The 128,350-nt window shown below is 39.3% G+C and overlaps 25 protein-coding genes, 1 long non-coding RNA gene and 12 other non-coding genes across 47 annotated transcripts; 22 read left to right on the top strand and 16 right to left on the bottom strand.

Annotated features, from left to right (window-relative positions):
- Positions 1-1,189: 1,189 nt before the first annotated feature.
- On the top strand, positions 1,190-14,259 carry LOC130698241 (epidermal growth factor receptor-like). Its single transcript, XM_057520996.2, has 11 exons — positions 1,190-1,476; positions 6,833-7,050; positions 7,212-7,547; positions 7,627-7,952; positions 8,468-9,336; positions 9,432-9,708; positions 9,827-9,988; positions 10,432-11,835; positions 11,906-12,362; positions 12,443-12,631; positions 12,847-14,259. Exons 2-11 carry the CDS (start codon positions 6,888-6,890, stop codon positions 13,305-13,307), a joined length of 4,644 nt encoding a protein of 1,547 aa, XP_057376979.1. The 5' UTR covers positions 1,190-1,476; positions 6,833-6,887; the 3' UTR covers positions 13,308-14,259.
- A 2,745-nt stretch (positions 14,260-17,004) lies between these two features.
- On the bottom strand, positions 17,005-18,527 carry LOC130702130 (trypsin-1-like). Its single transcript, XM_057523795.2, has 7 exons — positions 18,521-18,527; positions 18,203-18,434; positions 17,969-18,116; positions 17,750-17,875; positions 17,528-17,681; positions 17,329-17,448; positions 17,005-17,186 (listed from the first exon to the last, which is right to left on the bottom strand). Exons 1-7 carry the CDS (start codon positions 18,522-18,524, stop codon positions 17,005-17,007), a joined length of 966 nt encoding a protein of 321 aa, XP_057379778.2. The 5' UTR covers positions 18,525-18,527.
- A 2,261-nt stretch (positions 18,528-20,788) lies between these two features.
- On the top strand, positions 20,789-25,907 carry LOC130698295 (TGF-beta receptor type-1-like). The gene is made up of 9 exons (XM_057521033.2): positions 20,789-21,321; positions 21,388-21,508; positions 22,647-22,801; positions 23,710-23,907; positions 23,977-24,125; positions 24,212-24,362; positions 24,440-24,607; positions 24,719-24,891; positions 24,977-25,907. Exons 1-9 carry the CDS (start codon positions 21,258-21,260, stop codon positions 25,340-25,342), a joined length of 1,545 nt encoding a protein of 514 aa, XP_057377016.1. The 5' UTR covers positions 20,789-21,257; the 3' UTR covers positions 25,343-25,907.
- Positions 25,908-26,887: 980 nt separating this feature from the next.
- LOC130698263 (sodium- and chloride-dependent transporter XTRP3-like) lies at positions 26,888-33,920 on the bottom strand. The gene is made up of 11 exons (XM_057521009.2): positions 33,522-33,920; positions 29,739-29,971; positions 29,439-29,663; positions 29,096-29,206; positions 28,688-28,929; positions 28,440-28,587; positions 27,919-28,120; positions 27,675-27,834; positions 27,375-27,537; positions 27,103-27,303; positions 26,888-27,030 (listed from the first exon to the last, which is right to left on the bottom strand). Exons 1-11 carry the CDS (start codon positions 33,895-33,897, stop codon positions 26,920-26,922), a joined length of 2,172 nt encoding a protein of 723 aa, XP_057376992.1. The 5' UTR covers positions 33,898-33,920; the 3' UTR covers positions 26,888-26,919.
- Positions 33,921-34,485: 565 nt separating this feature from the next.
- On the bottom strand, positions 34,486-35,339 carry LOC130702431 (uncharacterized). The gene is made up of 4 exons (XM_057524104.2): positions 35,208-35,339; positions 35,004-35,138; positions 34,879-34,930; positions 34,486-34,746 (listed from the first exon to the last, which is right to left on the bottom strand). The coding sequence occupies exons 1-4, from the start codon at positions 35,259-35,261 to the stop codon at positions 34,646-34,648; spliced, it is 342 nt and encodes a 113-aa protein (XP_057380087.1). The 5' UTR covers positions 35,262-35,339; the 3' UTR covers positions 34,486-34,645.
- Positions 35,340-38,608: 3,269 nt separating this feature from the next.
- Positions 38,609-40,672, bottom strand: LOC130700975 (uncharacterized). The gene is made up of 2 exons (XM_057522969.1): positions 40,262-40,672; positions 38,609-39,960 (listed from the first exon to the last, which is right to left on the bottom strand). Exons 1-2 carry the CDS (start codon positions 40,379-40,381, stop codon positions 38,785-38,787), a joined length of 1,296 nt encoding a protein of 431 aa, XP_057378952.1. The 5' UTR covers positions 40,382-40,672; the 3' UTR covers positions 38,609-38,784.
- Positions 40,673-41,296: 624 nt separating this feature from the next.
- Trnad-guc (transfer RNA aspartic acid (anticodon GUC)) lies at positions 41,297-41,368 on the top strand. Its single transcript has one exon. It is a non-coding gene; the product is annotated as a tRNA-Asp (tRNA).
- A 194-nt stretch (positions 41,369-41,562) lies between these two features.
- Trnap-agg (transfer RNA proline (anticodon AGG)) lies at positions 41,563-41,634 on the top strand. The gene has a single exon. It is a non-coding gene; the product is annotated as a tRNA-Pro (tRNA).
- A 124-nt stretch (positions 41,635-41,758) lies between these two features.
- Positions 41,759-43,584, bottom strand: LOC130701023 (ribokinase-like). Of its 2 annotated transcripts, none has more exons than XM_057522976.2 (6): positions 43,401-43,584; positions 42,964-43,096; positions 42,587-42,878; positions 42,408-42,499; positions 42,070-42,264; positions 41,759-41,993 (listed from the first exon to the last, which is right to left on the bottom strand). In XM_057522976.2, the coding sequence occupies exons 2-6, from the start codon at positions 42,973-42,975 to the stop codon at positions 41,811-41,813; spliced, it is 774 nt and encodes a 257-aa protein (XP_057378959.1). In that variant the 5' UTR covers positions 42,976-43,096; positions 43,401-43,584; the 3' UTR covers positions 41,759-41,810. The 2 variants fall into 2 exon arrangements, with proteins under 2 accessions (XP_057378959.1, XP_057378957.1); XM_057522974.2 differs by lacking the exon at positions 43,401-43,584 and adding an exon at positions 43,190-43,347 and having other exon boundaries at positions 41,760-41,993.
- Positions 43,585-47,932: 4,348 nt separating this feature from the next.
- LOC130701126 (uncharacterized) lies at positions 47,933-48,841 on the top strand. The gene is made up of 4 exons (XM_057523099.2): positions 47,933-47,999; positions 48,058-48,197; positions 48,268-48,451; positions 48,514-48,841. Exons 1-3 carry the CDS (start codon positions 47,936-47,938, stop codon positions 48,421-48,423), a joined length of 360 nt encoding a protein of 119 aa, XP_057379082.2. The 5' UTR covers positions 47,933-47,935; the 3' UTR covers positions 48,424-48,451; positions 48,514-48,841.
- A 6,168-nt stretch (positions 48,842-55,009) lies between these two features.
- Positions 55,010-57,792, top strand: LOC130700938 (Y+L amino acid transporter 2-like). The gene is made up of 10 exons (XM_057522934.1): positions 55,010-55,135; positions 55,218-55,615; positions 55,910-56,128; positions 56,190-56,418; positions 56,484-56,528; positions 56,600-56,723; positions 56,796-56,996; positions 57,068-57,217; positions 57,306-57,483; positions 57,557-57,792. Exons 2-10 carry the CDS (start codon positions 55,348-55,350, stop codon positions 57,625-57,627), a joined length of 1,485 nt encoding a protein of 494 aa, XP_057378917.1. The 5' UTR covers positions 55,010-55,135; positions 55,218-55,347; the 3' UTR covers positions 57,628-57,792.
- A 281-nt stretch (positions 57,793-58,073) lies between these two features.
- LOC130701077 (FK506-binding protein 2-like) lies at positions 58,074-59,899 on the bottom strand. Of its 2 annotated transcripts, none has more exons than XM_057523036.2 (5): positions 59,583-59,899; positions 59,444-59,510; positions 59,289-59,385; positions 59,123-59,235; positions 58,074-58,405 (listed from the first exon to the last, which is right to left on the bottom strand). In XM_057523036.2, exons 1-5 carry the CDS (start codon positions 59,750-59,752, stop codon positions 58,226-58,228), a joined length of 627 nt encoding a protein of 208 aa, XP_057379019.1. In that variant the 5' UTR covers positions 59,753-59,899; the 3' UTR covers positions 58,074-58,225. The 2 variants fall into 2 exon arrangements, with proteins under 2 accessions (XP_057379019.1, XP_057379016.1); XM_057523033.2 differs by lacking the exon at positions 58,074-58,405 and adding an exon at positions 58,507-58,961 and having other exon boundaries at positions 59,583-59,885.
- Positions 59,900-60,674: 775 nt separating this feature from the next.
- Positions 60,675-62,971, bottom strand: LOC130700929 (Y+L amino acid transporter 2-like). The gene is made up of 8 exons (XM_057522922.2): positions 62,721-62,971; positions 62,115-62,660; positions 61,825-62,056; positions 61,586-61,754; positions 61,308-61,508; positions 61,085-61,234; positions 60,847-61,024; positions 60,675-60,782 (listed from the first exon to the last, which is right to left on the bottom strand). The coding sequence occupies exons 2-8, from the start codon at positions 62,608-62,610 to the stop codon at positions 60,712-60,714; spliced, it is 1,497 nt and encodes a 498-aa protein (XP_057378905.1). The 5' UTR covers positions 62,611-62,660; positions 62,721-62,971; the 3' UTR covers positions 60,675-60,711.
- A 4,732-nt stretch (positions 62,972-67,703) lies between these two features.
- LOC130701182 (aquaporin AQPAe.a-like) lies at positions 67,704-70,747 on the bottom strand. Its single transcript, XM_057523163.2, has 5 exons — positions 70,275-70,747; positions 69,110-69,253; positions 68,755-68,964; positions 68,115-68,195; positions 67,704-67,874 (listed from the first exon to the last, which is right to left on the bottom strand). Exons 1-5 carry the CDS (start codon positions 70,488-70,490, stop codon positions 67,707-67,709), a joined length of 819 nt encoding a protein of 272 aa, XP_057379146.1. The 5' UTR covers positions 70,491-70,747; the 3' UTR covers positions 67,704-67,706.
- Positions 70,748-75,870: 5,123 nt separating this feature from the next.
- Trnal-cag (transfer RNA leucine (anticodon CAG)) lies at positions 75,871-75,954 on the top strand. Its single transcript has one exon. It is a non-coding gene; the product is annotated as a tRNA-Leu (tRNA).
- A 524-nt stretch (positions 75,955-76,478) lies between these two features.
- On the top strand, positions 76,479-76,550 carry Trnad-guc (transfer RNA aspartic acid (anticodon GUC)). Its single transcript has one exon. It is a non-coding gene; the product is annotated as a tRNA-Asp (tRNA).
- Positions 76,551-76,782: 232 nt separating this feature from the next.
- Positions 76,783-76,854, bottom strand: Trnad-guc (transfer RNA aspartic acid (anticodon GUC)). Its single transcript has one exon. It is a non-coding gene; the product is annotated as a tRNA-Asp (tRNA).
- A 440-nt stretch (positions 76,855-77,294) lies between these two features.
- Positions 77,295-77,366, bottom strand: Trnad-guc (transfer RNA aspartic acid (anticodon GUC)). Its single transcript has one exon. It is a non-coding gene; the product is annotated as a tRNA-Asp (tRNA).
- Positions 77,367-77,944: 578 nt separating this feature from the next.
- Positions 77,945-81,549, bottom strand: LOC130700895 (uncharacterized). Of its 2 annotated transcripts, XM_057522904.2 has the most exons (4): positions 81,428-81,549; positions 81,164-81,366; positions 80,801-81,101; positions 77,945-80,713 (listed from the first exon to the last, which is right to left on the bottom strand). In XM_057522904.2, the coding sequence occupies exons 2-4, from the start codon at positions 81,326-81,328 to the stop codon at positions 78,177-78,179; spliced, it is 3,003 nt and encodes a 1,000-aa protein (XP_057378887.1). In that variant the 5' UTR covers positions 81,329-81,366; positions 81,428-81,549; the 3' UTR covers positions 77,945-78,176. The 2 variants fall into 2 exon arrangements, with proteins under 2 accessions (XP_057378887.1, XP_057378870.1); XM_057522887.2 differs by having other exon boundaries at positions 81,164-81,523.
- Positions 81,550-83,356: 1,807 nt separating this feature from the next.
- On the top strand, positions 83,357-84,358 carry LOC130701057 (uncharacterized). Its single transcript, XM_057523012.2, has 4 exons — positions 83,357-83,590; positions 83,656-83,790; positions 83,856-84,102; positions 84,182-84,358. Exons 1-4 carry the CDS (start codon positions 83,411-83,413, stop codon positions 84,277-84,279), a joined length of 660 nt encoding a protein of 219 aa, XP_057378995.1. The 5' UTR covers positions 83,357-83,410; the 3' UTR covers positions 84,280-84,358.
- An 818-nt stretch (positions 84,359-85,176) lies between these two features.
- LOC130701066 (uncharacterized) lies at positions 85,177-86,630 on the top strand. The gene is made up of 4 exons (XM_057523024.2): positions 85,177-85,425; positions 85,862-85,996; positions 86,110-86,359; positions 86,472-86,630. The coding sequence occupies exons 1-4, from the start codon at positions 85,258-85,260 to the stop codon at positions 86,564-86,566; spliced, it is 648 nt and encodes a 215-aa protein (XP_057379007.1). The 5' UTR covers positions 85,177-85,257; the 3' UTR covers positions 86,567-86,630.
- A 262-nt stretch (positions 86,631-86,892) lies between these two features.
- On the top strand, positions 86,893-89,188 carry LOC130700949 (F-box and WD repeat domain-containing 11-B-like). Of its 2 annotated transcripts, none has more exons than XM_057522953.2 (9): positions 86,893-86,999; positions 87,103-87,242; positions 87,458-87,586; positions 87,644-87,835; positions 87,897-88,034; positions 88,106-88,222; positions 88,275-88,564; positions 88,631-88,699; positions 88,766-89,188. In XM_057522953.2, the coding sequence occupies exons 2-9, from the start codon at positions 87,111-87,113 to the stop codon at positions 89,040-89,042; spliced, it is 1,344 nt and encodes a 447-aa protein (XP_057378936.1). In that variant the 5' UTR covers positions 86,893-86,999; positions 87,103-87,110; the 3' UTR covers positions 89,043-89,188. The 2 variants fall into 2 exon arrangements, with proteins under 2 accessions (XP_057378936.1, XP_057378928.1); XM_057522945.2 differs by having other exon boundaries at positions 86,893-87,031; positions 88,766-89,187.
- A 166-nt stretch (positions 89,189-89,354) lies between these two features.
- On the bottom strand, positions 89,355-90,980 carry LOC130702141 (arrestin domain-containing protein 3-like). Its single transcript, XM_057523806.2, has 7 exons — positions 90,827-90,980; positions 90,616-90,756; positions 90,326-90,543; positions 90,073-90,255; positions 89,829-90,005; positions 89,477-89,663; positions 89,355-89,401 (listed from the first exon to the last, which is right to left on the bottom strand). Exons 1-7 carry the CDS (start codon positions 90,939-90,941, stop codon positions 89,355-89,357), a joined length of 1,068 nt encoding a protein of 355 aa, XP_057379789.1. The 5' UTR covers positions 90,942-90,980.
- A 353-nt stretch (positions 90,981-91,333) lies between these two features.
- On the top strand, positions 91,334-92,768 carry LOC130701041 (3-hydroxyanthranilate 3,4-dioxygenase-like). Its single transcript, XM_057522987.2, has 5 exons — positions 91,334-91,652; positions 91,709-91,871; positions 91,962-92,068; positions 92,148-92,502; positions 92,572-92,768. Exons 1-5 carry the CDS (start codon positions 91,570-91,572, stop codon positions 92,740-92,742), a joined length of 879 nt encoding a protein of 292 aa, XP_057378970.1. The 5' UTR covers positions 91,334-91,569; the 3' UTR covers positions 92,743-92,768.
- A 1,989-nt stretch (positions 92,769-94,757) lies between these two features.
- LOC130700920 (multiple epidermal growth factor-like domains protein 6) lies at positions 94,758-102,424 on the top strand. 2 transcript variants are annotated; one of them, XM_057522914.2, is made up of 59 exons: positions 94,758-94,928; positions 95,020-95,076; positions 95,179-95,226; positions 95,294-95,335; positions 95,407-95,448; positions 95,576-95,617; positions 95,683-95,724; positions 95,802-95,834; positions 95,934-95,975; positions 96,055-96,096; positions 96,157-96,195; positions 96,265-96,306; positions 96,372-96,413; positions 96,488-96,520; positions 96,589-96,630; positions 96,702-96,743; positions 96,809-96,847; positions 96,920-96,961; positions 97,032-97,067; positions 97,139-97,177; positions 97,256-97,297; positions 97,370-97,420; positions 97,513-97,554; positions 97,631-97,669; positions 97,753-97,794; positions 97,889-97,930; positions 98,037-98,069; positions 98,145-98,186; positions 98,255-98,296; positions 98,376-98,414; positions 98,497-98,538; positions 98,601-98,675; positions 98,753-98,794; positions 98,865-98,906; positions 98,981-99,019; positions 99,085-99,126; positions 99,203-99,244; positions 99,313-99,345; positions 99,408-99,449; positions 99,520-99,567; positions 99,647-99,688; positions 99,770-99,808; positions 99,882-99,923; positions 100,010-100,048; positions 100,134-100,166; positions 100,261-100,302; positions 100,377-100,418; positions 100,501-100,539; positions 100,616-100,657; positions 100,731-100,772; positions 100,845-100,877; positions 100,938-100,979; positions 101,044-101,085; positions 101,172-101,210; positions 101,278-101,319; positions 101,383-101,424; positions 101,493-101,525; positions 101,596-101,718; positions 101,783-102,424. In XM_057522914.2, the coding sequence occupies exons 1-59, from the start codon at positions 94,815-94,817 to the stop codon at positions 102,227-102,229; spliced, it is 3,006 nt and encodes a 1,001-aa protein (XP_057378897.1). In that variant the 5' UTR covers positions 94,758-94,814; the 3' UTR covers positions 102,230-102,424. The 2 variants fall into 2 exon arrangements, with proteins under 2 accessions (XP_057378897.1, XP_059353336.1); XM_059497353.1 differs by lacking the exons at positions 99,770-99,808; positions 99,882-99,923; positions 100,010-100,048; ... (4 more) ...; positions 100,616-100,657; positions 100,731-100,772.
- A 41-nt stretch (positions 102,425-102,465) lies between these two features.
- On the bottom strand, positions 102,466-104,124 carry LOC130701094 (zinc finger protein 883-like). The gene is made up of 9 exons (XM_057523045.2): positions 103,910-104,124; positions 103,818-103,847; positions 103,710-103,754; positions 103,543-103,620; positions 103,335-103,403; positions 103,219-103,278; positions 103,078-103,161; positions 102,893-103,009; positions 102,466-102,830 (listed from the first exon to the last, which is right to left on the bottom strand). Exons 1-9 carry the CDS (start codon positions 103,916-103,918, stop codon positions 102,690-102,692), a joined length of 633 nt encoding a protein of 210 aa, XP_057379028.1. The 5' UTR covers positions 103,919-104,124; the 3' UTR covers positions 102,466-102,689.
- Positions 104,125-105,007: 883 nt separating this feature from the next.
- Positions 105,008-105,094, bottom strand: Trnay-gua (transfer RNA tyrosine (anticodon GUA)). The gene is given in 2 exon segments: positions 105,008-105,043; positions 105,058-105,094. It is a non-coding gene; the product is annotated as a tRNA-Tyr (tRNA).
- Positions 105,095-105,756: 662 nt separating this feature from the next.
- Positions 105,757-107,360, top strand: LOC130701007 (brachyurin-like). The gene is made up of 7 exons (XM_057522972.2): positions 105,757-105,860; positions 105,952-106,048; positions 106,115-106,310; positions 106,401-106,570; positions 106,637-106,729; positions 106,803-106,948; positions 107,017-107,360. Exons 1-7 carry the CDS (start codon positions 105,786-105,788, stop codon positions 107,272-107,274), a joined length of 1,035 nt encoding a protein of 344 aa, XP_057378955.1. The 5' UTR covers positions 105,757-105,785; the 3' UTR covers positions 107,275-107,360.
- Positions 107,361-107,623: 263 nt separating this feature from the next.
- Trnaa-ugc (transfer RNA alanine (anticodon UGC)) lies at positions 107,624-107,695 on the top strand. Its single transcript has one exon. It is a non-coding gene; the product is annotated as a tRNA-Ala (tRNA).
- Positions 107,696-108,052: 357 nt separating this feature from the next.
- LOC130701108 (uncharacterized) lies at positions 108,053-109,038 on the top strand. Of its 3 annotated transcripts, none has more exons than XM_057523074.1 (5): positions 108,053-108,158; positions 108,245-108,388; positions 108,447-108,503; positions 108,567-108,616; positions 108,686-109,038. In XM_057523074.1, the coding sequence occupies exons 1-5, from the start codon at positions 108,114-108,116 to the stop codon at positions 108,912-108,914; spliced, it is 525 nt and encodes a 174-aa protein (XP_057379057.1). In that variant the 5' UTR covers positions 108,053-108,113; the 3' UTR covers positions 108,915-109,038. The 3 variants fall into 3 exon arrangements, with proteins under 3 accessions (XP_057379057.1, XP_057379050.1, XP_057379065.1); XM_057523067.1 differs by having other exon boundaries at positions 108,680-109,038; XM_057523082.1 differs by having other exon boundaries at positions 108,053-108,162; positions 108,680-109,038.
- Positions 109,039-109,590: 552 nt separating this feature from the next.
- Positions 109,591-109,696, bottom strand: LOC130703446 (U6 spliceosomal RNA). The gene has a single exon (XR_009004675.1). It is a non-coding gene; the product is annotated as a U6 spliceosomal RNA (small nuclear RNA).
- Positions 109,697-110,259: 563 nt separating this feature from the next.
- LOC130703447 (U6 spliceosomal RNA) lies at positions 110,260-110,365 on the top strand. The gene has a single exon (XR_009004676.1). It is a non-coding gene; the product is annotated as a U6 spliceosomal RNA (small nuclear RNA).
- A 244-nt stretch (positions 110,366-110,609) lies between these two features.
- On the top strand, positions 110,610-114,596 carry LOC130701049 (shematrin-like protein 1). Of its 2 annotated transcripts, none has more exons than XM_057522999.2 (3): positions 110,610-110,704; positions 110,821-110,965; positions 111,125-111,843. In XM_057522999.2, the coding sequence occupies exons 1-3, from the start codon at positions 110,663-110,665 to the stop codon at positions 111,736-111,738; spliced, it is 801 nt and encodes a 266-aa protein (XP_057378982.1). In that variant the 5' UTR covers positions 110,610-110,662; the 3' UTR covers positions 111,739-111,843. The 2 variants fall into 2 exon arrangements, with proteins under 2 accessions (XP_057378982.1, XP_059353339.1); XM_059497356.1 differs by lacking the exon at positions 111,125-111,843 and adding an exon at positions 113,595-114,596 and having other exon boundaries at positions 110,648-110,704.
- Trnav-cac (transfer RNA valine (anticodon CAC)) lies at positions 112,135-112,207 on the top strand. The gene has a single exon. It is a non-coding gene; the product is annotated as a tRNA-Val (tRNA).
- Positions 114,597-115,174: 578 nt separating the features above from the next.
- Positions 115,175-115,247, top strand: Trnav-cac (transfer RNA valine (anticodon CAC)). Its single transcript has one exon. It is a non-coding gene; the product is annotated as a tRNA-Val (tRNA).
- An 859-nt stretch (positions 115,248-116,106) lies between these two features.
- LOC132088402 (uncharacterized) lies at positions 116,107-116,559 on the bottom strand. Its single transcript, XM_059497295.1, has one exon. It carries the CDS (start codon positions 116,557-116,559, stop codon positions 116,107-116,109), a length of 453 nt encoding a protein of 150 aa, XP_059353278.1.
- Positions 116,560-117,587: 1,028 nt separating this feature from the next.
- On the top strand, positions 117,588-119,791 carry LOC130700964 (uncharacterized). 2 transcript variants are annotated; one of them, XM_057522965.1, is made up of 9 exons: positions 117,588-117,825; positions 117,881-117,977; positions 118,038-118,185; positions 118,243-118,392; positions 118,478-118,851; positions 118,909-119,086; positions 119,165-119,311; positions 119,375-119,682; positions 119,738-119,791. In XM_057522965.1, exons 2-8 carry the CDS (start codon positions 117,898-117,900, stop codon positions 119,654-119,656), a joined length of 1,359 nt encoding a protein of 452 aa, XP_057378948.1. In that variant the 5' UTR covers positions 117,588-117,825; positions 117,881-117,897; the 3' UTR covers positions 119,657-119,682; positions 119,738-119,791. The 2 variants fall into 2 exon arrangements, with proteins under 2 accessions (XP_057378948.1, XP_059353409.1); XM_059497426.1 differs by lacking the exon at positions 119,738-119,791 and having other exon boundaries at positions 117,589-117,825; positions 119,375-119,721.
- A 4,445-nt stretch (positions 119,792-124,236) lies between these two features.
- LOC132088417 (uncharacterized) lies at positions 124,237-124,607 on the top strand. Its single transcript, XR_009421975.1, has 3 exons — positions 124,237-124,350; positions 124,404-124,475; positions 124,534-124,607. It is a non-coding gene; the product is annotated as an uncharacterized LOC132088417 (long non-coding RNA).
- The last annotated feature ends 3,743 nt before the right edge of the window (positions 124,608-128,350 follow it).

Genomic DNA, 128,350 nt, shown 5'->3' with positions numbered 1-128,350 from the left:
TTTTTTTTTTTTTTTTTCTTCTTAGTTTCAAAATGGCGCCGCATACATACTCAAAGCTCACGGTTAAACGAAGATGGAAGAGGCCTAAAGAAGTGGAGGGGGGAATTAACACACACACACACACAAAGATGGAAGGGGAGAAAGGACGCCAGGAGAGAGAGAAGGTTGTATTTACCTGTCGGAGGTTCGAGCCGTAGCCCGGAGCCATTTTTTTTTTTTCGAGTTTAAAATTTATTCTTTTTATTTATTTATTTTTTTTTATCAGTATATACCTTTCTCACCTTCGCTTAGCCTTTTTTGTTCTTTTTCTTTTTAGTTGGGGTGGTTAAAGCTGCTGTTCTTTCTTTCGATGCATGCGAGTCAGACGCTGAAATTAGCAATGACTTGTGACTTTTGCCACCATTTTTCGTTTCTTTTTTTTTTTTTTCTCTCCAGCCCAAAAGTGTTTCCAAGTGTTCCAACGTTTGAAATCGAGGGTGTTTAAACATCTCTTTCGATCTAACAGACATGCACGAAACTAAAGAAAAGAGCCATCTTCAAACAGTCGGTATCTGTTTGATGACGAACGATAGACGTCCATGTGTCGGCCATTTTCTTTTTCTCAGCCTCTTCTTTTAGTTTCACCCTTTTCGTCTGCGGTAACGAGAAAAAAAAAAACAAAATGGTTTCCAAATGTGAAGAAAATTGCCACTATGGCCGCCATATTAGTTCTTTCTAAAACAATTAAAAAATGCGCAAATGAGACGGATAAGTTACAAGTATATAGATCGAATATTGATCTTCAAAGAATCAAATATTTTTTTTCTTTCTTTCATTTTCAAAGAAAAACAAGTAAGAAGTAGGGAAAAAAAAAGGGAGAATAGCAAAGAAACGATGGAAGAGAGGCAGATGAAAAAAGATTGCCCTGGGGGCCTCAAGCTCGCACAGGTAGGGAAGAAAACACGTGGGAAGAGAGGGAGCTCTTAGCTACAGGTAAAATAAAAACTTGCTAAGCAAAAAGAAAAAAAAATAAAAAATAAAAAGTAAGGAAGAAAAAGGGGAGGGGAGTTGTGTTAACCTCCCCCTCTCTGGTTTTTTACACTTTACAGGTATCTCGGTGGCTTTCGTCTCAGTCTTGAGTTTGTTGTCGGCGTGTCGAGTTCGACGCAGCGTCCATTTTTTTTTTGGTTTCGTCTGGCAACGTCGTTCAGCCACAGTGTGGGCCTGTTTCGTATGTGTCGAGTGTCTCGTGTGTGTGTGTGTGTGTGACTTTTACACCTACATATCAATCGAATTCTTTTATGTAGAAAATCATTAGACCGTAGTGTTAGTGGCAAACAGTGAATGTGAATTCATTTATACAAAACGAAATTAAAAGGATTAAATTTTTAGAAAAGGCTCGGAAACACGAAATCAGAGGGGAAAACTGTTGGATTACGAGATTGAAATTTGAAATTTTTACAAGTCGCCTTGACGACCGAGAAGTGCAACGCACAGGTGAGACAACACGTACGCACCGTTTTTCTTTTAGTAATTGGAAGAAACTTCATTTCATTTTGTTGAGAAGAGAGTGAAATCAATGGCTCGTGTAGTGGGGGGGTTTCTTTACGCGCATGCAGCCATTTGCATTCGTGGCCGAGTGCGCCTACCTACGTATTTCTTTTCTTTCAAAGTTCTCGAAACAACTTACACACCCCATTCCTCCCCCTTTCCAACCCTATCCACTCCAACAGGTGTGACAGATGGGCAAGAAGTTTTATTTTTTTCCTCTTTTATTTCCCTCAAAAGTCGTGAAAAAAAAAAAAAGGCCAACAGCCGATTGATGGACAGCAGCCCGTAGGCCTGACGTTTTCTCATTGGACGAAACCAAAAAAAAAAATGTTCCATCAGAGTAGACACTTAATTTGTGTGTGTGTGTGTGTGTGTGTTTCTTTTGAAAGTTTTCCTATTTCGTGAGATGGCTAGAAAGTTAACATTTAGACTATGCGACGTTTGCTTTTTCTTTCTCAAATTTTACGAGGTAATCATTCTCGTTTTAGTAATAGACGAAAAGGATTCGAAGCAAAAGAAAGAGACGGACAAGAAAAAAAAGGTTAACGAGACGCTATGAAAACGAAGTGAATCGAGATTGTTCCAACCAGATTGGTTCAATTTATCCCCCCCCTCTTTTTTTGAGCTTTTCTTCGTCCTTCTTCTCAAAGTTGAACAAGTCAGGTGTCTTCCCCGCTCTTTTGCTATCTATACACAGGTGGATACGCCACCAAAAAAAAAAAAAAAAAAAAAAAAAAAGAATTAAGAAGAAACACGAACATCTAAAAAAGAAAAATTCCATTTGAAAAAAAAAAAAAAAAAAAAAGAGAACCGGCCTGTATTGAGGCGGGGCTGACTCATCTGCGCTTCTGGCTCTTTCCTCTTATTGGCGAGGAAGGGGCGCGTTGCGAGAGAGGCTTTTGGCCGTGACTAGCGGGAATATAACTATTCACCTGCCAGTAAGAGAGAGAGAGCTCTCTTTTCTCGCTTGGAAACACTGTAGAGAGCTACCTCGCCATCTTGTTGTATAATGACAGCCAGACTTGGCAACCCCATCACGGCCGATAGGCCCTCGCCAAAAAAAAAACAGACTTTTATTTATTTATTTTTTTTTTTCAATTTTTTATTTTTTTTTATTTTATTTTTTTTTTGGATTTAAGAAAAAAAGAAAGAAAAAACAAGTGGTAGGGAAAAGAACACGAGTGAGTCAGCGTCTGTGAACCAGTCTTTGCGTCGATGTCTCTGAAACGCACACACACACACACACAAAAAAGAGGGGGGAATTTGAATGCGTCGATCATCGTGAGAAATGCGTGTTTCGAAAGGTTTTAAGAGCCGCCGATTTTTTCATTTCGTTTTCTCTCGTGATTGTTGACTTACATCTTGATCTTTAGCCGTCCCATATAGAAATAGAAATGTCCACTTTAATTGGACAAAGAAAGAAAGAAAAAAGAAAAACCTTTTTTGGGGTTTTTGTTTTGGATGGATGAGGGGGGACGGGCTGCTACCGCTGCGGACATGTCTCCATTTCGTTAGCTCTTGTTCTATATCTCTTGTTTTTTTGTCGTTGAGTAGTTTTAGTTTATTTTATTTTTTTTTTGTCCCTTTCTTTTTCTTTCTCAGTGTCATTTTCTTTTGCTGGCCCTTGTTGTTTTTTTTTTTTTGTTTTTTTTTTTTCGATATTCGTATCACGTCCCGCTCATTTTTCTACGTCTCGCGCGCGCGCGAGCGGCGGCGGCCGCCCAGCCGGCACCGTCTCTCTCTCTCTCTCTCTCCGGCTCGTGTGTGTGTGTGTGTGTGTAGACGTTTCCTTTCTTTCTTTCTCCGTATTAGGATTTCGTCAGGACGATAGGTGTATTTCTAAAAATGAGAAGACTCTATTTCGTTTCGACAAAAAGAAAAAAAAAAAAAAGGTAGCCCGTCTTCTTCTGGTTTACAACTACCTGCGCTTTTAATATCATCATCAGAGCTATGCAGATGGACTAGAGAGAGAGAGAGAGAGGGACGACGTAACAAAAGACGCAAAGAATGGCCAAGGGAAAAAAAAGAAGACAATGGTAGTAGTTGGTAGTGTATATAGTCTTATCGGAAAAGAGAAGAAAAACAAAAGAAAACGTAACAACGTGCTTGTTTCCAGACGGCAAGGGTCGTCTTGACAGATGGCGCTTTGTCTATGTCGCATCCACCTTATTATTGTTTTTTTTTTGTTTTTTTGTTTGTTTTTTTTGTGTGTGTGTGTGTGTAATGTTATCCTTCCTTGTCTCTCGACACTCTTTTTATTCAAATGGGGAGGGGGGGGGGAAGGCATTTGTTTTTAAAGAATTTTATTTCTCAATTGTAGAACGGAAATGTCAAATTCAAACAGGAAATATCTCACACACACGCAAAGTCTTTTGGGGACTTGTTCCGGCCATCCGGTCCGTTTTTTTTTTTTTTTTTGTTTTTTTTTTTAAATTTTGAATTTCTTTCTTTCCAATTAAAAAAAAAAGAAAAAGAATGCATTACGTTTTGGCATGGCGAATATTGCGTAATTTGAAAGCAATTTGTGTTTGAAAAATAAAAAGAACAAAACAACAACAAAAAAAAATGTGATGATGACGAGGATCGAATAACAATGAAATGAAACTATGCGACCAAGATAAATACCAAGAAAACAAAAAATGGCGGCGAGACATTGTTGACTCATTTGTTTATAAGAGACGAAAGGAATGGAGGGCATCCGTCACCGTGTCAACTCGTTTCTATCCCTCTCTATTCTTTTTTTTTTTTGTTCTCCTTCTCCCGTGCGTAGATGATATTCAAATTCAAAACAGTCCAACCTGTCGTTTGATGTGTCTATCCCAAGAAAAAAAAAAGAAGGTTCGAAATCATCCGTATATGGTCACAACGCGTACAGTCATCCGCTTCTACTCTCAATTGTGCCTCATCCAGACATTGGAGTTTTTTTTTTAAACTCATCATCTTCTCGAATGACGGCCTCTTTTGTTTTGTTTTTTTAAATATCGGTTCAAGAAAATAAGACGAACGTTCAGTAATAAACATCACACGTTTTCTCATCCAACTGACCCCTCCAGCTTTTTTTTTTTTTTTTGACCAGCGTCCGTCATCGGTTTAGCGGCGAAGAACAAAAAAAAGCAAAACAATGGCATTTAAAAGCCGGCCCTTGGACAGTCGGCGATCTGACATCTTTTATTTTTTATTATTATTATTTGTAGCAAGAGAAATTTCTAGATAGGACTTTATTATTATAAAAATAAAAAAAGAAGGTCTAAGCGCACGCCGAGGGGCCTCAATTCACGGCCGCCATCGTGCGCCGCATTCCTTTGGAATGTCTCGTCATATCTCGAACGCTTCTTTCCCGAACAAGCCGGCCATGCTATAATATACATTTTTCTTTTCTCCATTTTCAAGAGCTTGAAAAAAAAAAAAAATGAAGAAAAGAAATAAATAACATGTGGAAAGGGCGCTTGTATATATATATATATATAAATAAAGGCGGTAGCCTTGCAGCATCATCATCATCAGATGGACTTTCAGATCCCAAATGGCTTCATTTGCATCTGACCAGGCGAAATTGTCTGGCATCTCGAAAAAAAAAAAAAAAAAACAGAAATTCCTTTTTCCAACATTTCGTGGTGGTAGTTTAATAGTTTGTGAAGAAGAACGTTCGACTGTATACGACCTTGTCGTTCATCTACATTCTTTTTTTTTTTTTTTTTTTTCAAAAATGATGATGATGTACTCTTTTCGAGCCGACGGCCAACTGGGCAAGGCGCCATGCCTTTTTTTTTTCTTGCTTGTTGTTGGCCAGCAAAGAAAAAAAAAAAAAAAAAAGCTATACCCCACCACTCTATGTAATCACTGTCCAGCTGTTTTTTTCTTTCTTTCTTTATTATTATTATTTTCTAACATCCACCAAAGTTCTTTCTTTCTCAGGCCCTGAGGTAAAAAAAAAAAAAAAAAAAAAACCAGAGAGGTCGCTATGTGTGTGTGTGCAACTGTGAAGCTTCGATAAGAAAACGTTTGAGGAACCTCTCAGCCATAGGCTGGCACTTACCACTCTTAAAGAAAAACGAAAAACCAGGTAGGAAGAAGAAGAAGAAGAAAATTATAAAAAAAAAAAAACCCGTGGTTTTTCGTTTGGCCTGAGGCTGATCGACCCCAATTTTCTGTTCCCCCTCCCTCTTTTCTTTTTTTTTTTTCGTTCTTCTTCTTCTTGAAGAGAACCTTGTCCGCAGGGGGTCTCTGCGCGCTCCTCTCGCTAAAGAAAATATTCAGAGAAAAAAAAAAAAAAAAAAAAACTTTTTTATTTTTGTGTTGTTGTTGGTTAGCTGCGAGGCATCGTGAAGACACGGTGTACCCCCCCCCCCCCCCCGCACCAAACAAAAAGGTAAAAAGGCCTGAGGCGATGTTTGGTCGGTTCCTCCGCTTCATCATCATTTTTCTCCATTTCCCCTAGCGCAACTTGTTGTTAGGTCTCTCTCTCTCTCTTTTTCTTTAAGACGCGCCTCTCTCTGTGAATGTTTCCGCTGGCGAAGAAGCAAGAAAACATTCCTCTTTAACACGTAACTTTTGTGTTTCCTTTTGAAATGAAATTTTTCTCTCTCTCTCTCTCTCTCTGTTGTAAGGTGGCATTTTTTTTTTTTTGTTCGTTAAACATAAGATGCGACATTGCCGAATTCTTCTGGCCGGACTAATGAGCATGGGCGTGGCATTCACTCAACAAAATTCAATTCGATTCAGGTGTTGTTTTTTTTTTTTTTTTCTAGCTACAAGGACGCCTACCTCACGAAATAGAAAATTGTTCCACAAGACAAAAAAAAAAAAAAAACAAGACACGCAATAATATTCAAATGGCGCCTTTTTTTTTATTATTATTTGATGCTTGACTGCCCCTTTTTTTTTTTTTTAATATTAAAAATATTTCACCGTTGGTTGTTGACACGTCTTTACGAAACGATGACAGCAGGTGGGCGATGTATACGTTCGCTCAGGTGGACATTCCCTTTTTCATCTTTGGCTACATCGGATAATGTTCTGGCCGCCCCAAAAACCGAAGCCAAGACATTTCTTTTTCGTGTGTTTCCCACGCTACTGGCCACGGCAGTTTTTGCCAATTGTAAAGGCGGACATGATCTCTTTTTTTTTGTTTTGTTTTGAAACCGGACCACCTCGAGCCATTGAATTTCAATTCTCTCCTTGAAAAGAGGAAAGAAAAAAAAAAAAAAAAACAAGTTGAAAATGTCGGTTGAATTTTCGTTTGTAGTTGAATAATTAAAAAATGTTGGCTAACGTTGTGATAAATTGTAATTGAATTGATTAGAACGAGAGACGGTTCTCTTTTGGGGGCGACTGTGTTAAGAAAAAATGCACTGAGAATGTCGTTGACGCGCGGCCCAAAGTTGCGTTGGCTTTCAAAGGCCGTCTTCCACTTGTGCGTCGTCTTGTTGTTGTATCGGCCCGTCAGCTCGGCCGCCGCACCCGCCAACGCCACCCATCCTAGTCCCGCCGACAAAGCCAACGATGTCTTTAAAGGCAAAAGTAAGTCCATCTATTCATTTCATTTTTTTAAGTCCTGATTTGAACGAGGTCATTTTTAAAGCCAAGGTAAGTCCTCCATTTTGCCCCCCCCCCCCCTCTTTACCTTAGACCTTAACGCAAGGTGAATGTTAATTACAAATTAAAATGTCAAACACTCTCAGTTTGCATCGGCACAAACGGCCGGATGTCGGTGCCGTCCAACCGGGAGCATCACTACCGGAATCTGCGCGATCGCTACACCAACTGCACGTACGTCGACGGCAATTTGGAGTTGACTTGGCTGCAGGACGAACATTTGGACCTGAGTTTCTTGCAGCACATTCGAGAAGTGACGGGCTACGTCCTCATTTCCCACGTCGACGTCCGACGCATCGTCCTCCCCAATTTACAAATTATCCGCGGTCGGACGCTCTTCAAACTCAGCGTGCACGATGAAGAGTTTGCCCTGGTCGTTACCCTCTCGAAAATGCACAATTTGGAAATGCCGGCCCTCCGAGGTACGTGAACTTGCCGCGCTACACATTCGCCTCAAGTTTCAAATTGAATTGAATTGAATTCGAATTTTTATTTGCCCAGATATCTTGGCGGGAAGTTGCGGCCTGTTCAACAACTACAATCTGTGCCACATGAAAACGATCAACTGGGAGGAGATTATAACGGGCGTCGGTTCGAAAATCGTCTACGTCTACAATTTCACGGAACCGGAGCGGGACTGCCTGCCGTGTCACGACTCGTGCGAGGCCGGCTGCTGGGGCGAAGGTCCCGAAAATTGCCAGAAATTCTCCAAGATCAATTGCAGTCCGCAGTGCCACCAAGGACGATGCTTCGGACCCAAACCGCGAGAGTGCTGTCATTTATTCTGCGCTGGCGGCTGCACTGGACCCAAACAAAGCGACTGTCTGGTAAGAAAAACAAAAAACAAAATGCATCAAACATTCTTCCTCCCTCCGCTTCTCTTTTTCTTTTTCTTTTTTTTTTTTAAACATCTCCGACAACATGAAACGATGCACGCACGAAAGAGACAAGTCTTTTCTTTTTCTTTTTTTTTATTTGATTCCCTCTAACCTACCGTTTTGACATTCCACAAACCAATTGCCGATAGTTATCTCTTATGGTACCTACTTGCACGTCAACCTGTCAACGTCTTCCTTTTGTTTTTGTTTTTCTTTCTTCTCCTTTTCTTGGGGAACATTTCCCGCTTTTCATTTTGGGGTTGGATCCGCACGATTACACATTTCGCGACGCATCATAGGACAACAGCGCAAATGTCACTTTATAAAAAAAAACAAACAAACAAAAAAAAAAGTGGGGGGGGGGGGGACGTTTAGATATACACACGTAGAACGTGCTTCATTTGCATATGGATTAAAAAAAAAAAAAAAAATTCAAATCTGTTTTTGCTTTGATGTTCCAATAGGCTTGCCGCAACTTTTTCGACGATGGCGTTTGCAAGCAAGAATGTCCGGCAATGCAACGCTACAATCCGATCACGTACTCGTGGGAGACGAACCCGGAAGGCAAGTACGCTTACGGCGCCACCTGCGTCAAAACGTGTCCCGAGCATTTGCTCAAGGACAATGGCGCCTGCGTCCGCATCTGCCCGCCCAAGAAGAAGGCCGTCAACGGCGAATGCGTCGTCTGCGACGGACCGTGTCCAAAGACGTGCCAGGGCGTTGACATCGTTCACGCCGGCAACATTGAAAGCTTCAGGGATTGCACCGTCATCGAGGGATCCATCACCATCCTCGATCACTCATTCGCCGGATTCCAGCAAATCTACCCCAATTTCACTTTCGGGCCCAGGTACCCGCGAATGCATCCCGATCGCCTGGAAATCTTCTCCACTCTCAAGGAAATCACCGGATTCATCAACGTCCAGGCATCGCACCCCGAATTCCGCAATTTGTCCTACTTCCGCAACTTGGAAACGATCGGCGGCCGGCAGCTGACGGAATACTTTTCGGCTCTCTACATCGTCAAGACGTCGCTCAATTCGCTGCATTTGCGCTCCCTGAAAATGATCCGGGCCGGAAGTGTGACCGTCCTGGAGAACAAGGAACTCTGTTTCGCCGAGAGCATCAGCTGGACCAAGATCATCAAGTCCCAGTTGCACGGCACTCTCCTCCAGAACAACAAAGTGTCGGAACAGTGCAAAGAGTCGGGTCTGGTCTGCAGCGCCCAGTGCTCCACCGAGGGCTGTTGGGGCCTGGGACCCAACGAGTGCCTTTCGTGCGCCCATTTCCAGCTGGACGAGACCTGTGTCGAAAGCTGCGACCTCAATTTAGGGTAAGGTGGTCTTTTTTTTTTTTTTTTTTTTTTTCATTTCATTTTTTTGTGTGTTCCAGGCGAAATTTGAGTTTTAATTAATTTTGTAATTGTAGGATTTACGAGTTGACTCCGAAATTGTGCAAACACTGTCACCACGAATGCGACGAAACGTGCACCGGACCAGGGCCGGGCAACTGCACGCTGTGCAAACACGTCAAAGACGGACCCTACTGCGTTCCGGCCTGCCCGACGAGCAAATTCAACGACAGCGGCGAATGCCTATCGTGTCACGAGAACTGCGTCGGCGGTTGCACCGGACCCGAGAACAACATCGGAGCGCGCGGTTGCCGTTCTTGCGAGAAGGCCGTCATCAACGGCGACGTCGAAGTGGTCAGTTGCCTCATTTGCATATTGAACCTGGTTCAACCCCTACCACCCCAAAATAATGGGGAAAAAAAAAAGAAATAAAAATAATTTTTGAAATTGTTTATTTGCTAATGTTTTTCAGGATCATTGTTTGAAAAAGAACGAACCGTGTCCCGATGGCTATTACTACGAATGGGTCGGACCGCAAGAACAAGGACCGCTGAAACCGCTGGCCGGCAAAGCTGTCTGTCGCAAATGCCATCCGCGATGCAAAAAGTGCAACGGATACGGTTTTCACGAACAGGTTCGTTTTTTTTTTTGATAACATCATCACTCACGCTCCCCCCCCCCCTCCTTTGATTTCTTTTATTTAAAAACAAAAGCCATCATCCTCAATAAGAGTCTTCTTTGGTTCGCACGACCACCCGCTGCTGCCAGATCTCCTATCTCTTTCTGTTTCGCTTTTTATTATTATTATTATTATTATTTTTCTTTTTCTTTCAGCTTTGAATTTCCAAACGTGACATTTTATTAGACTTACTTTACGAGTTTTTGGCGCTCGTTGACGTGCGTCCGTCTTCGCGTTCCACTCTCGAAAACAATTTCTAAAATATTTCGATTATTTCTCTTTTCTTTTTTTTTTTTAAATACTCGTTCCTCTCTCTCTGCTTGGCTATTTCACTCATTTTAATTGCGAAATGTTCTTTTGTTCTCTTACACACACACACGCACACACACAAAAAACAGGTGTGCCAAGAGTGCGTCAAGTACAAACGGGGCGAACAGTGCGAAGACGAATGTCCGCAAGACCATTACGCCGACGAGGAGCGACACGAATGTTCCCGGTGCGCCAGCGAATGTCGCGGTTGTACCGGACCCAACGTCAATCAGTGCCTCAGCTGTCGCAATTACCGCGTCTACCTCTCGCCCGGCGTCCTCGACCCGTTGACCAACGCCACGCAGTTCAACTGCACGGCCAACTGTCCAGCCGAAGCGCCGCACAAGATCTTCCCGGGCGATGCGGGCGATCCTTATTGCGCCAAAGAACCCGTCGTCAACCCGCTGGTCAACGGCGACGAGGAGCACATTGCCGCCATTCTCGGCGGTGTTATCGGATGCGTCACTTTGCTTGGAGTCTTCCTGGCCTGTTTCGGCTACCACTGGCACCAACGAGCCAAATCCAAGGAGAACACGGCCAAGATGACGATGGTCATGAGCGGCTACGAGGACAGCGAGCCGCTGAGACCCAGCCACGTCAAACCCAATTTGGCCAAATTGAGGATCGTCAAAGAAGCCGAGCTGAGACGCGGCGGCATCCTCGGCTACGGCGCTTTCGGCACCGTCTACAAAGGTGTCTGGGTCCCCGAAGGCGAGAACGTCAAGATCCCGGTGGCCATTAAAGTCTTGCGCGAAGGCACCGGATCCAACACGAACCGAGAGATCCTGGACGAGGCCTACATCATGGCCAGCGTGGAACACCCGAACCTTCTGCAGTTGCTGGCCGTCTGCATGACTTCTCAGATGATGTTGGTGACCCAGCTGATGCCTTTGGGCTGTCTCCTTGACTACGTCCGTAACAACCGCGACAAGATCGGCTCCAAGCCGCTGCTCAACTGGTGCACGCAGATCGCTCGTGGTATGGCCTACCTGGAGGAGCGGCGGCTGGTCCACCGCGATTTGGCCGCCCGTAACGTCCTCGTTCAAAACCCGGCCTGCGTCAAAATCACCGATTTCGGACTGGCCAAATTGCTGGACATTAACGAAGACGAGTACAAAGCGGCCGGTGGGAAAATGCCCATCAAGTGGTTGGCTCTCGAATGCATCCAGCATCGCATTTTCACTCACAAGAGCGACGTCTGGGCGTTCGGCGTCACCGTCTGGGAATTGTTGACTTATGGCGGGCGACCGTACGAGAACGTGCCCGCCCGCGAAGTGCCCGACTTGCTGGAAAAGGGCGAACGCTTACCTCAGCCACCTACGTGCACTATCGATGTCTACATGATCATGATCAAATGCTGGATGCTGGACGCCGAAAGCCGGCCCAGTTTCAAGGAATTGGCCGATGAGTTTGCCAAGATGGCTCGCGATCCGGGCCGCTATCTCGTCATTCCCGGCGATAAATTGATGCGCCTACCTTCCTACTCTCCTCAGGTGCGTTTTTCTTTTGTTTTTGTTTTTATAAATGAATCGATTCAAATTGGCAACGTCGCAAATCGTGAAGGACGAAAAAGAGTTGATCCGGAATTTGTCGTCGTCGATGGACGGCCCGGAAGTGATTATGGATGCGGAAGAATACCTGCAACCCAAATCGCGTTGTCCGTTGCCGTCGAGTTCGACGGTGACGGCCGAGACGCCGCTACCGCCACCGACGCCCGTCAAGAAATACGCGGCGAGTAGCGCCGGTGGTGGGAGCATCGCCAACGGATCGGAACACGCCGTTTACGGCGCTGAGGGCTTCTCCAGTCAAGGTAGTCACAGGACGGCCAGCCCAGCATCTTCGTCCAGGATGGCCGCAGCCGTCGGCCATCACAATCACCACCTGACGGGCTTACCCGTCGGCCATCACCCCGGCGGATTCCATCCGTCGCAGCAAATGCATCCTCAACAGCAGCATTCGCGCGACAGTGGCGGCCCCAGTCTGCGCTACTGCAGCGATCCTCTTCAGCTCATCGGCAAAGGTAAAAAAAAAAAAAAAAAAAAAAATTGAATATTTTAAAATTCATTTTCGATTCAATTAAAATTGATTTATTTCGAACAGAATTGGAAGCGGCTATGGAAGACCGGAGGCTACCGCACTACCTGCCGGGCGTCAAAACGGGAGCCCGAGTTGGTAATCTGAAACTGGACCTGCCAGTCGACGAAGATGACTACCTGATGCCATCACCTCAGTCGACACAACCTCACCACGGCGGTTACATGGATCTGATTGGCGACGCCAAAATCGGAGGTAATAACTCAAAAAAAAAAACAAGTCCTTTTCACGATCGCTATTTTTCATTTTTATTCGTTTTCCCCCGTTCACGAGATTGAATAAAAACAAAGAGAAAAAAAAAAAAAAAACGACGTCGTAAAAATAAAACTTGCAACGGTGTAACATCGTTTTATTTATTATTTTTTGGTTTAAATTTTTATGTCTTTTATTTTATCTTTCTTTTATTGTAGACAATGGAGAGCTCAGCAGCGGCGACTACCACGCTCGTTCCATGCCGGACTTTGTCAAGAGCCTGCCAGCCATCAAGCGAATGTCCGGGATGCATCCGACGCTGCCGCTCAGCATGGACAACCCCGAGTACCACATGATGAACAATCAGGACGTCAATACCTTGTACAATCCGTCGTCGCCCAGTTACCAGCTGTCGCCGACATCCTCCATCTCCAGTGGACTGCCCGTCGGCAACGGCGCCACGTTGGGTATCCCCGTCAACAGTTTGGGCGTCGGGACGACGGCGTCTTCCTCGTCCAACGGCTCGGCCGCCGTCCAGTTCCCGACGGGCGCCTTCGGCCCTCGCTACCTGACGCAGCGCTCGTCCGAAGAGGAAGGCTCCGATCACGATTATTACAACGACTTACAGCGTGAATTGCAACCGCTGCAGCCTCTCAAAAGGAATGAAACGACCGTCTGATCCCGGGGAGGGGTGGGGCAAACGCACCCCCCCCCCCGATCAGCAGCCCTTGCCAACGCGGCCAATATATATATTTTTTTTAAAATCATATTTTGTTTGTGGGGGGCGAACACTTTGTATCTATATTTTAAATATCGTATTTGAATTCTCTTTGCTATCTATTCGTAGGTAACCAACATTTGAATGCGTGCGTGCGTGTGTGTGTGTGTGTGTGTGTGTGAGCAATATTATTATTTTATTTTAATTTTTTTTTTCAAAATCTATTTTCAGTTGATGTGCGTCAAAATGTGCCAAAATGATCATTTTTTGTTGATTGCTTTTCCCCCTCTAATTGATTGCCAATTGTCGCGGATCATTTGATTTGTTTTTGTTTTTTTACCTGCGGAATTCTTCCATGGAACATTTTTTTTTTCGTCGAAGACGTGTTTTTAACCAACCGTTTTTTTTTTCTCCCAGTGATACTCAAAAAAAGACATTTTTTTTTTCTTCTTTCTATCGAAACGATTGACCTTCTCCGTTCGAGCACAAAAATATCGAAAAACAATTTCATTGTACAGTCTATAGTATTTCGATAATGACCTTTCACCATTTTTTTTTGTTTCTGTATACAAAACACATCGTTCTAGGTGAATCGAAAAAAAAAAAGACGGACGATGATTGTAACGTCCTTTTTTCTTCTCCACATTCAATTGTTTTTTTTTTCGCCCTTTCTACTGCAAGCGAGCCATTCAGTGCCTATACATATAAATAATAATGCGTGTGTTTCAGATCGTTTGTGCGTGATTGAGTTTGCTATTCCCCCCCCCATTGTACCTAAACACGAAACACTTTTGCTTTCCATCAACCTCCTTTTTTTTTTGTTTTTAATCCTTAAATTTTTTTTTTTTTTTTTTAAACTATTAAATTTGTACAGTGAAAACAAAACAAGAAATATACAGTGTGATGCGATCAACGGTGAAACCCATTCGTTTTTCCCTGTTTGAATTTTTTATTACTCCCGAACGAAACAAATATTTTCATTGGCGTGTCCCGCCTGGCGACAAGGGCAAAATGAATGGCAATAATAAAAAAAAAAAAAAAAAAAACGAAAGAAAAATCCTGTTTCGTGTTGTTTAGAAAAAAAAAAACGCGGTCAGAAATCAAACTGAGCGAGGGGGGGGCTCGTTTTTTTTTTCGTGACATGAATGGCTCGTTAATAATCACGCAAACGCGAAAAAAGAAAAAAAAAAAGAAAGAGAGAAATTCTTTGATGATACGTCGTTTTCAACAGCGTTGCTGGCCATCATTTTCGTTTTGCGACTTCACACGCAGTTTTTACGCAGTCTTGTTTTCTTTCATCTTTTCGCCGTCACCTGAAAGAGTTCGTAAAATGAAAGATATGTATGTATATATATTTTTTTAAAGACAGGGGACATTAAAAAAAAAAGAACCAAAGTGAAGGAAACAGGATTATAAACGTCAAAAGAACGACATCGTGTGGTTTGTGTGTGTAGTTATTTAAGCAAAACATGTCTACTTCTTAAAACATCGGCTTTTCCACGAAACCTAATCAAACACGTGGTTTACCTTTGAAAAAGAAATCTTCCGCTTTCTATAGTGATACGTAGTAACAATTAAAAAACAAAAGATGGTGGACAAAGACAAACGTCAGTCGATGACCTCCTTCAAGATCATTTTTTCCCAGGTGGTGTTACGTAACTGAAAGCATATCGAACGATTGAGAAAGTCCAGGCACGGAGGCTGACATTGTGTGGCGCAGCAATTAGCAAAAATTAGTAATGCAAGTGATTTGGGTGGGGGGGGAGTCATTAAAATAAAAAAGGAAGCTGTCAAAACAGAGAAATGTGTTTAGCTTTTTTAAAATTTCATCGATTCTTCTTGGTTTCACTACATCAAATTTATCGTCCCGTGTAATCCGTCAGTACTGGTTCTGACCTGTTCAGTCCTGGTTTGTACACCGCCATCATGATTTCGTCTGCTATGATTCGTTTTGATTATCGTCTGCTACCAGTGTCCTTTCATTTGATGTGTACGACCAGGAGCTCAGCTATATACATTGCTGGAACTAGCACATTCTTTTTGGCTTTGACTTATTCAAGCGTTTCAAAGTGCGGGAAAAATGCGCATAGATTTCCGATCAAAAATCAAAACCGAATTTATCGCTTTCCGAACAGGAAAGGACATTGGACCAAGGGAAGTAGGGGACTTTAGACTTGAAGAAAACGGGTTCGATTTTTTGTCACTGAACTGTTCAGCGTTTCGAACATGTAAATCGTCCAGGATGTTTAGTGGAAAAGAGAGAAAAACAATGTTTTGTGTTTTTGCTCGTTCTGATGCGAATCGCAGCCACGCGTCGTGTCTAGTTGTTTGAGGCTCAAACAAATTCGTAACGCTCCGGCTCTGTGTGTAATGTAACATAAACGTGTCCGAGAAAAAGTTGTGTGGCCCAAGCCAAAAAATGCCGAAACGTGACAAGGAATATGTTAATTTTGTTCGTGTTTTTCTTTTCTCTTTGATTTCTTTCGCTGAAAAAAAAAAAAGAAAAAACTGCTAGCGTAACGACTTATCTCGCTGTCAAAACACATTACTTGGGTTCTCTTTTTCTTATATGCTGGCCTGTGTTTGTGTACGGTTCGAAGTCGACCATCAAAGACTATATGAATGTAATATTATGCGACCCGTTTGCCCTTAAGAGAAGAGCACGAATCGTTTTCAAACAGAAAGGAAACAAAAGCAGGAATAAAAAAATTTTATATTTTCAGAAAAAAAAAAAAAATACGAAATGATGAAAGAAGATGGGAATCTCAAAGTCTGAAGATCAGCTGCTTGCCTCCCGGTTCCAAAGAGCCAAGGCTTTTCGTATGTGTGTATGTCTCCGTATCTTGTTGATGCAGTGGGCCCATTGTGCGATGTCGTCATGCCTCGAATCAAGAATGTTAAAAAAAAAAAAAAAATAATAAAAATAAAACTTAACACAGTTTATGATGGAAGCTCTACTGAAAATTTCACAGGGAATCTTGGGCTACAGACTATTTCTCAACAGTATTATTTTTGTTTGTTTTGTGTGTATTTTTTTATGTTTGTTCGTGATAGAAAATATAACTCGCCAATTTTACTGCCGCTTTCCAAATGTTTTATGGAAGAATCATAATCCAATAAAATTCGCAAAACTATGTACATGTCGGCATCATTTTCATTTGTATTCGTTTTTCATTTTATTTCGTTTTTTTTTTTTTTTTTTTGAAATTCTATTTTCGCGCAGACGACCACCCACGTCGGTTGAGATGCCGAGGTGTTTTGTATACACGTATAGTATCTTGCCTTTCAATCTCGCATTAAAAAGACATTTTTTTCTTCCCCCGGTAGCAGTTAATCCGTTGTTTCTTTAGCTTTTCCCACAATTGGTTTTTTTTTATATTTTAGATATATTTAAAATTTTATTTTATTTACTCTACTTATATGCCCAAAGCGGAGATTTTAAAGTATACACAGTTCACTTGTGAGAAAAATCTTATGTAATAAAACCCTCGTGGACAATCAAAACCAAAATCTTATTCCCTTCTTGATTTATTTTTGACTTGATAAAATAAGTAAGACGAATTGAAGTCCTAATGGCCGGAAGTGCTAATACGTCATTGGCATAAATTCGCGTTTAACAAAGAACTTCGACCGAGAGCTGACAGTTGGACGTTTAAGATTATTCTTTTGATTTCTCTTTAGCGGTACCGTTCGTTACGTGATATTGCTCGTGATGACAAGGGCCAAACATGTGCGTAATCGGATGTTGACATTGGTAAGCTAGCGGACGTGTCGAAGAGTTTAAATGGGCGCGTTTGGCAGCGATCCAGTCCAAGTAATAAGACACCTGAGTGTAAACACCTAAAAATAAATAATGAAACCCAAATATAAATTTAAAAAGCTCAAGGAATTGCTGAGTCTTCATCGCGTACTGCTTTCACTCAAACTTATTAGCTAAACAAATGAACGCTTATAATAAATAAGCGCGTTTAACGTTTCATACCCGGATATGACGCAATGGCGCATCCTTCACCCCAGGAGACAATGCCGTGAAGAACAGCCGAACTGCCATTGCTCGTGAACAATGGGCCACCGGAATCGCCTTGGCAAGAATCTAATCCACCTATTAATCGATCAAATAAAAAATAGTTTAAGAAATTTAAATCAAATTTTTTTAAAAATTTTTAAATGATTAAACGGACCTTTATTCATGTCGCCAGCACATAACATGGAAGGGAAAACGACAGGACGATAGGGAGAGCCGCCATATGTTTTGTCGCAAATATCATCTGAAATGATGCCGATGTTTACAGTGCGCAGGACGTCAGAAAGCCTTTCACTGGGTCCAGACGAGGGCTATTTGATTGCAGGAAATCAAGTGTTACACACGATAGGATCCCCCCCCCCCCCAATTTAATACTCACTTCTGTGAATCCCCAACCAGACACGTTCATGCGAGTTCCGAGAGATGGATCGTATTGGGAAACAGGAGGCGGCAGTTGAATCGCTTTGGCGGATGGAACGCTCAAATCCAAAGGAATTTTGCTCATCTTTGAATACATTTGTATAAAAAACAAAACAAACAGAAGGTATATAATTAATGCACTCAAACACATTTCTATAGGTAATTGAAAAATGCTTACATAGACCAGAGCGATGTCGTTCTGGAACGTATCGGAGTTGAAATTTTCGTGTACGATAACCGACACAGGCATGGATTTTTGTTCGAGACGGCTATCAATTGACAAGCTGTGCTCTCCGGCCACAACACGCAAATTAGTTGCGTCAATCCTTACGAGAAAACGGACGTTCATCTCATCTTGCATATCATTTAACAAAAGTGAAATGAATAATCAATGAACGAAAAGTTCTCTTACCCGGAGATGCAATGGGCTGCAGTGACGACGATTTTCGAATCGAGGATGGAACCTCCGCAATAATGCATCCAGTCGGCTGTAGGCCTGGGACGGCGTTGTATGGACACCTGGAACGGCAGTGAATTCGGAGCCACGATGTAACCTCCGACTATTTTTTCTTGCGGTATCCGTTGGAAGTTCAAATTTTGCAGTAATGAAACGGGCCTTTGTAACGCATCGGGTTTTGGCATTGCTGGCATTTAATCAAATAGAGACATGACGAATTTGTTTTGATTATTTCTTGGTTTCAAATAGTTTTTAATGGATTTCTAATCTTACCCATACAGCACGACATACAGACAACCAAGACAATGAACTTGATTTTAGTTCGAATCATTTTATTTTAAAAGTGTTAACCAGCAGTCCTGTTTTTGTGCGAACAGGTGAACGGTTCAACCAAGACTAACTCTGCTGGAAACAAGGTCGAGTTCTTCCGGTATTTGAAAGAAAAGGTCAATGAAATTTGTGCGGATGGGGAGAGGTCAAAGTTTACCGCAGGTCATCGAATGAAAGCAGAGCATCTCAAGTTAAAGGAGGGTCAATGGGTTAACTTTAATTTTATGAACGGCCACAACAAGGAAAACGTTGACGTAGAGATAAAAACGAGAGTCAGGTGAAGCTTCCCCCATCTTTAGGTGAAACAGATGACGGTCAAAGATTTCCAATTCAGATTTAGTTTTAGGCAGAATGGAGAAAAAAGGGTTAGGGCTTTACAAGCAAATTGGGTTCAATTTTTGCTTTGTCCTGAATTTTCTAAATTGAATTTCAGACAACAAACGTTTTCTTTTAGCAAACACAGCTTTGGCAAGCCTATTTATTTATATTAGCACCGGGATGAAAACATTAGTCAGAGAAAATGAATTTCCCTAATTTATGTATGTTCAACTTAGTATAATGGGCCCTGCACGGGCACAAAGAAAATGTCACAACATCTACATATGTGAATTATGCATATCCAAAGTACGTGCCAGAAAAAAAAAAAAGAAGAAGTGAACGGGCGCATTCCTCGGCCAAGGGAACGATACCGTGAAGGACGGCCACCCTCTTTTTGTTTGTAAAAACAGCGGGCTGCTATAGAATCAAGCCTGACATAAATCAGCGTGTCGTATCAAAGGAACAGGAGAACGAAAAAGAAAAAGAAAAAAAAAACAGCACGTTGGATTTGGTTATTTTTATCTTGCGGCGCTTTATGTGCTATCGGAGGAAGGTCGGCAGTGACGCTTGCCGCCGTCATCTGTTGCTGCGAAAACATTCACAGGAACGGCGGGAGTTGTTGTCACCTCCAAAGTGTTTAGAACCATCTCCCACCCGACTTGTCGAATACATTGAATATTAAAAACACGAATAGCCGTATATAGAAATTCCGTTTCGAATTTAAAACAAATAGATGTAAACTTATTTGGACAGGGTAGTTGAGTTAGTCTCAGTTGCAGGTGCAATCGTAAGTGAGCAATGGCCATGATTTGGGAATGAAAACATTTATTTATTTGAATTAAGACAGTTGAAAATTAAAATCTATAACTGTGACTGTGATGGAGGCATTGCCAACTGCCATCAAATGGACACACTCTGTTCTTGATAAACAACAAGCAGTTTGGTCCAGGTGAAACTTTGAAGTTACAGTTGATCGATGTTAGCGATGATGCAGTAAGAATTAGCGATGCGAGGATAAACTAGGAAACGGGTTTATGCAAAAAATGGGACGTCCTTCGGTTGCACGGAAACGTGAAAAGAAGGGAATAGAATTTTTGATTAGCGTTTCCACGACGATTCTTTCCCGTGGAAGTCATTGGTTCTTCGATACCTGTTGACACAGATTCATGGACAACGGTAATAAGCATATGGTATAACACAACAACCCTTCTTCGATCAACGTCTTTTTTTGTTTCTTCGAACAACTTGCATTCTTGAGTACATAATAGGCTAGTTTTCGTATCACGAAGTTGTTATCGTTCGAGGCTTGAAAGTCCAATTGCATCCGAGATTACTGCCATGACGATTCTGTGTTCATTTATCTATCAGAATCGTATCTCGGCTGTAAATATCCCCTTTTGTGTCCATGTGCGTGGAAACGCCATTAGCATTAGATAAATGCCTTCTGCAAAAGAGTTAAGATCGAATTTCATGGAACAAAGATGCCGCCATCATTATTATGGCGGTATGTACCAGTGGACTTGATTAAGGATTAATGACAACCTCGAAAAATGAGGTCATACATGACTAAAAATAACACAGAAAATTAATGCCACCATGAGTTTCAGTTGCTATGCTGACTGATTGTTTATTACTTATGAAGAAATGTGGGTGTCATCGTTCCGAGGTTTTCCTAGTCGTCAGGATGTGCGGACTCTTACCCTACCATGACGCAGCCAACTGTAGCACGTAGTTAAAATTTTTAGAACTTTAAAAATAATCGGCGAGGCAGCTGGCCTATCCATTAGTCGAATCGTCTTGGTTAGGCATAGTCGTCGTCAAAAACACTGGCAAAACCAGCCAAAAAGTAGCTTACTTGAAGAAAAAAAGAAAGAGCATAATTCTACGAATCGACCAGTAGATGGCGTTGGAAACAAGCCACGAAAACTGGCTCTTAAATGCCAGTAGAAAAAAGGGAAGCCAGCCAACCAACTTTGACCGATTTAGTGCCAAGTTAGTGCAAACAAAAAAAATTGTCAGCCAATAGATTGATCCTATTCTGTGTGCGTTGCTGTATTGTTATCGACTGCTTTAACCTTCACTGATCAATACTGTTACTAGCGGACATTGTTGCTACCGTCAATTACAACAAACGAGAGAATTACCGTTTGTTATTTCCCAGTTTCCAGTGCGAAAATTTCTTGATTTTTTTCTTTTAGTGTCTATATGTTCGATGGTTTCATTCCAGACAGCCACCATGTCTGGATTGTCTAGACTGGGCGGAGCATAACCGTTTTCTCTCTACGCAGCCCGAATTTAAAATTATTTCATCTTCGTTTCTTGAGTTCCTTTATATCCGCATTCAACATTTATCCAAATCAAAATGGTTGGTGACAGGATATATTTTGCATTGGTTGTTGCTCTGACCTGCTGGGAAATGGCGTTAGGTATTTGATTTACTTTGTACTTGTATTTTGGTTGTCTAACCCATTTTCTTTCTACCTTTGATGCAGCCCTCAGATGCCACTGTGATATATGCACCGTGGAGACCAACTACACGTGTGAAACCGATGGTTTTTGCTTCACCTCAACTTCCCTAAATCGAAAAACTGGAGCCTTGATTCATGCCTACAGGTATGCACTTTTGCACGCTAGTGACTGTGATTGTAAAGTTAAATTGTAACTTTGATGAGTTAATTCAATTCAGTATGATGGTAAGTTATATGCTTGTTTGACTTGTTGGGATCCTCCATGTTGTCCTTAGAAAACTATCAGCACAGCACCATGAAGATAGTGGGTTTCAAGTTATTAGATAAAAAAAAAACTATATCATACCTGCTGCTTTTGTTTACTGTCAGTCGTCACTTTCATCTGCGACAGCTGCTGTTTCCTTCCCTCTCAGTTTCTAGTCTTTCATTGTCTTTGGTTTTTATCCACTTCTTTGTGTTTAAAAACGTCTCTTTCGAGAAGGTGCCTTCCTCAATGGCAATCGTTCCCCCCGGAGAATCCGATCTCGTGCCAGCCAACTGGGCCGTCCGGTCCTCCCGGCCGCTTTCAAATGGTCGTCCAATGCTGCCGTCACAGTGACTTGTGCAACGTAGAATACGTGCCCACTCTTGCTTCCCGTACGGGTGAGTGTATTCCACCTCGAAGAAAAAGAAAGGAACAAAACTGTCCCGATATTTTGCTAACTCACCTCCTGTCACCAACCTTTTCTCTCTTTCCACGTGGCCTGTGCTTGCAACAAAATTGCACGAGATTAGAGGAAGAAACATCCACCCACAAAACATAAAAATAAACTTCTACAGGATCACAGGTTTCAAACCTAATTTTCTGCTTGACGCACATTTAATGTGATATTCTGCATAATAGGATACAGAAAACAGGTAACATAGTGTGAGCATGTGTGTGCTGTGCTGCTTTCCACACACTGAACATCCATTCAGTGTGTTGGATCTTTCTTTTTTTCTTCTTAGAATCGGAACATTTGGACCCGACAAGTCAAACTACCTATTGGTTCAATGGTGGGGCACTAGTGTTGATTGCGGTTGTCAATCTAATTATAGAAATAGTCGCCCGATTAGTTAAGTCAATCGACTGTCACCCTTTGCCAAGTGTTTATGTATCGGGCATCAATGTGTATGTCTTAATTTCCCCGGGAATCCGCTAATGTTTATTTCTATTTTTATTTTTTCTGTCCTCCACCACACTTTGTGATTTGTTGTGTTTTTATTGGGGGGCCATTCGTGCGCATTCGCAATTGATAAAATAGATGCTTGGACCGAGTGCTGCTGTATCCGCCCGAAAATCCAATCATGTGTCACTACTCCCGACCTATGAACGACACGTTTGTCGTCGGATGCTGCAAGGACTACGACATGTGCAACCGAGATCTGAAACCCATACTGCACGTCCGCAACAACACAGGTAAACTTGCCTAGCAGCAGGAAGCAGTTGTCTCTTGATATCTCTTCGTCCCTGCTCTTCTATTGGGATATTGTCTTCCACTTTATCGGAAAAAACAATTGGGTTTGGTTGCGGGGTTTTCCTGTTTTGTGTGCTTCTTCTCTATTGGGTTTCGTGGCTTTTTATTTTTCGTTGTTGAAAACTTTGTCAAATTTAGTTTAGTAGTTCTCGCCCACACCATTTGCTTTCATTTGGTTATGTTACGAAAAAAAAGGTGAGTATGATTGATCAACTCTTAGAAGTTCTTTCTAACCACGCCCACTAATTTTGTTCTCAACAAATTTTTTTTTATCATTTAACATTATTAACACTGCTCGTTTTTACTATGATTTTTTGAATAATATGATGAAAACAAAAAAAAAACTAACGGCACGTATTATGTTTGTTTGCTTGTTTTCCTAATTTTTTTTTCTTCTGCCTTCTTTCTACTGTCTGAACCCAAACATCATTCCATTTGAATCCGCTTTCCTGTTTGCCTACCTGTTTCCCACCTTGTTGCCAAATCACGGCTACGAAATCCGTTGCAGCTGTCTGGAATCGGTCGACGCCAACATCTGGTGCGGCGTCGGCAGTGACGACGATGACGCCGTGACCAAATACTTTGACGAAGAAGGCAATCCATACATTGTGGCATGCTGCCGTCAAGATTTCTGCCGGAATGTCGAACACATAACCAGTCACACCTTGTTCTCCGTAGAAGGTCTTTTCCTCCACTCTTTACCCCACATCCTGTTCCCCTTCGATATTAAAAACCATTTTTTAACTCTTTATTTTCTCAAATTTCGATCTGTATGGCGGTCGAATTGGGATGTGAGTAATTTTTGAATTTTATTCATTTTCCTTGTTTTTTGTTTTTTTTTGACCAGCAGATCCGGAGAGCGGCGATTCGATCTGGTTCGTGTCTGGAACGTGGGAGACGGCACTCATCATCGGAATTCCATTAGCCGTCAGCATAGTAGCTGTAATGATCTTCCTCAGCGTGAGGCATCAGAAGCGAAGACGAATGACCAATCGACGCGTAATCGACATGGAGCACAATATGGATTCCGCCGATATACCCATTCTCGGTTAGTTTCAATAAACATTTCTAACCAGGCTGGGATTAATTTTCCATTTTTGTTTGACTTATTGAACAGGACACAATGGTGTAGGGGCAGCTTGTATTAGAGATATGATCGACATGACAACCAGTGGGTCAGGTTCCGGTCTTCCTCTTCTCGTCCAGCGCAGTATTGCACGTCAAATTCAGCTAATGGATATTATCGGCAAAGGCAGATTCGGAGAGGTATGAATGCCATGAGCAAGAAATGGGGGGAAAAAAAGATAAAGAAAAAATAAAAACATTCTAACTATTAACATTGAATCGAACAGGTATGGCGTGGAAGATGGCGCGGCGAGAACGTGGCCGTCAAAATCTTCTCTTCTCGCGAAGAGCGTTCTTGGTTCCGCGAAGCCGAAATTTACCAAACTGTCATGCTTCGTCACGATAACATCCTTGGCTTTATCGCTGCCGACAATAAAGGTTTTTTTTTTTTTTTATTCGACGGTCAATGTATTGAATTTGAAATTTAATGACTGGCCCCGTACGGTAAAACGCAGATAATGGAACGTGGACTCAATTGTGGTTGGTTACCGACTACCACGAAAATGGATCCTTATTTGACTTTCTCAATCGAACCACTGTTGATAGCACCACAATGGTACGCATGGCCCTCTCCATTGCCACGGGGCTCTCTCACCTTCACATGGAAATTCTGGGCACGCAAGGTTTGTTCCTTTTTCTTTTCACGTAAACAAAGCGGCATGGTCCTGTGATTTTATTTTTCTGCCCTACCGTGCATTCAAAATGAATCTGACCTTCTCGGTGTGATTGAATAGGTAAACCGGCTATCGCGCATCGAGATCTCAAATCCAAGAATGTTTTGGTTAAAGCTAACCGCACCTGCGCCATTGGTGACCTGGGTCTTGCCGTTCGTTACGACGCTACCGTCGACACGGTTGACATAGCGCTCAATCATCGAGTGGGCACGAAACGATACATGGCCCCTGAGGTTTGTTTGATAGAGAAAAGAAAAACAAAACTAAATCAATTTTTTTTTTAATGCTAAAATTAATTGTTTTTGTTTGATTTACTAGGTCCTTGACGAAACTATCAACGCCAACCATTTCGATTCGTTTAAACGTGCGGATGTCTACGCTTTGGGTCTCGTCTTTTGGGAGATTGCCCGGCGTTGCAACATGGGTGGCATTATCGACGAATACCAACTGCCGTTCTACGATGTTGTGCCGTCCGACCCGTCCATCGAAGAAATGCGCAAGGTTGTTTGCGTCGACCGTCAGCGACCTTCAATTCCCAACCGGTGGCAATCGTACGAAACTCTTCGGGCCATGTCGCAGCTAATGAAAGAGTGCTGGTACGCCAACGCAGCCGCCCGTCTCACGGCGCTACGTATCAAAAAGACGCTGGCCAATTTGGATGCCCCGGAAGATGTCAAAATTTGAATACTGCCCGTCTCGCTACGTCATTGAAAAAAAAAGAGAAAACAAAACAAAACAAAAAAATTAAACAGTTCAAAGTTGTTAGCTACTATAGTTAGTGAAAATCGCTTGTTTACTTTTTATGTGTGTGTTATGTGAATGCGCTGGTGGTTGTGTGAGCGTGTCTCGTAACCTGCCAACTGACTTTTCCTCTTGATTGTTGATTGTGTGGATGGCGATGATCGACCTTGCTAATTGTAGTGCATTTTCTTTATTAACTCCTTTTGTTTTTCTCCCTCTATATTATACCCCATTATGACCGAGACAGACACACACCCAAACTCACTCATCGGTACGATTCCGAAACAATTATTGCCTATTGGAATTTCTGCTTTTTCGAATTTTTTTCATCCTATCTAAAAAATTACGTTGCTTTCAGAAGAGTATATATATATATATTCACATTTTTTTTTTCTTATGTTTCGGTTTGTTTTAATGTTTCTCCCGCTCATTCTTTGTTTATTTCTTCATTTTTTTTTTCAAACATGAAACAACATTGATGACATACATATACAGAGTCAAAGATAAATTTTTTTTTTGTTTCTTTCAATCAATTAAAAAAAAAAAAGACGACGTAAATGAAAAGTGATTATTCTTTTCTGCATTTAGGGACCATAAATGAGTTTCTGTCTTTATCGTATTTTCATTAAAGTTAGCTTTGTTTTTGGCCTGCTTCTTCCCCCCCCCCCCCCCCCGGATAAAACGTTGGAATACTTAATTCTATTTGCGATGAGTAACTGTTATAGTTTCCCATTTCCTTTGGTCAATGTTTTGTTGCTTAAACTTGCCAAATAAAAAAAAAGGTACACGTAAACTTATTCCCGGAACCAGCACTTAGGAGATGGATGTAAATATGTAAAAGGAATGTGCTCTTACATGCTGTCTATGTGTATATGTGTACATACACGTTGAAGACAAAGAAACTATGAACATGTAAAACTATTGCATCTTCTTAAATATTTGAAAGTTGAGACGAAAAACAAAAATGATAAAGTATTTTGATAGACAATTCATTTGCCATTCGCGATCATTGTTCGCGTCTCACTTTTGTAGAAAATGAAAGGATCTTTTTTTTTTTTTTTTGAATTAAACAAATTTTTTTGTTTTGTTTTACATATACTTTTGTTTTAAATTCGTTATATTTTTGTCTTTTCTCTTCTCCATTAATTTAATGGAAACTCATAAGTTGTCACGCTCGACGCACGGCGCCGCTTCTCATCCAAAAGTTTTCTTCCTTAGCTGCTCAGCAGTTTGAGACATTCTTGAAAGCTTATCAAGTTATGAGATCATCAACTATTACATCTTTTTTTTTTTTAATTTTTAAGCCTAGGCATGGACGTTAACCAATTGGATCGAACTAGAATCTACACTAATTTTACGAACCATCCCCCCTGACTCGTACAAAACTATTTGCCTTCACTATCTTGGCACAAACGAAAGAAAGATCAATCACCCAATTGAAATTTCAATATCCACAGACCTTCTTAAGTTCAAAGAGAATATCGACAACTTGAATATCGTGATGCATCATCAAATCAGTGTTAGTTTTCATCTCGATGACCAATGGTAAACGTCCGATTGGACGTCGTCATTTCTAAGCGACCTAAAGCCTCTTCTTCGTCCTCTTCTTCGATCGCGTTGTCTCCATACTCCTGCGAATATTAATGACGTTTGCTCTCATTCGCTCCTCAAAGAAATAAAGAAATTCTAGAATAGATTCTCACGTCGACGTCGGTCATCATTTGTTTAGTTGAAATGGTCGTCTCGTTGCGGCGGATAACACCCTTGTTGATGTCCGTGTCGAGCCGGAGGAACTGGAAGCGTCGCAATAGGAACACGACTGGAATGGGCAGGACCGAGATGGCGGCCAACAAACCGCCGGCGATCAACACCCATTGTGGATAGGGCGTCAACAAGCTCTTACCCTGGTACAAACAAATAACGCGCTCAACGTTTGTAGAATCTATTTTTTTAAAGCCACGTCACGTTCACTCACCTCTTCTGCATTCCACGCATAGTACGCCGGTTTGTCAAAGGAGCGATAAATGATGGAAGCGACCAAGAGGACACTGATCAATACGGGTCCGACGAAGCGCCAAGTGATCTGCCAATAAGGGCCCGGCATGTGGCCCGTCATCTGGAGAATGTCTTGCGAGAACCTGGTCAAATTAAATGGATATAGTGACATGTGACTATAACTTTCGATTTGAATCGAGGCCGATATGAGCCGGCAGGGCACCACGCCCTGAAAAAAAAAAATGATTGATTCGCTTTCTAAAAATAAAATTCCGCTTACTTTCGATGTCCGTAGATGTACATGACGGCGATGGATTCGAGGAGGGCGATGAAGATCAAACCGGTGGTTCCAGCAAAGGAATCAAAGATCTTGACCCAGTACTCGCCCGATCCCGTCACGAACAGCAGTCCGATCAGGTAGCTGATGATGCACACAGCGGCTGTAAATGGCAGTGATGAACATTAAGGATTACTTGACCGCAACGGCTTTACACCGTAATCAGATTTCGTTTTCATTTTCCTACCGGAGACGACTTCTTTGCGGGCGCCGCGGACGATCTGGATGTCAAAGACGGTGCTGATGACACCTTCGAGAGTACCGATCTGCGATCCGACGCCGAGGGCCAGGAGCATCAAGAAGAAAATGATGGCCCAAAATGGAGCTGCCGGTAATTCGACGATGGCTTGTGTGAAGACGATAAAGACCAAGCCGGTGCCTTCGACCGACTTTTGAATAACGAGCGAAATTGCAATGAAAGGGAAATGGAACCATCCGTGTGAGCGTACGTGCGTGGGTGGTGTTTGGTGAGTTATAGTATGCAAATTGGATGAAACAAGATTGACAAAGGGACCTAATTTGCTACGAATAAATCATGTCTTTCTGTTTTCTTTACCTGCGTTTCTTATTCAGCCCCATTTTTTTTTAAAAGCTCTTTATTCGCTGTTGTTTGATTTGTTCGGTTATTTCTTTTACTTTCGCTGATTTTGTGAACATTTTTTCGCTCTACATCACCATTTTAGCAAATAGTATAAATAGTGTATATACCTCGTTCATGATGGCTTCCAAATTACAGCCTCGCAATCCCAAATCTTTCGATTCCTCGCGGAATTCCAGGAAGTTTGCATACGCCTCATCTGTGAGGCTGCCATTGACTACGAGACCGGGGAATCTTTCACCAATTAATCCTTTGTCGCTGTTTAAATGTCAGCAATTAACAACACCAAACAGACGAAACGGGAAATAATTATTCAGTATCCGGTTGAAATAGTGGAGGAAATGAAATGCACACTCACTGCTGGACGCAGAGATCGTAGGAACGGACGGCCTTGAATCCGAGGATGGCGAAGATGACGATACTGGCGTAAATGGCCGTGGCCGCGTTGCAGACGGACAGGATGAGCGTGTCTTTGACGCAATTGTTGCGAGGCGGATTGTAGCTGCCGAAAGCGATCAGAGAGCCGAATCCGATGTTGAACGAATAGAAAACTTGCGTCGCCGCGTCCAGCCAAACGGTCGGGTCCAGCAGTTTGTGCATCTGTAAAAATTAGCAAAAGGAATGTATAACAGTTTCACGGGGAATTAAAATAAGCGCATTGAGACGTCCTTGACTGGGTAATTCATATTCACGTTTAATTACTTAACATCTCCAACTAGTTAGTATCGTAAAATAGAAGATGCGGAACAAGATGGTGATACCATACTTGAGGCTGTAGCATGTGGGCTAATCCGGCTCCCGCTCCCTTGAGTGTGATGCCCCGAATGAAGAAAATCGTGAGAACAGCATAGGGGAAAAGAGCCGTAAAATAGACGACCTGTTAACAAGCACATGATGAAATTGTCCATTAAAAAAGAGCCGCGCGATCCAGTGCCCCACGGTATAGTGGCAATATGTATTAATTAAATCAGCTACTTAACGTATTCATTAGACTTTGAATCCAAATTTCTTTGCTTCACGAACGAGCTCACTAAGCCTTTAAGCTTACTTAATTTATAGCTTGCTTTTGCCCTTGCTTATACACAATATGGAATAAGAAAGTACTGTACTTTGCCAGAAGATTGAATGCCGCGCATGGTGATGAAGTAGACAATAATCCAGGCGAGCAGGAGGCAAAGGGCCATCCACCATTTGATGCCGACGGGCTCGTCGACGCTCGGCGAAATGTCCAGCGCCGTCCGGTACCAGAAGTAGGCCGTTTCGGTGGCGGCCGTGCATTCGCTAACAGCCGTCCCATTCGCATCAAGTGGACACGTTGACCAAGGTAACGGAGACTTGCATACAAAAAAAAAACCCAAAAACAATCAACTTTATTTAGAATTAAATTTTTTGAATGAACGTTTTATTACCTGGAAGGAGTTGAACAGGTAGTAGAAGCACCAGGTGATGATGACGTTGTAGTAGAGGCCGACGAGGAAGGCGACCAAAGTGGAAGCGATACCCAAACCGCCGAGCCACGGGTGAATGATATTCCACGCTCCCAGCGAGCCCTGCCGCAATTTCTGTCCCAGCGCCAATTCGACCAGGAAGAGCGGGATGCCCTCCAGCAAGAGCATGACGAAGAACGGGATCAGAAACGCTCCTGCTTCGTAAGAGGGGGAATGTAGTAAACATAAGGTAACAATGTTTTTAGCTTCAAATCAAATCATCGTAAAAAAAAGAAAAGAGCGATGTGCTGTTCACATCTTTTTTCAGCGCTTTGCAAAAAAAAAAAAAAAAAACAGATTACAGTTTATGACGTCGGAAGCTTTCAGTTGGATGTTCTTCAAAAGAGCTTTTGTTATCAACGTATTGACTCTGTGTCTATAAATTAAGGTACGTTGCACATGACGTTTCATTACTCCTGCCCTGTTTTTGTTGATATTTTTTAGTGGACGTAAAAAAAAAGGAGAGTCGCTAGAAAATTAAACTAAGGCTTCTGTCTCTATGCACTTCTGCCTCTGTTAAAGGCAGACAACATCCATAAAAGATAGCAATAGCTTAGGTACAGTTTGTTTCTACCCCGGTTTCGAGCACAAAATGCACAGCAGATGAGCTGGATTGCCTTCTTCAGTGCCACACTCGTGTTTCGTGCTCGCTATCCAATGAATCGATGCATTCGATAGCGAAATATAAGATTGATGGTTCTGCGCTGAATTTGCATATTACATTCGACGAAGAAGGCCTACACTATCTTACAACGTTGCAGGCGATGTTTTTACTTGCGTGTTTCGTATCGACGTAGATGAGTGTGACCTTATCACGTATAGTAGGACCGCAATCGAATTTCATCGCCAAATTTCTAATTCCCGCTGGCTTTTATAATTATTATTTTTTTCAATCACGTCGAGCACGCCTGGTTGTCCCATTTCACCCCCAAGGATTCGTGCGTGTTTTTTTTTTTATTTCTGCTGGCTAAAAAAAAACAAAAACAATTTTTGTAATTTGCCTAGTTCATTACTAACGAATTTTTATTCTACACACTTCCTTCTGTTGGCAGAATTTTGATTGATTGTTTCCGGTGGTGACTTGCAATCATGGTAAAGCGAAATGATGGCGAAATGCAAAATAGAAACGGATCGACCGAATTTGTAAAAAGGCAATCGATCGTCGTGAATGGATTGCTTTTGCACGAACGTAGACTCTTTCTTTTTTTAGAGGAGAAAAAGCGCTACGTTCGCAACATGAAAGTCTTGCCAGAAATGCTGTTTAGCTATAAAACAGTAACAGCATAAATTTTGACAGTTTTTTCTATCTGACATTATATTTGCTTGTTTATTCATCTTGTTCTTTTATGTCGAAACAGAATCCTACATCCTACAAGCTGACGGTTGCCATTCTCGATATTGTCAACATTAAACGAAAGGGTTATGGAACTTTAGCCTGAAAGACAAAAAAAAGGGCTTTAAAAATCCATCACATCCTATTTGTACAATTGTCCGTGTAACAGAAATAGGATGATTGAATGCAGCAGGAGACTTAAACATACACGGAGCTAAACGAATCGGTTTGCGTCTATTCTTTTGTATAATACGGGAGGGATTTACGTTTCGAAGCGCATACACTTCGCGGCGTGATTAAAGTGGGGCATCTGCACAAAGAAAACAGTGACGAAACACGTTCACGAATGATTGAACTGTTTTCAAACTACTCTCCGTGTTCGTTTTTTTCTTTCTTTCTGATTTTTCATCTATTTCAATGAAGAGATGCTTGATAGAACGTACAAAAGCAGACGAATGAATATGGGAATTTCGTAAAAGATAGCCGAGACCTGCGCATCGCGAAGAAAGTGGATGAGCGGGTGTCGATCGATAATCACGTTCACGTTTTGCACTCGAATATCTCCTATGAGCTCCCTACCTACTTTTGTAATCAATAAAATTGAACCTCTATCTTTCTTTTTTTTAGAGAATTTTTATTTCCCTAAAATTCAAACCAAATATTTCATCACGAGGTCTCTCCTAAGACCAAATGTAAATATTTTGAAACTCTTGGGTAAATACGTTAAAAATGAAGAAGAAAAAAAGAAACACAATTACCGCTCGTATCTTCGAGGCTAAATGTTTTCACGGTAAAATGCAATTGTATGTTTTAGTATTTTGGTCCGGCGCGTGTTGTTGCGAGAATCGGCACACACACACGAGGCAGTGTGCCTTACGCGGATCACGCAACGGAAAATCTCTTGCCGACAATCGAAATCACGGATTGCGTCTTACAAGTACTTAATGTCACTCCGGATTTCCTTCCTTCCCTTCTTTTTTTGTTCCTCCAAAATGGAACGTATCCATCACACGAAAACCGCCAGTGGCTCTCAGTTCCTTCATGCCACTTTCATCCACTCTTCGATATCGATTTCACTATTAATTGCCTCTCTCTTCCTGTTTTTTCACCCCCCCCCCCCATTCTTATTTGTTACCCGTAGACGAGCCAACGCGAGACCTAAACAATCGTAAAATTTATATTTCTTTATTCTTATTGCTGAAATTCTCAGAATCGTCTAACATTACACCGACGTTTTTAAGGAGGTACGCTCTTGAAAGCAGTCTAGTAGTTTTTCAGTTCTTGTAGCTTATTATTACGCAATACCTTACGTAACTAATTTATCAGTAAAAAAAAAAAAAGGCGAAACACTAGATCGCGCGATAAACATTTATGACGGAGGGTGGTCGATGTAATTTCATCACGAAAGGAATAAAAGCCCATTGGACGGTGACCGGTCCATCCACTGGTTTTTTAATACGGCGTTACACACATTGGGGACATTCAACACTGGTCTATCTTTCCCGTGCGAGCCACAATTACGCAGACGACAGTGATAGAACAGAAAATAAAAGCGAAGCCCCACCAGGATCCGGAAAATCTATACGAGCCCGTGTTGCATTCGGCATGTTCTTTCGGCTGGAAACACAGGACAGGGGGAACCCATCTAAAACTATTGAGGTGTCGCCCGTTTGCAAATAGATGTTCAAAACCAACACAGGTCTTCGTCGTTTTGCATGCGACGCGCAAAAACAAAAAGAAAAAAAAAAGGCTTTACGACGTGATCAAATTAGTTGGCACTGCTTTCCGATCAATTTGATTTTCGACTGTTTAAATCTTGGTCGAATCACGGAAGAACAAAATGCATAGGGCAACAACAGCTGACGAAGCTAAAACCAACATCGATGATTCATTGAGTGACTCTGACAAGTTGGATGACGAAATGCCAACTACGGAGCCAACGGCAGGTTTACGGATCATTTATGCGCGTTGTCGTTAGACGCTACAAAAGGTTGCGTAGACAGTCGAGTTTCTATGTGAAAGATGTTCCTGAATTTTTCAAACTAATGGAGAAATCTTTTTTGCTGTTATCGATCCGCTATTGCCACATAACGCTACGTAGGCACGGGTTGTTTTCCTTTGGAAGATGTTCAAACGTGGCCTTTTGCAATCAATCAATAAATCTAGACGCATAAAAAAAATAAAAAGAAAAGATATCGATGTTGTTTTCCATTCACTTATTTTTCCCTACCGTGACAGATCGTTTCAAAATAAACTGGAAAATAGAGGTGCTCGCTATAAAGTCGGCTGTTTGTCTCTTTACGCGCGTGATTGATCACAGCTGAACATCTCGTAAACAATTTCTTAGAGAACAAAAAAGATGAGACACCTACCGCCTCCGTTCTGCTGGACGAGATAAGGGAAACGCCAAACGTTGCCCAATCCGACCGAATATCCAATGGCGCTCAACATGAATTGTAATTTGTTATCCCATTTTTGGCGTTCGGGTGGCAGTTCGGGCACGTTCAGCACGGCGTCGTTGACCACGCTCTTCGGTAATCCCAGCGAAACCGACGGATGGGATCGCGACGGTCCGGCCTCAACCGTTAATGCTCTTGGAGTAGGTCGCAAACTTTGGTTATCACCAGACGACGTCGTCACAGTATCGTTACCGTTGAGGAACATCATCTCTTGACCGCTGTCGTCGTCCGCTCGGCCGGAATGAACCAGTTCTTTTGTAGGCGTCCGGCTCTTGACAGTGGTCGACATGTTCGCGCGGGATCAGTAAAAACAAACACTCAATTCAAATTGCAATTTCACTTTGTTTATTTTATTTATTTATGTTTTGTGAACGTTCCAAGAAGGAAAAAAATAATAATGAATTGGAAAATACGCGCGTGTGAGACGCTGTTCACAGGAATACTACAAGATGCGTAGTCTGCCAGCACCCAACTGACACGGGGTGTGCATGGCAATCGTCAATGACGTCGAAGACAACACAAGAGAACTAAGGGACGCCCGAATACTGGGAGGGATGGGCTCTGCGTGAGCTCTGCGCGACGCCTACGCGCAGTTATTGACTTTCCGTGTACGATTGTGTGTGTGTGTATGTGTGGTTGCGCGTGATATGCCATCCAGTGCGCCTTTTGTAAATATACGCTGTCTATGCCATTTGTTCCTCCTTATTGGACCTGTTGTATTCTTGAACGTTGCTTTTTTGCTTTCCTTTTAATGTTAAACGGATGTTTCGTTTAAGTCTATGATTGATGGGCTGCAGCCCGATTATACGTGTTGTTCTCCCGTAACATTTTTTGCAAATAATAGCGGCCGTAAGTAATGCAATAGACGCTTGGCATATGCTTCCAACACCAAAATTGTATTACACGTTTCACGAATAGTTTTTTTTTCTGCATTTTAGCTAACGTGTAAACAGTCACCACACTTATCGCTAGGGTTTACGGGGTTACGCTGTTCTATGTTGAATAAACTTGTGGCTTTTCCGTTCAACAAGCGTCTCTTACGGGGCAACAGTGGTGGCAACAGTTGTGGCAACGGTGGTCGTCATGCTCTGGACCAACTGAGCTATGAGCAGGGCTATCAGGAAGAAGCAGCGCTCGGCTACGTGATTGTAATTGCATAACAAACGCATTGTAATTCAAAATAGGGTTATAGTAAGCTTGTGGTTGTAATGAGAGTACGGCTATTTTGTCCTCAAATTTAATTAACTGATAAAGTCAACTTAGTATTTACCCGGTTCAGCTGTAGCTGTTCTCACTGAAGAGGCGAACGCTTCCATATTGTTCTGGTCGAACAAATTGAAATAAGATAAACCAGATTTTCTTAAGCATATGCAAATAGCGCATGTAGAAACTTACAGCAAGCAATTCTTCCACGACTGTGGGATCATTGAGAAGGTTGGTCAGTTCTTGTTTCATACTTTCAGGTAAATCGGATTCTTGTAAAGCTTTTTGAGTGTCAGCGATCAAACTCTGAAGATCGTCCGATGTCGGCTGTTCATTAAAAAACAAAAAGATTTATCAAATTTGTCCGAACTATAAAATATAAGTGAATGGTTATACCAAAACAAATGCTGTCGCGCACGCGGCAATGGCTAAAAGGATGCAGATCTTCATGTCGATGGGTTGAATAGCTGGCAATTCAATGACACTTTACTCAAAAATTTCATTCATTTATATAGGCTAGCCAAAATCTAGCGTTTACGTGTTTTGTTTGTTCGTTTTCCTTTGAACGGGTTCATGCTGGGGTAACTCAAAAGCAACACAACTGGCATGGCCAGTTGTTGTATTCAATAAAGCACCTGTGGTTTAAACGTGTGTGTTAATGCGTTTGCTGAATTTTTCTTTTTTCTTCTTCACTTTTTTTTTCTTTGACGTCAGCGTTCTCGAAAATTCGCTGTAAACAGACACGATGTCGGTTAGATTTCGAAACTTAAATGTATGATAGTCGTTGCACATTTACATAACTGGCTAGAAAAACCATAGCCAATTTTACTCAGGTAGTTATTCTTCTAGAATGGGGCAAAGAAGTTGCAAAAAAAAATGGGGCAAAGAAACGGTTAAATGAAAGTTTTTGAAAAAATTAAAGAAATGAAAGAAAAAGTCGGGCTTATTTTTTTTGTCGGGCTTATTTTTCTGTCGGGCTTATTATTTTGTCGGGCTTATTTTTAAGCCTGATTTTTTTCCCAAAACAGTGGGACTTAACCATTTTAAACTTGGAATTCGATGAAACTCAACTTGTTGTATAACCAAATTTGAACGCTGCTACCGAATAAAGTATTAGTTTCCGTGTTACTTATACAGTTTTGGCTAAAGAACCGGATTCCAACGACATCTGTTGTTCTAGGAGTTGGATACGCTGCCTGGGATAGTTGCTGAATAACGATAAGATATGATACAGCATCACACGATAAAGACGCGTAGACATGCAGTAAAACTGAAGGCATAATAATTTTATAACTCGCAGAAGACAATTTATTTCCAATTTCATTTTGAATGTACAAATAAACGATAAAATGTTTTACCAAACTTAAAAGGCTTTAAAATGCACGAGCCTTTGGGGTGGGGTATCACGGTGTAGGCATAACAATAGCAGCAGCACATACTGCCATGCAGGTCCCCAACGCCGTATTGCACGTTACGATAGCTGCGGGAATGGCTGCACCGAACGTTGCCGCCCCGAAAGTGAATCCCGCGGCCGCGTAACAGGCAACTGCCACAGCGTTACAGCCCGTTTGGCATATACCGTAGGCAATTAATCCGGATTCAGCCAGCAATGGAAAACTTATTAGCAAACCGAGTACGAAGAGGCCCGTATGACGCATGGCTGGAAAGAAAAAAGCATAAACGGTTTTTTTTTTAATGAACTGTGTAAACTGCAACGAAAAAAAAAAATAAAGAAAAACTATAAGAATACAACCACATGCAGGTCAGCTTACTTTACGTTATGTTGTATTTTCGACTACTGTTTCGTTTTTAATTGTCAATCGTTGTAAACTAGCAAAGACAACTTACTAAACCGCGTAACAAACCGATCCAATTCTAAGTGAGCTTCCCTATGGTGTAAAACCTACTATGGCTGCAATGTTTTGTAGCCAGATGAGTGCTCTGCTATCATTTCTTATAATTGATAACTACGTTCATCCTGAAGTTTAATTGTGGCTGTAAAATTTTTGTGAAATGATTCGTGGTCTACGAATGCCGATGAAACTATAGTTTCCCAGCCTTTCATTACCTCTTCCCCTGGTCGGCAGTCTACTTAATAAATCGCACATAAAAACTGCTTCAAGCCGCATTTAACTTTGTCTAATCATATCCATAAATATGCCGATTGAGCAATGCAGATTAGATCCCGAGTCTAATATGTGCGTTCACCATATCGTAATGGGGCATTGTGTCTCTTCCATTAATCTAACCTTATCGAATTATATGACACACTATTCCTGTTCATTCTAATGCGATCTGGTACAAGCACTTCAACGCGTATTCATTTTATAATAATTATTTAAATGTAAAAGGAATCAGTTCTTCTGCAGTTTAACAGCATATTGTATTGGCATTGAAATCGAGATACAGGCTTGGGCATATTATGCAGACATGCTTGTAAGTTTCTTTCCCGATATGTATTTGACATGCCCTTTTGTCGGGCATTGACGCACAGTGCTGACTTTCAAGATAATTTCCAACTAGTACTTGAATGATTTTTCTCGTTTGTATTTGCCCTCTGTAAATAAAACTAAAAGGCTAGAACTGTGTGCCAATGCCTAACAAAAGGGCATGTCAGGTACATATCGGCAAAGAAACTTACAAAAATGGTTGTATACGAATTGGGTTGCTTAATATCCTGTACCACATCGACAAATATTCAAAGCGTAGGAGCGAATCCAGCAGCCACGCAGCCGGCCATGCAAACCCCTAGAGCGGCGTTGCAACCCACAATAACGAGAGGCGTTGAGGCTCCGGCCGTTAAGGTACCGAACGTGAAACCTGCAGCGGCGTAGCAGGCAACAACGCCTGCGTTACATCCCGTCTGACATACTCCGTAAGCTAACGGCCCGGCGACTGTCGACATCGGGAGAAGCGTCATCAAGACGCAAACGGCCAACGCGAATTTCATTTTTGAGCTGCAAGTTTGCAAGCATACTTATTGCTTACAGAAACATATTTCATCGGCTAATTACATTAAGAAAACAAATATTGAAAAATATTACATAGAAATGAATTGCAAATACGAACTTTACCTTTCATACATGGCAGAGGTTGTATACGGCTTAAGAGCGTATTTTATTTTGTGAAAACGATGCAAGTAGAGATCTGCAAGTGAACATAAGATTCGGAACATTGAACGCACTTTATATGTTGGCCGCTGTGCAGTGATTATTGCTGGCTGATTTTCATGAATTTCAAGCGAAAAATGGACGAGATTACAGTATTGCCTGCCTCAGCCCCACTGTGTTCCTAGCTTGGTTAAAGTTTCAAAAGCGGAAACAAACGCATTCCTGTGTTCCATTATCTCTCATGTGTGCCCATGAAGTGCAATTGGCGCCTTCGCATCATTTTTCCTTTAAAACAAAAAGCTTCTAACCAACCAAACGTTTGTTACCTTATTACCTAGCAGAATACGAATGCCTCTGAATAATTTCAAAAGCAGGTATTAAAATTTCTTTGAATTTCCCGAAAATATTTGCTTTCTTTCTCGCTTTCCCACCTATTTAGGTGTACTGAAAATTGCTTAATCCAATTTCTGAAAAGGTTTTGCTGCCTGTTTACCAAGTGGCTCACCGATAGTCGCATCGTTTACTGTTATCATATCGCAGTTGAACAAAGGCCGAAGCTTGTTTTGTAAAGATGTTGCAACCATTTGAATATTCTAAGCAACTGCATCATTGCATAAAATTATTTTTGTTCTATAAAACGAAAAGAAGCACAACAACGACTACAAGCGAAAAAAAAAAAAAACAACGTCCGCGTCCGGCAGAGCCGATGCATTTATTAATACATATTCAGGTCCAATAGGTTTTCGTAAAGAGGCGTAGGATAACACAACATTTGGCGTAAACATTTTCTTCTCGGCAATAAAGGTAAATAAACAAATAGACAATTAGACATTGTGGACCATTCAATATTTCTTGTACCTTTCCTACTGATCATCTAAACGTAAAAGAAGATCAGTCACCAGCAGATCCAAGTCAGCCAAACTGGCCACATCCATTTCGACCGAGCTGTTGGCCGAATCGGGTTGCCCTTTTACGTAAACGGCAACGTTGTCTTGGTGCTCTGCAAAGTTGTTCGCTGGCCAGACGTAACCTTCCTGATGATGATGGCCAAAATAGTGGATTCTCCCATCGGTGTTGGGTTCCAGCTTCACGGCGTGGCTGTTGAAATCGGCCACATCCGAGTTGTAGTTGACGATGGTCGTGAACGTGTCCAAGCTCAGCAGAGTGGACGGAGGGGACCGTGATTCCGTGGAATAAGCGTGTACAGTTGAGGCATCACTATCGCCGTAGCTTTGCGACTCCTCCGTGTCCATTCTAAAATCTGATTGGCTAGCACCTGACACTTCGGGGTAGGTCGATTCCACTTTTATCGGATCGGTCACGACTGCCGGTCCCGTAGCCGCAGACTCGCCGGATGTGTGCACTGATTTACGGCTATGCTCCCGTTTGCAATCCGATAGTCTTTGTTTGAATTTCTCATCAATCTTCAGATGAATATTCAGGTGACTGTTATCGATAAAGTAGGGAACAGTAAGCGTCGGCGGTGGGGGGTAATTATAAATTAGGGAGGAAGTTAAATCATATTCTCCGGACTGGTAAGGCAAGTGACTGTGATTTTGGATGATTCGCAACGTGCCGCACAATCCCGGAGTAACAACAGCGCATATTCGGCCACTTCTCGGCATATTGATGTACTGTTCTTGCACTTCCAATGGCTGCCGATATTCTTCGCCATAGTAGATCGGGTTCGTAGTGGCCGCAGATATGGCCTCGTTCACGCAGTTGGCAGTGACGGGCGTTGGAGTCGTACAGCTTTTACGACCGACTGATGCTCCTTTCAGACCATCAGTCTTTTTGCGAGGCTTGTATTTGTAGTCTGGGTACTCTTGAATGTGAAGCAAACGCAATCGTTGAGCTTCCTGGATGAAAGGTGTACGCTCCTCCGGCGACAACGTCTTCCACTGTTTACCCAGTCGTTTCGAGATCTCAGCATTATGCATATCCGGTTGGATTTCACATATCTTGCGTCTTTCAATCTGCGACCACACCATAAATGCATTCATCGGCCGCTTGATGCGAACCGTACTTTTCTTCTTCGTCTAAACATTACATCGATATTTTCAAAAAGTAAACAACAACTCATGAGTGGATAATTCCATTTTGGTCTTTGGCATTCAAATCATGATTGGATTAATAGTAGGGATTGAAAGGACAGATTGCTTACGAATGCAAGATGACATTTCAATTGTTTAAAAAATGTAAAGGAAAAAACATTCGAGGTGCAAACGAACACAAATGTCAGAACACATCGTCCTAATTTGCAAAGATAAAAGATGGAAACTATTTCCTTCTACAGCCACAAATGAAAAATTATTCTTTAAATAATGAAACAATAAATACCTGTGTGGCGTCAGAGTAAGGTGTTAATGACTTTTCGTCTATCAGCAAAGATCCAAACATTGGTAAACCATTTTCTGGTGGCTGTAGAAGGCCATTGTTCGTCGGCTGCTGCTGTTGCATATTGCCCTAGTCCACAAAACGTTAACGTAACGTCAAAACGAGGAACTTTTCTTGTTGTTCAGAACACATGAAATTACTGTTAAGATGAATTAGCTCAAAAACGAGCTATTTGAGACACATAACAGTTTTTTTATTGCTTCGAAGTAACAAAGAATGTTGTCTAAAAAAGAAAAACTGATGAGTCAATAGCGTGGTTGGCGCTAAAGCATGGTGTCGCACGACAAATCTCACACGTAATGCACCACACAAACCGCTTTGACGACCCGTCAGTCCAGTAGCTAGTGCAGATTCTGTACGCGTGACGTCAGTATTTTTTTTTTTCCTCTCCATTCCTCTTTTTAAAAACTTGTAACCCTCGCAAAATGCTTACGGCAAAATTGACCCTTTGGGGAGGGGATGTGAGACTTGTAAAAATATGGGAAAGTCGTTCAATTTGCTTGATTATTGCCATCTGCGATTTCTAAGTCGGCTATGCAATATGTAAAAGTACTATCTGACGTGTTTTGGTTTTTGTGAAAATACAGGCCATATTGATATTATTAGTATAATTGTAAGTTACAGCATTTAAACGAAATTTTTTCATTCGCCTAAAAGTTAATGACACAGTTTCGCCTGCTCTAGTTCTTCTTTCTTAATAGTTATTCAATTACCAGATTTTCTGTATGGTGTTGGGGGAACTACTTCACACTTTCCAGTCGAAATCTGCCGGTCACATCGTTCCACTAAACCTATCTTTTTTGCACGGGGATATATTACTGATTAAGGAATTCTGATTGCCATGGTTTTCTTCGTTCGTGACACTTCGAGTCGCATGTTTAACGGGAAATAACACATTTATTGTTTCTTGCTAATTTTTAACAAGCGCATTCTCTCAGCATTACATGTTGTAATTTTTAAATACGATTTTGAGCGTAGTCCTCGATAGTATAGTGGTCAGTATCCCCGCCTGTCACGCGGGAGACCGGGGTTCAATTCCCCGTCGGGGAGGCACACTTTTGACATTTTCTTTTTTCTCCAAATAATTTGAAACATGTATATTTAGGAACTTTCTTATCTGTACTACTCATTTTTTCATATTTAAATATGACAATTTCTTATTTGCTTTTTTCGCTCACCCCGATGGCGTAGGAACAAAATTAGCATACCATTATTTAATAAAAAGCTAGAAAACTTAATACATCGGCTCGATGGTCTAGGGGTATGATTCTCGCTTAGGGTGCGAGAGGTCCCGGGTTCAAATCCCGGTCGAGCCCAAAATTTTGTGTTTTGCATTATACAAATATAACCAAACAATTTTCCAGTATGGACTCCAAAAGTTTATTTTTTGCATTATACAGATAAAACCAAACAATTTTCTAGTATGAACTTTATTTCCAACAAATTTAACTACACACATTTCTAAAAGAAACAAACAACCAAAAAGTTCACCTTAATTACTGCGAAATAATTCGTTTGGCATTTCATTCGAATAGGGAAAACTGGGTTGAGTACCATTCCGTTGGACACTGACTGATGCGACGATACATGCATATTCAATGGCTTTGTGGAGAACAAGGTCTGGACGTGTAGCGAGGAAAAACGCTAATGCGCCAAGAAAACAATCTCCAGCTCCCTACAAACCGATAGAGTAGTTCATAAAACTTGTGGTGGCTGTAAGAAGAAAAAAAATCAACAAAACTAATAATTACAGTAGTATCTATAGCAGAAACAGCAGGTGCTTTTATGTGTACAGGCTTATCCGCATCTCCCTTCGATAGGAGAAGGGCTCCTTGAGCTCCCAGTGTAATTAATACATGATTTTTACAACCTTTCTCTAACAAGCACTTGGCCGATGCAGCAGCTTCATCCAGGGATCGAACCTGGATTCCAGTTGTCACTTCAGCCTGTAGAATTTGAGAAAAACGTACCCTCAAGCTTTTTATGCTTAACTCAGATCAGACGTGTCGTTTATATGAAGGCGTTCGCGCGCACCCAAGGTACAGATGACTAGCGTTAGCAGTCTTGTTTTTGTATGAATACTCCTTACCTCGGTTTCATTCACACAGAAAATATCACTGAGCCTAAAAAACGCGGGATCCAGATTAGCGCAAGCTGGTGCAGCATTCAAGATTGTCAATACTAAATAAAAATATTATGTTTTAATCAATCAACTGTCTTAATCACTTTTTAATTAATCAATTATTATTAGATCAGAAATGGAAATACCTCCCGAATCATTAGCCAACTGCAGAGCAGCTATGGCAGTGTCTTTTTCGATTTGAATTTCGCACAACATGACCTTCGCAGTCGAGATAGTCGTTCTTGCACATGCGATATCGTTAACGGTTAAGTATGCATTTGCTCCACTGACAGTGATTACCCTATTTTGTCCATTGGGCAAGACAGTCAGTTGGCCAACACCTGTTAAGGCTTCATCTGTAAGTGTGATGTAAGTTGTGTCTACACCTTCAGCTGTCATCGTTTTCAAGTGCTCATCTCCAAAAGAATCTTTCCCCAACTATACAGAAAAAAGGTGATCTATACAACACGGCTTGTTTTCAGAGGCACAAGGTTGTTGATATTTAATTCATTTATATTTGTACCTTTCCAATCATAGATGTTCTAGCACCTAAACGAGCAGCAGTGACACATTGGTTAGCCCCTTTCCCACCACAGCACAAAACTAATTGACTTCCTGTGATTGTTTCCCCTGCATTTGGCAATCGGTCTGCATACCTATGAATAGTACAGTAATAACTTACATTATTACGAATTTAGAAAACATATGATAGTTCATTATAGATTTCAAGTGATTAAATTTGAATTTACGTGACAACATCAGACATGAATGAGCCCACAACCACAACTTGAGCTCTGTTTTTTTCCATGTTGGATTGCTGTACAGCTTTCACAATGTTCAGTACCGAAACTTGTTTTAGTTCTTTTTGGGCAACATACACCCAAGTTGTATCAAAGGTCGAAAACAAGCCTGTGTCAAGTGGTTGATTTGAAGAAAATGCACAGCCAGTGGCACAGTTACCATAAAACCGTTTGGTTATCACATGAATGATAAAATTATCATGCTCCTCGTCAAATGACAGGCTAAATACTACGAAACACTCCAACGGTAAATCACTTAAAAGCGTATATATCCAAGGAGAAAAACGAGCACGTCATTGATCAGTAGGTTAAATTTTCACTATGCCATTCCTTCAGCAAGTTTATTTTCTACCTGAATCATTACACAGCTTTTAAATTTAAATTTCTCCATAGGATTTTATCAAACTCTATTCTCTTGTATTAATATGGCAATCTGTTTTACCCAAAATAAAAATAAAAAATATGAGCCTTTTTTTCTCTTTTACTGCTATCGCCATCTACCGGTCACGTTTCCAGTTCACTTTAACTTTAACAGTTCATTTTAAACCCGACAATATAAGCCTGGCCTTCTGTTTCTAGATAACTATATATGATTCTGATTTAAAATTTAACAAGGAACACGAAAATGAAATTTGCTTTTACGTAGCGTTTATGGTTTTTGAATAATCAAAGAAGTTTGATGTGTCACGCTAGCGCTGTAGCGTACTGGCGCGCTAGTAATGGTTTCGATTCGCACACACTAATTTTATATTTTAGATTACTCCAAAACTATATGCTCTACGTAAAAACAAATTCCATTTTCGTGTCCCTTGGTTAATTTTGGATCAGAATCATCTATAGCTATCTAGATTTAATGCTATGGTTTTTTAATAGGAAAATATTTTAAGTCCGACAATATAAGCCCGGGCAGACTTGCCGCGATCGCGATCAAAAATTGATCGCCGATCCGATCTCCGATCAAAAAATTGATCGCCGATCCGATCTTTTGAAAAAGATCGGAGACCGGATCGGCGATCCCAAAAAATTGATCGCGATCCGATCGTTTTTAGCGATCAAACTTTTCGCCATCTAGCTGTAGATTTTCAGCCGCAGGGTTCTATTTCACTGCTATTTTTGCGAATGCCAATTGAAGGAAACTGTTTAGTGTTCACCCTCAATGGCCGCCAGTGACTGTCGCTGTGACAGCCAATGCTATTTTCGCGAAACAGTGTAAATTTTTACCGTTAGATGCTGCACAAAAATGATCGCTAAAAATGATCGGCAAAATTTGATCGCCGATCCGATCTTTCGCAGTTTGATCGGATCGCCCGATCCGATCAAACTAAAAAGATCGGATCGGAGATCGCGATCGGAAAATTGATCGGCGCGGCAAGTCTGAGCCCGGGCTTCTTTTTTAAACCAACCTTTACCGTTTTTTACGTTTTATTCAAAAACTATGAGTCCCACGAGAAAACCGCTCTCATATTCGTGATGCCCGTTCAATTCTGCATCGAAACCATGTATTTAAAGCGAAATCTAAAATTTTGCCAAAATTGAAAAAGTAAGAAGGCCTTCTCACTTTTCCAATTTTCTTCAAATCTTAGATTTCATTAAAAATACATTATTCCGATTCGAAATTGATCGCTGATCACGAAAATGGGATATATTTTTATATCAGGCTTCTAGTTTTTGAATGAACCGTAAAAAACAGAAAGTCAGGCTTATTTAGTCGGGCTTATTTAGTCGGGCTTAAAATTTTTTTCGGTCAGTGTATGTAGGGAATTAACTAGAAACGTGACCGTTAGATGGCGATAGCAGTAAAACCGGAAAAAAAGGCCAATATTTTTAATTTTTTTTCTTGGGTAAAACTATGGCAATCCGTTTTACATTAAAAAAAAATGGCGGAAAAAAAACGCACTTTTTTCTTTTTTTCCGACACGTAGCCATCTACCGCTCAGACTCGTTATTACTGGCGTAGGCAATTTCAGTCCATTGGATGCTATTCGCAGTTAGCTGTTGGGGATACATCGGAATTCTATAGATACGCGATGTATCGTATCGTTGTATCTGCGTATCGTCGATACATTGGTGTATCGGTATCGGTAATGACTCGAATTCTATCTGGAATTTCTCAAAAATTATATACATGTTTGGCTCAGTGGTATAGTCTTGCGTTCGGGATACTGAAACCCCGGGTTCAAATACCACTATAGAAATCCAGATATTGAATACATTTTTAAAATATCGCAAAAATTTAAAAAATAACATTCACTGCAAATGGCAAATATTGTTTGAAAATTATTTCTAAAATATCGGTATCGTTTAATTTCCAGTACTAGACTCTGTTGCGATATTTCATGTGATATGGGTTGGTGGGTATAACTGGTGATTATAAAGTCGGTTTACCTATGTTCAAGTCCGCCAAATAGTTTTTGTGTAATTTTAATTTTTTTTTTATTTTTCGTATCGGAATGTATCGATAAAATAAAATTCATGGCTGACTGAGTTTTGAGTAAACAATTCGACCGTAATGGCTCAGTGGTAGAGAAGAGGAAAATGAAATGAAACTTCAGGGCTCGATTCCCAAATTATTTTTTTATCTTAGTTCTTAACTGAACAAATTTAGAAAATGTTTATGCAAAACGTTTACTATTACCCCGAACATACCAGGATTAGTAATATAAAAAAAAACTTTATTTTATCTTATTGCTGTTTTGGTAAGATTTCCTGGGTGGTAGGTAGAAGCTGTTAATATATAATCAAATGTCGTAGGTTCTATCGTATAAAATCTAAACGTTTAAACATTTTTTTCCCTATTTGTATCGGAATGTATTGATAACATTAAGTCCATTGCTTTAAATTTTTGCTCGAGAAAATTCAACGGCGTTGGCATAGCGGCAAAGAAGAGCACTGAGAACTGGAAATACAGGGTTCGATTCTTGGTTTTCTATGTTATATTGTGAAATTTTATTTAATTAAATTGAAAGATATTTAATGAAAATAGCCACAACTGAAATTTAAAATGATTTTAAAATATCGGTATCAGTACTATTTAAGATATATTTATGTTATTTCATTGCCAAACTTGTAAGTTCTCCTAGTTGTTTTGTAGATTCTGTGACAGATATTTCTCGAAATGTGGGTTCAAATCCGCTGTTGTGCACTACTTTTAATAGGTGTTTCACAGACCAATATTTTGCTTGTTACTTGTATCGAATCGTATCGATATATTCAAATTCATTTATTTCTAAGACTTTACAAGGGATTTGGGAACAGATGGCACAATGGTATGGTATGCGACTGACAACTTGGCGGTTAAGGTTCGAATCCCAAAACGACAAAAATTCTCGTTCACTTTTTATTGTGTTAATTGTCAATATATGGGTTCGAAATTATCGCAGGGCTCCGATAAAAACCAGGGGAAAAATAAGTTTACAAACAAAGATAGTTTTCGAAAAAAAATTTTCTCCCTAATATTCTTTCTCCGTATCGGAATATATCGAATGATTAAATTCGTCTATTTCGTAAATTGTTAACGTTTAAATATGAAAAACAGCACAGTGGTAAGGTGTTGGGATTGTAATTCGTAGGCTAACGTTCAATTCCGGAGCTAGTCGGTTTTTATAATCGAAAATTTAGATGCCATTTACAAATATTAAGAAAACTTCAGCTAATTGGGACACATCAAAATTACAGATTATATTATAAAAAATCGGTATCGCTTAGTTTCATTACAGAATTATTCTACTTTCTGCAGATAACAAATTTGTTAGTGTCATGGGTGTCTTGTTAGAACGTCAAGCTAGAACATCGAATATCAATGGTTCATGTCCGAGATTTTTCTTTCGTTTTATTGTTTTTTTTATTTATCAAATATTTTTTTTGTTTTGAAACATATCGACGATCTTTACTGAATGCAATATCAAAGAAAGTTTAACAGATTAAAGTGTATACAACAAGAAACAGGACGTTTATTTGTTTTATTGATATATTATTATATTATATTATATTATATATATTTACTGTTTGTTTTCCGTATCGGTATGTATCGATATAGTGAATTTCATATGTTTAGTAGTTGTTGTGTATGAAACATAGACGATCTGGCGTAGTGGTAGAGCGTTGGAGAGTTAATCGGTGACCCGTGTTTCGATACTCACATAGTTTCTTCGCGAAAACTATTCTTTAAAATGTTTTTGAGGTTTTAGATGTTGAACATTTGTCAAAATTGATATTGAGAATTTATCGTTGGAGATCGTTTTCCGGACAACAAGAATATTTTAGTCCCACGGCAAAAAAACTGTCGGTTGGTGTACTAAAGATAAATATATTCATTCTAAATAAAACAAGAACGAAATAGAGTAATATTTTACTCGATACAGGCCGCTCTAATACAAACGATCATTCCCCTTTGAAATACAGTGGTGAATTGTAGTTTCATTCTTCACCGTTAGATGGCGTTGAACCGATACACCGATATATCTAAATCGAATCGAATCGGTATCGAGTATCTGAAAATACAGATGTATCGGTGTATCGGTATCAGTATCCCCAACACTAGCCAACACTACAGTTAGTTCAGTAGCGTGGATGGAGAATAACGCGTGGCTGGAGGAACAATTGAAAAATGGATAAGATAATACAACAAAAGGATGGTAAGTATAAACATTATTATATTGGTTTTCAATTATTAATTATTGTTTATTAGATCAAATTATGAAGTTGCAGGCCCAATTTTTGGAACAACACAAAATATTAGATAACAGCAAAGCTAAGGATGGTAAGGCCTAATACGTAATGATTCTAGTTATTTGCTTTTATTCATTTGTGTTTTGTAGCTCAAATTTTGAGTCTACAAGCTCAGCTAGGGGAAAAGAACAAATTGGAACAGAACAGTTTCCAAACAGTGAAGGAGGTTTTTCAAAACTCATCCCTAACTGAACATGAGGATGAATTGGCATTAGGCGAACACAGTGAGGTACCTTAACTTTTCAAATAAGAATTCAAAATAAGTATAGAATTTTAACAAACAATTATTTATTGTTAAGTTATTCAGTCTACCACCTGACAGTGTGTTAAAGTTAAATTCTGTTAGTGCTGCACTAAAAGAATTGTTAGTAATAAGTCCATGCAGCGAAGGAAGTGAACAATTGTGGGACCGTATTTGGGCTGAAAATGGGTGTGGTACGGAAACCCAGAAATAGCACGAGTTCAACATAAAACATGAATTAGGTACTTTTCGGTTTTTTTTCTATCGAAAAAGTATTTTTAATGCTATTATTTTGCATTCACAGAATTTTAGTGGGGGATCAAGTCAAGTCTGGAAGTGTTACAGGGTGGAAGAGTGAGCTTACAGTTGAAAAACTGAAAGTGCATTACCATTAAGGTATGAGGTAAAGTAATGGAGTATGCAAATTGTCTAATGAGAAGTACCATCTTGTGTTAATGAATCCAGTACAACAGCAATCCTTTATAGTTCTGTCACAGCTAGAAGCCTCAAATAATTCTGCTTCCCTGGATAAAGAACAACTTGTCCTTTACGTTCAGAGTGTTGGGGAAACTGGGTACTTAAATGGCCCTAAAGATGTTTCGCTTCACTGGCATTGCAGCGATGCACATCATACAGGGGCTCTTTAGGTATGAAAGGTTTTTTCTTCAAAAATTTTTGAATTTATGATGAAGCTTTTCTCCTCCTTTTTGCCAACCAGGTCTAATCTACAAAAAAAAAATTATCCAATAGGTAAGGATTTTCAGCATACTGGGAACACAACTATCAACAATGCAACATTCTACGGGTGTTATTTTATCATTCAAGAGCCTTATACAATGATGTTAATCTGCTATTTGTATGTCCTTTCCCAAGCTTCCACCAGAAGTTGAATGTATGAGTCATGTAAGTTACATGATCCACAATTGATATGTTTAATGGTGTTGTTTTTCTTTTCTCAATATAGGTTAATAGTAACATTGGATCTGAAAAAATTCTTGGTTGGGGCATGACACTGAATAAATTGTAATGACTGGATGGATGACATGATATTTCTATACTTAATTCGGATTCCCGAGACGGTATTTTATATTTAAAAAATTGAAGTGCATATCTGGGCTCCCTTCCTTTCCGTAGCCCCGTTTCCCCTCGACTCGTAATAAGCCCGTAGGGGGTCATGCCCCTACTGTACGGTATATATAAAAACAACATATACCGAGGTTTGGAGGGCTCTGGCCGGAAAGGGGACGTGGGGGTCCGCTTAGTCCGATGATGTGTTCACGGAGGGCGACGTGGCTACCCACAAATCCGAACTAAAGGTTAATCGCTCCTGTAAAAATGTTCCAAATCTTCGGCTCTTCTTCCGGCTTCTCTTAGCCAATCACCGGGTAATCTCCCCGGTGGGTCAACAAGGCAGTGTCTCCCCCTGCCTGGGTTGACGGCAACTTTTGAAAGGGCTATTGTGCCTTTTTAAAGTTGCAAAAATCATTTATATGTGAAGAGTAATGCCAATACAATTTATTTTTTTTAAACAAAAAAAGCAAAACTTATCTTTTCAACTTTATTTTTTCTGTGCCCTTTTTTTTTCCTTGCTGTTTTTTTTCCACACATGTAGCCACAATGTATTTATTATCTTTGGTTGTTGATACATACCTTAGAGCCTTATTTGTTTTGATTGAGCTTTCAATTTAGACTCATTGGCGAATTGAACCTTGGATGTTCGGCACACCGCGCCGATCCTCTACCAATGAGCCATGAATCATATGATATTAAGTTGGCTTTTTCCTTGTAACTTATGGACTTACATTTACACTTAGAATAAAATTGCTAATAAACATCCTAGACGATAACATATGATATGCGATAATAAAACATTTAGATATATCTCGTGGCTAAATGCTAGAGCATCGGCGTTGCACGCTGAATGTCTGGGGATCGGTTCCCATACGAGTAAAATAAAATACAAATACAAAATTACTTCAGTAAATATTCACACGTTGTTCCTTGAGTCTAAGTTGAAGAATTCAAAGAGTATTATAAATAATAATTGAATGCTTACAGATAAACGATGAACCAATGGAAACAATGCTTACCATCAAAGGTGGCAAAAACAATAAAGGTGAATTGAGCAAGATAAATATAAAAAGTGTAATGTGAGAACACATCGAAAGAAACAGGTTTAGAAAAAATATTTTATAAAAAAAATTTTATTGACAATTCTCTGCACATTACAATTATTTTTGCAACTTTAAAAAGGCACAATAGCCCTTTCAAAAGTTGCCGTCAACCCAGGCAGGGGGAGACACTGCCTTGTTGACCCACCGGGGAGATTACCCGGTGATTGGCTAAGAGAAGCCGGAAGAAGAGCCGAAGATTTGGAACATTTTTACTGGAGCGATTAACCTTTAGTTCGGATTTGCGGGTAGCCACGTCGCCCTCCGTGAACACATCATCGGACTAAGCGGACCCCCACGTCCCCTTTCCGGCCAGAGCCCTCCAAACCTCGGTATATGTTGTTTTTATATATACCGTACAGTAGGGGCATGACCCCCTACGGGCTTATTACGAGTCAAGGGGAAACGGGGCTACGGAAAGGAAGGGAGCCCAGATATGCACTTCAATTTTTTAAATATAAAATACCGTCTCGGGAATCCGAATTAAGTATAGAAATATCATATCATCCATCCAGTCATTACAATTTATTCAGTGTCATGCCCCAACCAAGAATTTTTTCAGATCCAATGTTACTATTAACCTATATTGAGAAAAGAAAAACAACACCATTAATCATATCAATTGTTGATCATGTAACTCACATGACTCATAGATTCAACTTCTGGTGGAAGCTTGGGAAAGGACATACAAATTGCAGATTAACATCATTGTATAAGGCTCTTGAATGATAAACTAGCACCTGTAGAATGTTGCATTGTTGATAGCTGTGTTCCCAGTACATGAAAATCCTTTCCTATTGGATAAAATTTTTTTTGGTAGATTAGACCTGGTTGGCAAAAAGGAGGAGAAATTCTTAGTCATAAATTCAAAATTATTTGAAGAAAAATTCTTTCATACCTAAAGAGTCCATGTATGATGTTCATCTCTGCAATGGCAGCAAAATTAAAACATCTTTAGGGCCATTTAAGTACCCAGTTTCCCCAACACTCTGAACGTAAAGGACAAGTTGTTCTTTATCCAGGGAAGCAGAATTATTTGAGGCTTCTAGCTGTGACAGAACTATAAAGGATTGCTGTTGTACTGGATTCATTAACACAAGATGGTACTTCTCATTAGACAATTTGCATACTCCATTACTTTACCTCATACCTTAATGGTAATGCACTTTCAGTTTTTCAACTGTAAGCTCACTCTTCCACCCTGTAACACTTCCAGACTTGACTTGATCCCCCACTAAAATTCTGTGAATGCAAAATAATAGCATTAAAAATACTTTTTCGATAGAAAAAAAACCGAAAAGTACCTAATTCATGTTTTATGTTGAACTCATGCCATTTCTGGGTTTCCGTACCACACCCATTTTCAGCCCAAATACGGTCCCACAATTGTTCACTTCCTTCGCTGCATGGACTTATTACTAACAATTCTTTTAGTGCAGCACTAACAGAATTTAACTTTAACACACTGTCAGGTGGTAGACTGAATAACTTAACAATAAATAATTGTTTGTAAAATTCTATACTTATTTTGAATTCTTATTTGAAAAGTTTAGGTACCTGGCTGTGTTCGCCTAATGCCAACTCATCCTCACATTCAGTTAGGGATGAGTTTTGAAAAACCTCCTTCACTGTTTGGAAACTGTTCTGTTCCAATTTGTTCTTTTCCCCTAGCTGAGCTTGTAGACTCAAAATTTGAGCTACAAAACACGAATGAATAAAAGCAAATAAATAGAATCATTACGTATTAGGCCTACGATTCTTAGCTTTGTTGCTATCTAATATTTTGTGTTGTTCCAATAACTGGGCCTGCAGCTTCATAATTTGATCTAATAAACAATAATTAATAATTGAAAACCAATATAATAATGTTTATACTTACCATTTTTTTGTTTTATTATCTTATCCATTTTTCAATTGTTCCTCCAGCCACGCTGCTCAATTAAATGCAAATGGCATACAATTAACTGAAATTGCATACATACTTGTAATAACGAAACCGACGGGTAGATGGCTACGGGTGGAAAAAAGAGAAAAAAGTGTGATTTTTTTTTTTTTCCGCCATTTTTTTTTTTTTTTCATGTAAAACGGATTGCCATAGAAACGGATTGCCATATATATTTTCCCGCAATAACAAAATATCGGCCTTTTTTTTGTTCTACTGCTATAGCCATCTACCGGTCAGATATCTAGTTCATTTTCTATACCGAATATTTGTGCTGCATCGCGCTAGAGCTGGAGCGTACTGGCGCCTTACCATTACGCCAAATATTTGGTTTATTTTAAAAACGATTAACTTAACGTAAAAATAAAATTTTTCCAGAATCAGCATTCAGTTTTGGGTATATCCTGTGATATTCAACCAATTTCTATGAGTATCAGTTTTTGCATAAACAAATTTTTAAGCCCCACAAAATTTTCGCAAACACCGGGAGCCGTTCAGTATTGTGCTGTAGCATAAATGCGCTATACTGTGCGACCGCGCCAACATTTGTTCCAATTATTCCTTTTACTTCAGATATTTTTGATTTCTTAAAAAACAGGAACTCAATTTTCCCTCCTTTAGTTCTCCTTGATTTCGAATCTAAGGCACACCGCCTCATAAAATTTACAAGCTAAAATTGAATATTTTCGAAAAATACTAAATTGGTGGATAAGTCGGACTTATTTTGTCGGGCTTATTTTCAAACCCAACAATTTGACGAAAAAATGATACCACTTCGGAATTCTATAAAATTATACGTTGTACTCAAACTTAAAAACCCTTATACAGGAAAGTTATTCGTTTTTTCGTCAAAAGAACGATTTTTTTAAATATAATGAATTTCTCGGTGGGGATTCTGTCTAGAAGAGATGCTACTGCGAATAATAAATAACTGATTAAAAGAATGAGGATAACATATTCCAAAACTTAACGATGACACTAAGCTGTTGACACTTTCTTGAAACTGTAAAAGTGCTACCTCGAAAAATCTTCAGTCTACAGTTCTAAAGTAATGAGTTTTTGTTCATTTTTGGCTATAATATTGTGGATAAAAATGAATTGCAAATACGGACAAAGGTTACTTAAGCCACAAAAATCAGCCGACTACATTAGTCTTAGGACAACATAGTGTCTTGAATCCGGTAACACACTGTTTCCCATCTCCACGGTGGTTAGTTGCGACGGTATTATAGAACCTGCCACATTTTCCCAAACAAAACGGTGACGTCCCGCTCCAAAAGCATCCATGATCTGCAATGATAAACATATGTTCATTATTTGATGTCTAAATCCAGTCTTTTTTTTTCCAGTTGCGCGTGCATGTTTTCTATTAATGCTCATCAATGGTATTGTACTTTTGATCGCGTAAACAATTGTTTACCTAGAGGTGCTTGAGGTTGCAAAACTGGGATAAGTTGAGAATTTGTGGGCAGAAAGGCGGCTACCACCAGTACCTATGTAGTAATAAAACACACAATTACAACTGGCTGGAGTATCCACAACATACAGTACGCGTCGACATTTAAATTTATTATACCAACGATTCGTGTTCAGATACTGAATACTCAACTGTCTCGAAACAAACAGAAAAATGTTTGTAAACTCACCAATAAGACAGCCGAAACACTAACGTACTTCATGACTTGGTTCCGTTTCCGATATGAATCAATCTTAGTATTTTGTTCATATATATATTTGATTTAATCTGATTCTAATTGGTAAACCTGGTACTATGTTAATACTCACCGTTCGAACTCTGGTCAACGAATGAATAAACTTTGTCACTAATATTGTTATATGCAGGAGAGAATCACAAAAAAAAAGAAGAAATAAAAATCTGTGGCTTATTGCAAGTGTTTTAACAGATAAATATCAAACCTTGTTTTTTTGTAGCTAGTTGGTTGGTATCGTGCTCTTAGATTGTGTTGTGGATTTCCGACAGGCGGATAACTGGTTTCCGTAATGTCGTCTATTACCCACTATCGTGGTTTTCGTGCGATAAATTCTCCAGACATTTGTCTTTTGCTTTCCAAGTTTCGAAAAACCCATAACAGTCCAGTAGGTAAATATGCTTACATATTCTGATGGTAATGTATCCTAAAGTAAAGCTTTTCATCCAAAACAAAATAAATTTGCATCTGCTGACTAAAAATATGAAAGACATTCAATTTCATGACCTTTGAATTGCAGCATGGCTACAGGCAAGCAGAACCATTAGAACTAACAGTGAGGCAAATGATGGCAATAGAAAATAAAGGAACATGAAAAATAAAATCACTTGGAAGCTGTATTCGAAGCTGTGAATAACAGCTTCCAAGTGATTCCTTCATTCCAATTTCACTTGGAAGCAGCTACACCTGAACGAATGCCATTCCAAAACTTTTATTCTGAATTTTGGTAACCGGATCAACTAGGAGGGGATCAACCGGATCACATCAGCTAACAGATAAACATCACCTTCAAATTTGTTTTTTTTTTAACCAAATTGTCTAAAGAAGATTACTACACCTATACTACACCGCTCAAAAGCAAAAACAAAACAGAAAAGAAAGAAAAAAACAGTCAAATAAATATACCTGACACCTAGTGGTAGAGCAATGAAAAAATTGAATACCTTTAGCTGCCTGAGGCAATATTCTGTCAGTTAAAGCATGACCACTGTCCATTGCCTTTGCCGTTCCTTTCGTTCGTGTCGACACGCGGTCCAGCTCAGTAGCACGAAATATTTACTCCTCCACCGGCGCCAGACGAGCCCCGTTTTTCTACAAGTTTGGGTATTTACATTTTTTCTGATCCACACTAGTTAACTACATTCGTCGTTTAACAACAGTATGTCGTATCACTTTTGCATCTTAGTCGCTTGGACAACGTCTACCAAACTTGGGAATCAGACCGTGTAAAAAAAAAAAAAAGAGAAAGCTAAGCCAAAACTTTGAAAGCTCGACATCGACAAGTCGTTCGCGTACAGGCCCGTGCGGTCCAGAAGATGTCAACACGTTGTAATGAAGAGGAGATATTGCCGATGGCTGGTGGCCGAGACGGTAATGGGAATACGGAAAAGAAGATAGCAATGGAGCGCCGACTAGGTCTCGTGGACGGAATAGCAATGATTGTCGGCTCCATCGTTGGGTCGGGCATATTCATTAGCCCGAAAGGTGTTCTTCAATCTACCGGATCCGCTGGATTGTCTATCATTGTCTGGGCCTCGTGCGGATTCATTTCGTTTGTCGGCGCAATTTGCTACGCCGAATTAGGTAACAACGCCCCCTACTTTCTTTTTCGTTCCTTAGATATCGTTAGGTGTGATCCTGCTTCCAGCCTTGAACCTACTAAAGGATAACATCATTTTGTGGGAGTGTTTTTAAGCACCCACCCCCCTGCGTCAACAGAGAAACTGCACAAAACTAACAATTCATTTCGAAAATTCGGCGCGTACTCAATGTCAACACTATTTTGAAACTGAACTGCAGGGGAATATGTTTTATCTTGCATTAGTAGCAGTTCAATAAAAATGTTTATTTTCCGTAAAAAACAAACAAAACATACAGGAACGATGATAAATTCCTCGGGCGGAGATTATGCGTATCTAGGTGAAGCCTATGGTCCGTTACCTGCCTTCCTTTACCTGTGGGCCGCTCTGCTCATTATTATTCCCGTATCAAATGCCATTATAGCATTGGCTTTTGCTAACTATATTCTGCAGCCAATATGGGGTGCTTGTTCGCCCTCTGATTCAGCTGTTCGGCTTGTCGCCGCCTTCGCCGTCGGTACTGATTTACATAAAATTTTCATTTTAAAAAATCGTTTGTTTCTTACTTGTTCGACTAGGTGTACTGGCATACATTAACTGTTGTAATATGCGATGGGTCGCTAAGTTGCAAACTATTTTCATGGCTGCAAAAGTAATTGCCTTGGGATTGGTCATATCAACCGGATGCATAGCTTATTTTATTCAAGGTGAAAGCCGAGGGTTTCGAAAACCGTTTGAAAACACCACGACGGACCCGAGTTTGATCGCCCTCTCATTTTATTCCGGCCTGTTCTCTTTCGCTGGATGGTATATAGGTCTCTGTTTGAACTTTTTAAATGTATGTTTTAATCAGCGGGTCCATTTCATTGAAGGAATTGTTTGAATTTCGTCGCCGAAGAAGTACGAGAGCCTCACAAGTATTGAAATTTATTTAAACAAAATTCGAATTTTTCAGTAAAAAATAATATGTGGCAATTTTTCATAACAGGAATCTCCCGAGGGCTATTTTCATATCAATGCCCATCATAACGATCGTGTACGTGATGACCAATGTGGCTTACTTGATCGTTCTGACGCCGGAAGAAATATTGAATTCTTCCGCTGTTGCAGTGGTTCGTATGTCCGTCCTCATTGACGGGCTTGTTGTTTTAAATAACGCCTTTTTTTCTTCTTCATTTTGAAAGACTTTTGGCGATCACGTTTATAGTTCCTTCACATGGGTGATACAGGTGCTCGTAGCGATTTCCGCATTGGGCACGTTACACAGTAGCATATTTAGCTCGTCTCGTATCTTTTTCGTTGGCGCTCGCAATGGCCACCTGCCCGGAGCAATTGCATTGATTAGCATTGACAACCTCACACCCATTCCTTCCATCTTATTCATGGTAATGCTATTTATTCGTTTCGCAATTTAATGGCGCTCTTCTTAGATGCCGGTTTGCTTTCTTCGCATAAGGGAGGCTTGACCATGATTATGCTGGTTGTCACCGACGTCTACGTCTTGATAAACTATACCTCATTTGTGGAAGCCACGTTTGTTGCGGCTGCCGTTGGCGGACTCTTGTGGCTTAGACGCAAAAGGCCAGATGTTCCTCGTCCTATCAAAGTAAAGTTGATTGATTTCGTTCGAACCAGACTAGACTGGGCAGTTATGTATTTTTTACATTTTTGTTTTTCTTTCTTTTGGTCATCAGGTGAATTTGGTATACCCGATAGCGTTTTTCGTGGTATCCATCTTTCTCGTCTGCTTCCCAGTTTTTTCAAGTCCAATGGAAGTCGTCACGGCCATTGGAATCATCGTCACGGCTATTCCGGTTTTCTACCTTTGCATCGCCCGCAAAAGCAAACCGAAGTGGATATCGGCTGCTAGCAGTAAATTCTCCAACCGTTATTGAAGTGCGTTCATGCGCATCGTCTAACGATACGCAACTTTGTTTGTACGCAGATAAATGTACCGTGCTTTGCCAAAAGATTTTCTTAGCCGTACCGGAAAGCATAGGTGAAAAGACACTTTGATTTGCGGTTGTTGTTATTTTGCATTTGAAATGAAACCTTCCTAGGTTTATCTTTTCATAGTTCCTATCGTAGTCTGCTGCAACTGTTCTTTCAGAAACCTCAATGTTACTGTTACGGTTGCATCAGACGGAAGTGGTATTTCATAAAATATACGATGTGGAAACTGAATTAGATTGATAAGAATTTTATTCTGCAATATCCATTCCTACTAGTGGCAGTGTGAAACTTAACTATTTGCATTGAAACCAAGATAACCAAATCGCGTTTTCTTTTCTTTTCGAAAGCCAATTGGATTTTATTGGCTTGCAAAAAAGTCCATTACCTCAAATGGTTGACGAATTCTTTTAGAAAGAAGTCATTTGAAGGACAAAAATACTAGATCCCTATACCGACAGCTTTTGCCAAAACTCTTCGGTACACGAACGGTTTGGAATTTCCAAAATAAGTAAAACAGAAAACCAGTTTAATTGCATCCGCAGCTCTTCAACATCAGATTAAACAAAAAAATGTTTTAACACATCCATAAATGGAATGTTGATTGTTAACAATCGCCTCTTCAACGAGGAAAAAGAAATTTTAAACACAGTAAAAAAAAAATTCAAAGTTCGTCACGTGTCTCACCAGAAAACTCATCGCGAGTAATAACGCCGTCCTTATTTTTGTCTTCGGTTTCGAATATTTCCTCCACGAGACGGGCGTGATCTTCGTCAATCTTGTCAGTAATAAAGGCACCTTCGAGCTTCAGTTTGTCAATTTGTCTGTCAAAATATCCGCGAACCTGTAAAAGAGAATCATTTCAACTATTCCATCGAATCGAGTGACATGACACTTGTTGAAGACCAATCGTCCATGAGGAAGCGTGCAAACCGTTGGCAAATGTGGGGGGTTTTAGAACAAGACAGACGTCATGATTTATTAGTTTTCTTTGTACAACATTCCTCGTCAGGCCCTTCGGCACGAGAATTGGAACGTGAAAGATAATAATCTGAAAAAATAAAACAAAAACAGATAGTCCCTTCACCTAGACCCCGACGTGATAAAGAACCAATATTCCAAATCCCCTCCAAAAAAAAAAATCAAGTACTGCACGCAACTTCATCACACCTGAGATTTACAACTGGATCAAATGTGTGCGAACTTGGGAGGACTTAGAGCTCGTCGTGTTTGGGTCCTGAAAACTCCTCGAATGAAATGTAGCCATCTCGGTCGTGATCTTCGTGTTGGAAGATTTCTTCAGTGATCTTAAGGGGATCCTGTGGGGGTGTACCCTCTTCGGTAGTAGCCTCTTCAGTTTGCTCAGGTGGAGGAATGTGCTTTTTTATGTAATCTGCCACCTTTAAAATTAAACCCACAAGCATATAAAATTCAAGCAAACTCATATAAACTGAACATAAAAATATCAGCAAAATAAAATCAGGTACAAAAAAGGCGAAACCAAATAGTCAAAAATAGGTTTCCTTGCAGACATCTGTGCATAGTATGTGAAAAATTTTACCTCTTCTTTGGACAACTGGTTGTCGGAATCAATGTCAATTTGCTTGAAGACATTTTGTGGGGGAGGAGCCTGGTTAATGCCCATCAACTCAACATCAAAAAGGAGTGTGGCCCCTGAAAACATAAATTATTAAATGGATCAATGGAATGCTGTAGCATGTTCTTACCGCCAGGGATGACATTTCCAGCTCCCTTATCTCCGTAACCCAACTCTGGTGGAATAGTAAGTTTACGTTTTTCACCAATACACATGTCTAGCAAACCCTGTAAAAATTTTTTATTTAGAGTCCATATAAGGCAAAAATTTTAGAACATTCATTACCTGATCCCATCCTTTAATAACTTGGCCAGCACCTATCTGGAATTGGAAGGGTTGGTTGCGGTCCAAACTGTAGGAGAAAGAAACAGGGAAATCGAGCCTTAAAGCTGAAAGAATGAAAGCATGGCAAAAACTGTCATACCTGGAGTCAAATTTGGTGCCGTCCAACAAAGTTCCGGTGTAGTGCATCGACAGGATGTCTCCATTTTTCGACTTGGACTCGCATGTGTCAGGCAATGAAACGACATCGACTTTCAGTTCATCAGCAAAAGTAGAGGCAACGAACAAGCAAGAAATCAGTAAAAACTTCATTTTCAACGTGAAGGCAACTAAGAAATGGACTGTGCTGGAAACGCACGACTACTTAAGACTGTACACGCAGAAAACGATGAAAAGGGAAAACGGGGAATTTCTTATCCAAACTTCAACCAGTTCAATACAGCCACGTCACATAGCTAATAGCCTGAAGCGGTTCTATTTGTTGTCATAGTAACCTGTGGGTATCCGAGCGAGGGGCAAGGCAGCTTCGAAAAAACCAGAAATTCGTGAGGCCAACAGGTCCTTGTACTGTTGCTACTATCTTATATAAAAGGAACGAAAAACAAACGACAGCTTAAAAAAAAATACGTGCTATTCGTTCATTGGCTACCCGAGATAACTCCCGACTGACCTTGCAGTGAAAAACTTGCCTTCATATGCGAGTATTTCTGAACGTACAAGACGTTTCTTTATCTTTTTTCTTTTTTGTTTATTACGACTAGTGAACGAAGTTCGGTGGTCATGCCTGTTGGTTGGGTTTTCTTTTAAACTAACGAGTTTTTTGAAACTTAGAGTTTAGTCAGCACTTTCGCTGAAAGACAGACAGGAAGTAACGAAACGCCAGACATTTTGCTTTCGTTAGCGGTAAAAAAAAACAACAGCTTACTATTGTTCCTTGTTGAAAAGACTTAATATCCTGCATTTATGTCTTCCTTATAATACAGAGTTTGATTATCGAATCACATTATGAATTAAGATTGCGAAAAATGAAGACTACAATAAGGAGCACGGTATGTATTCGTAAGTGCAGATAATATTAACAACAATTGGCTACTTCCTGATCTGGTAACTCGATTGACGTCGAACTTGAAGCAAAAATTGTGCGTGTTGAAGTAAAAGCAACGTGCATTATATATGACACTTAATTAACGATGTAAGCTCAACATTTTCTATCATTTTCCGAGTATAATGACTGATTGGCAAGTAACAATTATCATCTTACTGATTGGATATCAGTATTGTTTGTCATTGGCAACTTCTGGCACTGCTAGGAAGATTTTTTGGCACGTCGTCGTGAATCTCTCTGCCATCAAATGTGCGATGTAGTAAAACATTGGATGCATTAAAACAGGGTAAAATGTGCTTACGATTACTAGACGAAATCCAGTTAGGTTTACGTTTCCACGCTATGCAGAGACAGAAGACTGGAATGGCACTGGCCGTGATTGCGATAGCCGTTACGGCCCCAACTGGATTCGAAATGATGGGCAAGCACACCAAGAAGACGGACACCAATAGGAAGGCAATCGGATAGGCAAGATTCACCTGTTTTGATTACATTAATTCTTTATCCAGTGGATACATTAAATTCTTATGCAATTTAACCTTGATAGGTCGGACAGCATTAGGCCGTGTCCACCTCAGCCACAAAAGTCCGGACACGGTGGCTAATAAGAATGCTGAATCAGTGAACATGACGTAATTAATGAGGACGTAAACGTCGCCGACGATTAACATGGCAATGGCCAACGCCCCCTATATGCAAAACACGTAAGCCCGAAAAACATTAAAAATTAATTTTTCCTTAATGCAATAAATTTTTGCATACGATAAAGATAATGGCTGGCATGGGTGTCAAGTTTTCCAGACTAATGAGAGCCAACGCTCCGGGCAAATGGCCGTTACGAGCACCAACAAAGAAAATGCGGGACGAGCTGAATATGTTGCAATGCAATGAGCCAAGTGCTGACATTGCCACAAGAATTTGCACGATCCACGTGAGAGAACCGTAAACACGTTCACCAAACGTCTATGTGTTTTTATACATAAAAGATAACTGAAATAAAGACGTCGATTAAAAACTGGTTATGGACTAGGACGAAATACCACAGCAACAGCCGAAGATGAAAGCAATTCCTCTGGAGTTAAAACAATCAAGTAAGCTACGTTAGCCAAAGCGTAGACTAGCGTGATGATCGGCATAGAAATCCCAATGGCCCGTGGTAGGTACTTGTAAGGATCTTTCAGTTCTTCCACTACAAAATTCAAGCAGTTCCTTGAAAAAAAAATAATGAAATTATATTTACATAATTCTATAGATGATATTAATTATTTTTTTAAGTTACCATCCACCATACGAGAAAAGGCCGGAGTAAAAAGACAGGGCGATTAAACTGGGATCCGTTGATGTCGTAGCGAACGGCTCTTGAAATCCGCGCGTGGAATTGCCCTGGACAAAGTAGAAAGCGCAGCCGGTGACGATGACGAGCGCCAAAGCGGCCACTTTGGCAACTAAAAACACGCTCCTCAATTTAGCCGACCAGTTAACGTTCCAACAATTGATCAGGCACAATGAGGCTGAAATTAGGTAAAAAAATTAAATTTACATACACTAATATTCCAGTGATGTGCGTACCTATGGCGAAAGCGGCAACGAGCCGAACGGCCGAGTCGGATGGTAGGCAAGTACCCCATAATGGTAAAAGAAGATAATTGGCGAACGCTAGAGCGTTAATCGCATTCGTTACGGGAATGAAAATGAGGAGGGAAGCCCAGAGGAACATAAAGGACGGGAGCGGACCGTAAGCTTCGCTCAGGTAAGCGTAGTTGCCACCCGAACGGTCAATCATGGTGCCCAATTCTGCGTAGCAGATGGCGCCGACGAACGAAACGAATCCGCACAATGTCCAGATGATGATGGACAATCCGGAAGAACCGGCTGATAGGAGGACACCTTTAGGGCTAATGAAAATGCCCGAACCGACGATTGTGCCGACAATCATGGCAACACCATCCAATAGGCCGAGTTGCCTCTCCATGACGACCTTCTGGTCGGATGAGTCTCGATGCTGGTTCTCTTCGTTCATTGGCTCCTTTTCCTGCTCATCTTTAGTTCTAACACTCAACGACATGATTGATGGTTTTTTTCTTTTTTCTCACTTAACTTTTTTTTCACGAGAATCTAAATCATATTTTCGATTAAATTGAGATATGAATTGAATTAAAATTTAAATGATCTTACCAGAAATCGAGGGGTTTCTCTACTACTTGGCAATGGTCACATCAGCAGACGAAAAGAAAATTGGGTTAAAATCGCGCTGGATTTGATTTTGTTTTGTTTTTTAACGTTCAGCTAACACAGTTGTTCACTGTTGCACAGATCTTAAAAGCCAACACTGCGTTCCACTGGCAGATCCACCGCAACATACCGAGTTTGGGAAAAACAAGAAAAAAGAAAATTCAGTTTCTTTTCGTTTTCTATTCGCCAGCGGCCTTGTGGCGCGGCGAAGACACTGCGACGGTTGGTCAAGAAAAAAAAATAGCAGAAATATTTAAGCAGTATAAGGCATTCTTGATAAGAGGTTTACAAGGCAACAACCTTGAGTCTAGAACGTGTAATCCAACCGTCTGAGTTCGTTCGTCCGGCAAAATTTTTTTTTCTAAACCGAAGCCGATCCGCAATTTGGTGAACCACAACGCCCACAATTCGGGAGAAATAAATCCAAGTTTGTAAAATCCCCCCCAAAAAATAAAATAAAATAAACTTTCACCTGCCTGCAAGGAGTAAGAACAAAACAAAACTCAACATTTCTTTCATTTTATTAGTTTAACACCTTTTACGGGTCAATGTTTTTAAAGTGTGTTTCATACGTATATGGTAGTTGAATGTAAGTTTTTGGAGGAGGGAATAGGGTTATGCCAAAAGGAAAAACAAAAATGAAAGGCCAATTATTGTTTGATCTATACACTTGTTTTGTTTGAGGCGAAAATCGGTGAATGTTGAATTTCTACCATAAAAATAAAGGTTGGGTCAATCGTAAGCTGACTAACGGTACTGCCATAATCACACGGGCTTGGTCCAAGTTGAGTGTAAATAACATGAGCCAAGCTGAATCATCCACTTCACGCTAGAAACAAAAGATTGGCAAGACAAGTCGTTCGTTTAGTTACCATTTTCGTGAAAGCAATTGCAATATGGAGCTAAATTTGTACCGCACGCTAGATTGAATTACGAGTCTACTAACCACACGCTCTCTACTGTTCATTGCGTAAATGAACAGCATATGTCTAAGCAAATATGGCTTTTATGCATTGCCGCTTTTTTTTTTATCGTTAAGGCTTTGTACAGCAATGTCCAGGACTGTTTTTTACACGTGATTATACACAGTTGGTTTATTCACAGCCTATCCCTGTTTTTTTTATTGCTATTTACATTTAGGCACCACTTGTATGATCCAAAGAAATATACGTGTCGTGGTCAACAATGTAACACAATAGATTATTACACATGCTATCGGTTATGCCTATAACGTTGTACTTCAGATTGATTCAGCTGGTTTTGTAATGCGGCGAGATAAGGAAAAAAAAAACATGTAAATGTTTTATTTGCATGAAAATAGTCCCGGGTAATTTTCGATTACAAAAGTAAAGATGCATAACAAATCATGGAATCGTTTTACTGTCAGAATCTTAATTGCTTAATTGTATACTTCTCCTTTTACGTTTATATCAATCATAACTTGCTGTTGTTTTTTGAAAATGAAAGCCGGTCGGAAAAAAAATCCATTGCAAGGTTGTTTGTATTAATTAAACATGTGTTATCAACGTCATCTTGCGTCAACGAGGAAAAAAAATGAGCAAAATACCAAACGCTGAATGAATAATAAATTCAACCACCAGGAACTTAAAAAAAAAAATGTTTATCGTATTGAGAACAGGGATAATTTCGATTGTGCATAAAGAAACCAATAAATGTATTTTAATATGCATAAGGCCTCCCGGACGGAAATCATTTCAGCGTGTGCGTATTGGAAAAACATCGAACAAAAATTCAAAAGACCGGGGTTTTCAAGCTTTTGGCCACGTGTGTATACACGAAATAGAATGATGGCCAACAGTTTGCGTGACTCATAGATTCATAGGCTGCAGCCACAGGCTGAATAGATTCGTTTCGCGTGTTGCTCGCTGCTCACGCACACGACGGATGTTAATATGAATATCTAATAACGAATACATTTTTTTTTTCCCTGGCCCGTCGAGCCTTGTTTTGTTTCCTTATATAGGCTTCCAGGCAAAGAAGGTTTGCTATCGGTAATGTAGACATGCAACACTTACACGCCGTAAGGAGAAAAGTAAAAGGTATAAACTCAGTTCTATACATCGGAGGAACGTCGTAAAATGCAAGGGTGCGTTGGAAGCTTCATCTTCAGCGTGCACGTGTGTGGGATGTACTTAGTTTTAATTATTTCCTAAAAAAGATGTACGAAATTTTTTGTATTTACTAGTCGTGAAAGTGCGTCTTGACCAGCGTGTTCTATTTTCTTTGTATAGCAATAAAGAACTTTTTTTTTTTTTTTTTTTTTTTTCGAAAGTCGGTCAACGACCAACTTGAAACGAATGACGGACGCCATAATCAACTCACCGGAACGTGCCGCAATATAGCTAACTCAGTATTACGTGTTCCAATTTTTTAAAAATATTTCTTAATAACTGGTGAGAAATAAAAAATGGTTTACAGTTTCAAAGTTCGATGCTGGGGTTACCCGTTTGGCGTCATTTAGACCAAAAAAATAAATAAATAAAAAGGGACTTTAACCGTTTTGAACTGAGCCGACACCGTGACTCTGCATTAATCTCCAATCACGTAAATATAAGTTTTCTAGACTCAGCAAAATCCTTAAAATAATCATAAATTCCAAGATGACGAAAACTAACCGTAGAAAGCAGAGTCCACTACGATCTCAAGCCTTTTGTTATCCCACTCGTAATTTTATGGCGTCCCTTGTTCACGCGTGAATAAACACGTTTTCACAATGAGCTTCTTTTGGAGGTCAAGAGATGTCACTGAAGCTTGGAGAGCTGAGATGCCCACCTGTTGACTCCATTTTTCCGTTCGGGACAAACAAGTTTTAAAATGTTTTTTTTTCCAAACCATCACGCCCGTTCATTTTTATGCTTTCGTCATTTATCTTTGGCTTTGAATCAATCTGACGCTCGTGCTGGGGTACATCTATTAACCAGTTACGGTGCGATGATTAATCACGCGGGAAACCCTTTTATATTGCCATTAAAGCACGTCTCGCAGCGTTGGCGATAATGAGTCACACGCTATTTCATTTTTTTTCAACGACCTAGAAAATTTGCCAACTTCACTTACTGTGTTAGATAAGAACGAGGTCACGTGTTTTACTTTAATCCACTTACGACTGCAACTGATTCGTTTTTATTTTTTGGGGGGCTTTTTACTATTATCTCCATTTTTTTTCGTGTCGCATTTTTGACCCCGATCACGAGCCTGAGTAACGATCTAATACAAAAAGATGAAAAAAAATACAATAACCTTCCTTCACACAAAGCCGGAAAGTTGGGAGCTACATATTTAAAAGGGGAAATAGAACATGTAGAGCGGAACCGCGTGAACCAGGTGTTGCTGGTAGGGGGTCTTATCTTATCGTATCCCCCCTTTTGAATTTTTTTTATTTTTCCTCAGTTTTCTTTTTACCTCATCGTGTTATTCGAAATAACAAAAAAAGAATTAAAGCTATTGAATAAAATGTCAAACCAGAAACCTATGGGTGTTGAACCAGAGCGCCTATATTTTACCTTCAAAACCAATTTCTTTTTGTTGTTGTTGTCAAATAAAAAGGGGAAAATAATTTACAGAAAAAATAAAAACAGGAATAGTTTCAGCTGCATCGCGGGGGGCCTTGTTTTACAAAATGTTTTCATATGAGTTGCATCACGGTCTTACGTAAATCCACCTACAAGAGCGTTGCTAATGAATAACACAAAAAAGGGAAGAACCAGGACACACACACATCAGAGTAAAATATAAAAACAAAAGGACAACAAAAAAAAAAAAAAAGAATATGGAAAACGAACGAAACAGAAACATATAAAAAGGCAAATCGTCTCCAGCTGCGTATACGAAAATTACGTGGCAAAATTTTCTAAAACAAAAAGTTTTTTTTTTCAGATTAAGGTGGTTGTACTGTACATCTAGATTATAGTCGGAAACCAGTTTTCTTTCTTTTTCGAGGGCACGTAAACACGAAAAACAATGAACGGGACAGATTTATGCGAATCTACAACGACGGTCTTTTGCTTCTCGTGTTTAGATTAATTCGAATAGCAAAAAAAAAAAAACCAATCGAGCGAGAGTTTTCGAACAGATGGGAAAAGTTCGAAAACACAAAAAAGCAACATAGTCGGCAGAGATAGGAAAAACAAAAACGATGACACAGGGCGATAGAAATGTAGGCTAGATATTTAGCTCAAAATGCAAGGCACAGAAAAGGTATATATGGCGACAGCACACAATATAACGCAATATTATGCATGTTCGATATCTTATCTCTGTTCCCTGCTTTCGATTTTGTTGTTTTTTCTTTCAATAAAAAAGAAAGGCCGTTGTCGTCAAATGGTGTGCGTAACGAAGACGAAACAAAAACTAACCGTTCAAAACTGAAATCAAAAGAACTCGAATTTTTTTGACGTTTATACCTAAGCAAATGCTTTGTAGTTTCAATTAAAAAATGAAATCGTCAAAACATGCATGGCGGGGTCTCCCGGTATGTAAAGTGGACAACCAAAGAGGTGGAGGATGAATTTAAATAACAATAATAAAAAAAGAATAATAAAAGGAGGACTTACGACCCTGCCCTAGCGGCTTTTAAAAAACAAACAATTGCTCTATAGCAAAAACCCTATCGAAATCAAAATTGAACGAACCAAATTAGAAATAAGCTATAAAAAAAAAGTGAGGGAATAGTTCTGGAGAAAGAAGAACAGCTAACGATACATAAGGATAGTATCCAAGTTATATTATTCGTAAAAAAAAAGAAAAATCCCCCCCCCAAAAAATTCATTTTTCTCCTTTTTGTTTTGTTTTGAAGAGGAATGTTTTTCTTTTTCCAGCCATTGTTTTGCAGTCACTCCAAACTTTTTTTTTTTTTTTCTTGTTATAGCATAGCTGATTAAGGCGGTATTTTTGTGTGTGTGTGTGTTTTTAGATGGTCGTGGTTCGATCAGCGATAATTTCGCTCTCCTTTGAATTGGCGGCTTGGTACTGGTAAGATTCCAGTTCGATTTCTTCTTCGACCGTACGCGCTTTAAAGACCTTCTGGTAGAGAAGGGCGGCCACTACACCGCCGATGATTGGTCCTGCCCAGTAAACCTAACGAGAAAAAGAGATAAGACGTTTTTTTTTCTCTGAAAAACCCATTGCTAGAGAAGGTCTACAGCAGAAACTATGGCGTCAGAATCTGACGTCAATTATTCAGAATGTTTTGAATTTGAAAAGATAGCGTTGTCAAGGGCAACCGTGCCTTCCCCCTCCCGCTCACAGCGTCCGCAAACCATTGATCGTTTTTTTTTCCAGCTCCTCCGGAATATTAACATCAATAGAATAACTTACCCAGTGATAATTCCACTTGTTGCTGATGACTGCAGGGCCGAGGGATCGAGCCGGATTCAAACTGCCACCCGTGTAGTTTCCCTAAAAAATATTAGAAATGATTTTAAGCAAATGAAATCAAATTTAAAAGAAAATGAGAAAATGCAGAGTCACGTCACACACAATAGTGAGCCGCAAAAAAAAATTTCTTTTTTTCTTTGAACCGGAACTGTACAGTCTGAAGAGTTCATTTGATTCGCATCGTTTCCCTTCCACTTTCACTTTTCAAGATTACACGAATTTTTTTTTCTTTTCTCTCGTTCTCTCTCTATGTAGCTCCGGATATTCAAGAATGAACAATTGAACGTGACAGCCGACCAATTGAATAACAAGGACGAGCACTTGACCCCAATTTGACGTCCCACCGCAAGTCCCCAATCTGATACGTGCTTATCCCCTACGTTGACTCAAGCGATCGACTGAGCCTGAACGGCCCGTCTAAATCTAACATTAGATGAAATGAAATACGCCTTCCTAACGGACGACTGGCTTCCCGTTACAAGCGTTTCATTGAATTTCATCGCACACGATTAATAAAAAGAAAACAAAAAATTGGAGAAACGATCAAAAGGAAAAAGTGAAAGACCAAGCCAACACTTACGGTAGCCAAAATGGCGGTGGCGATGCAGAGGCCGATAGCCAACGGTGCCGATCCTTTGACGTCTTTACGATTGCTATCGCAAACACCGAAGACGACGAGGACGAGCGTGAACGTGGAGAAGAATTCCACACCGAAGCCCTGCGTCGGAGTCAGGGCCTTGTGAATCTCTGTCACGCCCAACGTGTTGTGGAACTCGGTCGGAGTCAATGCCTGTTCGTTTCGATAATACAATTTGCATATTGCGTTAAAAAAACAACGTTAAAAAGTGGTGTGATGAAGAAGGCCATACCCGCGTGATAGCCTTTCATTGTGTTTACAAAAAAAATAATGATAGAAAATCGAATTTCTAATTGACCTGGAGAAGAGCAGCTCCACATATGGCGCCCAAACATTGGGCTATTATGTAGAAGATGGACTTGACGATGGTGATTTTGCCGGTCACGAGGCAGGCCACCGTCACGGCAGGGTTGAAGTGGCCACCGCTAACATGTCCCAAGGCCTTAAAAAAAAAATAATAGAAATGGAGTTAATGAAAGAAAATGGAATACAGAGAAATCGATTATTATTTTTTTTAGATAGGTTGAGAGACTAGTTTTATGCGGGCAGCTATATATGATAATGCGCAACAAATACATATAGAAAAAACAAAGATAATTATTAAAGCCGCTAGCAAAAATGATTTGGTCCTGAAAAAAAGGAGAAAAAAAAACGGGATTTCCGCGTTTGATTACTCGGTAATGTTATTTGATAAAAAATTAGAAACCCTATAGGCTCTTGCGAGTCCTATTTTTGCCGGCTAAATTTTAATGCTAATTCATCGTGGCGATATACTAGCTCGAGGTTAATAAACAACAAACAAAACAAAAAAATTCAGTGGACTAAAAATCTTAAAAAAAAAAAAAACTAACGCCTTCCAAATACAAACAGTTGATTGTTTTCGGGTGCCTTGATGGTTCAAGTTTGCAGCCTTTCTCTTGTTTCAAGGTAAGCATCTTTTATTTACGCACCATTCTCTTGATTTTTTGTTTTGTTTTTGTTCTTTTCCTCTTTTAGGTCCCTCAATTCTTTTTGCTTTAAAAAAATAAGGATTTAGCTAGGAGCTGTTATCTATTTAGTGACCAAGGTGCTCATCAAAGTACCTCATCCAATCATTTCAAAGCCAAAACAAAATCAAGGTTAAATGTCGTCATCCAATTCTTTTTTTTTTTTTACATTCACGTTAGTTCACCCCCAACAGGATAGTTGCAGGCGCCAATTCTTCAAACAAACGCTCATCTACACATTTACAATTCAAATTCGATACGTGAATAAAAACAAAACAAATGCCTCCCATCGTTTTTACTGCTAACAGGAAGTCGCTTGTCCCCGCCACCGATAACCTCCCCCCCATCTTTTTTCACATACGATCACTACCGTTTCGCAGGGGACGACACACGGCCCGACTTTTGCAATCAAAACGCAGACGAATGTTCGGCATTACGTCATTCAAAATTCATAGAAAAAATGCTGGGTGAAATTACCTGTGCCATTGTGGCTATGGTGACGCCGAAGGATAGGGCGACCTGAACGATGTGTGGTGAATATTGCTCGTTCCATCCCTCGACGCAAGAAGCGCAGCCGATGAGGACGAGGAAGAGTGGGCCGACGAATTCGGCCATGAGCATTCGCCAGATGTCGCGGTTCTTGCTGAGCTCATCGCAACCGAATACGTTGCGCATTCTCTGCCAGATTGCCATGAAACAAGCAATTTTCGTATAGGATTTTCTCTTCGCGCGGAATGGATGCGGGCAGCAAAGCGTCGAAGCTCTGATGCACACAAGACCTTCCCGCACACGCGAATTCGATTGCAAACAAACGATGTATACCCCCGCTGGAACCCCCTCCGTTCAATTGTTTTGTACTTTGGGTGTCAGTACAAAATCGATGCAAAGCGAATTAAAAAGAAAGACAATTCTATTGGCTCTTTTACTGGATGTGCTAGGAGTCTAACCGCTCTCCTGGACGTTTCAACACACACTGGCCCTGATAGCTGAGAATGCACCTGCTGAAATCTACGAAAAGAGCGAGTGGTCGGGCTCTCTTTATTCCCGGCCTCGTCGGCCCTCCCCTCTTACACACTCAACGGGTAGAAAGCACTCCCGCACGCCTTGCGGACGGAGGGGTGGGGGGGACTCCATTGATGACGCAACGGCTGCCCAGGCAATCGAGGTGTTGTTGTGAACATACGATTTCTTCTTTGCTTTTTTTCTAGTCCCCGCACGTTCCAATCGTTGCTAGATGACACTGGTCACTTGAACGTTTTTACGGATTGCCAATTTATGTCGCCATCGGCTGTTTTTTAGTTACGTAATAATGTTGGCTGCCACAAAGGAAAAAGACGATTTGATGACGTCAAGCAGTCACGAGATGTGTGTATGTGTTATTTTTTTTTGCGGGATGTTTTGGAATCAAGAAGACGCACGGCTAAACTGCTTGCTCACGCTGGTTTTCGTGTACTGGGATATTTTGATGGGGAAGAGAGGGGCGGGAATTTCAAGAGTTCGTTTTCTCAATTTTTCTCTTTCTCTCTCTTTTTTTTTGTTAGTTTTCTGAGAAAGAATTTTGTGAACTGAATGTTACCGGCTGTTGCCGCACACTTTGTCCGTTTCGCAGTTCCGTTCAACTTCCGCTTGGCTGTTTTTAAATTTTGAATTAAAGAAAAACCTTCGTCAAAAAAAAAAAATTTATTAATGCAAATACTTATTTTGCTTAATCTATTTTTGCAAATCATCTATTTATAATTTTTTTTTTTTTTATGGAAAAGAAACAAAAATTTAAATGGTCGGTGACCCCGCCCCATCATCGTAACACTCCTTTGTATATCGTAACAAAAGGGACCACAAAAATACCCTTTACCCCGAAGCAAAACTACTTTGGATGGCGTAGTCTACGTTTTTTTTTTTTTTTTGGGCGGACATCGTCGTCGTGCACTTTTTTTCTAAGGACGTGCATAGCCCAAAGGTAGAGTTCCTCTAACGTTTTCCAGCTCTCTGCCAAACAATATAGACAATGAAACAGGCCTCAGGCTCGCTATGTAACGTGTCATGTTTTTTTTCAAATATATTTTTGAGAGTTCTACCGCAACATTAAAGAATATAAGAAGTTATGACTCTCATTTGGGTTGGTTCTACATCGGCGTCGAGAGATAAGGAAAATTGCCGAAAAAAACAGGATGTGCCGACCAATGTCCAGATAAGTTGAATTCGAGTCGTGTGTAGGGCCATGTGAATCTGAGTGGAAGAAAGAAATGAACCCCTACACATAAGCCCCACTCGTTTGGGAAACATGATGAAGACAAATTGAGCTGCTTGAAAATGTCGATGGCTTTCATCTTTTCGTAGTGGCCTGTTTTTACATTATAGACGAGAAGCAAACGAACGTCGGGCTCTTGAAACAAAACTTAAAAAATGAACTTAATGGGCTTCGAATGGGTCGGTTAAAACGAGCGATGAAAACGAGCCATTTAACGATATAATATCGTGTCTATTAAAATCATTTCGTTCAGCTTATTTATGAATTTTTTTTTCATGTTTTTTAACAGAAAAGCCCCTGAAAAATAAAAAGGGCCAAAACAAACAACGCACGAGAATAAAGGTGAACAAACAACAACAACTCCATTTATGGACTACGCCCGTTGTTTTCACGCCGACCATTCGGCGGTTCATCGTTGCGACGGTGGCAACGTATGTGTCGGGCAACGATGCTGATCACGTGAGAGAGAAAAAAAAAAAAAGGTTGGTTGCCATTCGCTTCGGGAGCTGTCGCCTCGAAAAAGAAAAACGCTGAAACGCGGACAGAGAGCCAGGGACGGAATTGATTACGTTTATCTGCACCTGTAATGTGTTTGTTTAGCCATCGGAAACGATACGACAAACGCGTTAAGATCAAATGACGAATTTCTTTTTTTTTTCCAACGCTCGGTATAACTGTAACCAAAAGTCAGATCGATTTCCATTTATCGCTGTAATTTCAGAACCCTCCTATAAGCATTTGCTCACCTACGATCAAATAGAATGTGGGTTTTCATAAATAAATGATAACTGAAAAAAAAAAATAATGTTAAAAATGCCTCGTGTGGCATGGAAAGGGGAATTATAATACGATCGTTATTAGACTGTCAGTACATGTTCCACCTCCTGATATTTGAAGCCTAATCTCGAATCGACACTGGCCCTTATCAGACACATATTCAAACAGGACGGCCATACTGGCCTTTGCCTGTTGGGCTCTACAAGAACATGTAGAAAAATGCACGTATTGTTTATCGCGCTGTAGGCTAAATTTACAAGATTTCAACGGGACAACTGTTAAATACTAGTATGTAATCAAGCCTAAAATAATGGCAATCAGCGCTAGCGAGAGAGACCGTCAGTAAGTCGATATGTAGAACGCGTCATTGAAAACAACGCATATTTTATTACTGCAATTGAGAGCGAGATCAAGGTTGAAAAGTTCGATATAAATAAAAATTAAACAAAAAACTAGGAGTTTTCAAACAACGGCTTCCTGTTTCCGGGAGGCATATAAAAGCTGTATAATTTCAACCAACTGCGAGTATAGGTACATATGAATAACGTGAACCGTATAAGCTTAAATACTTTAAACGATTGAACAATAACTTCTTTGTGGGGTAATTTCCAGTAGATAAGCACCGATGGAAAGCAAACTCGAAACTTGTTTTCATTTTTGCTTAATCCATTTATCATTAAGACTCATCTTCTGACAGGTTCTAAGCCGCTGACTGATCCCCGAAGAATCTTGGAGTAAAATCCCACGTCTAAACTTTCAAATGGCAACCATCAGTAAACAGTTTGCTTTCGTAAGCTTGAGACTGTTTTTTTGTTTTGTTTTTGTTTTCCATACTTCAGATCATGTCCGTGTATAGGTGCATCAATATCCTTTTCAGTCTGTCTCTAAGGGATTTTCTTTTTTTAAAAATCAGCAAACGTGCTGGCTGTCAAACTTTGAGATTGAATCTTATCATTGCAGAGCATCTTCTCCCAATGTACTTTCTCCATCAAAAAATTAGGACAACGTCCAATCACACCCAACGGCCTGTTTAGGAAGAAAGACATATTTTTGAAAGTGCTTTTTGCTCCCTTTTTCTTCTTTGTTAAGTAACAAACCAAACAGAAAAAACCGACACGATAAGACGTGCCGATCGAGCTCAACTATTTTGATTGACATGACCAGCCTTTGTAAGAGAGAAAGACCGTAACATTCTATAGCAACGCATCTGTGTCAACATATGGATGTGACCAATGAGCTCTTTAAATTATCTACCACGGTGGTTGGAATAGTAAACAAAATTCCAAGCGACTTATTTTTTTTTTAATCGTTCAAAGATCATCAACACCAGGTTAGCGACCCAGCTAAAAAAAAATAAATTTAATGTCCAATTTTCTGTGCTCTCCAAACACGAAAAAATTGTTCCATGTGTTTGGCTTCTTTTTTATTCAGGAAACGAGTTGGCCCCCTCAGGTGTACCGTTTTTTTTTTTTTTTATTTCATGTTTAATTTTTGTTTTTAATACATCGATGTAAGTCGGCTTGCCTATTCAACAACACGTTATGCTACGAGTATCCAAGCCGTTGGCATCTGCTCACCGCCGTAACCGCTCAAATCCAGTTTGCGCGTATCAAAAGTCTGGAAACGTCTTCGGTTATGAAATAATGAAAACGCCGTACGTAAATCCCAGTGCCCTAGGCTAACGTCATCGATTAATACTCCCCGTGCGCTTCTCGATAAGCCGTAACTGATAAGATATAGTAAACACTTAGCCCATGTTTTAAAATAGCAACCACAACAACGATTTTCGCATCGGATAAATGTGGAATTTAAATGTTGGCACATAACAACATCATTTCTACGTTTTTGTTGTTTCAATAGTGAATTTTAAAAAAATTAAAAAGAAATTAAATTTAAGCAAATGCGATTGGTTCAGACATGGTTAATTACCGATGCTGGTGCTGTCGTGAGGACAAATCACGACCGGAATGTGCAAATAGAATTGTATAAGGCAATCGAGGTCTTGGTTGACGTGTCACCTTCGTCGCTCTTCCACGAAACCTTGACCCGTATTTAATTTGCCATCCCATTCTTTTTTTTTTCTTTATTTTATTCCATTCATCCTTTCAGAAAATGTTGAACCCTATGGGGGTTGTTACGATGTAGATAACGCTGGAGCCATTTACGACCCACAATAAAAAATAGTTCTACGGTATTCCGTAAGCGTGTAGTGTGTAGGCTATCAAGTGTGGAATTCGGACTTGTGCCAACAGACAATCACGTTAACAATAGCGATAAATTGATTACGGCGTCCTATATGCTTTTTGCCATCTAATTCGTCCTTCTTGGTGATTAACTGTCATTCTTGAAAATGGGACAAGCTACTACACGCTAGTCGAAAAAAAAGGTCTAATTGAGTGAAAGACACTTTGATGAAGAGGAGAAATTATGCTAGTTTGGTAGCATATGCGTTGAATCAACCGTTTCCTCAGTCGACTTTCTCTTGTGTAGGCTGAGAGCAGGAAAAAGATCATTCAGTACGCTGTTTTTTTTTTTTGTTTTGTTTTTTGTTATCTTGATATATTGGCTTGTCACGTAGGCTCCATATGTTCCATACGGAGTGCACACGATGAATGGTGTCGAGTGGGCTTCTGGCGTAAATAACATCCTTCCTCCTCAATGTCATCGCAACAGTCATTGCCTATAGGGTACCCGTTACGCTATATGGACGTCACCAATTGTAGTTTAAGTGACGGCTCTGAAGCTGTCCTTGTTACATACATGTCTGCACTGTGTGTAAGCAATGTGCGACGAAAATATTTTCTCTGAATTTAGTGCAAGTTGAAACAAAATTATTGGCTACCTGTATTCGTGTTTGTAATAAATCAGAAAGGGTTATTTTTAAAATGGCAACGTTTTGGTCGAAGGGCACAGTTTTAACATGGCACTCTAATGGTACTAACGTGAGTTAATAAATCCAACATCCAGTTTAACTACCTACTTTGCCAGAAACTAGGTTACTTATCTTCAGCGCTACATTTACTTTGATAGCAAACCATCATGAGTAAAGTCAGGATGGCCGAGCGGTCTAAGGCGCTGCGTTCAGGTCGCAGTCCAGTTCTCTGGGCGTGGGTTCGAATCCCACTTCTGACAAAATGTTTTCTTAAATATTTTAAATATATTCCCACGGCCACAAGTAACTCATGTAATGTTCCTTTTAAGTCACCAATTTTGCCAGTGTTTACTAAAACTGTGTACGAAAAAAAAATATCATTAGGATTTTTTCGTCAAAATGATTTAATTTTTGAAAAAAACGGGTTTTACTTATACGCATCGAGCTATAATTTAACACGAAATTCCCATACATAAAAAAAAGCTTTAACAAGTGATTTAAAATATTTTTTTTTTCTTCATGTGAAGAATTCTGTATGGCAACATTTTAAAAACTGGAGATTACAAAATACACCACATAAGAGCCAAAAAAAAATTAATTAACAGAAAATGGAGAACCATATTGATAAAAGCTAATGCAGAAAATGCTACTAAAGCAGTATGATAAAAAAAGGAGGTTCGTGGCATATTTGAGTGTAGTACTCATAAATTTCGGGTGCTTCCTTGTCATCTCTATTTAACAAATCTCACGTTTTTTGTTTTTGTTAGCAACAATTATATGTAAGTCCTCGATAGTATAGTGGTCAGTATCCCCGCCTGTCACGCGGGAGACCGGGGTTCAATTCCCCGTCGGGGAGGTATGACATTTTTATAATTTCTTTTTCCTATTTATGGATTTTTACCAAAATATCATTTCGCTTCTATGTATTTAAAAGTTTAAAGGCTTCAAAAACATCGAATAGCTATTAACCAATAGCGATTCAGTAGAATGTAGTTTTAATTAATTTATTAATTTGTTCTCTTAAGGAAAGGTAAATTTCGATTTTCACTGATTTTTTTGCTTACTAAGGCATACGAAAATAGTTTCACCTCCCCGACGGGGAATTGAACCCCGGTCTCCCGCGTGACAGGCGGGGATACTGACCACTATACTATCGAGGACTGTGTTAGAACTAAGTACAAATTTGAATACAAATTTCTTTGACTTAATTTTTGCACAAAAAAAATATGTGTACAAACAAGACATGTCTTTCATCTACCTCAACATTTTTCCTGTTACATACCAAACTTAACTACAATATGAAAATTTTAAAGCAACCCCAAAAGACTGGCTAAAGTTAAACAGTACATTTTAGGATTGTAGTTATTTTATTTTATTTTTCTTTTATTACAGAAAAAAGTATGCTGTAAATGTTTAATCAAATAATCAATCAAGAAGTTTATCAACTGATGCTATTCCTTGAATGGTTCCATTTATTTTTGCTTTTTAAAAAAATGCTTGTTTTTATTTGTTGCTTGTTGAAAGAGTATTTTCTCCATGATCAAGAAAAAGTGTTAGAAAAAAATAAAATTGTTTTATCAAAATTTTTAAAAAATGTTACCTCCCCGACGGGGAATTGAACCCCGGTCTCCCGCGTGACAGGCGGGGATACTGACCACTATACTATCGAGGACTGTGTAAGACACCTCGGTTAAAAAAATCAAAAAGACCTCACAAATTTACTGACACAGGTACTTATCTTGTATGAACACGAGGTTTGAGTCTCATGTTACAATCATTCAAAATTCAATCATAGATAAATAAATGTGCACACTGTGCAACTTTACCAAATGTTTTGTAAACGAACACGTTTTGGTTAGATCCATGATGAAAACACGTCTATAAGTTTACACACCTAATTTCGAATATGCACTAGATTAAAAGTATCAGCTGAATGTAATTTTGCCTTATAGTTGTATGTAATTGTGCTTTTATTTACTATTTCGTTTAAATAGTATTTCTAATAAATAAATGTTGATACCTAGTAAGCTTGTAGCAGTTTCATTAATGAACCAAAATAGATACGGCACAAATATGTCACTTAAAAATACCAACGTAGATTGTATAGTTTCTGCAAAAAAAATAACAGTTAAAATTTAAAAATAAAGCTTAACAAATAATATCCGGAAAAAAAATTTAACAAGGCTGAGATTTCAATATGACATTCAATATCGAAAGGTGTATTGAAATGTCAGAAAACTTGCGGGCCGGGTTATCGAAGAAAACAAAAATTGCTGAGATGACAAATCCCAAAATAAGTTAACGACAATAACAGATCAAATTATTTCAAATGCTGTTTAAAACCTGAAATTTCTTGGTTGGACATCAAAAACAATCAAACCCAAACAATAACAATAGCAAAGAACGCAACCACGTTATTTCAAAGGAACATTAGAACGAAATGGCTGTCATACCAGGAGCAAACCATCGGTTAATCAAAGCATTATAACGTCAAGGATTTTTCTTGTTCTGTTTGTTGTACTTGATTTTTTATTGAAATTCGCTTCGATCGTTTTCCAGGAGGCGCCAATGCCCCCGGACTCTTCTTACTAACCCGAGCTATTGATCGTTTAGCCGAAGACGACTCGTTAATCGACTCCGTAACAGAAGGTGAAGCTTCCAGTCCTACTTCTACTGCATTCCCTATTTCTTTTCTACTTGGTGAACAAGTCATCAAACTTGGACCCGACAGTGCAGCTTCCAAAGATGCCAATTGCTTTAAAGACGATTCGTAGATTTCCGGGGTCTTCAAAATTGTCACAGAAATCACGCCATCTGACCCACGTAGAATGTCCGACACCTTTGCACTGTAACCTGTTACGGTCTTCTGGCCTCCGAAATACTTGGACGTAAATGCCTGAGCTTCTTCTTCGCTTGTAAATGTGCTGTACGTCATTGACTCTTTGGTTGAATGGAGGAAGAGCTCCACTGCAGGATGTTCCTTAAGGATTGCATCAGGTTGTTCCCACTTTAACATGGGGAATTTGAAGCGAACAAGCTGTTGAACCCGTGCGGCGCTCAAGGTGATTAACGTGGCTTCCATTGATGCTGATATTGGAACGGCCCAGATGTTGCTAGACGAAAGTATCGCTGCCAATAAAATTCTTGCCGCTTGATTTTTGGAATTTACAATCCTGTCTATTAGTATCTTAAGTTTCTGAGTGTCTTGCAGTTTCAGGAACGATACCATCAATTGAGCTGCAGCCTTTTCCAGAGCTTCAAACGAACATGTGTACTTGTTGGCGGGATCATCAAATTCCATTAGCTGACTTTCCAGTTTAGTTACAAGATCTACGTAGAAATCCCAGTATGGAGGTAGAGACTTAAGCAAAGTCACATCGGTTTGCTGAAGCCAACCGATCACAATTGATGGATGGCGAATGCTCAAAGATTTCAGCTGAAATAAAAGTTGAGTAAGTCGGCTGTACTCTGACGGTAGACCATCAATCAAAACCAGCATATTGATGCAAGTACCTACAACGCTATCTGTAGATTGCGATTCAGTAAGTTCAATCAAATAAAAGTTGGTCAGCATTCTGTAAACCTGATCACTGATATAGATTGCCGCTTCGAAGCACTGGCGGTGGAAGAGACAAGCCGCGAAATCTGCAAGATGTCCAGTCTGGCTTAGATCGAATGACGTTTTTTCGTTGATCAACGGCTTCAAGCAATCATTGACAATGCTAGAACTCCACGTGTCAAGCATTACAACCAATTCTGCTAGTTTGTCTGCCACTTCCTTAGAACAAATACCGCCTACAAAGGCGGTTGATTCGTTCGACATGGAACATTGGTGACAACGATAATTTGTTGTGTCAAAGCCAGTAAAGAGAAGACAGAGCAGCTCCAGACCACATTCCGGTAAGTTCCAAATCAAACAAAGATGAATCAAGCGAAGGGCCCTCTTGAATGCAACTTGCAAAGGGACTGTGATAGCTCTATCGCAACGCAGATCGCTACACTCCGACGAAGACGCAAACCATGACTTGTTCGGTTCCTTTTTGCATAGGGCTAACAAGTACAGCATTTGAGTTTTTTTCGTTTCGGTGAGGATAAGGGAAGAAACACTTTCCTTTGAAGCGTTCTCAACAACATCCAAAGCTTGATCTAATCCAAAACTGATGGCGGTAGAGAAGGTTTGATTCCTGGGCCACATAATGACGGCAGCTCGATCAAACGTGTGTCCGTCAAATTTTCCGCCGTGGTGAGGTGGATCGGAATGGAAAACTGCTTCATCAAATCCTAATAGCTCATCGGGAACGACAATCGAAAGCGGTGGCAATACGAGGCGACGATTCTGAAGATCCACCCAGTTTCCAGCCCAGTGTTCAACCCATTCGTTTTCGCGGAAATATTTAGGACTCTTTCCTTGGTTTTTTCTGATCAGATGCTCTCTTCCGGATGTTATCCAATCGTCTTCTTTATATCCTATGTATTTCGTGACGATCGCAAGGTGAACCTCGACAAAATCTCCAAGGATGGATAAAATGAGATTAACCGTGGAACGGTCAATGCCTTTCAGTGAGTTAAACGATAAATTTTGTTTGCAATAATCATGCTCCAAGGGCACAGCATACAGCTCTACTCGACAGTGATCAATTTTCTTCCAATCACTGAACAGATCTCTGAATTTTTGTTCATTCTTCGATAATTGTGCAACGGCTCCGGCATGAGTATCGTTCTGAGGTGATTGCCATATACGATACAATGGGCTGCTACAATCTTCACTCAACGGTAGGGCGATCCCTATGGTTGGATCTTTGTATCGTAGGTTAAATACGAAATCAATGCGAGAGCCTTTCGTTATAGGTTCCATCAAGGCTTGACAATCGTCATAAAACGCAGTCACATGAAAAGCGTGATGGCTATTTCGAGAGGTGTTGAATAATTTGCTTTGCTGTTTCCGATTTTTTAGACGGAAATCGCCACCGCGGAATCCACCCATAACAGGGATTTGTAACATAAGAGTTCCAAACGATCCTACGATAAATTAAAATAGTTGATTAATTCACTGACTTTTACTTATTTAATATTTTTTTATATGTTGTTTCTTTCTATTTTCTTTACCCGTCCATTTCGCGTTGTTTACAACAGAAGTGTAGCGTTTCGGCTCGACATCATAATTAACATCATCATTGGCTTCAACAGCCCTATAAAGGGAAAGATGTGACAGGTTTGCTTCCACAGATTCTATCCCTTGGCTGAATTCTTGGAAGTCTCTAAGAGACAAAGCAATTAGTTCATGCAGCAGAGATGCAGAGGAATCTGAAGGAGAGAATAAGATAATCTCTGATGCACCAATGCGGCACTCAATTTGCCAATTGCTCATTCCTATTTTTTCTCCCAATTCTTCAAGCAGGCTGAGGTGCTACAAAAAAAAATTTATAATGGTAAAATTTTGAACTGATTTAAAATAATAAACTTATTTACATTCTTGGATACAGGAACTGATATTTCATCACCAGTACAGAGACTAAAGGATGTCAGATAATTTTTTGGTGCAAGCTCGGATCCACTGGCACTAACAGGAAATTCGGTGCTGTGTTTGAGATCTTCAAGGGTAAAAATCACTTGTTGGCGGTGTGCATATGTCATCTTTGTGGCAGTATTGATTATTCTTCCAAATGATCTGGCTTTAGGGCTCATGCATTAGAACTATTAGGATTAAGTTGGTATCAACTAGAGTAATACTACCTGCAAAATATGGAAAAGAAGTTTATTATTGGGAAACCACTACGGATCTTCCTAAAATCTTTGGTTTATAATATTCCTGATTAGCACGAATTCACAGTGAATATTTAAAGAATTTAGACATTTTACGCACAGGTTTTATAAATCTGCCATAAAGAAATTTACGTAACCTACGAATTTCGTCGTTGTTAACAGATAACAATGGCCGATACGAAACCACGGCGAAACTATTTTGAACCTGGCTTGACCCAGCTGACCCCTACCGAGATTCCTTGCAACCCAAGGTCGCGACTCGCTAGTTCAACAGCAGAGACGAATGGTACAAGTTTCTGTTTTCGTCCCCTCACCTTGCAAGCTATTCTGTTAGTGATATCAAGTTGTTCAAATTATGTGCACAAGAGTTTTTCTTTGCATCCTCTATTACTATTGCTCTACATTTTTATTACCGACAGTTTACCGCAAAACAACTCATCATTCAAGTAAATGCATAGCCTACGGTAGTAACGGCCGGTCAACGTGCAACCCCTCCCGCCAAAAACAAAATTGCCAGAGGGTCGTAATACCTCAAACCGAGTTCCACTTTCCACAGCTTCTTTCCACCCATTCCAATTTCTTCGATATTGGCCATACCTGTGTCCTCTGGGGGAGAAACTGAGCAGCCAACGGAATTCCACTTTCCACAGCTTCTTTCCGCTTATTCCAATTATGTATTGGTTACCAAGCAGTGGAAAATGGAATCCGGTTTGGGGTATTGCAACCCTCTGGCAATCTAGTTTCAGGTTGCAGGAGGGATTGCGCGTTGACTTGGCGTTGCTACAGTAAGCCATGAGTAAATGTAATGTCTCTTAAATTGAGCTGTAATCTGTTTACAATGTTCAAAAAGGCACTACTGTTTTGGGTCGGCCAGTCAGTTTACTCACTCATAGTTAGCAGGGGAAGTTTTCCATAGAATAGGATAAAAGAAGTTGGAGAGCACTTGACATTTGGTTGTTGGTAACAGAATAATAAAATGTACAATGCCGTCATGTCATGGCAGTGAAAGATTGCTTCAAAAGCCGAACTAACCTCTATTATATGTCATAAAAATATTGCCACAGTAAAAGTTGCAGAAAGTTCTGTTTGACACTAGTTCCATTCTTAGTTTAATTGAAATGCGTGTTAAGAGGAAAACGAGTTTCACGATGAATCGTAGAGATCGTGCACGATACAACGTAAAGTGGACGAAAATCGTTAATTACCTGGCATCTCCAACCAGCTTACGTTGCAACAAATCAAGAGGTATAAGTACTTGGGGAAATTTACACTGCATAAACACGAGTTCTTTGTTCTTGTAGTGTCATAGTAACGTAGTGTTATTAAAATTTTTGACGGCCATGGCTTATAAGCTTTAAGTGGATAAAAATTTCTGCGCCGCATTGAGCAACCATCTTCAAGAGAAAATAAAGGCCAAGCATTTACAGATCCAGAAGTCAAGAACAAATAAGCTTCGTCTGCCGTAAGACTGGTTAGAAAGATAAAGCACGGCCACCAACCCAAGAAATCAAGTTAATAAATTTAAATGTTATTCACTAACTACAGACCTCATTTTGTGTTCAGCGTAAATACTTCGCCGATCAGAAAGTACATTTCTGAGCATCTTGTTGGTGAATCAGTCTCCAATAGTTGTCAATCATTTTCATCATTGACTGCCTTCTGGTAATAAACAAATTCGTTATTTAACACATTATAGGATTAGCTAAGAGGCCTATGCATATGGGTACTAAACCAAGATTTTAGCAAGATTATCATCCGACTGATATTCACTCCTAAATGCCACAAGGACTCTATAAAGCCGGGGGAAACACAGTAATTAAAACTGGTAGATAAGGATAAGTATTGCACAAGATGTCACCGAGCATTCTGTCGCTCGCTACCTATATAAACCTTAGATTTTTTAAACCCATGAATAGCTGTGAAGTTTGTTTTCAAAGTCAAGGGTAATTTTCAATGGAGCAGTCATTTTTTAAGTTGCTAGCTTTAGTGGTTTTGGTGGTAGTGATGGCACCAACCGCCATCGTCGGCCATGGTATGATGTTGAATCCACCTCAGCGATCATCGATGTTTCGATTCGGCTTTGCAGTGCCTCCAAATTACAACGACAACGGTCTTAACTGCGGCGGTTTTGGGGTAATAAATTTTTCTTTCTAAATAGGTGAAATTTAATTTGATTTGTTGCTTTTACTACACCACAGGTCCAGTACAACTCAGTGAACAAGGGCCGGTGTGGAGAGTGTGGCGACGAATGGAGTTTACCAAGACCTAGGCCGAACGACGAAGGAGGCCGTTATGGCACCGGAATCAAAGGGCAAACCTATCGCCAAGGATCAGTAAAATAATAACAAGTCCCCTTTTTGTTTTACGATAATATTAATTTTAGTTTTATTAAAATAAGGTTATTGATATCTCCGTTAATGTATCAGCCAATCACAAAGGCTATTTTGAGTTCCGGCTGTGTCCGAAGAATTCCGCCAGTGAACTAGTAACACAGGAGTGTTTGAACAACAACTTATTGACATTTGCAGATGGCACAACGAGGTATTACCTCCCATCGTCAACAGCCCAACCGTTTAATCCGCGAGTTCAATTGCCGGTTGGTTTAACTTGCGATAATTGCGTACTCCAATGGTGGTATAGAGCAGGTAATAAAGATTTCCCTCCAAACAACAAAAGACCGTCTTCCTTTGCTATGCTCATGGTGTGACACTTCTTTCTAATCAGGCAACTCGTGGGGCGTCTGCGACAACGGCGTTGGCGCTTTAGGTTGCGGAGATCAAGAGACCTTCGTTAATTGTGCCGATATAGCCATCCTTCCATAAATAGGAAAATACGCCATTGTTACTATACACTTTCATTGAACAACCCAGATTCAATAGTTCAAGTAAAGTATTTACATCGTCCTATGTTGCATGTCTCTGACTTCGTAAATTACAAATCAAGTATAGAACTTTTTGGCGTTTTCTAGGATTAGATCAGGAAAAAAAGTGCTTGTATTTGATTCGTTTTCGGTTACCGACAGAGCTATCAAAATCCAAAATGGCAAGTAGTGTGTTAAATATAGTTACCACCGAATTCAATTCTATGTTGTAAATCGAACTGTCTTCGGTATTATTTATTCATTCTTTTCATGCTATGTAACGCTTTTCAACGCACAAATCTTTGCTTACTTATCTAGACACCAATGAGATAGCGCTAAGTTTGGTACCTTCTTTGTGTGTGATTGTATCTCCTCACCTCACCACAAAACAAAAAATAAAGATAAACGTATCAGTAGTACACTGCCACCAGAAACATTTCATTTTGATTTTTATGTAACTCCAGACTATGACTGATGAGTTGAGTTTACCATTTAATTCGCGTTTAAATTCAACACCGGTTCCGATTTTCATAAAAATCGAATAAAAAAGCGTTGCTCCCAACAATTTGAAAAACAACACGCAAATTGCATACATCAGTTTTTTAGGTCATCATCTCCTCCGAAAAAGAGATCACTTCGTGTCGATCAATGTCTGGGGTAAGCATCGTGCTACGTGTATGCTTTATTGGAACCGGGAATGACTGACATTAGATTAACAGTTGGGTACAAACAGTCTCATGATAAAAAAATAAGCAAAACAAAATAAAATATACTTATTATACAAGCTGGTTAGATAAGAAACCTGACGTTAATCCCATAAAAAGCTTTGGGCAACTGAAACTAGCTCATCAGCCGTTTAAATTTTGTTCCCTAAGGTTCACTGCACATTGAGTTCTCCTAATTATTTTTCTAGCAGGAACCAATTTAGACAAGCAGCAACATGCAAGCATTTACCTTGTCCGTCTTCCTGGCTTTGGTCTTTTCAGCATCTAACGTAGTCGGTCATGGAATGATGTTCGACCCACCTCAGCGATCGTCTATGTGGCGATTCGGTTTCAACACACCCGTCAACACAGCAGACGATTTTCTCAGCTGTGGATACGTGCAGGTAGTACTTAAATCGATCCGCTTGACACACGATTTGCAGTGTTCTGTCAAACAAAAATTTCGAATAGAACAATGCAAAATTTTTATTCGTTATTCGTCGAATAACAATTTTCCTTATTTTTATTCGTTATTCTTGTTCGTTGTAGCTGCAAATTGAATCGTTTCGAATACAATTTCGAATATATAAGTTTATTTTTGTACGACATAAGTTCTTATTTTTATTGCTGTTTAGTATCAATATTTTCTATTTCTAATGGTCTTAATTCCATTTCTATTTGATATTTGGTTCGAAAATTTACTCATTTTTAATTACGCGACTATTATTTGTATTCATTTACAAAACGAATCAAGTTTTTCCTTATTCGACAGAACATTGACGATTTGCCATGCACAATCCATTAAAGAAGAATGTATAAATTGTTATTGACGATCAACAGGTGCAATACGATGATGTGAATCAAGGTCGGTGTGGTGAGTGTGGTGATATCTGGAGCGATCCTCGACCTCGCAACAATGACGAAGGAGGACTGTATGGCACAGGGACGATTGGTAGAATCTACGAACAAGGAAGTGTAAGGACTAGAAATTTAATTTTGAAACAACATTTCTAATACATTACATGTGCCATTATCATGTAATTTCAATTAGGCCCATTTTTTTTTCTTTTGTTTGTTTTTAATTTCAGCTAATTGATGTTACAATCAACCTAAACATCAGTCATATGGGATTCTTTGAATTCCGTCTGTGTCCTAAGACCTCGTCCGAAGAGTTGGTCACCCAAGAATGTTTGAACCAAAACTTGTTGACATTAGCGGACGGAACGACTCAATTCAACGTTGAGCAAAATTCCGTGGCAGTGGTATTCACAATTCAGGTGCAATTACCTGCTCAAATCACTTGTGAAAACTGCGTTCTGCAGTGGTACTACAGGGGAGGTAAGATGTTATTTTCCTTGCTTCTTGCTATTGCAATTGCATTTTATTTGTAATGCTGTTTGCAATTCGATTTGTTTCCTAAAAAATTTTTATACTTATGCGCGAATTGAAGGTAGCCGAATCGGAGATTGTGGGGATGGTACAACAGATTACGGATGCGGCGATCAGGAAACATATGTGAATTGCGCGGATATTGCAATTCTATAATAATTATGTATATTATTCTGTGTATAAATAATTATAATTATGATACACTTCATCGAAAAGAAAATGTTTCTAGTCTTTGCATAAAAATTCTTATCTGTCCGGAGTTACAACAACCACTTTTGTACCAGCTGTTTACCATACGTCAGTGACGTGATAATAAGGTGACGTTGTAAGCCCCCAAAATGATAACGGAAAATAATCCAACAACGTTTATTCTACACAGTCGTCGTCCTGGCCTACTGATTTGCGCATTGCATTCTTGCATAGGTTGGGTTTTTATGAAACAGGCAACGCTGGGTGGCTTATTTGCAGCCGGATTTTATGTTCCAAATTGTGTTTACTCTCTGGATTGAAACGATTCGTGTTGATTTTAATTTTTAGCAAATTTTTTAAAAGCCAGTTAATGGAGAATGACGAAAGAGATTCAAATAAGGTATCAATCTGATATCGTAAGTTCCCTCTCAAGTAAGTTTAACTTGATGGGATAGTGCTTATGCTACATTTACTAATATATGCTTCTATACATTTGCTTTCAGGACGTCTGATGAACGATGTGGTTGAAGAAATTTTCAATTACTTGGACTATGATAGCCTGAAGAATTCGGAAGCAGTGTCAGTTCAGTGGCGTGACAATATAACATATGGAAAAACATGGAAAAAGCTGTTAGAGAGAAATGTAAGGTTACATCTTTAGTATTTTGTTTTGTGTTGTAGTAACTAACTTGCATTAGCATGCTTTAGAATAGCATTGAATATACTTAGCCAGAGAATTATTGATTTCACCTTTGTTGAGGTAATTAGTGCCCCATATCTAACCAGTCCGAGATATGAAATGTTAACATATCTTAATTTTGAGGAATTAACACCAATATTATCATTTTGTTATTGTAGCTAAGGTTGTCTGTGGAATGGAGAGACATGCTAGAAATTTTGGCTTTAAAATGGTCTCTGGATTCTAGTGTTCCAAAAAGTTATATTCGTTGCCGTACCCTATGCCAGCAGGTGGGAAACTCTGTGTCGGTAGGCTTTTTTCTAGAATAATTTCTTAAATCATAAGGCTACCAATGTTCTCTGCAGAAACTACGGCGGAATTGGCTAGAAGGTCGGCACTCCAAGAATGAATTTACGGATTTTAGTCAACCTGAAATTGAAAGTATTTTTTGGATACGAGGAAGTCTCAATTTTGAAATGAACAAAAGGTGGATTGGCAGAGGTCAACGCGATGGCAGCATAAGATTTTGGAATAGATGGACGTTGGAAACGAGCGCTGTAAGTTAACAACTTGTAGCACAATGTTTCACGACTGACAAGAAATAATTTTGTTTTAAAGATTTTTCAACCGTTGCTGTTGACCAACCGTCTTCTTGGATGCAACACGGTCCGTTGCCTGCAGTTTAATGACGACATCGTCGTTGCTAGTTACTTTGGAGGTTCTATTTGCATATGGAATGTACATACCACAGAATTGGTAAGCAGTTAGTTAAACAAAAGCTGCTACTTCCGTTAGTGATTTTTCCTTTTTAATCTTTTTCGCAACAGCTTCAGGTACTTGACGAGATGGACGTTGCCAATTACGAATCTCACTACATTCCGGTGAATGGTCTCAGTCTTGGCGGTTCACCAGGAAATTATTGGCTGCTTTCTTGCTTGTCGTCGGTAATTCTCGTAACCCACTGAAACTATTGTCATTAATAATAATGCTTTGTAGCCAACAGAACAAGACTTTATCACCCTTCGGCTGATCAAGTCTCCCTCCGAAGAGATACCCATAGTACACCGAATTGTACTCGACCAAAAACTTAGAGTCCTACAGCTTTTCGTAAACGATGCATATGTCTTGCTCCTCATAAGTGATACCGAGGCCAAGTGTGACCAAATACAAATACGGTCCACCGCTTCCATGGAGATCCTTAAAACCATCCAAATCCCATATTCGGAAATGGGCGTGTTCGACTATAGAAAGGGATTGCTATTGGCTGGCTCTCGTTACGAAATCCAGTAATAATTTCCTGTACTGTAATTAAGAATTTTCTAATTTTACGCTGTAATTGTTCTCGCGCGCAGGCTGTGGGACACGGAGACTACAACTTGCATAAGGAGCGTCCGAAGCAGCAGTTCCATTGTTTTCGTCAAGTACGTAAAATTATTCTTTTCAGACAGTTTTTATTTATGAAAGTCTTCATTTTATCGACAATACAGAATCATATCGGATAAATATTGGGTCAGCTGTAATACGTCGGGTAAAATTGAGGTTTGGGATCTTAAATACGCCTTAAATCCCACACATCCACGCTCGCTGTTGCTGTACCAGTTGGATGCCACAAATGTGCATTGCCCTCTTCTTTGTCCAGTTGTTCGAGCAGACGAATATCAGATTGCATTAATTCCTTGTCGTGCCAAAGATTATTCAGAATTACATATCATCGATTTTCTTCAGTTGGATGAGAAGGCAGCCATTGACCGTCCTGTTGATTGATGAAGGACTCACCCTTAGCTAAATGTGAATGAAACTATTTGGTGATTTTGTTTTAACCTGATTCCCGTAACGGTGTCTTTTAATTATGTGGACATTGGCAATGTGATTTCCCGTCCAATGACTCGATTGTAAACATAATTTTACTGGAAAAAATTACAATGATTTCAATATCATCTCGTCCTCGTAAAACAATTGGTATGGTAGACTAGAATTGAGGTCTTTTATTTGATACTTAAAATCTTATGAAATTTCAATAAGACATGCATTTAGAAAAAAGAACATGTGACTAGCAGTAGTCTACAACTTCACTGCCTATCGTGCGTCTCCGACTTGAACAATTTCTTCGTAACTCGGTGGAGCTAGCCGTAAAAGAGTAAAATAATAAAATTTTTAATTGTAAGCAAAATAGATTGCAATGCAACTACACAACTTACGAGCAGACGGGCGAACCCATTCACTTCCACGGACGTCAGGGATCGTCCAATGATCAAGAATAGGTACGGAGTTATTTGACACTGTGGTTGTGCTTGGGACCGTATGAGAACGGAGTGGGATCGTACCGATCACCAGATCAAGGTTGATGGTCACGTTAATCGACAAAGTACCAGGGTCAACTATATACTATTTACCCATAAAAAAAAGTAAACGTTACTTATAACGTAACTTTGTAAAAAATGAACTGTTTCCTAGAACACTTCATTTAAGATGAAAATTTGAAATCTATACTATCGTTTCATGATAAAATTATCAATAAAACATGTTTGTTTTTAAAATCAAACGGCTCACTTGAACTTGGTATGATATATCCATGATTCCGCAAAACGGCAGGGTAGAAGGTGGTACTTGAGGAACAACGAATTTTACGTTATCCATAACATCAGTTTCAATAAAGCTTTCGTGAATGTAAGCTTTTAGGACTTTAGATTCGCAGTTCGTTTGCCCTTCAGCGATAAACTTGGTAATCTGCAACCGCCAGCCGCCATTAAAATGCATTGATGACGAATAAAGCACCTTATAATGCGTAACCAACCTGAACAAGTTGAGCTTTAGAACCTCGCATCGATATACCACTCTCGTTATCGGTATGTGCGTGCAAAATGATCGTTTCTCCCGGTACGTAGCCAGCGCGTTCGATCTGCGCTTGTGCAGAAATGGGGGCCGATTTGCAACATAATAAACCAAGTGTTTTTGACTTGATTTTTTTTACTGGTAGCTATATGGAATTTCATTTTATGAGTAATTTTTTTTTTTAATTCACTAGTAAACATTTATAGAAGTTATACCTCTGTCTTGGGCATGGTATTGAGATCGACGATTGCATTGACAGTCAGATTGCTGTTGCAAACGTATTCTCGCTTTAGCCAAGTACGCTGGGCGACAGCTTGAATATTATAGCGAATATGGCCGTAAGGTCCTTCGAACGACGGAGGGATCTGCGTTGGCAGAACGAAGGTGAACGGATATTGATGGTGACCTGCCGCCAATTCGACAGCATGCTGCCCTAAGAAAGCACAACATGATGTTCTCAATTGTTTTCCTGTTGATATTTTTACTGTTTTCATTTCACGTTTACCTGGATTGACTAGTGAGAATTTGAAATCGAAATATTGTTCTCTCGCGCAGTAAAAGTCACATCCTGTCGAATTGTAAGTGTTTTTCGCATCTTTCCCTGGGATACGAACTTCTGCCACTCCACTGCAATCAACTTGAATACCTTTTGGAGAGCACTCCAATTACCTTTTTATACGCATTTTTAAAAATTAATATTATATCTAAATAATTACCTCTTATAGTTTCACTTTTGGCATTTGATACGTGGACAACACCGATAATAGTTTGACCTGGGTAAAAAATCCCATTACGGTTCTCCAACACGATCTCAAAACGTTCGAATCCCATGACTGAAGCTAAATAATAATGGGGAAGGCTGTATTCTGCTTTGAATACATCAACGGCATTACGACGTTTTGCTTCATAAAGGGTAATACGAAAAGTGGATGTGCAACAAGAAAAAACAACGACAGATGGCGAAATTCCGTGCGGTAATTTATTCTCTTCGTTGTTTCTTCCAAGAAAAAGGAAGCCACTTTTCTAGTAGAGATTTTTCAGAGATAATTTTCGATTTGTCTTCTCATAAGTGATAACCATAAACTTAAAAAGTATGTATTGGTGCCCCTGCCACAGAATGCAAAACACTTGGATGTTAAGCGTAATTAATTTTTTTTTCTCAAGAGCCAGAACACTTTGCTGCTGAACTCTTGAAATTGCATTCCATTTCTATTCGCCTTTATTGTACACGTGGCCTCGCAACGCCAAATTTGAAAGCATGCATTGAGAGAGGATGGGCGATCAAGACCTTAGGCGATTGTTCCCTGAGATTTTCTCCTTTTTAACCTTGAGCGGTGGGACTGTTTGTGACGGTGAAAATATTTCAGGGTCTCTGTTTCGGTAAAGCAAATATGTTTTTGTGCCAGTCTCGTCCCGAGAGCTGTAAGTCGAGTGAAGTGCACGAATATTACAGACGAAAATGGCGGCCGAGTGTTATAACATTAATGAGTGGATTGAGGAAAATAAAGACTTTTTCTTGCCGCCTGTTTGCAACAAACTCATGTAAGTCAACCATGATGTGATTGCCATAAAACTAGTGTCAGTTTCCATTTGTACAGGCATGAACAGCAATTGAAAGTTTTCTTCGTCGGAGGGCCCAACCAACGTAAAGATTTCCACCTGGAAGAAGGCGAGGAATTATTTTACATGAAAAAGGGAGCAATGGAGTTAATTATACAAGAAAAAGGGAAGTTTAAAACAGTCCCCATTCAAGAGGGTGAGGTAAGAAATACAAATTGTTGGTGCCGGAAATCCCCATTTTCGACGTTTTCTTCACACAAGTTTTCTCATGTTTTTTTCATTTTACACAAGATATTTCTATTGCCGGGAAAAATTCCACATTCACCTCAAAGGAAAGAGGATACCATTGGATTGGTCATTGAAAGAGAAAGAGCTACACATGAACTAGACTGCCTGAGGTGATTGAATTGTTTCCAGCCTTCCTTTTGTTTGGAAAAAAATCACTCGCTGACAGTTGAGGGAATTTTGCCTTTTCAGATATTTTGTGAACGACTCAACCGAAGGGCTTTTTGAAAAATGGTTCTATTGCGACGATCTAGGTGTTCAGCTAGTGCCCGTCATCAAAGAATTTTTTGCATCGGAACAATGCCGAACGGGCCGTCCTATTCCGGGAACTATTCCGGAGAATCCGCCTTACAAACCAGATTCCAACCGAGAGGTGGAAAACCCTTTCGACTTGAAAGGCTGGCTTGCGTTACACCGAGCTGAAATCCAGAAAGAAGGCAAAAAGAAGCTGTTTGACAACATTAATTATCAATCGGACATTGTTGTTTATGGCAAAGGAATCGATGACTTTCAAGCCACCACCTATGAAACATGGTTGTGGCAATTGGTAATATTTAAAAAAATATTTGCTGTTTTTTCTTTTATTGCAAATTCGATTCACTCCATTTGTACACAGGAAGGAGAATCATCTGTTACTGTAAATGGCAAAGAAATAACTCTCAAAACCGACGACAGCCTTCTCGTTCCGTCAGGAGAAGCGTTCAAGCTGACGCGCCAGTTGGATACCTGTTTGATCATGTCTGTTGCCATGCCAACGCCAAAGAATAATATGGAGAAGCTTCTTTGAAACTAAAATAAAAGACAGGTCATAATTTTTGGGAAGGTATGTTTTCGATTAATCATTCTTCTCGTTGTAGTTTTGTGCCATCCGTTTCGGCCTATTATGGCATTTATAGATGCATGCCGTATTACATTTCTGTAATTTCGTTAGTTCTATAAGTCTATGTTCATCAATTTATTTGCTATGAATGAAAATGAGAATGATACGAAATGTCAGCTTGCATAAATAATTACATATTCACTGAATTTTTCCAGGAGACATACAATATTATCGAGAAACAAAACGTTTGCTTGGCGAGTGTATTACGGTAATGCCATGGCATTGTGGTTAACACCTTGGCGTGAGGCGGTGAAAGTCAGTGGTTCGAGTCCATGGATATTCTAAATCTTACAAACGGTAAAAATGCTTCTCATAGTACAAAGGGTGTATTCATAATGAGTACCTCCTCCCCAGATATGAGAAATATCATCTTAAATCAAACTGCATTACTACCAAATTCATTCAATATATGAAAGAGGAAATGTAATTGATATCACATTTTTGGTGCTGGTTGTCCGTTTATGGGCCTCTGGCGGTTACCAAATTTCAATGTATTTAGTTCTCTAGTTATAAAATTTAGCATGCACTTCAAATTAATTAGAACGCTGGGCTAAATTCGGTTCTTAGCCGTTAGCCCTGTTTTTGTGTAGACATCTGACCAAGATGTATTTGTCAACCAACCCGTCTGTCACATAAAACGTTGGGGATTCACATCGTTATAGGTTCGAATCACTCAGTGGAAAGAGATTGGCTTGTTCTGGGTCAATTCTTAGACTTAAATTGAGTGAAATCAAATGTCCTATTCCACCCTGGATGCAGCAAACATCTGAATGCCAGAACTAAATTAAGGACCACACATTTTCATTTTGTGTTATATAAGTTCGCTACATTTGTCGGTAAGACTTAGATTTAATTCCGTTATTTATCTTCCCATGACCTTTATCCTTTGCTTAAAACATAAGATAGACGAATACGTATCGGTGAAGCAATCATGAACGAAGGCGTATTGGGAGTTTCATTTTGCTGAATCATTTCTTAACTCTCGTTCCATAGACAACTGCTTCAATTTTCTTTAGAATAGTTCTGATAAATATTCTTCAGAAACCACGAGCTAACTTGTTTAGTTGGGGCGATGATTGAGCTACATTTCTAAGACGCATTTACTGCATGTGACGTCGTACTTGTCATGACACTTTTTTCGTCTTCTTCTACAAAACAGAAAATGTATTTATTTGTTTTTAAAGTTTTAAAAAAAATAGCTCAAATTCCTTGTAGGTTACAGAGGACAACAGCTGTTCTGACGAAACTTAACTGGGCAAGGACGAGATAAACTTTGGCGCGATAGCGTTGACCCACGCCTTTCGAGAACAACCAACGGAAAGCCAACGAGATCCGGCTTATTAATTAATGGGTAATCATCCTTTCATAGTTTATTTAGCAATGTTTGCTTTTCCAATAGCCCATGATTTATAAAAAGTAGGCCTATTTAATATTTTTGCAATTCCCTAACTTGTATTTAAAAACAAAGGAACGCAATGGGGGGTTGCCACTTTAAATATGAATGGCAACATTAAAATGAATTCATTTTGATAGTTTAGTTATATAAGCGGTGGTGGACTGGTGGACTGCCCCGTTGCAAAACGATTGGTGGCACAGAAAAAGAAATGTGCGTCGTAAGAAAACGATTACTTGCTTTAGTACATCCTCTCGAAACATTTGAAAGAAATCACAGAAAGCAAAAAAAGAAAAAAAAGAAGAAGGCGTACCATCAGTTTTTATCAGTTGCTTTAGACAAACATCCATCCGAAGCCTCTAGACAAATAACGACTCAACAGGATACTCGAAAACTTGACCGATCGATTTCTTAGATTGGCTGCCGAAGATGATGTGGAAATACAGTTTCGACTGTGCATTTTTGGAGAGAGAGGCGGGCCGGGTATATAAAGCGAAAATGAAGATGTGTAGCTTCAGATATTGGTCCGACTACAAGAGACCATCCAACCACGAATTGGAAGAATTTTTTGAAAAGTTAATTTTGAATGAACGCCATGAGCATTGCGAAAATTCTCATTTTGATTGCTGTCTGCCTGGCAGCGATTGGGAACGCCCATAACTGCCCCTACAGTCATCGTTCCGGGGCTAATCCTCATCATGTGAGATTTATAAATTTTTTGTATTTTTATTCTTATGGCATCTTCTTGAAATACGTTACGAGTGAAATGTGATTTTCTTTAAATAATTTAGGGCCATGGTGCCATTGGAGGAGTTGAAAAGGGTGCAGGATGCCCTTACGGATATTCGGTAAGTTTTAAGCAATAATTAATAAGAAATAGAATTCAACGTATTTTTTTTTTAATTTTTTATTTTTTTTTATTTTTATTTTGTTTGTTTTTGAAAATAAAGAAATCCGTTGGTTCCAGAAGCATGAGCAAGTGTCCTTACGGATATCCGGTAAAGATTTTTGATTTTATTAATAAAAATTCGATTCACAATGCATGTGTGTTTTATCATACGTCAGAAATCGGGATTCAACGATGGACAATGTCCTCACGGCTTTAAGGTGAATTATTGTTTTTATCATGCTCACAGTGCAATTTTTTTTTAAATGTTGATTCAATCAATGTTTTGCAGAATAACGATCCTGGAAGTGGATGCCCATGGGGATTCAATAAGGTCTGTTTTTTTGTTCAATAGTTTTATTTATTAACATGCTGGACCTTCTGATACTCTATGTCGTATTTGTCTTAACATTTGGTCTACTGATGATCATTTGAATATGTTTCCCTTTGTACGTCTATAGCAATCATCGGTAAGCGGAACGAAATGTCCATTCGGATATACTGTAAGTAATGATTATTCATTCAGTAAGACATCAACCACTGACATTTCGTCTTTTATTCGTTATAGAGAGATTTTGCATCAAAATCCGGATGCCCTTACAACTTTGAGGTATTATACTAGTTTTTAGCTTACCATGCATTATTAATAGCCAATGTGCTAACCTTTTGATCTATTTGATATTTCAGAAATCAAGCCAAGGATGCCCTCTCGGCATCAAGGTATGAATCCAGCCATCGAGTTTACCACATTTCCCTTCCGCTCGAAAGAATTCAGATATTGTTAATTGATTTATTCAATTGATCCGTTTTTTTTTTTAGAAACAAGAAGTTGAAGGATCCAAATGCCCTTACGGATACAAGGTAATTAGAATCTATTCGCATTTGAAAATCATTACAGATACAATGAAGCTTATTGACATCCCCTTTTTATAATAATTAGAAAGAGGCGATTGGAGACGGAAAATGCCCAGCTGGTTTCTCCGTAAGTGTCATTGCCAGTTAATTGATGTTTTCAATCGTTTTAAACTGGCTATCTTTGTAGGGAGTTTCTACTGGAAATGGATGCCCAATTGGCTTCAAGGTATTCATTTTAAATTTGAAATAACTGCTCATTCTGTTCACATTTATACATTTTTACGTGTGGCCGCAGCGCAATCAAGTGGACGGATCTAAGTGCCCCTTTGGATACACTGTAAGTGTAAAACCATATCCCCTACATCTAATAATAGCCAACCACTTATCTGAATTTGTCTGTAGGCTCTCGATGCAATTGCGAATGGCTGCCCATTCGGTTTCAAGGTAGAACCGTTTCCCTAATCAGTGTAATTAAATTTCTTTATTATTTCGTCGATTTTACTTGTTTGATGATGCAGAAAAATGCAACAGGATGTCCACTTGGTATCAAGGTAAACCGCCTACCTTCATAATTCATCCGTATTTAACATTTTAAAAAACAATTTGTTTTATAATACAGAAAGGACTGGTTGCAGGATCCAAGTGTCCCTACGGCGGAACTGTAATATTCGAATTAAATCGTTTCTAAAACACATTAATTCTGAAATATTTCGATTTTTATTTTGCACGTAGAGAGAAGCTGCTGAAGATGGCGTTTGTCCATTAGGTTTTAAGGTATTTATCTTTTATTCCTTGCCTCTTTAACACTCAGTTTCGAATGATTTTTGTTTTATATATAGGCTAGCGGTTTCGGAAAAGGATGTCCATTTGGAATTAAAGTATGTGCCAACAGAGAACTCAAGTCCTAAAATAATTATCACTTAAATTCGTGTTTTGAATGAATTTTAAAGAAACAACAAATTGCTGGCACCAAATGCCCATATGGATTCAGCGTACGTTTGTCATTGTTATATTGAAAATGAAAATGATTCTAACCTTATTTGCAATTTTCACATTTTACAGAAGGCCATCGCTCAAGGTTGTCCACACGGTTTCAAGGTATTCATAGCAATTATTTTCTCCTATGAATTCATAAAATTTGACATAAATTTTTTTTTCTTCAAATGAAGAAATCTGCTAATGGTGCTGGATGCCCTTATGGCTTTAACGTGAGAATCGTTTTACGCCTACACCCCAACTACGAAATTTCAAGCGTTCAATTATTATTCATTTATTAAATCAAATAGAAAGCTGTTGCTCCGTTCACTAAATGCCCTTACGGCTACATGGTAATTTTACCTTCTTTTCAATCACATCCCTTTAGACTCATTATTACAACAACGTCATTCAATGAATTTTAGAAATCCTCCGGCATCCGATCGAAAATGAGCAAATGTCCATATGGATATCCGGTTAGTATTTCATATTTAAATTTCAACAAAACGTGCCAAAAATATTAAATAGTATCGGAGTAGCTATTAATCTACTCTTTTTATTCCAACAGAAATCTGGTTTCAACGATGGAGTTTGTCCCCACGGATTTAAGGTATGTTCACGTAGCGCAACTTATAAATAATCTTATGTCTAAAAATGCTTTCGTTTTTCTCCTTATTTTCATATAGAAAACGGGGTCTGGTGCTGGTTGTCCATGGGGTTTTAAGGTAAAACCAGCGGAACCGATCAATGTTACGAATATTATACATTTGAATATTAACTATTAATTAATTTTTTGGATCCGGAATAGCAATCTACCGTTGCGGGAACAAAATGCCCATTCGGATATAATGTGAGTCTGTTACTAACACGTCCGAATTCCGTTCTGTTTTTAAGCATTCACGAAAATTAGAAAAATATTAATTTATCTTTTTCTTAAATTTTAGAATGCTTTGGCTTCAAAATCAGGCTGTCCCTATGGTTTTAAGGTAACATATTTCATTCGCAAAGAATACAGACCAAAGCCACAAACACAGTGAATTAAAGAATATTGTATAGAGTTTAGTTAAACTACAATGTTTTATTGTTTACTAGAAATCCGATAAAGGATGCCCATTGGGTGTTAAGGTAATTCAGAGTACATCTAGAAGATTTGTGATTCATTGTCTAAATATGTTTGCTTTTTGATTCGTGAATTTCTAGAAAGGACTCGTCGAAGGATCAAAATGCCCCTTCGGATACAAGGTCACTAAACTTCTATCTAAATCGTTTAACTCTAACACTAATATATTTTTATTATTTTTAATTTATAGAAGGAATCCATCGGTGATGGCAAATGTCCTGCTGGATTTTCTGTACGGCCAACTTCCAAATTTTTTTTTTCCTATTTCTAGTCTGTAATCTTTCATGTTTTGGATTATCATTCATTTTCAGGGAGTCGCAACCGGAAAAGGTTGTCCTTTAGGCTTCAAGGTACGCAACTAATTAAACTTGTGTAACTACTTCATTCGCTGTCACTAACAGTTACGAATCTTTTGTTCATTTCCTTGTACAGCGTCAGTTGGTTGAAGGATCTCAATGCCCGTTCGGATACACTGTAAACTTACACTTTAAATATAATTATGTTGACAGACAAAAACTTAATTTTGCATATTTTAGCGAGAAGACGCAGCTGCGCCAGGTTGTCCCCATAACTTTAAAAAGGGCGTTTCCGGATGCCCACTAGGAATCAAGGTATTTGTTAACGAATATGACATTTAACAACTAACTTTTTATATCATTTAATTCTACGAATCATTTCTTTTTTTCAGAAGGGACTCGTTGCTGGATCGAAATGCCCCTACGGCGGAACTGTAAGTTAATAACGTGAAACAAAAATATGGGCATTATATTTACAACACATTGAAACACATTTTCGCACAGTTTGAAGAGGCTAATGACGGCAAATGCCCTTTTGGATACAAGGTGATTTACAGCCATCATATTAATTGTGTGATATCTAACTGACTATTTTTTAAACTAATATTCGTTGTTAATAGCCAACTGGTTCTGGTAACGGCTGCCCCTACGGTCTGAAGGTAAAAAATTGCAGTTACTTCAATACTTGACATTTGAATCTCATTGATTTTATTTTCTTTATTAGAAACAAATGGTTGCCGGAAGCAAATGTCCCTACGGATATGGCGTATGATTTCTCACCCAAAAAATATTTTATATTGAATTGATGATTTTTAAGCGGTTTTCATTTCTTTTTCTGACAGCCAAGTGATGTTGCAACAAACGGATGTCCGCATGGCTTCAAGGTATGCGTTAAAGTGAAGAAAATCGAATTTCAACTTTGCATACTAAACATTTGTTTCTTTTCCTACAGAAATCTGATTCTGGATGCCCTTACGGCTTCAGCGTAAGTCGATAATATAGTGAATCTTTTTAGTTATAGGGATCACAATGTTTGTTTACATTTAGAAACCAACTGATGCTGCCCATAAATGCCCATACAGCCACTCGGTAATTTAAATCATCTTAACGTGATTTCATAGCATCTAACATTTGATTTTGTTTCTCATTTCTTTTATAGAAATTAGTCAGCTACAAGAGCAAGAGCAGATGTCCCTACAGATACCCGGTTAGTAGATGATTAACTATTTCTAAATTTGTCAAAAATTGAATTTTAAAACATTCATTGAAATTGTTACATGAAACAGAAATCTGGATTCAATGACGGAAACTGCCCTTACGGATTCAACGTAAATTTTCATTGTTTAAAACGTTCTTTTGAATGTATCGCACTTACTCTTATTTTCGCACGTTGCTTTTGAATATCATAGAAGACCGGATCTGGCGAACCGTGCCCATTTGGCTTCAAGGTAAGATTTTCAGTAACTCTTTAACGATAATAATGAAGCTATTAACTAAACTGTATTTTCTTTAATTTTCCAGCAATCGTCAACGGAAGGCACACGTTGCCCGTTTGGCTATTCTGTGAGTAAAATTTGTTTTTGTAATAGTTGTCACTTCAATCTAACCAAACGTGAAAGGAAAGTGATAACCATATACCTTTGACGCAGGCATCGGCAATCAAACCTGGATGTCCCCTCAATTTCAAGGTAAAATTAGGCTGGACTGTAATAAAAATTCAAGCTGATCAGTATGCTCAAATTTACTAAATTGTTTGTGTTTTTTATTGAATAGAAATCTGATTCTGGATGCCCACTTGGTGTTAAGGTAAATCATTCTATTTCACTATTCTCTTTTTTTTCTTTTTGATTGTATCACGTCAAAATATTTAATGAACTACCCTATATCAACTGGACTACAGAAAGGACTAGTGGAAGGATCGAAGTGTCCCTTTGGTTACACGGTGAGCCAATTCCTTTACAATTTAAACCAAATTATTTTAATTATAGTTAAAATAACTTGTTGGCTATCTAACAGAGAGATGCGGCCACCGATGGTAAATGCCCGCTCGGCTTCCAAGTGAGTTTAGCAACACCTTAGTTTTTTTTTAGAAAAAAAGAAATCAACTTATTCAAATATGTGATTATTTCCGATATTATAGGGAACTGGTTCCGGAAAGGGATGCCCTCTAGGACTCAAGGTATAGTATAAACGAAGGAAGATACTGGTACTTTATGTTTCGTATGAAAATATTTTAAATGTTTTAATTGAAATAGAAACAATCGGTGGAAGGAACCTCATGCCCCTATGGATATACTGTAAGTTTAGATCACTAGAGCAAGTTTCGTTTTAAGAAAAAAAAAACTAATTGCTGGATTTTATTCATCACAGAGAGAAGCAGCTGCTGCATCAGGTTGTCCTTACGGATTCAAGGTATAAAATTAACGGCATCATTCGCGTTAGCGTTTCCCAAATCTAAAAAAAAATGGTTTTTTGTGTTAACAGAAAAATGCTGGTGGATGCCCATTGGGGCTCAAGGTATTAAAAAGGCGTAAATTAACTATGATGCAAATTTAAACTGACGTATATGAATTTCAGCGAGGATTGGTCGAAGGCTCGAAATGCCCCTTCGGATTCTCGGTGAGTCAAATAAGATAACACGCTCCAGTCATGAGTATACTAATCATATTTTCAATATTTTTAGGTCGCTCAATCAACCGATGGCAAGTGCCCCTTAGGTTTTGGGGTAGGTCATGCAGTCAAGATGATTCTGAATTTACTTTACCTGTAATAACATTCCATCATTTATTTATTTGTTCATAAATCGTATAGTCTTCAGGTTCTGGTCATGGCTGTCCATTTGGAATTAAGGTGAACCCCATACTTTTTTCATTTACCAATCGTTCAAAGTAATAAGCGTACCTTTCGTTTATGACAGAAACAAATGGTTGCCGGAAGCAAATGCCCTTACGGATACACGGTAATTCATTTTTAGTACCCAAAATAATTAACATGATGACATTGATTTATTTTTGTAATACAGCGTAACGATGCTTCAGCTAGTGGTTGTCCTCATGGCTTCAAGGTAACTATTAACACTCTAAATGATCGAAATAAATTTCCATACGATCGTTTGCCTTTTTTTCCCCTAAGAAATCCGCCAACGGCTGTCCTCTCGGAATCCAGGTAAACACATTTATTATTGGCATTAAATGTATGAAACAAAATCTAATACAAATCGTTAATCTTTGCATAGAAACCATCATCCAGTTACCATCACTCTAAGGTTGGATCAAAATGCCCTTACATTAGAAAAGGATCTAAATGCCCATACAGTCAGCAGGGAGTCAAATGCCCTTACGGCCATCATACCGTCATGGTACACAGCACCAGAATCGATACATTTCAAACAATAACATCATAAACTTTCACTGTTTTTTCAGCCTCAAACACGTGAATACTCGATGAAGGACGAAGATCGTGCTTTGATCAAGGCCACCTGGAAAGTCGCCAAGAAAAATGGAAACATTGCACCAAAAGCGTTCATCCGTTACTTCAAACTGAAACCCGAAACCCAAAAGAAGTTTGCCGCTTTTGCTGACGTCGATCTGGCTGATTTGCCCACCAACAATCACTTCTTGAATCAAGCGTATACCTGCCTGGCCGGCCTCAATGCATACATTGACAACCTGGGCAAAAACCCGAAAAGCTGTCCTTACCTCAACTCGCCCGCCTTCAAAGACGTGAAACCCGACGAGCTTAAATTATTTGGTGAAGTCATGTTCAATGTCATGGAGGAAGAGCTTGGACAATTGTTTTCCACCGAAGCCAGAAAAGCCTGGAAAGATGGTTTGAGAGCTTGCGACGTTGCTATTCGCAAGTCTCGTTAAAGCGTAAATCGACTCGTCTTTGAACTCTTTCCCGACATTAATGTTCTCTTTCAAATTTCTTTCAAATATTTAGGGTGTAGCTTTTAAGTTTTAAATAGGGAAAAAATACACATCTAACTGGCGCAAATCTGGTTTGATGGGAAGAATGTTTGAAATCCATCAATTCTAAAAATAGGAATGAAAAACGAAATCAGTTTTCAGTAATACATTTCTTGATACAGTAGGTAACATTGAAATTATAGCAGTTTTGATTCTTTGTAACATAATGCGTAATGCAAGACAGAAAATATTTCTCAAAAGACAAGCGCAATGAAAAAAGCAAAATGGATGGTCAACGGAATATTCAAATCAAATTGAAGGGAATCTTTGAAAATGTAGAGATGTACAGCGCAACATGTGATAAAATTCTTATCACTATCGGATGTACACCTGATACAGTTTGACCTACCGAGTGCCACATCTACATTTTATTAAGGACTTCAGTCAGGGATCGTGAAAGAACTACTCTCGGACACAGGTTGGCATTCTTCATTGATGCTGGTAATGTATATCTGATTTCGCGCGGGTATCCTTTTACCTTCATCGTGTGAATAGCTTTTGTCTTTTGCGAAAAAATGCCGAACGATAGAATCGTAAAATAATTTGTAATAGGAAAATATTTACCTTCAACGAGCTTTTAATTTCAGCTTTCGGGAGATTCATTTTATTCACTTGAGTAGAATTGTGCGTTGAGTGGGTATTTGCTAAATGCTCCCATACCGAATAGGCATTTTTGAATGTCTTTAATCGAAATTGTGACTTGTTAATAACTTACCTTAAACTAATAACACTGGATATACTTGATTTACCTTAGGGCAATATAGGCAAGTATACGGACGTTCTTTTGAATGGATTGTGGTATGTTCCATTAATCGAGACGAAAAACGAAATCTCTGAATGGACAAAACCTTTGATTTGAGATCACTATTAATTTTAAGGCAAGGCTTTACTTTTGGGCAAAATTTGCATTTATACGGCCATTCCTCCTCAGAAGTGAATGCTGCGACTACCTAAATTAAAATAAAATCATGAGGCTGTTCACATGAAATGTTGAGAGATTTTTCACCGACTTGTCCTGAACGGTCTCTAAATGGACGCGTTCATGGGTCCGAAGATTGCCTGGATGAGCAAATATCTACCATAAACAAGATTTAAACATTTGGGCATATTGTTCAAACCTAAAGCTTAAAAGTTTAAAAAATGCTAAAACAATAAACTATGACCATTTCCACACAGCAAGAGTGGTGAAGCTGAAGAAAAGAAAACAAACTAACTTTGTCACAATATCGACATTGGTGGTCAAATTCTATCCCGTAATGCATATCTATATGTTGCCTCTTGTTGCCCACCACCTGAAAGCACCCAACAACATTGTATTATGATATGTAGTTGGGCATGTAAAACAAAGATAAGAGTTTACAGTTGAACAGCTATATTGTACCTCTGAACAGATTGGGCACTGCCTCATACTTCGAGTGCTTTGAACCTGAAATACAACAGAAATGGATGACAGCATACTTTTAGGACAAATCATATTTTTAAAAATTACTGAATCTTCCATCATGGCTATCTCCAGTTGCTATGAAACAAAGGTATCTCAGGATTCAAAGGATCAAAATGTTATATAAATAATTTTGTTACCTTGAACATTTATGGAAATCTAACAACAATCAAATATCTTTTGTTAATCAATAATGATTCGTGAATGAATTTCGGTAAAACTGCAATACCACAAAGATGTGCCAAAGTTGATTTTCACACAAACACTAGATTGGAATATTGTAGCATAATTTTTTCAATCTATTATTTTTGTTATCAATAAAATTTTTATTATAGAATACGGTTTCAAGGTGGTTTTCTCAAGGGAGATATATTAAAACATTAAATTGTTTCAGAAAAAATATTTCGTTCAAAAATACAACTATCCGAACGTATTAGCAGTTGCTCTAGTGCAAAATATAGTTTTAAGATAAATATATTTAAATGCCAAGATGCCAATTGTCAAATGGAAATTGCTAACGCGTGAACTTAAGAACCGAAATTTGCAATATCTAGTTTTAAAACTATTGAATAATACGCTTAAGAAAATAGATTTAGGACTACGTATTTCCTAATTTTCCTACTTGTATGCTAGTCTTTCATGATTGCGAACGATATGGCAAAGAATATCTGACCTTACACAGACTACGTAGAAACGTCGAAATCTTCTTCTAAACACGTACTTGAAGCCACTTCCTGATGAAATGTTTTACCTTCTATTATGGGACAAACAATATTCTAAACCACGCGTTCTGACTTACAGTTAGAGATAACCCTCTTTGCAAAAAAATAATGGCTAGAAAACAAAAGTTTTCCATTTACAAATTGGGGAAGGAGTGGACAGCAAAAAGGGAAAGTTCATTCGAGAGGGGGAAGGGGTACATAAGTAGGTTTTGAGGATTATGCAGAAAACATTTACCTACGGTGAAAATAGAAGAAAATTGTTCTGAAAGATCTGCGTCTGGAACCATTTCAAAGAAGTTAATGGTAAGTACACAAGGTAGTTAAATTTATGATTTACCTGTACATTAGCTGGCTGCACCTCCATAGTAAGCTGTTTCCAATTAATGCTCTTTGTACATCACTAAAATTTAAAGTAATCTTGGAGATTTGTCGGAAGTAGACTTTAAAAGGAACTGCTTATTTACAAAATAAATGAATCGCGAGACGTATTTCAGTAAAAAAAAGAAAAAATAAACTTCCGTCGAGCCGGAGTTGAACCAGCGACCTATGGATTTCATTATTTAATTCTACAGTCCACCGCTCTACCAACTGAGCTATCGACGGATGCAATTTTGCGTCCATTTGCTTCTAGATATCTAGAAAAATCGTAAATAGGAAGTAAATATGGGCGCGGGGATGCTCCATAACATATATTATCATATAAATACTAATTGAGTTCAATGCAATCATTTCATCATAGTTGTTTACTCCCAAAAAAATTTTCGTGTAAATATCTACTAATATTGGCGACCATGTGCAGTGGTTGATGAATGACACTTGTTATTTCTTTTCTGTTTTCTTTATCCTTTTTTTATTTCGTTTTTTTTAAGGCCACAAATTACATATTCTTCTTGTAACAAGGTATCTACTTAGACTCGTCATCTGGTATCAACTCTATGTCGGTCCTTGTCGCATGCAGAGAGCCACAGTTTTATCACCGGAAATGATTGCACATCAAACTCGTAAAATGAGAAAACTTGTTCAACCCATGATAAAGGTGAATTAAAGTAACCGGCCTTTCAAAGCTGAGTGCTTTCATGTATGTTGACTTTCGTGAGAAGTCGGCTCGATTTTTTACACAATCACATTAACAGTTCATAATCAAGAAACCGGAACATGACGCTGAAGTACCACCGAGTTCCGGTAACATTCATCTTATCAGCTTTGACCACTTAAGTAAGTCAACCCTATAAAACGCAGTTCTATTTCGATTCAGTACGCTTTTCTTGTTTGAGCCAAGGGAAACGAATTCAACATGAAAAATTTTCTTTACTTGTGTCTCGCAGCCAGTGCTCTTGGATTGTGTGTTTCACTAGCGACGGGCAATAAGGTAATAAATTGAGTATAACTTAGCTCTAGCATTGTTTTCTATCGCGGTTTTTGAACACGAGATTTAATTTTCAATTGTGATGCAATTTTAGCAAGCTTTGAGCGCTGTCCAAGAACGAACATACAGCAATTTTACGTTGTTTCAGCCTAATGTGCTGACACCATTGGCCAACCCACCACTTCTTAGAGGTTTGTTTTTTCGTACTATTTCATATACTATGTAAAATAAACATTATTATTTGATAAAATAATAAGATGCAACATGTGGAAAGAAAAACCAACCGTTACTGGCGGGAAAGATTGCCGGAGGAAATGTGGCCACTCCTAATGAATACCCATGGCAGGCATTTTTGCAAATTTCACAAGATTGGCCTGTATTAGAAGAGTACGTCTGCGGTGGCACCTTAATCAGCAATCAGTGGATTTTAACCGCGGCCAACTGCCTTGATGGGTTAGTACCCATACGACATAACATGATTTTCGACGTCACAAGTTCTACCTCTGAAATTATATTCCCTGATATTCCTTTTTCAATAACTAGGGCGTCGTTAATCAAGGTCTATCTTGGTGCTCACGATATAACTGCTACCAATGAATGGCAAAGAGTCATGCTCACTACCACCGATTACAAAAAGCATCCCAGTTGGAATGCTCAGACTCTGAATGGTGACATCGCCCTCATCAAATTGCCCGTCCCTGTCAACTTCACCTGTAATCAATCATTTAAGTTAAATAACTATTACTCAATCAAGTTTTGTACAAACCCTTAAATAATAGCTTACATCAAACCGATTTGTTTACCATCTACCAACGATCCTAACCATAATGGCGATACTGTTTACCTTACTGGGTGGGGAAGAACTTCAGGCTGTAAGTTAATTACTAACACCATTATCATTTAAATGCCACGCCTTTAAACCTGACGTGTTTTTGTTTTGCATAGCTGGAGCAGTGGGACCATTGAGTCCAGTTTTACGAGAAACGACAACTACCGTCATTAGCAATTCCGAATGTTATGCAACCTATGGGAATGTCGTGACTGACAACATTATTTGCAGCAGTGGAGCTGGAGGTCGAGGAATCTGTCCGGTATGATTTTTGAATAAGAAAAATATACAAGGTCATTGGTCTAATCTTTTCATTATATACGTATGCAGAGTGATAACGGTGGGCCTATGGGGTACATGAACGCTGATGGAAGTTTTACTCAGATTGGAGTTGCATCTTTCTTTGCGGCGGCGGGATGTGAAAACAGCCTGCCATCTGGGTTCACTCGCATTCGAAACTACGTAAATTGGATAACAGAAGAAACGAGTATTCCTATTCCGAATTCGGCCATACCAATCGTTGATTCATCGTGTTTAACGTTATTCCTTGTGAGCGTACTTTCCATCCAATGCTATTTCTTTCACTAATTGGGCATAACACGCAATCAATGTGCATTACCGTTCACACTTCGTTCTTTCACCGAAAGACTTGCATCAGTTAAGAAATGAAACAAAAAGTGTGTCCGTATGTACAGTCATGTTTGTAGATTTTAAGTACAAAGTTTGTATGCCCACCCGTTTGCGCCGTTTTGACAGACGGCTAGAACCCATATCAAAGGCAAAGGTTTACAGTATATATAACATTTTCTTGTATTGCATACACCACATATTCTTCTTTGTGAATTAACATTTTTTCTTGCTGTATCTATGTTTTTTTCAGTTGTTGGCCTGTCGAAAATGCTAGTATTTATAGGTGTTAAAAGGCATTTTGTATGTAGGGGATGTAACTCAGTGGTAGAGTGTTCGCTTTGCATGCGAAAAGCCCGGGGTTCAATCCCCCGCATCTCCAAAACTTTTTTTCTTTTTTAATGAACCATCATTGTACACCATCCCTTTGTTTTAATTTTGACAAGCTATGCTGTCATTTTTTTTCTTTTAAATATTTGAAATAACATTACTACATTTTAAATCGGAAATCAACTTAAAAGCTATCCGATTTGTGAGCAGACTCGAGGACAAGAGCCGTTTATATGGCAGATGGCACGTATCAATGCACTCCTTAGGCTGGAGATGGCATACTGAATAAAAAATTATTAATACGTGTTTCTTCGTAAATACTATTATTGTTTGTTGTTATATTGTTCTGTTTTAGCCACATTCACTTTAATGTGTAACTTTATACATTATGTATATAATGGCGACACCATGTTGCCATATTGAAATGAAAGAGTAGATATTTAAGCAGACGATCTGTATTCGGCACAACAATGTATATTCAAGAAAAGATGTTTGTTTGTCTTCTATGTTCTCATGTAGGTAAAAAAAACATATATTGCAGTAGAGTTGGCTTTGATGTAAGTCACGCAGGAGAAAATGGTTTAATGGTTTCGATTGTTAGACGAGCAAATCACAATTAAGCATGAGAAGCCATGTAATGGAAACACATGTACCAGAAGAGTCATTTTATAAAAAAAGTAACACATGTGTTGGTAAACAGGTCCCTTTTTCAGAAAACCAACATGTCTGCCAAATCTGTCTAAAGGTATGATTCTCAAGTATCCATGTGCACTGTCACTATTCAATTCGTGTTTTTCCTTTAGTCATTTAAAGAAAAATGGCATCTGAAGAACCACTTGCGATCTCATGCCCCACGAATGGTACATTCAGCAGACATGTTAAAATTGGTTAAATGATTTTTTTTTTCATTTGTTGTATGACAGAAACATACGAAAAAGCATGCCTTGTGTCGTACAGAACAGTTCTTACACAGGTACAATGTTTGAGACATTAGACTTGCAGATGAATGAAAAATAAATATCAAAACAATTTCGAGGGACAGTTTGCAACCTGTTCGTCGGAGTAGCAGAAGAGCAAAGAGTGCATTGCAAAATGATGTGCATGAAAAGGGTACAGCAGTGTGTGAACCTCTTCAGAATACCGATCTCCAGTCACCTATCAGTAGTCAAGATTCCTCTTTTAGCAGTGTGAACTGCTGGCCAAAGGTTGTTCTTTCTTCTCACTTGAATCTTCTTTTGTGTCACACCTTTAGAGTGCACGCCAAAGTATAAAATATTCGAAATGCAACAGTATTCCCGATACTGGTGATCGATGTTACAAAATGATTAGTGTGCATGTGCAGTTTACGCTTGCCAATGTGTCTTGTATCTTTAAAATAAATGTGGGTGCTACCAATGTAATGTTCTTTCCACTTTATTTCGTAGGATACTCTGTTCATATTGAAAGCTGTGGCAGTAGACATAAGGGCTTCTTACAATTAAAAAACAACCATCTTTCCATTCCTCATCTTAATGTGAAACGATAGTAGTGACAGCTTTTACAGATGAGTATTGTACGATGTGGGATTTCTCTCACCTACGACCAGTCAACCAGAACTAAAGCAGTTGACCAAAATGAAGCATCCCATCTGTTTGCATGCATTGAGGATCCTATTATTTATCGAACCTTTTCTATTTGGAAATTGTATAGTACTATAAAACCCTAACAACCATCCGTGGTCAAGACTTGCGCTATAACTGCCACGTATGATCTTAGAGGGACGTCTACCCGCGGGTAGACGTATGTTACACCACTACAAGGATATAACCCATCTAATGATTTATCGATACCGGACACAGTACTCACATGGGACGTTAAGATGCTTTTGATTCAGCTATCGGAATATTTTAAAATACTACAACGCAAGCCCAGACCAGGTTGGTATGTACTTTTTTGTCCCTAGGAAAAAAAAATATGGAACGCTTCACGAATTTGCGTGTCATCCTTGCGCAGGGGCCATGCTAATCTTCTCTGTATCGTTCCAATTTTAATATATGTATTCCGTATGGAATACAATTAACTGAGTGGCCATCCCAGAATTTATACCTCCAAAACGAGTTTACACTACCGATAGCATTCCGCAGTACTAAAGAGCGCCTCAGCTTAAATCTCAGTTAGTAGTTGTGGCACTTTGTAGATGTTTAGATGAAAGACGTAACAAAGTGCTTTAAAGTTCATTATTTAGATTTTCAAGGTTAAGATATTGTAGCTATATACAGCCTTTTTTTGCTGCGCTATGTAATTTATCGTTACTATGCTCCTCCCACATTCCAAAAATGGGCTGAGCCCATCCTTGGGAGGGGGCACAAAGGGGGTGTTTGTTGCAAGAGGGAGGAGCGTTTGGTGATCGTATGCTATTCAAAATAAATTTTAATACTGTCAAACAACAAATTAAAAAACACAAAAATTAGCAAATGAACTTTAATTCTACTATCACCACCTTTGTTTTCTATTCAAAATGAATAAGCAAACGGCTTTCTTAAACTGTAGGTAAGCATAGTGGTGACTTCGGGAACATCATGCATGTTTCAAGTAGCTGGAAGAGGTATAAATTCTGTGAGAAACCCATATACAGATGTATTCCATACGGAATACATATACTAAAATTGGAACGATACAGAGAAGATTAGCATGGCCCCTGCGCAAGGATGACACGCAAAATCGTGAAGCGTTCCACATTTTTTGTCAATTTTGTAAACAAGTTTTCACACCCGAATTTCTATACTTATATCATCATTGGATGCTATAGCCATTTTGATGAAAAGGAAAAAGCAATTTTAACCTGGTAAGTTTTACAAATTGTCTAGTAAGCTTTAAAAAATTACCAAATAATTGTAACATAATCATTCCCATTTTGTTATGCCATGATGTCTAGGATGATCAGGAGTCCATCCACGTGACGCAGTTTGAACACCCTACCTCTAGGACGCATTGTATAAAAGGTGACCAATACCTTTGACCAAGTACCCATTCATCCATCATGGCTCGCCACGATAAGATGCACTTCCAATGTCTCACTCCGGTAAACCTATCCAAACGAATTGCTTATTAAGTTGAATATTCCATTATGTTTTCAGTGCTTTTCTAAGTCTCGAATGATAAAACATTATTATGTTTAAAATTGTGATTTGCTTTCAGGTGGCAATAGCGTTATTCTTTGTCGCATTCAGCAAAACAAATGGAGCAAGTGTAGCTGTGGATTCGAAAGAGCCAAACACTGAAACAGGCAACGATTCGATTTCAAGCGGATTCGTTGACGAGAAACTGGATCCTCGCACCAGTGGTTCGATAAAATTTTATGCTTCTGTTTTATCTGTTTTATTCTAGTGTCATTGAATCGTGTTTAAACGTATGAATTTGATGTGCTTCTGTTCTACCTGCTCCATACTTCCATTGCAAACTGATTGTCTTACATATTGATTTTACTCGATATTTCTTAAAGGTGCTAACGAATATTCCGGCCGGAGTTATGGGGAATACAGTTCTGGCTATGGAGTTACTTCAAAACCTTATTCAAACTATGGATCTGCTTATTCTGGTTCTGCCTATTCCGGAACAGGAAACTACGACAGCGGTTTCCCATACTCGAGGCCGGTTATTAGCCGTGGAGCAGGAACGAATGGAATTTACAGTACGGGAATGTCTTACGACTCTGCTTATGGTGCAGCCAATCAGGGTCCTTACGGCATCGCCTCCGGATCTGGAAGTTATGGTGTTGCATCTTCCTACACAGGACCGTCTTATGGCAGCTCATCTTACGGTGTCACTCCTGCTTACGGCGTCCCTCCTGCTTATGGATACGGATCTGGCTCCTCCTACAATATTCCGGCCTATGGTGCACCACCATCGTATGGTAACAACGTGGGATCCTCTTACGGCAGCTATGGCGCTTTTCCCCATTCCGCGTATGGCAACAACATGCTGGCCTCTTCCTATGGAAACGGCTACAGTGGATCGAATTACGGATCCGGAAGCTACGGTATGATTGCTGGATCGTATGGTGGAGCTGGTTATGGCACTACATCGCCTCTGTACTCGTCATCATACGCCGGGTAAAGGGGTTTAACTTCCCCGTATGATGGGTCCTCTTTCGGAAACTACGGCGGCAGTGCCTACGGCGGAATGATGAATGGAGCTTACGGCGTTGGACAAGGAATCAATCCTTATTCTCATTTACCTATCAATGGCGTATATAATAGGAATCCACTTGGTTATGGCAATAATCTAGTTTACTAAATTGATGTATTAGAGCCGTTATTTGTAATTGGTTAGATTTTTTAGAAAGCTCAAACCGATCAATAAATTTCTTTAAAAATTATGCTCGTTTGTCTTAACGTTTGTGCGTTTGCATAGCCTTTCCGAATTATGCAATTAAAAATGATTTAACCGTGCCCATTCATTTTCTCTTCTGTTTATGCCATTGAACTGTCAAAACTACAGTAGTAACTATCAGCACCTGTAGTGTAGCGGTTATCACGGTTGTCTCACACACAACAGGTCCTCAGTTCGATCCTGGGCAGGTGCATATTCAGTGTAGCACAGATGGTTATGTTTTGATCATTTTGTTGATTCTAGTAGTACCATAAATATTCGACAGATAAACGAAACACAATGCTCGTTCACTGTTTCCCGTTCAGCTATAAGAAATATAAGCGAATGCGACTGTAGGCTAATAAAGTCAATCCGATAACAATACAGTTTAGCCCTGTAAATAGTTTACTTTCGTTGGTTAGAAATTCTATTTTGCTCAACAATCTGGTTTTGGCTGCGGGATATATAAGTAATTATAACGTAGTTTAAACAAAAACATTTAGCGACCAATTCATTTGGATGCTTTAATCAATGGAGAAGGGTAAGATATCGGATCCTTGTAGAACGTAGCAGCAGAATGTGTAATGGAGTAGTATGGAGCTGCGTTGGTGTAGTACGGATGTTCAGTGGTGTAGTAGTGAAGGAAGGTAGTAAGTGCAGGAGATGCAATAGTGAAAGAAGCGTTGGCAACAGCGATGTATAACATACTGTAGTTCGGACTCTCCTATTGGTATTCACATGCTCTGGTGTAATCAGTTGAAGAAGCACATATGTAGCGTTGCTATAAACGGATTCAAAATTGCTCCGTCGATAGCCATGCGGCTGTATTTGGCTGGCGGCCTTCGCCATTCTTACCCTACCTGCTATCCTCCTAGAGGCACGTAAGAAAGTTTGCATTTCATTTTGGCTATGTGGAAATTAAAAAAACAACTCGTATCAAGTTTTTATCAAAAGCACCACATGTAATTGAATTTAACTAGATTCATCTATACACTGCAAATTGTCGGACAAAGGTATCGAAATTAAATCTGTAAAAAATATTGGTCTTTGCGTTTCCACCCAACTTATCATATTTTGCTGTTGTGTGTCGCCGTGTATTGGGACGATTAGGAGTTGACCCACGTGACGCAATTGCGTACCCTACCTCTTAAACTCGATGTATAAAAGGCGAGGAGTACCTTCACTTCAGCATCCATTCACACATCATGGCTCGACACATCCAGAACAACCTCCAGAAATTTCTTTCGGTAAATATAATCAGGCGAATTCATTACTATTTACAATTGCATTTCTTTTCAAAGTCTTGTCCGACAAATATTATTCTGCGGTAATGTCAACTTTCAATTTTTTTATAGATGATAATGGTGTTAGTTTTGGTCACGTTTACCCAAACGAATGGGGCGAGTGTAGCTGTGGATTTGAAGGAGCCGGGCTCTGATACAGGAAGTAATTCGATTTCTGACAATGGTGGAATCGTCGAAGGGAAAATGGATTCTCTCATCAGCGGTTCGATAAAGTTTTATTCTTGTGTTTAGTTTGTTTCATTCTTCTGTAGCTGAATCACGTGTTGACGCATCAATTTCCTTTAACGTTTCTTAAAGATGGCATTGAATATTCCGGACGGAGTTATGGAGGATACGTTTCTGATTATGGCGTTACATCAAAACCCATTACAAACTACGGATCTGCTTATTCCGGATCTGCTTATTCTGGAACAGGAAACTATGGCAGCGGCTCCTCTTACGCCATGCCGGCTAGTAATTACGGATCCGGGACGAAGGGAGCTTACAATGCGGGAATCTCTTACGGATCCTCCTATAGTGCGGCTAACCAGGGACTCTCTGGTACACCTTATGGATTTGGAAGTTATGGTGTCGGATCTTCTTACACAGGCCCATCTTATGGAAGCTCATCTTACGGCGTTACCCCTGCTTACGGCGTTACCCCTGCTTACGGCGTTACCCCTGCTTACGGCGTTACCCCTGCTTACGGCGTTACCCCTGCTTACGGCGTTACCCCTGCTTACGGCGTTACCCCTGCTTACGGATACGGGTCTGGCTCCTCCTACAACATTCCGGCCTACGGCGCACCATCTTATGGAAATAACGTCGGATCCTCTTACGGCAGCTATGGCGCTTTTCCCCATTCCGCGCATGGCAATAACATGAACCTGCTCGGCTCTTCCTATGGAAACAGCTACAGTGGATCGAATTACGGACCTGGAAGCTACGGTATGAATGCTGGATCGTATGGTGGAGTTAGTTATGGCGTTCCATCTTCCCCCTACTCGTCCTACGCCGGTCCAATGGGTTCATCTTCGCTGTATGATGAAAACTACGGTGGGGCATCCTATGGAAACTACGGTGGATCGTCTTATGGAAACTACGGTAGCAATTCTTACGGTGGAATGACGAACGGAGCCTACGGTGCTGGACAGGGAGTCAATACCTACTCAAACGTGAATGGTGGATACAATAGGAATCCTTTTAGATATGGCAACAATGCAGTCTACTAAAACGCTCCACGAATGTTGTTTACCTTTTTCAGCTCAAAATTGTTGCTTGTTATTACTGTCTAAATTCAGATAAAACAGATTTTCACCTTTATGCCTTCAGTGGTAAATTTCAGACTTGAAATTATTGCACTCAGTTTTTTTGCATCTCCATTTGTTTCGTGATGCATTGGTATGTTGATGTCGGTTAAAGCATCCGTCATATACCTTTTCTTTTAACTGAAATCAAATTAAAGTTAGGATCACCGATGATGGCCGTGTTGGAGGGGCAGCTCTTTAAGAGAATATCTGGAGTCTCGTATAGAAACAGGGTCATAGTTCAATCTTAGCAGGTACAGTGCTAACAGCAAGAAAGTGCTGCTAGTCTTGTGACGATTACTATTGCTGGTTGTTCGTGTAACTCATTTTTTGGCGCAGCAAAACGGTTTTGGCTGGTTTTTCACTTTGCTATTCACAGTTTAACATGGACGGATAGTGACACGTGCTGCTCTAATTTCGGTCTTCCTTGTCGTCCTACAAGGTACCGTGTATGTTGCCTTAATTTATTACCACTCCATTTGCCGATATCGACGTTCAATTTTCCGGTGAATGGCACGTTCTTCGACTCTTGTTGTTTTTTAACACGAACGAAAATTAGCATTATTTTATAAAGACTTGGTAAGTAGATAAGCACCTGTAGTGTAGTGGTTATCACGGTTGTCTCACACACAACAGGTCCTCAGTTCGATCCTGGGCAGGTGCATTTATGTTGTCTTTTAGATGATTCGCTATGTATTTTGCTGCAAATTTAAATGCTATAAAAGATTAATTGAAAATTTAGTAATAAGTCATTTATGAGCGTTTCGAATAAAAATCTAATGCTGCTAATTTTCTTTGCTCTCAAATACTAATCTATTAAAAATAGATTTTTTTATCGTGCCGTGACCAGGATTCGAACCTGGGTTACTACGGTGCCGCGAACTCCCACAAAGTAGGGTCCTAACCACTAGACGATCACGGCTGATTTTAACATCTTTACATCTACTATCAGTCCCAATACTAAGTATAATATTTCGAGGGCGGAAATGACCTCACAAGATGGCGCAGTATTGGAACATCCAACGCCAGAACTCTCAGATCAGTATACGAAGTGGCGTTGTGGAAGGCTTCATCGTGAACGAAGTGGTAAGACAACTCATAATCTATTCTTACCAGAAACAAATTACAATTGTATTCAATTACAGACGTAGATCATCTAAGTTTAAATGTATTGGAAAACACCAATAAAACGGAACAATATAGGCAAATGTTTCGGCTTAAAACGTACACCAATTGCATAGATCCATTTTCTGGTTTTCATTTAGAATGGGCTATCATGGTGTTATTGTAGATCATCTAAGTAGAATAACTTATCGTTGGGGTAGTTAACTTCCTTCAAATCATCTTACAAAATAACGAAAGTAAGTTTCACTGTTTTTAAATGCTTGAGTTCCAGTCCAGTAGATGGCTTCATTATGTTGCGGAGCTGAATTTGTTTTTCCACAGACCGAATCGTGGCCCACACAAGGGCCTTTAATTGCTTGTGTGTTTGTTGGTTTTTTTGGTGTTTTGCTCTATGAAGTCTATCTTTCACCACGAATTCGGCGGGCTAATTGGATATCTCTGGGCATGATGGTCACTCGGCGAGCATGAGTTGCACATAAGTTGGTGTCTTCGAAAAGACCCACTAAGAAAGCCTCACTTGCCTCGTGCAAAGCCCCGAGAGCTGCACTCTGGAACGCCAAATTGAGCTTAAATTCTTTGGCGATATCACGAACAAGACGTTGGAAAGGTAATTTAGGGATAAGTAGCCTTGTCGAATTTTGATAACGTCGTATGTTTCTCATGGCAACAGTACCAGGACGATAGAGATGACGTAATCCTCTACCATACTGCTGAGTTTGCTTAGGACGTTTGTTAGGCGTTTGAGAATGTTGTTGTGCAGTGCTCTTTCGGGCTGTTCTTTTGTTAATCACGTGATTTCTGGCTAAGCTGCCACCTGTCGATTTGCGAGCTGTTTGCCTGGTATTATCCATAATCATATGACTACAACATGGGAATTTTGGAAATGGAGCGCGATTAACCACGGAAGAGACAAGGCGTCAAATTTGTAGGCGACGTTCCCGACGTTAAAGAATGTTGTTTTTCGTGGTTGGTGATTGGTACTGAATGCTGTCCAATGAGAATGAGTGTAGTGAGTCGTCGATGATTAAAAAACAGCACAATTAGCCTTTTACACATTCAGGAGAAAACAGTGATGTTTTTGCGATGCCCACTAGCGGCGCTACTCGTGACAACAAAGAACAATTACACAATGATTTGTTCTATCGTAAAGGTGCACGAAATGCCACTTGATCCATTTTTTGATAGACAAATTCTGTTGCCGAGTTCATCGTTTATTTGGGGTAAATTAGAACGAACCTGCAACGCCATCAAGTGGCAATCCATATTCGAACAAATTAGATAACACCACTTAAGGGAGGAACAAATAAAAATCTATAGCGCCACGCCACCACACACTGCGAATCTCGATCTCTGACTGCGGCATTCTGGGTTACTTAATAATCCATAAAATTTTCTTTAGAAAATGTGGCTAGAGATGGAAAAAAAACGTAGTTCGGAAATTAGAATTTATGGTGTTAGAAGTTGAATGTTATTAACATTTGTTAAATGTTGATGGTTATTAAGGCTTTTGTGCGAGCTCTATCCAAAACAAAAAGCACGCCCTGCAGCCTTGGCTCCTCCCCCGTTTTTCTCACATTGGGCAATAGATAATTTTCACGACAAATGAAATAAGAAAGGGTAAAAACGAAGCGGCTGTTGGGCTTTGGTGCCACACAGCTAGGGTGGCATGCGTGGCGCACGGGGGTGTTATTAAGTCTAAGTATACTTAAGAGTTGGCCCGTTTGCCAAGCATATTTGGAATCAATAACAACTTCCTGCGTCAAGGACACCACCGGAGCGGTGTGGTAAGAAAGCAAAATAGCCGCTTCGGTTCCACCCCTTACTGACCCCATTATTGTGTGAAAAACACGCATTTCTATTGAATCTCAAAAGAAGACAAACAACAAATTGTGTTCTCGTAGATAAGTCGAAGGAGAATCTTTCGTGAAGGCCATATATTTTGGATGTAGAAAGTGATATTATCGCCTTTATCAGCGTACAGATAAATTACGTACTGACAGAGTGGCAAGTTCCTAAATCGATAATGCAGATAAGAACAATCTGACTCGACAGCAACAGGTGTCGTATCATTTGCTTCAGTGCGTTGTACGTATGCCGCATACCATCCTTGGGCAAAGGTACTGTAGTACTTGTATTTAATTTTTTAAATTATTAAAATTTAAAACTACACAGAGAAAGAGTTATACAGGATGTCAAAGTCAGATCAGCCCAAAATTGGTAGAACAGGGAGAGCCAAAGGATTGAGGCGATGGGATAAAATTGAAAACAGGTATTGAAACAATACAGCAATTATTACAATTTTCTGTATAAAAAATGTTTCCATCAAAAGGATGTTAAATAGGTGGCATAAAATGTTCAAGGACCAGTTTAAACATTTTCCAGATGAATGGATGCTTACAGTAACTGAAGAATGTCCCCAATCAAATGAATGGGGAAATTCATTACAGGAGAGGCTAAGCATGGCCTGCAAATGCAAGGTAAACAGTTTTTAGATGCATTTTAAACTGTGCTAACAACAACGTTTCATCAATTAGGATTGTGGCCATATTTGGGTAACAGATACTGGTGTTGTTTATTTTTACTACTCATTGGTGAACTATGTAGATTCTGAAAATGAAGGAAAGGTGATTGTTTGGGTAAAACAAGAGTTATGTCCCAACAAGGAAAGCTGTGGCTCCATTAAGGTATGATTTTAAAAGTTGTTTTTTCATATCTACTTGCATTGCTATGCTGTATCACTTACAGAATGTTATTTTTTCAAATTCTTAGATGCCTTTAATTGACGTTTACCAAGACGAAGTGGAGGCCGTAGTCTCATACCTGAAGATGCAAATTGGGTGGTTGTTTTACGAATGCCAATACACAGAGAACGACGAAACTTCCATCGAAAACCGAAGAAAATTTCGCGGGGGGAGATTGAAGAAGGGAGAAAAAAGCAAGGCTCTACGAAATAATGTGAGTGTGATACCCGAGACCGTGACATTAGAAGGAAATGTCGCTTCCTGTGGTCATTCACCTCCCGTCAAACCCGATATTCATCTGAAACCGCGAAATCTTAAACCAAATCAGTTGCCAGAAAAACAACCGATTGAAACTAACCGTTACACAAAATTGAAAACCCGATGGGATAAAACTCCAAAGCAGTAGGATATTTTATACTATTGAACATTTAATCAAGTACTATGTTTCTTCTACCACAGAATCCAAACCGAGTGGGAGCTGAGTTTTCATGGCAAGTTTGATCGCTTTACCAACAAAAATCCCTCAGATAAGTGGATTATGAGCCTGGAGAAGGTCACCAAGGATCATCCTCTTAGACGAGAAAAGAAATGGGAACATTTCCTTGGAGAGAAAGTGGAGGCGGGGTTTAGATGCCCGGTAAACAATGGTCCAAATTTACCTCCATGGTAATTTGTAAGCGTATTTTCTCCTCTCACTCACTTATCATCTATTCAGAAATGCGGATACGTTTGGGAATCGAAAAGGGGTTGGGTAAGCTTCTGGATTTGGCAAAACCCACCTAACAGCGAGGGAATACGTATCGGCGAGGTAGCTGTTCATGTGCTGGGTCAAAAGTGTCTTAAATGCCCCGGCACTACAAATGTATGTTATCATCTCGTATTTGGGACGTTGATAACAAAAATAGTAATCATTTGTTGATAACAGGGTAAAGAGTACTATACAGGAGACTTGCAGCCGGAAGAAATTGATGTGGTTTTGGATTATCTATATATGGAGATTGACTACTATTATTACAACAACTGTTCATACACTCACCAAGATGAAGAAGTAATAGAGAACAGAAGGATGAAAGCTCCTGTGAATTATTTTGGTAGAGCGGAACATAAAAAAACACTATGCCAACCTTGTCAACAAAAAGTATGTAAGAAAAAAGTATACGGTGCTTATCCCGGTCCAGTTGTGCCCCCACCAGGGCACGTGTTATAGATGTACAGTTGCGACTTCCAATAACGGTACCTTAACTAATAATTAAAATATAATTACAATTGAAACTGGCTTGCCTTTTAGGGGATCGCGGCATTGGACTTTGGAGAGTTGTCAATACAGTTTTAAAAAATTTGATCGCAAAACTAACCTGTTTTATTGTCTTGATGTTAACACTACTTTCATTAAATTAATCGTTTTTGAAATACACCGAATATTTGAAAAAATGCTAGCGCGCCAGTACGCTACAGCGCTAATGCGATGTAGCGGAAATTTTCAATGGGTATATATAGAGAATTAACTATAAACCTAAGGTAGATGGCGTCAGCAGTGAAACAGAAAAAAAGACCGACACTTTTTTATAAAAAAAAAATCGCACTTTTTTTTCTTTTTTTCCCTCTTAGCCATCTACCGTCGTCTGTGTAACTACATAAATTCATAATGATAGCAACTAGTTAGGAGTTAGGACGACGGCAGCTAGCACATACGCACGGACAGCAGCAGTTAATAGTTATGGATAGACTTGACGGTAATTATTGATTAATTATGGTTTATCATGGTGTTATAATAAATTTTTATAGGGTCTCAGTGATATAATTAATTTGTAGAAATGATTTATGTTGAAGAAGTTGTGCTTCAAGAGAAGTTTAATGAGCAAGTTGGTGAACTCGGTCAGGTACTTAAATTTTTAAAGTAAGAATTCAAAACAAGTGTATAATTTTAACATGCAATTATTGATTCTTTAGTCATTCAATCCACTGGGATTGTTATCGGTTTCGAACTTAAAGGAACCAAACTCCTGATCAGTTGATTTACAGTGGGCCCGACAAAATTGAGCAGTGTGACATATTTTCTTTCTTTTCATAGCTGAATGGTTATAGTGAATTTGGAAAGGATTCTCACTGCGGCCAGCAATCCCAGATGTAAGAAAGGTTGGCAGCAAAGGTGTAAATTTTCATGACTTGTCAATCACAAGTTGAGGTGGGGGTGTGTTTCTTATGAAATTTATCTTGGCTTGAGGATGAGAGAAATGATTGCCTAATTACAAATGACAGCTGGTCTGCAAGTTTACTTTAAACAAAACACTTTCACATACATGACTCAGCCAATATTATCCTTATTTGTTATGAGTTTGCTATTTGGTTGTCTAATTGGAATTTTAATTTTGAATGAGATTCAGGTTTGATGTTGCAGGTGTTACATTAACGGATTATGTTCTTATTCACTAACATTTCAAGGACCGATTTCTTCTTCTTAAAATTTACTTGTAAGTAAAAATGAAGCTTTTATATAATTATGTATTATCTACGTAACTCTTCCCTATTCAATAGGAAAGGATTTTGTTCATTCTGGGAACGTGTCTTTCAACGATGCAAGCTCCAATGGGACGTGTCGTATGTTGTAGCCTACGTGTACATATCAAGTATGTTATCATTTCCAGTTGTCTCTTCCGTAGCTTCTCCCAGAAGAATATGCTAAGCAATCAATTCACGAATCATATAAGGTATGAAATATATATATGAAACAATAGTTTTTATGCTTAATGGAGTTTTACTTTTTTATTATAGAGATTAATCATAAATTTTGATCTGAAAGGGTTCCTTGTTTGGGGCAAGGTACTGAATGAAGTATTATGATTGGATACACTACATGGAATTTCCATATTTTATTCACATTCTCATTTAAAAACGGTATTTAATATTTGAAAAATTGAAGTGCATATCTGGGCTCCCTTCCTTTCCGTAGCCCCGTTTCCCCTTGACTCATAATAAGCCCGTAGGGGGTCATGCCCCTACTGTACGGTATATATAAAAATAACATACCGAGGTTTGGAGGGCTCTGGCCGGAAAGGGGACGTGGGGGTCCGCTTAGTCCGATGATGTATTCACGGAGGGCGACGTGGCTACCCACAAATCCGAACTAAAGGTTAATCGCTCCAGTAAAAATGTTCCATATCTTCGGCTCTTCTTCCGGCTTCTCTTAGCCAATCACCGGGTAATCTCCCCGGTGGGTCAACAAGGCAGTGTCTCCCCCTGCCTGGGTTGACGGCAACTTTTGAAAGGGCTATTATGCCTTTTTACAGTTGCAAAAAAATTTTAATGTGCAGAGAGTTGTCAATAAAATTTTTTTAAAAATATTTTTTGCAAAATTTGTTTCTTTCATTGCCACTTTCCGCTGTGTTCACAGTTTCACACATTTCATTTTTCAATTATTTTTTATTTAGCTTGCTCAATTCACCTTTAATTTTTATTGTTTTTGCCTCCATTTATGTTAAGCTAATATTTATAATTTTTATTTTTGGTATATACTTATGGCAATCCGTTTTAAAAAAAAAAAAAAAAAAAATTTCGCCAAAAAAAAAAAAAAAAAATCACACTTTTTTCTTTTTTTCCGACACGTAGCCATCTACCGCTCAGACTCGTTATTACTGGCGTAGGCAATTTCAGTCCATTGGATGCCATTCGCAGTTAGTTCAGTAGCGTGGATGGAGAGAATAAGGCGTAGCTGGAGGAACAATTGAAAAATGGATAAGATAATACAACAAAAGGATGGTAATTATAAATACTATTATACCGGTTTTCAATTATTAATTATTGTTTATTAGATCAAATTATGAAGCTGCAGGCTCAATTATTGGAACAACACAAAATATTAGATAACAGCAAAGCTAAGGATGGTAAGGCCTAATACGTAATGATTCTATTTATTTGCTTTTATTCATTTGTGTTTTGTAGCTCAAATTTTGAGTCTACAAGCTCAGCTAGGGGAAAAGAACAAATTGGAACGGAACAGTTTCCAAACACTGAAGGAGGTTTTTCCAAACTCATCCCTAACTGAACATGAGGATGAATTGGTATTAGGCGAACACAGTCAGGTACCTAAACTTTCCAAATAAGAATTCAAAATAAGTATAGAATTTTAACAAACAATTATTTATTGTTTAGTTATTCAGTCTACCACCTGACAGTGTGTTAAAGTTAAATTCTGTTAGTGCTGCACTAAAAGAATTGTTAGTAATAAGTCCATGCAGCGAAGGAAGTGAACAATTGTGGGACCGTATTTGGGCTGAAAATGGGTGTGGTACGTAAACCCAGAAATAGCACGAGTTCAACATAAAACATGAATTAGGTACTTTTCCGTTTTTTGTCTATCGAAAAAGTATTTTTAATGCTATTATTTTGCATTCACAGAATTTTAGTGGGGGATCAAATCAAAACTAAAAGTGTTACAGGATGGAAGAGTGAGCCTACAGTTGAAAAACACTGAAAGTGCATTACCATTAAGGTATGAGGTAAAGTAATAGAGTATGCAAATTGTCTAATGAGAAGTACCATCTTGTGTGAATGAATCCTGTGTAACAGCAATCCTTTATAGTTCTGTCACAGCTAGAAGCCTCAAATAATTCTGCTTCTCTTGCTAAAGAACAACTTGTCCTTTATGTTCAGAGTGTTGGTGAAGCTGGGTACTTAAATGGCCCTAAAGATGTTTCATTTCGTTGGCATTGCAGCGATGAACATCATACATGGACTTTTTGGGTATGAAAGGAATTTTCTGGAAAATTTTTTGAATTTATGACAAAGCATTTCTCCTGCTTTTTGCCAACCATGTCTAATCTAAAAAAAAAAAATTTATCCAATAGGAAAGGATTTTCAGCATACTGGGAACACAACTATCAACAATGCAACCTTCTAGGGGTGCTATTTTATCATTCAAGAGCCTTATACAATGATTTTCATATGCAATTTGTATGGCCTTTCCCAAGCTTCTGCCAGAAGTTGAATCTATAAGTCATGTAAGTCACATGAGCAACAATTGAGATGCTTAATGGTGTTGTTTTTCTTTTCTCAGCATAGGTTAATAGTAACATTGGATCTGAAAAGATTCTTGGTTGGGGCAAGACACTGAATAAATTGTAATGATTGAATGGATTACATGACATTTCTATACTTCATTTGGATTCCCGAGACGGTATTTTATATTTAAAAAATTGAAGTGCATATCTGGGCTCCCTTCCTTTCCGTAGCCCCGTTTCCCCTTGACTCGTAATAAGCCCGTAGGGGGTCATGCCCCTACTGTACGGTATATATAAAAATAACATATACCGAGGTTTGGAGGGCTCTGGCCGGAAAGGGGACGTGGGGGTCCACTTAGTCCAATGATGTGTTCACGGAGGGCGACGTGGTTACCCACAAATCCGAACTAAAGGTTAATCGCTCCAGTAAGAATGTTCCATATCTTCGGCTCTTCTTCCGGCTTCTCTTAGCCAATCACCGGGTAATCTCCCCGGTGGGTCAACAAGGCAGCGTCTCCCCCTGCCTGTGTTGACGGCAACTTTTGAAAGGGCTACTGTGCCTTTTTAAAGTTGCAAAAATAATTGTAATGTGCAGAGAATTGTCAATAAATTTTTTTTTATAAAATGTTTTTTGCAAAATTTGTTTCTTTCACTATCTGTGTTCGCTTATGGCAATCCGTTTTACACAAAAAAAAAAAAAAATTTCGCCAAAAAAAAAAAAAAAATCACACTTTTTTCTTTTTTTCCGACACGTAGCCATCTACCGCTCAGACTCGTTATTACTGGCGTAGGCAATTTCAGTCCATTGGATGCCATTCGCAGTTAGTTCAGTAGCGTGGATGGAGAATAACGCGTGAATGGAGGAACAAATGAAAAATGGATAAGATAATACAACAAAAGGATGGTAAGTATAAACATTATTATATTGGTTTTCAATTATTAATTATTGTTTATTAGATCAAATTATGAAGCTGCAGGCCCAATTATTGGAACAACACAAAATATTAGATAACAGCAAAGCTAAGGATGGTAAGGGCTTATACATAATGATTCTATTTATTTGCTTTTATTCATTTGTGTTTTGTAGCTCAAATTTTGAGTCTACAAGCTCAGCTAGGGGAAAAGAACAAATTGGAATGGAACAGTTTCCAAACAGTGAAGGAGGTTTTTCAAAACTCATCCCTAACTGAACATGAGGATGAATTGGCATTAGGCGAACACAGTCAGGTACTTAAACTTTTCAAATAAGAATTCAAAATAAGTATAGAATTTTAAAAAACAATTATTTATTGTTTAGTTATTAGTTTACCACCTGACAGTGTGTTAAAGTTAAATTCTGTTAGTGCTGCACTAAAAGAATTGTTAGTAATAAGTCCATGCAGCGAAGGAATTGAACAATTGTGGGACCGTATTTGGGCTGAAAATGGGTGTGGTACGGAAACCCAGAAATAGCACGAGTTCAACATAAAACATGAATTAGGTACTTTTCGGTTTTTTGTCTATCGCAACAGTATTTTTAATGCTATTATTTTGCATTCACAGAATTCTAGTGGGGGATCAAGTCAAGTCTAGAAGTGTTACAGGATGGAAGAGTGAGCCTACAGTTGAAAAACACTGAAAGTGCATTACCATTAAGGTATGAGGTAAAGTAATAGAGTATGCAAATTGTCTAATGAGAAGTACCATCTTGTGTGAATGAATCCTGTGTAACAGCAATCCTTTATAGTTCTGTTATAGCTAGAAGCCTCAAATAATTCTGCTTCTCTTGCTAAAGAACAACTTGTCCTTTACACTCAGAGTGTTGGTGAAGCTGGGTACCTAAATGGCCCTGAAGATGTTTCACTTCACTGGCATTGCAGCGATGAACATCATACATGGACTCTTTAGGTATGAAAGGATTTTTCTTCAAATAATTTTGAATTTATGACGAAGAATTTCGCCTCCTTTTTGCCAACCAGGTCTTATCTACCAAAAAAAATTTTATCCAATAGGAAAGGATTTTCATGTACTGGGAACACAACTATCAACAATGCAACATTCTACAGGTGCTAGTTTATCATTCAAGAGCCTTATACAATGAAGTTAATCTGCAATTTGTATGTCCTTTCCCAAGCTTCCACCAGAAGTTGAATCTATGAGTCATGTAAGTTCCATGATCAACAATTGATGTGTTTAACGGTGTTGTTTTTCTTTTCTCAATATAGGTTAATAGTAACATCGGATCTGAAAAGATTCTTGGTTGGGGCAAGACACTGAATAAATTGTATTGATTGGATGGATGACATGACATTGCTATACTTAATTCGGATTCCCCAGACGGTATTTGATATTAAAAAAATTGAAGTGCATATCTGGGCTCCTTTCTTTTCTGAAGCCCCGTTTCCCCTTGACTCATAATAAGCCCGTAGGGGGTCATGCCCCTACTGTACGGTATATATAAAAACAACATATACCGAGGTTTGGAGGGCTCTGACCGGAAAGGGGACGTGGGGTGCCGCTTCGTCCGATGATGTGTTCACGGAGGGTGACGTGGCTGCCCACAAATCCGAACTAAAGGTTAATCGCTCCTGTAAAAATGTTCCAAATCTTCAGCTCTTCTTCCGGCTTCTCTTAGCCAATCACCGGGTAATCTCCCCGGTGGGTCAACAAGGCAGTGTCTCCCCCTGCCTGGGTTGACGGCAACTTTTGAAAGGGCTATTGTGCCTTTTTAAAGTTGCAAAAATAATTGTAATGTGCAGAGAATTGTCAATAAAATTTTTTTTATAAAATATTTTTTGCAAAATTCGTTTCTTTCATTGTCTGTGTTAGCTTTGTTCACACATTGCATTTACCAATTTTTTTTTTTGGCTTTGCTTTATTTGTTTTTGTCACATTAGATGGTAAGGTGACGGGTATTGGTTTATCGTTTATCTGTAAGCATTCTATTATTATCCAGGGATCGAACCATGGGTGTTCGGCATACCTCGCCGATGCTCTACCAATGAGCCACGAATCATATGATTATAAGTTGGCTTTTTTTTCTAGTCACTTGTGGACTTGCATTTACACTTAGAATAAAACTGAAATGCAATTCTGCAATATACTCTTCTACATTATTCTACTTCATTTTTACACATCTACTGAGGTTTGAACCCAGGGTAACAGGTATCGCAGATAAAAGCTCTACCACAGAGCTAAGAACCTTATGGAAGCAATAGAAAGATAAACATATAGTTGTGAAAGACTGCATAAACATCCTAGACGATAACATATGATATGCGATAATAAAATATTTAGATATATATCTCGTGGCTCAATGTTAGAGCATCGGCGTTGCACGCTGAATGTCTGGGGATCGGTTCCCATACGAAATAATACGAAATAAACATAATACAAAATTACTTCATAAAATATCCAGATTGGTACTTAAATCTAAGTTGAAGAATTCAAAGAGTGTAATAAATAATACTTACAAGTAAACGATAAACCAATGGAAACAATGCTTACCATCAAAGGTGACAAAAACAATAAAGGTGAATTAAGCAAGCTAAATATAAAAAGTGTAACGTGTGAACACAGCGAATACAGACAATGAAAGAAACGAATTTTGCAAAAAATATTTTATAAAAAAAATTTTATTGACAATTCTCTGCACATTACAATTATTTTTGCAACTTTAAAAAGGCACAATAGCCCTTTCAAAAGTTGCCGTCAACCCAGGCAGGGGGAGACACTGCCTTGTTGACCCACCGGGGAGATTACCCGGTGATTGGCTAAGAGAAGCCGGAAGAAGAGCTGAAGATTTGGAACATTTTTACAGGAGCGATTAACCTTTAGTTCGGATTTGTGGGCAGCCACGTCACCCTCCGTGAACACATCATCGGACGAAGCGGCACCCCACGTCCCCTTTCCGGTCAGAGCCCTCCAAACCTCGGTATATGTTGTTTTTATATATACCGTACAGTAGGGGCATGACCCCCTACGGGCTTATTATGAGTCAAGGGGAAACGGGGCTTCAGAAAAGAAGGGAGCCCAGATATGCACTTCAATTTTTTTAATATCAAATACCGTTTGGGGAATCCGAATTAAGTATAGCAATGTCATGTCATCCATCCAATCAATACAATTTATTCAGTGTCTTGCCCCAACCAAGAATCTTTTCAGATCCAATGTTACTATTAACCTATATTGAGAAAAGAAAAACAACACCGTTAAACACATCAATTGTTGATCATGGAACTTACATGACTCATAGATTCAACTTCTGGTGGAAGCTTGGGAAAGGACATACAAATTGCAGATTAACTTCATTGTATAAGGCTCTTGAATGATAAACTAGCACCTGTGGAATGTTGCATTGTTGATAGTTGTGTTCAAAGTACATGAAAATCCTTTCCTATTGGATAAAATTTTTTTTGGTAGATAAGACCTGGTTGGCAAAAAGGAGGCGAAATTCTTCGTCATAAATTCAAAATTATTTGAAGAAAAATCCTTTCATACCTAAAGAGTCCATGTATGATGTTCATCTCTGCAATGCCAGTGAAGTGAAACATCTTTAGGGCCATTTAGGTACCCAGCTTCACCAACACTCTGAGTGTAAAGGACAAGTTGTTCTTTAGCAAGAGAAGCAGAATTATTTGAGGCTTCTAGCTATAACAGAACTATAAAGGATTGCTGTTACACAGGATTCATTCACACAAGATGGTACTTCTCATTAGGCAATTTGCATTACTCTATTAATTTACCTCACACCTTAACGGTAATGCACTCTCAGTGTTTTTTCATCTGTAGGCTGACTCTTCCATCCTGTAACACTTCCAGACTTGATTTGATCCCCGTTAAATTCTGTGAATGCAAAATAATAGCATTAAAAATACTTTTTCGATAGACAAAAAACCGAAAAGTACCTAATCCATGTTTCATGT

Source organism: Daphnia carinata, chromosome 10 (assembly GCF_022539665.2).
Source record: "Daphnia carinata strain CSIRO-1 chromosome 10, CSIRO_AGI_Dcar_HiC_V3, whole genome shotgun sequence".
In the NCBI taxonomy this organism is placed as follows: Eukaryota; Metazoa; Arthropoda; class Branchiopoda; order Diplostraca; family Daphniidae; genus Daphnia; species Daphnia carinata.
Note: the sequence above shows the minus strand (reverse complement) of the source record. Positions and strands in the feature narration are given on the sequence as shown.

What these genes read in the sequence shown, in the direction of transcription:
- LOC130698241 (XM_057520996.2), top strand. Translation starts at nt 6,888, where the DNA reads ATGTCGTTGACGCGCGGCCCAAAGTTGCGTTGGCTTTCAAAGGCCGTC. An exon ending in TCAACGGCGACGTCGAAGTG is followed by an intron (nt 9,709 to 9,826) that starts GTCAGTTGCCTC and finishes AATGTTTTTCAG; the next exon opens with GATCATTGTTTGAAAAAGAA. An exon ending in GATACGGTTTTCACGAACAG is followed by an intron (nt 9,989 to 10,431) that starts GTTCGTTTTTTT and finishes CACAAAAAACAG; the next exon opens with GTGTGCCAAGAGTGCGTCAA.
- LOC130702130 (XM_057523795.2), bottom strand. An exon ending in CTGGTTGGGGATTCACAGAA is followed by an intron (nt 17,682 to 17,749) that starts GTGAGTATTAAA and finishes GCAATCAAATAG; the next exon opens with CCCTCGTCTGGACCCAGTGA. An exon ending in CGCCATTGCGTCATATCCGG is followed by an intron (nt 17,187 to 17,328) that starts GTATGAAACGTT and finishes ATTTATTTTTAG; the next exon opens with GTGTTTACACTCAGGTGTCT.
- LOC130698295 (XM_057521033.2), top strand. Translation starts at nt 21,258, where the DNA reads ATGGTTGGTGACAGGATATATTTTGCATTGGTTGTTGCTCTGACCTGC. An exon ending in CGCCGATATACCCATTCTCG is followed by an intron (nt 23,908 to 23,976) that starts GTTAGTTTCAAT and finishes CTTATTGAACAG; the next exon opens with GACACAATGGTGTAGGGGCA. An exon ending in TATCGCTGCCGACAATAAAG is followed by an intron (nt 24,363 to 24,439) that starts GTTTTTTTTTTT and finishes GGTAAAACGCAG; the next exon opens with ATAATGGAACGTGGACTCAA.
- LOC130698263 (XM_057521009.2), bottom strand. Translation starts at nt 33,897, where the DNA reads ATGTCGACCACTGTCAAGAGCCGGACGCCTACAAAAGAACTGGTTCAT. An exon ending in GCATTCAATCTTCTGGCAAA is followed by an intron (nt 29,207 to 29,438) that starts GTACAGTACTTT and finishes GCTTGTTAACAG; the next exon opens with GTCGTCTATTTTACGGCTCT. An exon ending in AAATGATGACCGACGTCGAC is followed by an intron (nt 27,031 to 27,102) that starts GTGAGAATCTAT and finishes TAATATTCGCAG; the next exon opens with GAGTATGGAGACAACGCGAT.
- LOC130702431 (XM_057524104.2), bottom strand. Translation starts at nt 35,261, where the DNA reads ATGAAGATCTGCATCCTTTTAGCCATTGCCGCGTGCGCGACAGCATTT. An exon ending in GCGCGACAGCATTTGTTTTG is followed by an intron (nt 35,139 to 35,207) that starts GTATAACCATTC and finishes TTTAATGAACAG; the next exon opens with CCGACATCGGACGATCTTCA. An exon ending in AACAGCTACAGCTGAACCGG is followed by an intron (nt 34,747 to 34,878) that starts GTAAATACTAAG and finishes ACAATCACGTAG; the next exon opens with CCGAGCGCTGCTTCTTCCTG.
- LOC130700975 (XM_057522969.1), bottom strand. Translation starts at nt 40,381, where the DNA reads ATGCAACAGCAGCAGCCGACGAACAATGGCCTTCTACAGCCACCAGAA. An exon ending in CTTACTCTGACGCCACACAG is followed by an intron (nt 39,961 to 40,261) that starts GTATTTATTGTT and finishes TGTAATGTTTAG; the next exon opens with ACGAAGAAGAAAAGTACGGT.
- LOC130701023 (XM_057522974.2), bottom strand. Translation starts at nt 43,248, where the DNA reads ATGGAAAAAAACAGAGCTCAAGTTGTGGTTGTGGGCTCATTCATGTCT. An exon ending in GAACATCTATGATTGGAAAG is followed by an intron (nt 42,879 to 42,963) that starts GTACAAATATAA and finishes TTTTCTGTATAG; the next exon opens with TTGGGGAAAGATTCTTTTGG. An exon ending in TTTCTGCTATAGATACTACT is followed by an intron (nt 41,994 to 42,069) that starts GTAATTATTAGT and finishes ATCGGTTTGTAG; the next exon opens with GGAGCTGGAGATTGTTTTCT.
- LOC130701126 (XM_057523099.2), top strand. Translation starts at nt 47,936, where the DNA reads ATGAAGTTGCAGGCCCAATTTTTGGAACAACACAAAATATTAGATAAC. An exon ending in TAACAGCAAAGCTAAGGATG is followed by an intron (nt 48,000 to 48,057) that starts GTAAGGCCTAAT and finishes TGTGTTTTGTAG; the next exon opens with CTCAAATTTTGAGTCTACAA. An exon ending in CATTAGGCGAACACAGTGAG is followed by an intron (nt 48,198 to 48,267) that starts GTACCTTAACTT and finishes TTTATTGTTAAG; the next exon opens with TTATTCAGTCTACCACCTGA.
- LOC130700938 (XM_057522934.1), top strand. Translation starts at nt 55,348, where the DNA reads ATGTCAACACGTTGTAATGAAGAGGAGATATTGCCGATGGCTGGTGGC. An exon ending in AATTTGCTACGCCGAATTAG is followed by an intron (nt 55,616 to 55,909) that starts GTAACAACGCCC and finishes CAAAACATACAG; the next exon opens with GAACGATGATAAATTCCTCG. An exon ending in ATGTTCCTCGTCCTATCAAA is followed by an intron (nt 57,218 to 57,305) that starts GTAAAGTTGATT and finishes TTTGGTCATCAG; the next exon opens with GTGAATTTGGTATACCCGAT.
- LOC130701077 (XM_057523033.2), bottom strand. Translation starts at nt 59,752, where the DNA reads ATGAAGTTTTTACTGATTTCTTGCTTGTTCGTTGCCTCTACTTTTGCT. An exon ending in TTATTAAAGGATGGGATCAG is followed by an intron (nt 59,386 to 59,443) that starts GTAATGAATGTT and finishes AAATTTTTACAG; the next exon opens with GGTTTGCTAGACATGTGTAT. An exon ending in TGGAAATGTCATCCCTGGCG is followed by an intron (nt 59,236 to 59,288) that starts GTAAGAACATGC and finishes TTATGTTTTCAG; the next exon opens with GGGCCACACTCCTTTTTGAT.
- LOC130700929 (XM_057522922.2), bottom strand. Translation starts at nt 62,610, where the DNA reads ATGTCGTTGAGTGTTAGAACTAAAGATGAGCAGGAAAAGGAGCCAATG. An exon ending in CGTTGCCGCTTTCGCCATAG is followed by an intron (nt 62,057 to 62,114) that starts GTACGCACATCA and finishes ACCTAATTTCAG; the next exon opens with CCTCATTGTGCCTGATCAAT. An exon ending in TGCCAGCCATTATCTTTATC is followed by an intron (nt 61,235 to 61,307) that starts GTATGCAAAAAT and finishes TTTTGCATATAG; the next exon opens with GGGGCGTTGGCCATTGCCAT.
- LOC130701182 (XM_057523163.2), bottom strand. Translation starts at nt 70,490, where the DNA reads ATGGCAATCTGGCAGAGAATGCGCAACGTATTCGGTTGCGATGAGCTC. An exon ending in CCATAGCCACAATGGCACAG is followed by an intron (nt 69,254 to 70,274) that starts GTAATTTCACCC and finishes TTTTTTTTTAAG; the next exon opens with GCCTTGGGACATGTTAGCGG. An exon ending in GTGGAGCTGCTCTTCTCCAG is followed by an intron (nt 68,965 to 69,109) that starts GTCAATTAGAAA and finishes CGAAACGAACAG; the next exon opens with GCATTGACTCCGACCGAGTT.
- LOC130700895 (XM_057522887.2), bottom strand. Translation starts at nt 81,379, where the DNA reads ATGAGCCCTAAAGCCAGATCATTTGGAAGAATAATCAATACTGCCACA. An exon ending in CAGTTCCTGTATCCAAGAAT is followed by an intron (nt 81,102 to 81,163) that starts GTAAATAAGTTT and finishes TTTTTTTTGTAG; the next exon opens with CACCTCAGCCTGCTTGAAGA. An exon ending in AAACAACGCGAAATGGACGG is followed by an intron (nt 80,714 to 80,800) that starts GTAAAGAAAATA and finishes AATTTATCGTAG; the next exon opens with GATCGTTTGGAACTCTTATG.
- LOC130701057 (XM_057523012.2), top strand. Translation starts at nt 83,411, where the DNA reads ATGGAGCAGTCATTTTTTAAGTTGCTAGCTTTAGTGGTTTTGGTGGTA. An exon ending in TTAACTGCGGCGGTTTTGGG is followed by an intron (nt 83,591 to 83,655) that starts GTAATAAATTTT and finishes ACTACACCACAG; the next exon opens with GTCCAGTACAACTCAGTGAA. An exon ending in AAACCTATCGCCAAGGATCA is followed by an intron (nt 83,791 to 83,855) that starts GTAAAATAATAA and finishes TATTAAAATAAG; the next exon opens with GTTATTGATATCTCCGTTAA.
- LOC130701066 (XM_057523024.2), top strand. Translation starts at nt 85,258, where the DNA reads ATGCAAGCATTTACCTTGTCCGTCTTCCTGGCTTTGGTCTTTTCAGCA. An exon ending in TCAGCTGTGGATACGTGCAG is followed by an intron (nt 85,426 to 85,861) that starts GTAGTACTTAAA and finishes GACGATCAACAG; the next exon opens with GTGCAATACGATGATGTGAA. An exon ending in GCAGTGGTACTACAGGGGAG is followed by an intron (nt 86,360 to 86,471) that starts GTAAGATGTTAT and finishes CGCGAATTGAAG; the next exon opens with GTAGCCGAATCGGAGATTGT.
- LOC130700949 (XM_057522945.2), top strand. Translation starts at nt 86,977, where the DNA reads ATGACGAAAGAGATTCAAATAAGGTATCAATCTGATATCGTAAGTTCC. An exon ending in AGGTGGGAAACTCTGTGTCG is followed by an intron (nt 87,587 to 87,643) that starts GTAGGCTTTTTT and finishes TGTTCTCTGCAG; the next exon opens with AAACTACGGCGGAATTGGCT. An exon ending in TGCTTTCTTGCTTGTCGTCG is followed by an intron (nt 88,223 to 88,274) that starts GTAATTCTCGTA and finishes AATGCTTTGTAG; the next exon opens with CCAACAGAACAAGACTTTAT.
- LOC130702141 (XM_057523806.2), bottom strand. Translation starts at nt 90,941, where the DNA reads ATGGGATTCGAACGTTTTGAGATCGTGTTGGAGAACCGTAATGGGATT. An exon ending in ATTCTCACTAGTCAATCCAG is followed by an intron (nt 90,544 to 90,615) that starts GTAAACGTGAAA and finishes GTGCTTTCTTAG; the next exon opens with GGCAGCATGCTGTCGAATTG. An exon ending in ATACCATGCCCAAGACAGAG is followed by an intron (nt 90,256 to 90,325) that starts GTATAACTTCTA and finishes AATTCCATATAG; the next exon opens with CTACCAGTAAAAAAAATCAA.
- LOC130701041 (XM_057522987.2), top strand. Translation starts at nt 91,570, where the DNA reads ATGGCGGCCGAGTGTTATAACATTAATGAGTGGATTGAGGAAAATAAA. An exon ending in TCCCCATTCAAGAGGGTGAG is followed by an intron (nt 91,872 to 91,961) that starts GTAAGAAATACA and finishes ATTTTACACAAG; the next exon opens with ATATTTCTATTGCCGGGAAA. An exon ending in CATGAACTAGACTGCCTGAG is followed by an intron (nt 92,069 to 92,147) that starts GTGATTGAATTG and finishes TTGCCTTTTCAG; the next exon opens with ATATTTTGTGAACGACTCAA.
- LOC130700920 (XM_057522914.2), top strand. Translation starts at nt 94,815, where the DNA reads ATGAACGCCATGAGCATTGCGAAAATTCTCATTTTGATTGCTGTCTGC. An exon ending in AATGCCCTTACGGCTACATG is followed by an intron (nt 97,298 to 97,369) that starts GTAATTTTACCT and finishes AATGAATTTTAG; the next exon opens with AAATCCTCCGGCATCCGATC. An exon ending in ACGGCCATCATACCGTCATG is followed by an intron (nt 101,719 to 101,782) that starts GTACACAGCACC and finishes CTGTTTTTTCAG; the next exon opens with CCTCAAACACGTGAATACTC.
- LOC130701094 (XM_057523045.2), bottom strand. An exon ending in AGACCGTTCAGGACAAGTCG is followed by an intron (nt 103,279 to 103,334) that starts GTGAAAAATCTC and finishes ATTTTAATTTAG; the next exon opens with GTAGTCGCAGCATTCACTTC. An exon ending in AATGCAAATTTTGCCCAAAA is followed by an intron (nt 103,162 to 103,218) that starts GTAAAGCCTTGC and finishes TTGTCCATTCAG; the next exon opens with AGATTTCGTTTTTCGTCTCG.
- LOC130701007 (XM_057522972.2), top strand. Translation starts at nt 105,786, where the DNA reads ATGAAAAATTTTCTTTACTTGTGTCTCGCAGCCAGTGCTCTTGGATTG. An exon ending in CAACCCACCACTTCTTAGAG is followed by an intron (nt 106,049 to 106,114) that starts GTTTGTTTTTTC and finishes TAAAATAATAAG; the next exon opens with ATGCAACATGTGGAAAGAAA. An exon ending in GAGGTCGAGGAATCTGTCCG is followed by an intron (nt 106,949 to 107,016) that starts GTATGATTTTTG and finishes ATACGTATGCAG; the next exon opens with AGTGATAACGGTGGGCCTAT.
- LOC130701108 (XM_057523067.1), top strand. Translation starts at nt 108,114, where the DNA reads ATGTATATTCAAGAAAAGATGTTTGTTTGTCTTCTATGTTCTCAT. An exon ending in GATCTCATGCCCCACGAATG is followed by an intron (nt 108,504 to 108,566) that starts GTACATTCAGCA and finishes GTTGTATGACAG; the next exon opens with AAACATACGAAAAAGCATGC. An exon ending in ACAGAACAGTTCTTACACAG is followed by an intron (nt 108,617 to 108,679) that starts GTACAATGTTTG and finishes AACAATTTCGAG; the next exon opens with GGACAGTTTGCAACCTGTTC.
- LOC130701049 (XM_059497356.1), top strand. Translation starts at nt 110,663, where the DNA reads ATGGCTCGCCACGATAAGATGCACTTCCAATGTCTCACTCCG. An exon ending in ACTTCCAATGTCTCACTCCG is followed by an intron (nt 110,705 to 110,820) that starts GTAAACCTATCC and finishes ATTTGCTTTCAG; the next exon opens with GTGGCAATAGCGTTATTCTT. An exon ending in ACTGGATCCTCGCACCAGTG is followed by an intron (nt 110,966 to 113,594) that starts GTTCGATAAAAT and finishes CGTTTCTTAAAG; the next exon opens with ATGGCATTGAATATTCCGGA.
- LOC132088402 (XM_059497295.1), bottom strand. Translation starts at nt 116,559, where the DNA reads ATGGATAATACCAGGCAAACAGCTCGCAAATCGACAGGTGGCAGCTTA.
- LOC130700964 (XM_057522965.1), top strand. Translation starts at nt 117,898, where the DNA reads ATGTCAAAGTCAGATCAGCCCAAAATTGGTAGAACAGGGAGAGCCAAA. An exon ending in TGGGATAAAATTGAAAACAG is followed by an intron (nt 117,978 to 118,037) that starts GTATTGAAACAA and finishes TTCCATCAAAAG; the next exon opens with GATGTTAAATAGGTGGCATA. An exon ending in AATGCCCCGGCACTACAAAT is followed by an intron (nt 119,312 to 119,374) that starts GTATGTTATCAT and finishes TGTTGATAACAG; the next exon opens with GGTAAAGAGTACTATACAGG.